Source organism: Hylobates moloch, unplaced genomic scaffold (assembly GCF_009828535.3).
Source record: "Hylobates moloch isolate HMO894 unplaced genomic scaffold, HMol_V3 SCAFFOLD_9, whole genome shotgun sequence".
NCBI lineage: Eukaryota > Metazoa > Chordata > Mammalia > Primates > Hylobatidae > Hylobates > Hylobates moloch.
Window position 1 is genome coordinate 3,549,350 of NW_026652284.1, and position 144,179 is coordinate 3,693,528.

The window sequence follows — 144,179 nt, forward strand, 5'->3', positions numbered from 1 at the left end:
CACATGGCTGGAGAGGCCTCACAATCATGGCAGAAGACAAAGGAAGAGCAAAGGGACTTCTTACATGGTGGCAGGCAAGAGAATGTGTGCAGGGGAACTCCTCTTTAGAAAACCATCAGATCTCATGAGACTTATTCACTACCATGAGAACAGAGTGGAGAAAGCACGCCCATGATTCAATTACCTCCCACTGAGCCCCTCCCTCAACACATGGGAATTATGGGAGCTACAATTCAAGAGGAGATTTGGTGGGGACACAGCCAAACCACATCACTATAGCCCTCCTACTGTACATCTCCTACACTTATTTATTCTAACTGCAAATTTGTACCCTTGGATCTCCTTCTTCCTTTCCCTGTCCCCCATAACCACCATTCTACATGGTTTCTATTTTTTTGATGTTCTTAAAGATTCTATATATAAGTGAGATAAAAGAGTGTGTTTCTTTCTGTGTCTGGCTTATTTCACTTAGCATAATGTCTTCCATGTTGTTGCAAATGGTAGTATCTTCTTTTTAAAATAATATTTCCTTGTATACATACACCACCATTTATTTTTTATAATTAAAATTTATTTTAGATTCAGGGGGTACATGTGCATGTTTATTTCATGAATATATTTCATGCTGGGGTGTGGGTGGGGGTCTTGGATTTCTATTGTACCGATTACCCAAATCGTGAACATGGTACCCGATAGGTAATATTTCAACCCTCATGTTCCCCCCAACCTTTGGAGTTCCCAGTTTCAATTATTTCCATCTTTACGTCCATGTTACCCATTGTTTAGCTCCCACTTATTGGTGAGAATCTGCTGTATCACAATTTCTTTCTTTCTTTCTTTCTTTTTTTTTTTTTTTGAGACAGAGTTTCACTCTCATTACCCAGCTAGAGTGCAATGGCATGATCTCAGCTCACTGAAACCTCCGCCTCCCAGATTCAAGTGATTCTCCTGCCTCAGCCTCCCAAGTAGCTGGGATTACAGGCACCCACCACCATGCCAGGCTAATTTTTGCATTTTTAGTAGAGACAGGGTTTTGCCATATTGGCCAGGCTGGTCTCGAACTGCTGACCTCAGGTGATCCATACACCTGGGCCTCCCCAAAGTGCTGGGATTACAGGTGTGAGCCACTGTGCCCGGCCACTACAATTTCTTTATCAATTCCTGAATAGACATTTCTCCAAAGAAGACATAGGGTTCACTCTTGATATTATACATTCTATGGTTTTGAGCAAATATACAATGATGTGTGCCACTATTATAGTATCGCACGGAAAAGATTCACTGCCCTGAAAATTCTCTGTGTTCTGCCTATTTATCTCTTCCTTTCCCCTAACCCAGCGACCCCCAACATTTTTGGCACCAGGGACCAGTTTCTTAGAAGACAATTTTTCCAAGGACTGGGGTGGGTGGGGGTGGGGTATGGTTTTGGGATAATTCCAGTGTGTTACATTTATTGTGCACTTTATTATTTTTAGATTGTAATATATAATGAAACATGATACAACTCACCATAATGTAGAATCAGTGAGAGCCCTGAGCTTGTTTTCCTGCAACCAGACGGTCCCATCTGGGGGTGATGGCAGATAGTAACAGATCATCAGGAATTAGATTCTCATAAGGAATGCAAAACCTAGATCCCTTGCATGTGCAGTTCACAATAGGGTTCACGCTCTTATGAGAATCTAATGCTGCTACTCATCTGACAGGTGTAGGAGCTCAGGAGGTGATGTGAGTGATGGGGAGCATCTGTAAATGTGGATGAAGCATTGCTCACTTGCCCACAGCTCACCTCCTGCTGTGCGGCCTGGTTCCAAAGAGGCCATGGACTGGTACTGGTCCATGGCCCCGAGTGGTGGGAGACCCCTGACCTAATGCTGAAGGACATTTTGGTTGCTTCCACGTTTTGGCAATCATGAAGAAAGCTGCTATAGGCATATGTATGTAGGTTTTTGTGTGGACATAGGTTTTCAATGACTTTGGATAAATATCAAAAAGAACAATTGCTGAATCATATGGTAGGAATATGTTTCATTTTGAAAGAAAGTACCAAACTGTCTTCCAAAGAGGCTGTACCATTTTGCATTGCCACCAGCAACAAACAAAATTTCCTGTGGCCTCACATCTTTGCCAGCATTTTGTATTGCCAGTCTTCTGGATTTTGGTCATTCTAGTAGGCATGTGGTGGTATCTTATTGTTTTAATTTGCAATTCCCAAACGACATATGATGCTGAACATCTCTTCATATACTTATTTGTTATCTGCATATCTTCTTTGATGAGGGGCCCATTCAGATATTTTGTTCATTTTTAAACTCAGGTTGGTTTTTTTTTATTGTTGTTGAGTTTTAAGAGCTCTTTGTATATTTTGAATAATACTCCTTTATCAGACAGGCCTTCTGCAAATATTTTCTCCCAGTCTATGGCTTGTCTTCTCATTGACTTGGCAGTCTCTTTTGCAGAGAAGTTTTAAATTTTAATCAAGTCCAGCTTATCAATTATTTCTTTCATGAATCTTGCTTTTAATGTTTTGTCAAAATAGTAATCATTGGAGGCAAAGTCATCTAGATTCTTTCCTATGTTACCTTCTAGAAGTTTAATAGATTTGAATTTCACATTTACATCTATGATCCACTTTGAGTTAATTTTTTGTGAAGGGTATAAGGCCAGTGTCTAGATTCATTTTTTTCTTTGCATGTGGATGTCCAGTTGCAACGTTTGATGAAAAGACTATCTTTGCTCTGTTGTATTGCATTTGCTCATTTGTCAAAGATCAATTGACTATATTTATATGGATTCATTTCTGGGCTTTCCACTCTGTTCCACTGATCTGTTTGCTTGATTTGTTTGCTTGTTCTTTCAATACTGTACTGCCTTAATGACTGTAGCAATGACTGTAGCTTTGTATTAATAGTATGTCTTGAAGTTGGATACTGTCAGTCCTCTGACTTTGTTCTTTTCCTTCAATATTGTGTTGGCTAGTCTGGATCTCTTGCCTCTCTGTATAAACTTTGGAATTATTTTTTTGATAACCACAAAATAACTTGCTGGCATTTTGATTGGGATTGCATTGATCTAGAGATAAATTTGGGATCTACAGATAAAGTTTTTATCTATAGGGTATTGGGTATTTCCTTTCTCTCAGGTTGATTAGGTTCTGATAGAACCTATATAGGTTAGGCTATGACAGAACATAGTCATTGGTATTGACACCTTGACAATATAGAGTCTTCCTGTTCATGAACATGGAATAACTTTCCATTTTAGTTCTTTGATTTCTTTCATCAGAGTTTTATGGTTTTCCCCATGTAGATATGACACATATTTTGTTAGATTTATATTTCAGTATTTTATTTGTGCGTGTGTATTGCTAATGTAAATGGTATTATGTTTTTAATTTCAAATTCTACTTATTTATTGCTGGCATATAGGAAAGTGATTGACTCTTGTATACTAGCCTTGTGTCCTACAAAGTTGTTATAATTGCTTATTTGTTGATTTTTGAAAAGATTTTCTAGGTAGATAATCATTCTGCCTGCAAACAATGATAGTTTTATTTCTTCCTTCCCAATCAGTATACCTTTTATTTCCTTTTCTTGTCTTATTGCATTAGGTAGAAATTGCAGTATAATGTTGAAAAGGAGTGGTGAGTGGGCACATCCTACCTTCTTGATCTTAGCAGGAAGCCTTCTATTTTCTCACCATTAAGTACCATGTTAGCTTCAGGTTTTTGTAGATGTTCTTTATCAAGTTGAGTAATTTCCCCTCTATTCCTAGTTTGCTGAGAGTTTATCATAAAAAGATGGTGGAGTTTGACAAATGCTTTTTCTGCATCTATTGATATGATTATGTGATTTTTCTTTAGCCTGCTTATTTGATGGATTACATCAATCAATTTTCAGATGTTAAACCAGCTTTGTATACATGGGATAAGTCCCACTGGGTCGTGTGTATAATTATTTTTATACATTGTTGGATTTGATTTGTTAATATTTTGTTAAGGATTTTTATATATATGTTCACGAGATATATTGATCTGTAGTTTTCTTCTTTTCCTGCAATAACTTTCTCTGGTTTGGGTACTAGGGTTATGCTGATAATGACTTAGGAAGTTTTCCATGTGAGCTTGAGAAGAAAGTGTATTCTGTTGCTGTTGAATGAAGCAGTCTGTAGATGTCAGTTATATCAGTTGATTGATGGTGCTGTTGAGATCAGTTGTGTCCTTACTGATTTTCTGCCTGCTAGATTTGTACACTTCTGATGGCAGAGTGTTGCAGTCTCCAACTCTAACAATAGATTAATCTATTTCTTGTAGTTCTGTCCGTTTTTTGCCTTGCATATTTTAACTTTCCATTTTTAGGCATATACATGTTAAAGATTGTTATATCTTCTTGGAGAATTGACTCTTTTATCATCATGCAATGCCCCTCTTTATTTTTGATAATTTTCCTTACTCTGAAATCTACTCAGTCTGAAATTAATATAGCTCCTTCAGCTTTCTTTTGATTATTGTTTGCATGGTATATTTTTTCTATCCCATTACTTTTAATATATATGTGTCTTCATATTTAAAGTGGGTTTCTTGTAGACGATATATAGTTGTTTTTAAAAACTCTACTCTGACAACCTCTGTCTTTTAATTGCTGTATTTAGATCATTGATGTTTAAAGTGATTATTGATACAATTGGATTAATATCTACCATATTTGTTACCGTTTTCTATGTATCACTCTTGTTCTTTGTTTTATTTTTGTCTTTCACTTTTTTCCTGCCTTTCATGATTTTAATTGAGCATTTTACATAATATCATTTTAATCTCCTAGCATATTAATTATACTTTTTTAAAACTTTTTTTAATAGTTGCCCTAGAATTTGCAATTTATATTTAAAAGCAATCCCAGTCCACTTTCAAATAACACTATACCACTTCATGGGTAGTGCAAGTACAAAATATTCCTAATTCCTTCCTCTCATTTCTTATATTATTACTGTTGCTTATTTCACTTATACATAAGCTATAATCATTGAATACATTGTTGCTATTATTATTTTGAACAAAATGCTATCTGTGAGATCAACTAAAAATAAGAAAAATAAAAGTTTTTATTTTACTTTCACTTACTTCCTCTATAATACTCTTCCTTTCTTTAAGTAGATCTGAGTTTTTGATCTATATTATTTTCTTTCTCTCTAAAGAACTTCTTTTTGCCCTGTCTTACAAGGCAGGTCTAGCAGCAACAAACTCCCTCAATTTTTGTTTGTCTGAGGATGTCTTTATTTGTCTTTCATTTTTGAAGGATAATTTTGCAGAATACAGAATTCTAGCCTGGCCATTTTTTCTCTCAATACTTTAAAATATTTCAGTCTAGTCTTTTCTTGCTTGCATGGTTTCTGAGAAGTCAGATGTAATTCTTGTGTTTGCTCTTCTACAGTTAAGGTTTTTTATTTCCCCTTCTGGCTTTTTTCAAGATTCGTTCTTCATCTCTGGTTTTCTGAAGTTTGAATTTGATATGTCTTTGTGTCGTTTTTCGGGCATTTATCTTGTTTGGTGTTCTCTAAGCTTCTAGGATTTGTGGTTTTGTGTCTGACATTAATTTTGGGGAAATTCTCAGTCATTGTTGCTTCAAATCTTTATTTCTCTTTTTATTTTCCTCTGGGATTCCCATTACATATATGTTATACCTTTTGTAGCTGTCCCACAGGTCTTGGTTTTCTGTCGTTGTTTTTTTTTTTTCAGTCTTTTATCTTTGGTTTTCAGGTTTGGAACTTTCTATTGACGTATTCTCAACCTGAGGATTCTTTCCTCAGCCATGTCCAGGATATGAATGAGCTTATCAAAGACTTCTTAATTTATGTTACAGTGTCTTTGATTGTTAGCATTTCTTCTTGCTTTTTACTCATAGAATGTTACCTCTCTGCTTACATTATCCATCTGTTTTTGCTTTAATATGGTTTGGCTATGTCCTCACCCAAATCTCATCTTGTAGTTCCCATAATCCCAATGTGTGTGGGAGGGACCTGGTGGGAGGTAATTAAATTACGGGGGCAGATACCCACATGCTACTATTTTCATGATAAAAGAGAACAGCAGTGAATGTGTTCTCATGAGATCTGGTGGTTTCATAAGGGGCTTTTCTCCCTTTTACTTGGCACTTTTCTTTGCTGCCACCATGTGAAGAAGAATGTGTTGCTTTCTCTTCCACCATGATTGTAGTTTCCTGAGGCCTCCCCAGTCATGCTGAACTTTGAGTCAATTAAACCTCTATCCTTGATAAACTACCCGGTCTTGGTATGTCTTTATTAGCAGCATGAGAACAGACTAATACATGCGTGTTTTCTACTTTGTCCAGTGGAGACTTTAGCGTGTTTCTCATAGTTGTTTTATATTTTCAGTCTCTTAATTTCAACATTCCTGCTATATTGAGTCTAGTTCTGATGCCTGCTGTCTGTCTTTAAACTGTTTTTTCTGTCTCTCAATAAGCCTTGCAATTTTTTTTTGCTGAAAGGCAGACATGATATGCTGAGGAAAAGGCACTGAGGTAAGTGGGTTTTAGTGATGAGATGGTGAGGTCAGGGGAGGGGAAGGATTCTATAATCCTGTGAGCCGGTCTCAGCCTTTTGGTGGGCCTGTGGCCCTGGGCTGTGAACTTCATCAGTGCTTCTAATTGAGCATTTTATATAATATCATTCTTCCCTTAGGTGGAAGAGGATGGGGGGGTGGGGTGGGGAGTGCTGGAGTTGGGTATTTCCTTTTCCCCAGGCTGATTAGGTTTTGATGAAACCTACATAGCTTAGGCTATGACAAAACAATTTCTCTTGAGGGTTGTTAAAAAAAAAAAAAAACCAGAAAACTCTGATATGTTACAGATTGGTTACTTTCCCCCTCCTTCCTTCAGAAAGTAAAATAGAAATTTTTTTTAATCTTCACTATGAGAACCTAATAGAGTTCCTGGAGGTAAACTGCTCAATAGTGTGGAGGCTGCCCAAGGCGTAATTCTCAGACTCGTCCACACTGAGCCTCCAGCAATTCATCCTTTGCAGTTTAGGGTTTCCTTTCCTGGCACCAGTTCCTGCAGGGGTTTCTGCTCTAGTAAGTTCTGATTTTCTGTGTTGGCCTGCTGTCTCTCTCCAATTTGGGGGATAGTAGCTTGCCTTGTGATCTCACTTCTCTGATGGATCTAAGAAGAGTTGTTGATTTTTCAGTTTGGTCAAGTTTTCACTTGTTAGGATGGAGTAGTAACTTCCAAACTGCTTACATGCCAATGGGAAATCAGAAGTCTATCTGCTTTGCCCATTTTAAAATTGGTGTACCTATCTTTTTATTGTTGAATTGTAAGTATTATTTATATGTTCTGTATAAAAACATCCCTTATCTAGATGTAGGATTTGCAAATATTTTCTCCTATTTTGTAGGTTGTCTTTTAACTTTCTTGATGGGATTTTTTGAAACACAAAAGTTATTAATTTTGATGAAGCCCAATTTATCCATCTCTTCTTTTATTGCTAGTGCCTTTGGGGTTGGGTCAAAAATTTCTTAACCCACAGCATAAGCATGAACTTTATTGCTAGGTTTTCTCTCTGAAGAATCATAACTTTAGTTCTTACATTTCTGTCTTTGATCTGTTCAAGTTAATTTTGCATATGATATGAGGTAGGGGTCCAATTTTATTCTCTTGCATGCGAATATACAGTTTTTCTAGTACCATTTGCTGAAAAGATTAGTCTTTACCCATAAAATGGCCTTGATACTCTTGCCAAAATTAAATGAACATAAATGTGGGGTCCTATCTTTAGCCTCCTTAAACAAAACAATTATCAGCCAGAAATTTTGTATCTAGAGAAACTAAGCTTCATAAACGAAGGAAAGATAAAGTCTTTATCAGACAAACAAATGCTTAGAGAATTTACCACTACCAAGCCAGCACTACAAGAACTGCTAAACGGAGTTCTAAATCTTGAAACAAAACCTTGAAATACACCAAAATAGAACCTCCTTAAAGCATAAATCTCAAGGGCCTATAAAACAATAACACAAAGAAAAAATGAGGTATAAAGACAACAACAAGCACAATGTATAAAATAGGACCTCACATCTCAATGCTAATATTGAATGTAAATGGCCTAAATGCTCCACCTAAAAGATGCAGAATGGCAGAATGAATAAGAATTCACCCACTTTGGGAGGGTGAGGCGGGCTAATCACGAAGTCAAGAGATCCAGACCATCCTGATCAACATGGTGAAACCTCGTCTCTACTAAAAATACCAAAAATAGCTGGGTGTGATGGCACACGCCTGCAGTTCCAGCTACTCGGGGAGGCTGAGGCAGAAGAAGTGCTTGAACCTGGGAGACGGAGGTTGCAGTGAACTGAGATTGCACCACTGCACTCCAGCTTGGCAACAGAGCGAGATTCTATCTCAAAAAAAAAAAAAAAAAGAATTCACCAATCACGTTTCTGTAGCCTTAAGAGACTCACCTAACACATAAAGATTCACATAAACTTATGTTAAAAGGATGGAAAAAGCTATTTCATGCAAATGGACACCGAAAGGAAGCAGGAGTAGCTATTCTTACATCAGGAAAAACAGACTTTAAAGCAACAACAGTTTAAAAAGACAAAAAGGGACATATAATGATAAAAGGACTAGTCCAACAGGAAAATATCACAATCCTAAATATATGTACACCTAATGCTAGAGCTCCCAAATTTATAAAACAATTACTACTAGACCTAAGAAATGAGATAGTTGGCAACACAATAATAGGGGAACCTTGATACTGCACTGTCAGCACTAGACAGGTTATCAAGATAGAAAGTCAGCAAAGAAACAACGGACCTAAACTGTAACTTAGAACAAATGAATTTAACAGATATTTACAGAACATTCTACCCAACAACTGCAGAATATACACTCTATTCGTCACCACATGGAACATTCTCCAAGATAGACCATATGACAGGCCACAAAACAAGTCTCAATACATTTAAGAAAATCAAAATTATATCAACTACTCTCTTAGACAACAGTGGAATAAAATTGAAAATCAACTCCAGATAAACCCTCAAAATAATGCAAAATTATGGAAATTAAATAATCTGCTCCTGAATGAACACTGGGTCAACAATGAAATTGAGATAGAAATTAAAAAAAAATTTGAACTGAACAACAATTGTGATACAACCTAGTAAACCTCTGGGATACAGCAAAAGTGGTGCTGAGAGGAAAGTTCATGGCATTAAATGTCTACATCAAAAAGCCTGAAACAGCACAAATAGACAATCTAAGGTCACACCTCAAGGAACTAGAGAAACAAGAACAAACCAAACCCAAACCCAGCAGAAGAAAATAAATAACAAAGATCGGAGCAGAATTAAATGAAATTGAAACAACAAAAAATCATACAAAAGATAAATGAAACAAAAAGCTGGTTCTTTGAAAAGATAAACAAAATTGACAGACCATTAGCAAGGTTAACCAATAAAAGATCCAAATAAGCTCAATTAAAAATGAAATAGGAGATATTACAATCAATACTTCAGAAATACAAAATATAATTCAAGGTTACTATGAAGACCTTTATGTGAACAAACTAGAAAATCTTCAACCCTGCAATAGAAACTCTGAACAGACCAATAATAAGCAGTGAGATTGACATGTTAATAAAAAAATTTGCCAACAAAAAATATCCAGAACCAGATGGTTTCAAAGCTGAATTCTATAAGACATTCAAAGAAGAACGGGTACCAATCCTACAGACACTATTTTGAAAGATAGAGAAATAGAGAATCCTCCCTAAATCATGTTACAAAGCCAGTATTACCCTAATACCAAAACCAGAAAAGGACATAACAAAAAAAGAAAACTACAGACCAATATCCCTGATGAACATAGATGCAAAAATCCTCAACAAAATACTAGCTAACTGAGTCCAACAGCATATCAAAAGATAATCCATCACAATCAAGTGGGTTTTATACAAGGGATGCAGGGATGGCTTAACATACACAAGTCAATAAATGTGATATACCACATAAACAGCCTAAAAAGCAAAAACCACATGACTACATCAAAAGACACAGGAAAAGCATTTGACAAAATTCAGCATCCCTTTATGATTAGAACCCTTAGCAAAATTGGCATAAAAGGGACATACCCTGAGGTAATAAAAACCATCTATGATAAAGCCACAGCCAATATTATACTGAGTAGGGAAAAGTTGAAAGTATTCCCCTGAGAACTGGAAAAAGACAAAGATGCCCACTCTCACACTTCTATTCAACATAGTACACAAGTTCTAGCCAGAACAATCAGGCAAGAGAAAGAAATAAAGGACATCCAAATCAGTAAAGAGGAAGTGAAACTGTAACTTTTCACCAATTATATACTCATATACCTAGAAAACCCTAAAGACTCATCAAAAAAACCTCCTAGATCTGACAAATGAATTCAGTAAAGTTTCAGGGTACAAAATCAATGTACACAAATTAGGAGCACTGCTATACACCAAAACAACAAAGCTGAGAATCAAATCAAGAATTCCACCCCTTTTACAATAGCTCCAAAAAATAAATAAATAAAATACTTGGGAACATACCTAACTGTATTATTCCAGTTTCATACTGCAGATAAAGACATACCTAAGACTGGGCAATTTACAAAAGAAAGAGATTTAATGGACTTACAGTTCCGTATGACTAGGAAGGCCTTACTATCATGGTGTAAGGTGAAAGGCAAATCTCACATAGCAGCAGACAAGAAAAGAGCTTGTGCTGGGAAACTCCCATTTTTAAAACCATCAGATATCTTGAGACTCATTCACTATCATAAGAACAGCACAAAAAAGATCCACCCCCATGATTCGGTTATCTCCCACTGGGTCCCTCCCAAAACACGTGAGAATCATGGGAGCTACAAGATGAGATTTGGGTGGGGACACAGAGCCAAACCACATTACTAAACAAGGAGGTGAAAGACTTCTACAAGAAAATCTATAGAACACTGCTGAAAGAAATCATAGACAACACAAACAAATGGAAACACATCCCATGCTCATGAAGGGTAGAATAAATATTGTGAAAATGACCATACTGCCAAAAGCAATCTACAAATTCAATGCAATTCCCATCAAAATACCTACATCACTCTTCACAGAACTAGAAAAACAATCCTAAAATTCACATGGAACCAAAAAAGAGCCCTCATAGCCAAAGCAAGACTAAGCAAAAAGAACAAATCTGGAGACATGGCATTACCTGACTTCAAACTATACTATTGAATATAAGGCTATAGTCCTCAAAACAGCATGGTACTGGTATAAACATAGGTGGATAGGCCAGTGGAACAGAATACAGAACCCAGAAATAAAGCCAAATACTTACAGCCACATGGTCTTCAACAAAGCAAATAAAAGCATAAAGTGAGAAAAGGACACCCTGTTCAACAAATGGTCCTGGGATAATTTTCAAACCACATGTAGAAGAATGAAACTGGATCTTTATCTCTCACCTTATACAAAAATCAACTCAAGATGAATCAAAGACATAAATCTAAGGCCTGGAATCATAAACATTCTAGAGGATAACATTGGAAAAACCCTTCTAGACATTGGCTTAGGCAAAGAGTTCATGAGAAAGAACCCAGAAGCAAATGCAACAAAAACAAAGATAAATAGATGGGACTTAATTAAACTAAAAAGCTTCTGCACAGCAAAAGAAATAATTGGCAGAGTAAACAGACAACCCACAGAGTGGGAGAAAATCTTTGGAAACTATGCATCTGACAAAGGACTAATATCCAGAATCTACAAGGAACTCAAACAAATCCAAGGGGGAAAAAAATTCCACCAAAAGGTGGGCTAAGGACACCAATACACAATTCTCAAAAGAAGGTATACGAATGGCCAACAAACATATGGAAAAATGCTCAACATCACTAGTTATCAGGGAAATGTAAATCAAAACCATAATGCAATACCAACTTACTCCTGCAATAATGGCCATAACCTAAAAAATAAAAAAAAATGGATGTTGGTGTGGATGTGGTGAAAGGGGAACACTTTTACAATGCTGGTGGGAATGTAAACTAGTACAACCACTATGGAAAACAGTATAGAGATTCCTTAAAGAACTAAAAGTAGATCTACCATTTGATCCAGCAATACCACTATTCAGTATCTACCTGGAGGAAAAGAAGTCATTATAGGAAAAAGACACTTACACATGCATGTTTGTGGCAGCCCAATTCTCAATTGCAAAAATACGGAACCAGCCCAAATACCCGTCAATCAATGAGTGTACACATCATGGAATACTACTCAGCCATAAAAAGGAGTGAAAGCTGGATGGAGTTGGAGACCATTATTCGGAGTGAAGTAACTTGGGAATGGAAAACAAAATATCATATGTCCTCACTTATAAGTGGGAGCTAAGCTATGAGGGTTCAAAGGCATAAGAATGATACAATGGACATTGAGGACTTAGGGGGAATGATGGGATGGGGCTGAAGGATAAAAGACCACATATTTGTTACAGCGTAAACTGCTGGGGTGATGGGTGCACCAAAATCTCATAAATCACCACTAAAAACACTTATCCATGTAACCAAACACCACCTGTTCCCCAAAAACCTACTGAAACTTACAAAATAAGCAGAAATATAAATAATTATTTCTGGATTCTCAACTCTGTTCCATTTATCTCTGTGTCAATCCTTATGCCTGTATCACACCATCTTGATCAATGTCACTTTGTAGTAAATTTTGAAATTGGGAAGTGTGAGTCCTCCAACTTTTTTTTCCTCAAGATTGTTTTGGCTATCTTTCTATATGAATTCTTTTCTGTATTAGTTTTAGGGTCAGCTTGTCAGTTTCTGCAAAAGAAAAAAGCAGCTGGGATTTTGATAGAAATCATATCAAATCTATAGATCAAATTGGGGATTATTGGCATCTTAATAATATTAAGTCTTCTAATCTCTGTATTTGAGATGTCTTAGTTCTTTAATTTCTTTCAATAATGCTTGGTAGTTTTCAGTGTATAAATCTTATGCTTCTTTTGTTAAATTTATTTCCAAGTATTTTATTCTTTTGATGCTGTTGTAAATTGAATGGATTTCTTATTTTCATTTTGGATTTTTCATTGCTAGTGTGTAGAAATCTAAGTATTTTTTGTATATTAATCTTGTATCCTGCCACCTTGCTCAACTTATTAGTTCTGATTGTGTGTGTGTGTGTGTGTGTGTGTGTGTTGTGTGTGTTCCTTAGGATTTTCAATATACAAAATTATGTCATTTACAAATACAAATAATTTTACTTCTTCCTTTCCAGTATGGATGCTTTTTGTTATTCTTTTTTTGCTTAATTATGTTCAGGGCTCCAGTACCATGATGAATAGAAATGATGAGAATGGACCTCTTGTCTTGTTTGTACTTTTATTTGATTTGCTACTTACTACTGATTGAAGGTCTAGACACTGTGAAGTTTATGCTGGTTATAGGTTTTTTTGTAGTAGAGAGGTATCCTGCAGGATGCTAACTACTTTTGTCTCTAAGTAGCTAGCTTATTCCAACTCCCCACCCACCAGTGCCTCTACTACCCCCATGTGGCTCCCTCATTCATGAGTAGATAGATCTTTCAAACATGTTCATTCTCCACTTGTATGAGAGTGCTGTTTTTTCACCCTTTAATGCTATACTGTGACATAAGGACAATTGCACAATATACATTTTGTTAAAACCCATCATCTGTGCTCCATGCCATTGGCTAGAACTCAGTCACCTGACCCCACAGCGATGCAAAGGAGGGTAGACTATGTTATCTACATGCATGTGGACTTGGAATCTGGCATCAGTCCCTACCATACAACAAAACCCTCTGCTCAGAAGTTTGGGAAACATAACATGGGCGAAAGACTCACCACTGCCATCATTCCTCTTTCCTTCCCAATTTCCACCTTGAGAAAGAAGCTCTACCTTTGAAAATGTCCAGAATAGCACATGGACCTCCAACATATTCTGTCTTCCTGTCTAGGCTCAAACTATTTCTACTCGTAACTTCTCCTTTAAAAAACTTCAAAACACCACTTAGCTGTCTGACTGCAGCAACATTCTTGAAGCAGGGGAATACTCCTTGGCTTCATGCAGTGAGGTGGCCAAGGGTCTCCATCTTGGTGCCTTGGAGGAAAAGGCTTTCTGTTCTGGTGGGTTTGAATAGAAGTTTCCAGGGAACTTGCTCTCCATTGTCACCAGTTCAAGGAGATGAGCCCCTTCCTGGATTTCCTTCAAGCCATTCATCTCAGCACTAGATAGAAGCAACATTGAATAACACTTCTGGGCCCAGTGTCTGTGGGGAGCTAAGTGAGCTCAGAAGAGACATAATCCTACAGAATGTATCTAGAAGGGGCTTTGAAGTCTTGGAGTCACTGAACAGACATATTTTTCTTAGTCCATTTTGTGTTGCTATAACAGAATACCACAGACTGGGCAATTTATAAAAAAAAGAACTTTATTTCTTACAGCTTTGGAGGCTGGGAAGTCCAAGAGCATGGCACCAGCATCTGCTCAGCATCTGGCCAGGGCCTTCTTGCTGCATCATCCCATGGTGGAAGGTGGATGGTCAAGAGAGCACAGGGGATAGTCAGAGGAGAAGAGGCCCAAACTCATCATTTTATCATGAGTCCACTCCCATGATAACTAATCCATTCTTTTGATAACTAACCTATTCTCATAATTAGGTATTAGTCCTTTTCACACTGCTACAAAGAACTGAAACTGGGTAATTTATAAAGGAGAGAGGTTTAATTGACTCAGTTTAGCATGGCTGGGAAGGCCTCAGGAAACTTGCAATCATGGCAGATGGTAAGTGGAAGCAAGGCACCTTCACAAGGTGGCAGGAAGGAGAACGAACACAGGATACACTACCAAACACTTATGAAACAATCAGATCTTGTGAAAACTCACTCACTATCATGAGAACAGCATGGGGGAAACTGCCCCCATGATCCAGTTACCTCCACCTGGTGTCTTTCTTGATATGTAGGGATTATAGAGATTATGGAGATTATAATTCAAGATGAGATTTGGGTGGAGACACAAAGCCTAACAATATCACATTTTAACGGCATTAATCCATTAATGAGGGCAAAGCCCTCAGGACTTAATTACCTCTTAATGGTCTTGCCTTTCAACACTGTTGCATTGGGATCAGGTTTCCAACATATGAACTGTGGGGAACACATTCAAATCATAGCAATTTCCCTTTAGGGGACATATCCAGGAAGTTTTCTGTTGGAGACACGTGCTGGTGAGGACACATGGATTCTGGGTTGACTCTTTTGATGGATTTTGAAGATTTGTCTATCTCTATTGTATTAACAGGCCTCCTGGGACAGAAGAGGCACACTGGCCTGGGTGGATGTAGATGCAGCCTTAGGTGGCCATCTGAGCTGCTGCCATCTGCTCAGGTCCTTTTCACGATCCGTGTCAGCATCACCAGGGTCTGCTTGCCTCTCTGTGCCCACCAAAAGGAGCCTTCTGAAGACATCTTGAGGGCCTCGGTTGTTTCCACTGCTATGAGAGCACCTGTCACCCTTTTCCTTAAAGCCTCTTTGTCCCGTCTTGGTGTTCTTGTTCCTCTGCTGAAACTTACTCACTTTAAACTATAAAGATCTATGTTTCTTTCTCTGTCCTTGAGGTCATCTCTGGTCACATCTATGAGTTAATCATAATCATCATCACATACTAGATCTTGGGTATATTCTCCTAATCAGGGGATTTATATGAAAGTGCAGAGTAGCCTTGACCTAACGTTCCCAAGAAATCTCTGAGATGTTACAGATAATCAGAAAGAATTTTTTGTAATGGAAAACTTGCAACTTATTGGTGAAATTTCACAGGAGGCAGGAGCCACACCAGGACTGTGACACTCTCTCCCTTTGCATCCCCACCTTGCTTCTCCTATACTAACTTGGTAGCAGAGAGCAGACCAAGGAAAGCAGAAGATGGCAGAGGAAGAGGTGGCCCCAGGCAGCAGATGCTGTGAAAATCACACCCCAAGGCCAATCTATGGGCAGGTTGTCCATGAACCCCTCTTATTCCTCTGGAAAATACATATTGAGCACCTGCTTTGTGTCAGGCCCTGGAGACCAACCAAACGGAGAAAAATCTTTCTCCACATGGAGTTAAATTTCTACTGGAGAAGACAGACAATGAACAGGTCAAATGGATAAAATGCATTATAATTTAATGGTGATAAGTCCTAAGAATGATGGATCAGGGAAGAGGGACAGGAAGTGTGGATAGAGGGGATGCAATTTCAGAAGGTGTTACCTAAGAAGGTGGTATTTGAACAAAGACATAATATTTGGGGAAGTGATCTATGTGGATGTCTGGGAGAGGATGTCCAGGCATTGGGGGCTGTAAGGGCAGTGCCCTAAAGATACAGAGGAGGGCAGAATGATAGGGAGGGGCAGTGGTCACTGGAGTAGCAGGAGATGGGGGAAGGAAGGTCATGGAGCAAGTCACATAGAGCTGTCCATGTGGGTCCCTGAGTGAGATAGGAGAGGATGTGTGCATGGGGTGATGTGATAGAACTTGCATCTTATAAGGCTCTACCTGGTTGCTCTGATAGACCACAGAGGGCCTGGGAAAGAGGGATGCCCATTAGGAAGCTGTTGCAGTGATCCAGGTGAGAGCAGATGGAGATGTGGATCATAGGGTTTTAGTGCAGGTGGTAAGCAGTGAGTGGATGCTGGGTATATTTGCAGAGTCAAATAATCTGCTGATGGGTTGGATGAGGGGTAAAAGCAAAAGGCAGGAGCCAAGGACAACTTTTGGTTTCAGCACTTGGAAGAACAGAGGGGTGATTTACTGAGATAATAAAGAGCATAGAATGAGCTATTTGGGGACTATTACAGATTTGAGGCATTTCTTAGAAATCCTACATGGAGATGTCATGTAGACCATGGGAAGTTTGTATCTGGAATTAAGGGGCAAGGTCAGGGCTGGAGATATTAATTTGGGAGACATTGACAGATGGAAATAAAAGGCATGGGAGTGGGTGAGAGCACTAATCATAACTGCTGACATTTATTGAATGAATCCCATGTGCCAGACACTGCATTAATTTATTTACCTTTATCAACTCATTCAATTTGTGCAACCATCCTATGTAGTAGGTGTTCTTGTTTTTCCTTTTTACAGGCAAGGAAACTGAAGTGTAAACAGGTTACATAAGTTAGCTGAAATTCTTAAAGGTAGCCACTGTTGGGGTGAGACTTTAAATCCAGGCAGAGAACTCCTGAGAACAATCCAAGGCTGAACTGAGGGCAGCTCCCAGCCTCCAGCCAGGAAAAATCCAGGCCCTCAGTTCTACAGCAGCAAGAAAATAAATTCTGCCAACAACCTGAGGGTGTGCGGAAGCAGATCCTTCCCCAGTCGAACCTCCAGATGGAAACACAGTCCAATCCAGCCAGCAAGTTGATTGTTGTCTTGTGTGAGACCCTCTCCCTGTCACACCTTGCATAAAATATTTTTCTTTGCTTCTTTTATTCTTTCAAGCAGCACTTGATACTCATTTTAAACTGGCTTTGCTGCTCAGCAATGTTTTGCTTGGGAGTGGTGTGTGTGCATGCATGTGTGTTTTCTAGAGATACGTCAGATTGTGGAAAGTACAGGGAGCATGGCATTAGGCTCTGTGCACAAGGTGAGAAGTTCAGCCACACCATTGTGATTCTCTACACAACATCAATGAACCAGATATCAGGCCTGGATGAAGCCCAGCCTTGGAAATTGGAAGATGCCAGCCCCCTTCAGTTCCTTAAACAAGGATCCCTGGATTGTAATCTCCACAAGAGCAGGGCACGTCTGCCTCGTCTATCATTGTATCTCCATTGCTAACCTCAGTGCTGAACATCTGTGGGGAAAATGAAAGCACAGGAATTTGAAGAGCCACCCATAGAAACTGTTTCCTCAAGCTATCCCTCCTTTTCAGTGTTCACAGAACCCACACTTTGCTCAGAAGATTTTAAGTTTCCCTCACAGCTGATGGAAAGTTTGGGCACAGCATGACTTGGTATTTTGTTCAGATCTCACACAAGGCTGCAGTTGAGTTATTGGCTGGGCTGTGTTCTCATCTGGAGGTTCGACTGGGGAGAGATCTGTTTCCAAGCTCTCTCAGGTTGTGGGCAGGTGGGACTGAGGGCACAGCAGTTTGTTGGCTGTTGGCTGGAGGCTGCTTTCAGGTTCTAGAGGATGCCCACAGTTCCTTGCCACGTGGGCACCCTCCACAGGGCTGCTTAAGGTATCAAGCCAGCCAGGAGAACCTCTGGCACCAATCTACTAAGACAGAGTGTTTTATTTTTTAATTTTTTTATTTATATAAATGTATGGGTATAGGTGTAATTTTCTTACATGAATAGATTGTGTAGTGGTGAAGTCAGGGCTTCTAGAGTATCTGTTATCCTAATAATGTATATTGTGCCCATTAAGTAATTTCTCATCATCTATCTGCTTCCCACCCCCTCACACTTCTGAGTCTCTATTTCCTATCATTCCACACTCTATGTCCATGTTCTCACTTATAAATGGGAGCACATTATTCAGCTTCCATTTGTAAGTGACAACATATGATATTTGTTTGTTTCTGAGTTGTTTCTCTTAAGATAATGGTCCCCAGTTCCAAACATGTTGCTGTGAAAGACATGATTTCATTCTTTTTGTAACTGGATGGTAATCCATTGTGCATATACACCACATTTTCTTTATCTCTTCCTCCATTGATGGACATTTAGGTTGATTCCACATCTTTGCTATTGTGACTAAACATATGAGTGCAGGTATGTATGTTTTTGATATAATGGTTTCTTTTCCTTTGCGTAGGATACCCCATGGTGGGATTGCTGATTTGAATGAAAATTCTATTTTTATTTCTTTGAGACATCTGCATAGTATTTTCCATAGAGGTTGTACTAATTTACATTCCCATCAACAGTGATAAGCATTCCCTTTTCTCTGTGTCCTCACCAATTTCAAACCGAATCATAGCAGTGACTTCCCATCACCTTTCCTGCATTCTACTAGTTAAAAGCAAGTCACAGGTCCCTTCCACACTCCAGTGGAGGGGAGCCCACAAAGGTGTAGACACCAGGAGCTAGAACCCTGCTAGGGAGCATAACTTCTGCCAGTCGTCTGGGGTCAATGAGGGGCTCATCTCTTTCAGGAAGGTTCATGGCTTCCTGTGCTCATCTCCACGTTATGTTGGAAGGAGGGAAATCTCTGCTACTCTGAATTCAGAGGAGGGGTTTTCATGGACATTTTTGGGGTTGAAATCAGCCAAGCATCTCCTGTAGGCACTGAAACCAGACCATTGGCAGTCCAGGTCCCCAGGAAGCTGGCATGCTCCTGGAGGAGACAGATGATAAACAACTATACATAGAGATCATTTCAGCTAGAGATGATGTGTGAAGGAAATAAGCAGAGTGATGTGGTATAGATCGACGGGCAGGGGCAGAGCCTCTGGTGGAGTGATAGGCGAGGCTCCTCTCAGCAGGTGGCACATGACACACTCTGTGTTGGAAGGCTTTGGAACACACCCTTTCCTGTCTCTCTTGCCTCTTCCAGTTGTGTCATTCAGCCTCAGCAGCAGCAGGAGAGACTGATCTGCCGCCAAGGAGTTGACATGATTATGCAAGTCTTTTAGCAAATGAGCTGTCTTTTTTGCAGTCAGTAGTCAGGACCCCCAGGCTTCTATGCCACCCACGCCTTTGCATTTCTGACACATTTCCTCAACACTGGCACGTGTCCAGGGTCCTCAGTGCCACAGTCCCTCCTCTTGGAAGACATGTTTCTGCTTAACATTTTATACATCCTGGAAATTTAAATATTTTTCAAGATGCCAAAAGAAGAACAACCCTAATAAGTGAGTGTTTGGTGAAGAGGTGCCAGATCCAGAGAACATGGCTGGGAGGGAGATGTTAAGCCAAGGAGCCCTCTGACATCTCATACTGTACCTGGCTCACATTGTCCATATTGGCTATGGACAGTCTGTGTTGGAGGGAGCATGGTCTGTTCACCGCACTTACCCTGTTGGTGCAGGAGGGATCCCCCACCCTAGGTAGTGCCAGGTGGTTGGACCTTCAATCCCTGTCACTGGAAGGCGATCAGGGGCTCATCTCTTTTATGAAGCTTCACAGGATCCACAGCATTTATTAGCCACATGTACTCACCACCCAGGGCCATGCAGGGACCATGCACTCGGGAGCAGAGGGAGCTGGCAGGGGTTGTGGGGGGGGCAAGCTTTGCAGGGACAAGAGGGTGTTGGGTGGCTTCTGGTCCCTTGGGAGGATGGGATTGGCTTGTTTGAATAGTTTGTTTTTTGTTTTCGTTTTTTGAGACAGGGTCTCACTCTATCACCTAGGCCGGAGAGCAGTGGCTTGATCACGGTTCCTTTAGCTTTGAACTCCTGGGCTCAAGAGATCCTCCCACCTCCACCTCCTGACTAGCTGGGACTACAGGCATGTACCAACACGCCTGGCTAGTTTTTAAATTTTTTGTAGAGATGGAGTCATGCTATGTTGCCTAGGCTGGTCTCGAACTCCTGGGCTCAAGCAATCCTCCCGCCTTGGCATCCCAAAGTATTGGGATTACAGGTGTGAGCCACTGCATCAGGTCTTGTTTGAGTAATTTTGTGGTCTGACAGGGAGGAGTAGCTTGAGGATCAGGTGGGAGGCTGCTGGTCTTGCTGATAAATGAACTGGCCAGGTGGGGGCCTTTCTTGCAGGGTCAGGGCATAGCTCGTAAGAGCTGGGAATTCAGTTAGGCCCCTGTGGCTCAAAGCTGCTGAGGATGTACATGAACTTTCAGGCTTCACATTACAGGGAGTTTATCACTGTAGGGAGGTTAGCAGCATCTCCAGCCCCTTCCCCCAAGATTTGAGTACCCACCCCCCATTATTACAACCAAAAATGTCTCCAGGAGAGGTGGGGGCCAAATGGAATTTGGTTGAGAACCAGTGGTCTAGGTTGACCATATTCTGGAGTCAGCACTTGCAGCTAGGTGGTCATACCCATAGGATGCTTTCAGGGGCTCACAGCTTCCATGAGGATGATGTAAAACTTCCTTACCATGGCTCCCAGGAGCCTCTGCACTATCACCTTCGCCACTTCAACCCCCATGTCCGTTGCATGAGTCCCTGGCCTCACCCGATGGCTCTATTCATGGTCCTAAACTCGTTACAGCTTTTCCAGTTTCAGACCCCTGCTCCTGTGAACCCCCCAATCCATCTCCACCTCTCCTGCTTCCACCCTTCACTGAGCTCCTGGTGACCCACCAACTGTATGCTAAGCCCCTTCTCCCTTGAATTCACATTGTCCATTGCCCTTCTTGCCACAGAATTCATGGTTAACGAAATTCCACCTACTCCTTGAGACAGAGCCTCTGAATCAGAGGCCTCGTGACTGGATTATCTGTTACTCCATAAATACAGAGACCCACGGGGTGTCAAGTCTTGTCTTAGATGCTGGGACCACAAGGTGTTGTGGCTGACTGTTTGAGGCTCTCCTCCAGTGGATAAGCCATGAGGTGCTAGAAGTCAGGGACTGACTGGGGCATGTTTTTCTCTCCTTGCTGTAGTAGTTGCTCAACAAATTCTAACTGAGTGAACAAATGCTCTGTCTTCTGCAAACCTTGGCTCTACTTCCCCAGACTTCTCTGCCTTCTCTTCCTTTCTGCCTGGAGAATGATTTGAACGTCTCACTCTCTTCTGAAGCCTACCACAAAATCCTTCTTCCAACCTTGTTTTCACTGGGCATTTGCAAACACCACTGTACTGTCTTTCATAGTACATAGTTGTGTACATGATTTCTCCTTACTGAACCCCAAATTCCTCATGGGTAGTGTATTAGCCAGGGTTTCCTAAAGGAACAGAACTAATAGGATAGATGTATATATGAAGTGGAGTTTATTAGGAGAATTGATCACACGATCACAAGGTGAAGTCCCACAATAGACCACCTGCAAGCTGAGGAGGAAGGAAGCCAGAGTCCCAAAACTTCAAAAGTAGGAAGCCAGCAGTGCAGCCTTCAGTCTCTGGCTGAAGGTCCAAGAGCCCCTGGCAAACCACTGGTGTAAGTCCAAGAGTCCAAAAGCTAAAGAATCTGGGGTCTGATGTTTGAGGGCAGGAAGCATCCAGCACGGGAGAAAGACGGAGGCTGGAAGACTCAGCAAGTCAAATCCTTCCACATTCTTCTGCCTGCTTTATTCTAGCTGTGCTGGCAGCTGATTAGATTAGGCACCCTCAATCTGGGTGGGTCTGCCTCTCCCAGTCCACTGACTCAAATGTTAATCTCCTTTGACAAGGCTCTTACACCCAGGAACAATACTTTGCATCCTTCAATCCAATCAAGTTGACACTCATTATTAACCATCACAAGGTGGGACAAGGACTTATACTTCCTTAGGTCCCAACAACCTGCAGCCTTGTGCCAGGCAGGATGGCTGAGCCAGTGCCCACCTGGGGGCCTGCCCTGTGAGCCTCACTCTCTTTTCTCTGCTTGTCAAGCAACTGGTGTAGACTCAGAAGTTTCTGGACCGCTCCCAGCTTTGTGATTTTGAGACTCTGTGTCTCTGCTGCAGGAAGGTGTTTTGGGCCCTTATTCAGTTGCTGCATGACCTTTACACGGATTTTTGTGTCACTTTGACTATTTTTACGACGAGATCCTGCCGGGGCTAGGATGGGAGCGTTTGCATCTGGGAACTGGCATGATGTGGAGCTTGCTGAGATTGATGTTTTCCGGCTTGCCCCCGATTTCGGCCTGCCTTTTTGGTGGAAGTGGTTTTCCGTGAGCACCCCGGCTGGGTAGTAATTGTCCTGGAGCTGCCTTGTAAACACAGTTAAGATGCCATTAGGTCTGGCCGCAGATAAAGCAACTAAACCACAAATATTCTATTGATTACTCTCTGTTATGGCAATGCAGGGCTTTCCTTCTTGTTTTCTTTCCCATGATTAAAAAGAAGAGTTGCTGGAAACTAAAGGAAGCTTTATTGTTCTTTCCCTAAATCAATGCTGTTGCTTTATATAAAATAAAGGAGAAAAAAATAACAGTCTTGCAAACATTTTTATTTGCCAAGTTAAGCTGACCTCCAGGGACACAGGCATTCTAGCACTTAGAAGTCAACTCTCACTGACACTTGTTTGCCAGAAGTTTCTGGGGAAAACTGTTTAATAAAGGGCCCAACAAACAAGACCCATTCAATTTTCTCCAATTATACATGGAAAGTAACTTTTGCTCACTCCATAGTTTTCCTCTTTGCCTCGGGTCTTTTTAGGGCTGGTTTAAATCAAAGCCTGTACAGGAGAGAAGAAAAGCTTCATGATCTCTTTGCTGAGGGTGGCTTGCAACAAATTAGAAAGAAATAGAATATTCCCGTAATATTCAAATGCCTTTATTTGGCCTTACATATTAGCAATTATGTTATTCGATTTCTCATGGTGCAGGGCTGTGTGAGCCATCTTCCAGAAATGAACCCCAGGTTTAGTTTGTTTGCTTTTGACTGAGATTCAGGTTTGAGTTCAGTGCAGATCTTAGAAAGAGGCTGGGCTCCTTCCAGACCCTTAGCTGCTTGCATCAGACCAAGGACTAAGGTGAAGCAGGTGGCTCCTCGGTGCTAAATTTAAGGAGGCGCTCGCTCTTGGGGCTGAGTGATCACTGACCCTGCATTCCTCTGAGACTGGAGCCTCCTTAAAAGCGAGGAGCCTCCTCACCTGCCTTGCCCCTGCCCTGTTCCACCTCAGTCTGACGCAGGTCTGAGTTTTGGAATGGATTCATGGGAGTTTGATTGACTGGTCAATCCAATCTAGTCTGGTTTTACATAGACCAACCATTGACCCTCGGGATGTGCAAATTACTGTGGGTGGGTAGAGAGAAGGGCCTTTCTCCTAGGGCATTGTGTAGATTGTGGGGTGAAATTAAAAAAAAAAAGCAATTCCTCCACCTATGTTAGGGTGGAATTGTGCCTCCTTGCCTCAAATTCCTGTGCTGAAGTTCTAAGGCTCAGAGCCTCAGACATGACCTTATCTGGAAGTAGAGCTGCTGCAGTTGTCATCAGTTAGGATGAGGTCCTGCTGGAGAAAGGAAGCCTTCATCCCTAAGGACTGGTGTTCTGATAAAAAGGGGAAATTTGGACGGTTGCACACGCAGGGAGAATAGCATGCGAAGATCAGAGTGATGCTGCCACAGGCCAAGAAACTTTCAGAAGTCGAGGGAGTGTATTAGTCTGTTTTCATACTGTTGATAAAGACCTACCTGAAACTGTGTGATTTATAAAGAAAAAGAGGTTTCATGGACTCACAGTTCCTTGTGGCTGGGGAGGCCTCACAATCTTGGCAGAACATGAAAGGCTCATCTTTTTTTTTTGAGACGGAGTTTTACTCCTGTTGCCCAGGCTGGAGTGCAATGGTGTGATCTTGGCTCACCAAAACCTCTGCCTCCTGGGTTCAAGCAATTCTCCTGCCTCATCCTCCTGAGTAGCTGGGATTATAGGCATGCACCACCACGCCTGGCTAATTTTGTATTTTTAGTAGAGATGGGGTTTCTCCATGTTGGTCAGGCTGGTCTCGAGCTCGTGACCTCAGGTGATCCACCCACCTCGGCCTCCCAAAGTGCTGGGATTACAGGCATGAGCCACTGTGCCCTGCCGAAAGGCACATCTTACATGGTGGCAGACCAGAGAGATAACGAGAACCGAGTGAAAGGGGTTTCCTCTTATAAAACCAACAGATCTCGTGAGACTTATTCACCACCAGGGGAACAGTATGGGGGAAACCGCCCCCATGATTCAATCATTTCCCACCAGGTCCCTCCCACAACATGGGGGAATTATGAGAGCTACAATTCAAGACGAGATTTGGGTGCAGACTCAGTGACAGCATATCAGGGAGCATGGCCCCGTCCAGGGCTTGATCTCAGACTTCTGCACTCCAGGACCACGAGACTATAAAGTCACATTGGTGAAGCCCCTGGTTTGTTATGACAGGCTTAGCAAAGTGACACAACACATTGATCCAGAAGCATCTCCGTGTTGATCACTGGGCGGTTTCCGCTGTGGTGTCTCTGCTTCTAGTGGGCTTCTCATGTGGCTGTGCGATTTTGTACTGTTCTGATTGTACTTTAATTCATGTCTTCATGGTGTTGTCTTTGATGGCTATCCTCTCAGCGGGAGATGTTCCCCCATGTGCGACCTGGAGTGGGGTGGGTCAGCCCTGGCTGGTTGGAGACCAGGCCTCACAACCCCCTGAAGCTGTCCTGGTTTGGTCCACACCTCATGCTTGGCCAGTTTATTCTTCAGAGGTGAGCAGTTTGATCTTCTCAGCCAGTTGCTGGATGTTTTTCTCCCAGTGATTGTCCGGAAATGCCAAACCAAAGGCAAGGTACACGCAGAGGGGGCTGCATCTCATGCTAATTACTAGCCAGCGTGTTTACAGAAAGCTGCGTTAGGGAGAATTTCCTCCCCTCATCGCTGGGCTAGCGGTGCTCAGAAGGCATAATGAGAAGGCTCAGCAGTGGAAATAGCATGCATTTGCATACTTCTCGGCTGCGATAATGTAATTCGGAACGCCCAGTTGCTGATGAATGCCACTTAAAGTTCATTCCTGTTTTTGTCACTCTGTGCTACTTGAAATTGAAATTGGAGAGGAGACACTTGGGGCAGGGGGTCGGGGATGGAATTCAGTGTCCACAGAAACGACTTTGTGCTCTGATCAACTCCAGTGAATGGAGCTCAGAAATGCCAAGCAGACCTCCTGGACCCTAGGGTGGGACTGTCCTGCCATTTATCAGGACACACAGCCCTGCCCCTGCCCCTCGCATCACACATTCCTTCCATTTACATCCACGTGGGACATTTCTCCGGATCTGGTTAAACTGCACTTGATGGTTTCCTTCCGTGATGACCTGATGACCACCAGGGGCTATTTTATGTTAAGGTTGTCCTTTCTGTGCCACTTAGGGAAGTTATCTTTGGATTTCTTTCTTCTTTCTTCTTTTCCTTCCTTCCCCTTCCCTTCCCCTTCCTTCCTCCCTCCCTCCCTTCCCATCTTCCCTCTTTCCCTTCCTCCTCTTCCTCCTTCCTCCTCCTCCTCCTTCCTCCTCCTCTTCCTCACTTCCCCAGGCTGGAGTGCAGTGGTGCCATAATAGCTCACTGCAGCCTCAATCTCCTGGGCTCAAGCAATCTTTCCACCTCAGCCTCCTGAGTAGCTGGGACTACAGGCATGCACCACCACTCCCACCTAAGTTTTGATTCTTTTTTTGTTGAGACAAGGTCTCACTATGTTGCATAGGCTGGTCTTGATCTCTTGGGCTCAAGCGATCAATCCCCCCCACTTTGGCCTCCCAAAGTGCTGGCATTACAGCATGAGCTACCACGTTAGGTTTGGGTATCTTGCAAGTTCCAATTTTTTTTTCCAAGTCAGTCTTGGAGACAGTCAGACTGATGAGCAGGCGGACAAGCACGACTGGGAAGGAGTCAAGGCTACCCAGACACGCCAAGGCTACTGGGCCTCTGGACCCCGAGGCAACCACAGATAGTTCACTTGGTGGTTTCACTCCCATGGAAAACTAGTTTTGCTTTTTTTAAATGAGGGGAAGGAGAATCTCAAGACACAGATGACTGACACTGGAAAATCAGCCTTTGAAGAATCAAGAGTCAGAAAAAGTAGCAGTTGGAGCCAGGTGTGCTATCTCGTGCCTGAAATCTCAGCATTTTGGGAGGCCAAGGAGGGAGGAGCTCATCCAAGGTCACACAGCTTCAAAGTGATGACATATGGATTTGCTTCTGGGTCTGTGTGAGTCTCCTGCGGCTGCTGTCAAAAATTGCCGTGGACTGGGTGGCTTCAAACAGCAGAAACTTACTTTCTCACAGTTCTGGCGGATACGAGTCTGAAATCACGGCGTTGGCAGGATAATGTTCTCTCTTACGGCTCCAGGGAAGAATTCTTCCTGGCCTCTTTTAGTGGCTGGTGGCTTCCAGCCGTTCTTGTTCCTTGGCTTCCAGCGGCATTGCTCCCATCTCTGCCTCGGTTGTCATGTGGCCGTCTCCTCCCTGTGTGTGTCTGTGTTTTCACCGGCCAGTGGATCGAGAGCCCATCCTAATCTAGTATGACCTCATTTTAATGAGATTACATCTGCAAAACCCTCCTTCCATATAAGGTCACATTCTCAGGGGCTGGGGTTGGAACTTCCATAGCTCTTTTCAGGGAACACGACTTAACCCACAACACCACTTAATGCCTTCAGCACATGGCTGTCAGAGGGAAGTTTGTTTGAGAACACAGTGGTGGTGCTAGAATGAACAGACCTCCTGTGCAGCAGCCGCCTAATGTCTTAACCACGGATCCAGAAACACCTCCCCTCCATTGCTGCAAACAGGAGAGGCAGCAACAGCTCACCTGCGAGTGTGAGATAAGGTGGGAGCTGTTGTCATCGTGTGTTGTGAAAGACACGTTGTGTTCACAAGGGACCTGGATGCAATGACCCCCGTGAAGGTGATCTTGCTGGAGTGAGGCAGCCCCTGCCCACTAGATGGTTTTGGGCTGGAGATGGACCCAGGGCTTACATGCTCCTTCATACCCGACACCTGGCCCAGAAGAAGTGTCTAACTTCCCAGAATATGACGCTGGTGATGCCTCCAACCAGATGCAGGGCTCTGATCTCTTTGGCCCCTGCTCTCATCCATCACCTGCCTCACCTCCACCTGCCTCACCACCTCCCCCACCTCTCTCTCCACCTCCCCCCTGCCTCTCTACCTCCACCTCTCTCTGCACCTCCACCTGCTTCTCTACCTCCACCTGCCTCTCTATCTTGACCTGCCTCTCCACCTCGCACTGCCTCTCTCTCCACCTCCCACTGCCTCTCTACCTCCACCTGCCTCTCCACCTCCACCTGCCTCTCTCCACCTCCACCTTCCTCTCTGCCTCCACCTGCCTCTCCGCCTCCACCTGCCTCTCTGCCTCCACCTGCCTCTCTCCACCTCTACCTTCCTCTCTTTCCACCTTCCCTGCCCCTCTCTCCACTTCCACCTGCCTATCTCGACCTGCCTCTTCACCTCCACCTGCCTTTCCACCTCTGCCTCTCTTTCCATCTCCACCTGCCTCTCCACCTCTACCTGCCTCTCCACCTCCACCTGCCTCTTCACTTCCACCTCACCTCCCCCTGCTCGGGCCTCCCTTGGCCCCCACCTCCCACGCTCTCATCTCTCCCTTTCACAGTGAAAGTCTTTCATGCTTCCCACCCAGTTTTGCACGAGTGTAGAGGGCTGGGGACCTGGGGCTGGGCTTGGAGAAGAGGAGATGGTGGGTGATGGGATAGTGCTGGCTCTTTCCCAGTGGGGAGACTCAGGAGGCTAGGGTCCTAATTCTGTGTCTGCCACTTGCCAGCATGTGGTTCTAGGGAACCTTTATCTTGAGCCTTGGTTTCCTTACATGGGGAACAGGTTCCTGTGACCTTCTTTGTCCAGCCTCTCAGGGTTGCTCTGCAAACCCTCAGGTATCATGGTGGATCCCCCAGTGATCCTGTAAACCATGTGCATGGACATTAGAATCGCCCAGGGGTTTTGGAATGTCCCCATGCTCAGGCCATGCCCAAACCCATTAAACCCTAATCTGCCTGCAGCGTTGTTTGAAAGAACCCCCGGTGATTCCAGTGAGCTCTGAAACTGAGAACTATGGCTGCAAACCCCAAAGCCACAGACGGGCACAAGGAGATTGTCCAATACCCTCCAGCTGGCAGGAAGGTGTCATCTGTGAAAGGCCTGGGGTAGAGAGGTGCTGGTGGAGAGAAGGTGCCCTGGAGAATAAAGCCTTGTCCCCAGGGACCTGAAGGGGATGAATGGTGACCCCCAGAAAGATATGTCTCCCTCCTAACCCCTAGAACACTTGGATGAGAACTGATTTGGAAAAAGAGTCTTTGCAGATGTAATTAAGAATGTTGAGATGAAATTCTTATCTAGATAATAATTCTAGATTATCAGCAGGGATCTTAAATCCAACCACGAGTGTTATGGGTAGAACTTCCATTCTCCAAAAAAGATGTGTTGCAGTACTAACCCCCAGCACCTCACAATGGAAGCTTATTTGTAAGTGAGATCTTGTAAGTGAGATCTTTACAGAGGTAATCAAGTTAAAACAAGGTTGTTAGGATGGGCCCTAATCCAATAGGACTGGTGTCCTTACACAAAGGGGAATTTTGGATATAGAGACACACACAGAGGGAAGATGACGTGGGGTACAGGAAGAAGATGGCATCTTCAAGCCAGAGATCACGTGAGGCTGCCAGGGCTGTGAGAGAGGCCCAGACAGATGCTCACAGCCCCAGAAGGAACCAGCCCTGCCCACTCCTCAATCTCAGACTTCTGGTCTCTAGACTGTGGGAGAGTAACTTGTTTTAAGTCACTCTGCTTTTTGGCACATTGTCACTGCAGCCCTAAGAAAGTGGCTCAAGTGTCTTCATCAGCTCACAGAACAAGGAGAAGCCGGCCAAGGAAGACGGAAGCAGAGATTGAGGTGATGTGGCCATAAGCCAGGGTATCCCAGGAGCCACCAGAAGCCGGAAGAGGCAGCAAGGATCCTTCCCTAGAGCCTCCGGAGAGAGCACAGCTTTGCCCACACCTTGCCCACACACTTCTGGTCTGCAGAGCTCCAGTAGAATAAATTTCTGTGGTTTAAGCCAACTGGTTTGTGGGGATGTCATGACAGGAAACGAATCTAGGATGTTTCCTGCAGACCAAGACTGAGGGAGGGCGGGCAGAGAAGTTAAGCCTTGGCATTCAGCTGGCTCTGCCACCGAGAGCCATGCATCTTGGAGCGTATTAACCTTTGTGTGCTGCAATCTTCCTCTCCTGGTTCCGCCTGTGGCTGCAGGGCAGATGATGATGGATGGCGGATGATGATGGACACCTGCATTGGTCAGCCTGGGTCACTGTAACAGCACTGCAGGCTGGGTGGCTCCAACAGAAACTGACCGTCTCACAGTCAGGGAGCCTGGATGCCCAAGATCAAGGTGTCATTTGCAGGGTGGTTCCCTCTGCAGACTGTGAGGGAGTGGCCATTTCACACCTCTCTCCAGCATCTGCCATCTGCTGGCACTTCCTGGCAGTCCTTGGCTCGTGGCTGCATCGCTCCAGGCTCGGCCTCTGTCTCTACGTGGCTGTCTTCCCTTTGTCTCTACATTCTCTTCTGACAAGGACACCAGTCCTATTGGATTAAGGCCCACCCTCATAATATCAACTGGCCTACATTTGCAAAGACCCTATTTCCAAATGAGGCACAGTCTTTTTTTCTTATGGTTTGGGGGGACACAATACAATCAATAGAGAGCCTCTCAAGGCTGTAGTGAAAGTTCAGGAAAAGGATGGAGGGAAAACACTGAGTGTGCAGTCACCCAGCAACCAGAGCAATACCACCACCATCTGCCCACCTGTAGTGCCACCCTCCCTGAGCCCACGGGGTGCAGCCCTGCTCCAGATGGGCCAGTCTAGGGGTGGTCTGTCTCCTCTGGGCTTGGCCAAGCTGAGAAAGAACCAGAGGAGGGCTGGGTGCTCACTACATGGTGGTCCTTGATGATTCTGCCTGCCATAGAGCACCTGTTCCCCAGGCTCGATGACTTTATTTTCTCCTTCCCGTCCTTCCCCCTCCTCTCAGCTTTCTGGGGCTCCTTGGCTCAGATCTGCTCTAGCCACTGAGTTCCAGTTTGTGGTCTGAGAGTCCCATGCCTGCCCTGTGCTTCCAGATCCATTTTCCCATTTGCTTTTCCATGAAACCCTGCGCAGAAAGCGTTTGGCTTTCCACTTCTACAGCAGCGTGGGGATCCGCTGTGTTCCTGGGGAAGAGGTGACAGGGCTGAGGTTTGCAGCATCGTTTTTCCAGGTGTTTTGTCTCCCTGAGAATCTGGTTCGTCCCATGAGACTGCGAGATACTCTGGATTCTAGAAAACCATAGGTTAGGTTTGCAGGGCGGCTGCAGGAGACACAGAAGCCTCGTTTTCCATAACACCAGCCTGGGGCACAGAGCGGCCTTTGCGCTGAGAGCTCAGGATGAGTATTTTGTTGGAGCTTCACGTCCCCTCTCTGTCCTCCTCTCTCACGCAGGAGCTCTGGGGGCTGCTTCTGTCTTGGTTCATTTGTGAAGGATATCTCCAGCCAATGGGATCCGGTGGGAGGTGGGGTGGATTGTGCCTTCCTGTGTAGGGATGAGCCTCTTCCCCAAGATGGCCTGTAACCTTCAGAGCAGTTAAGAACTGAGGGCGGCTGGGCGCGCTGGCTCAGGCCTGTAATCCCAGCACTTTGGGAGGCTGAGGTGGGTGGATCACAAGGTCAGGAGTTTGAGACCAGCCTGGCCAATATGGTGAAACTCTGTCTCCACTAAAAATACAAAAATTAGCTGGGCGTGGTGGTGGGTGCCTGTAATCCCAGCTACTTGGGAGGTGAGGCAGGATAATTGCTTGAACCCGGGAGGCGGAGGTTGCAGTGAGCTGAGATTGAGCCACTGCACTCCAACCTGGGCCACAGAGCGAGACTCTGTGCCAAAAAAAGAACAGAGGGCTTAGGAACAATCACTGGGTTTTATTCTACATAAAATAAGCAAGGTATGGTGGCGTGACTCTAAGTGCAGTACCATTGATGTCAGATCCAGGAATAATTGATAATTTTCTGTTTTGCATCTGTCCCATTTACAGACCTCATCTCCTTTACTGTTTGTGGAAGCAGCTCTTGGGGAGGGATGAAGATTGCTCTGGAGGTCACAGCATGGTGGCAAGAGCTGGAGGGATAGCTGTGCACCCCGGCTGGAGTCTTGGCTGTGTCCCAGCCTGGGTCCTGAGTGTGGCCAGCTCACTTTCTGTCCAGGCAGGTCTTCTGTTGGACGGACAGTGCATTGGTGGGTTGGGTCCAACCCGGACTCTGCCCTTTACTGGCAGGTCATCAATCTCTTGGGACTTTCATAATAAATGACCACAATCTGGGGGCCTTAGAGCAACAGGAATTCGTTCTATCACTGTTCTGGAGGCCAGATGTCTAAAATCAAGGTGTTGGCAGGGCTCTGCCCCTTTTTTAGCAGGGATCAGTCAATAAGGTGAGACTTTGGTTTCCCTGGAACCCTAAGTAAATTCTATATTCTTTTGATAAAAACCCTGAAATGATTTTATTCTTCATAAGGAAACATGTCAACATTAGAAGATGGGAGGAGTGAGGGGAGATAGGGCTGAGCTTTAGAGTAGAAAAATTCAAGGATTTATTTTCAAGGGGGATCCTTCCTGCCTCCCCCAGCTCCTGGTGCTTTGCCGGGAAAGCGTGGCCTTCCTGGGCTCACAGCTGCATCACTCCCATCTCCATCCTCATCATCATCCCTTGGCGTCTCCCTTGTGTGTGTCTGTCTTCCCATGGCTGTCTTCTTAAAAGAACACCTGTCACAGTGCAGGTAGGGCCCGCCTACTCCAGGATGACCTCATCTTTACTAATTACACCTGCAATGACCCTATTTTCAAATGCCGTCTCATTCTCAGGCACTGGGAGTTGGGACTTCAACATTTCTTTTTTTGAGGGACAGTTCTACCACGACAGTCATTTTGGGTAAGGGAACCTTTCCTGGCCTCGATTTCATCCTCCGTGAAATGGAGACAGTCATGGTACCCACCCCAGAGAGTTGTCTTGAGAATTAAAAGAGTAAACGGATGTGCATCTTCCTTAGTGATGCTACGTAAGGTCGCTGTTACCTGTTGCTGCAAATCTGGAGTTCTGGGACTGGCAAGTTACTGTTCCAGTGGCTTCACAGAACTGCAAAGTGGCCACATGGATGCAGGAATATAGCTCCGTGACCCTACACTGATTAAATGCACTGCTTACCCATCGTGTCCCTTTGATGAGGAGAACATGGGGCAATGTGCTAATCTTTTAAATACATGCGATTTTTTGGTGGATTATCTTTCAATACTGGGACTCAATGGAAGAGAATAAAGAATGAGAGGCTCCTGGCTGGTTGAAAGGTTCAGGCTCCTACCTCTGAATCTCCCTCCCTCATTAAAAAATCGAATAATTCTAAAAATACCTGGAAGGGACACAGGCAGCTCTCCCCAAGGAGCTCCAGGGCTGGTGGCTGGCCTTGATCTCCCAGTTTTTAGCCATTTCTAGGAGGAATTGGGCCCATCCAGCTCTCAGATGTCGCCGAGAACAGGGTAAGTCCAGGTGCCTTGTGAACTACGCCCAAGGGCCTGTGTATTTGCTCATTTGGGAGACAACAGAAGACAAACAGGCTGCTGACTTTTTGGAGTAGCCACATTTGCTAGCAAAAGAAACTCAAGCTTCCATTTCATTTCCATTATGAGCTTTGGTTTGATGTTTTTAAAGTAGCCACATTTGCTAGCAAAAGAAACTCAAGCTCCCATTTTATTTCCATCATGAGCTTTGATTAGACTTCCCGAATTCTTTGTTGTTGCTGTTGCCTGCATGATGCCTGACCTGTGATCTGAGCCCATTGTCCAAGTCAGGCTGTCAGCACTAAGCCTGTGAGGCATTTGTATCATTTGCCAAAATGTCTTCCACCTGCATGTCTCCCACTTCTGCTCACAGGTGAGAGTTCACTTCCGGGCCTGTTTAATTTAGAAGTGGCCACGTGACTTGCTTTGGGAATGAAATGTGAAGTGTTTTATTTTTTTTCTTTTGAGACAGAGTCTTGCTCTGTCACCCAGGCTGGAGTGCAGTGGTGCGATCTCAGTTCACTGCAACCTCCATCTCCTAAATTCAAGCAATTCTCTGCCTCAGCCTCCCTAGTGGCTGGGATTACAGGTGCCCGCCACCATGCCTGGCAAAGTTTTGTATTTTTAGTAGAGATAGGGTTTCACCATCTTGGCCAGGCTGGCCTTGAACTCCTGACCTCATGATCCACCCGCCTCGGCCTCCCAAAGTGCTGGGATTACAGGTACAAGCCACCGTGCCTGGCCAAAATGTGAAGTGTTTAATTGCTGGCTCTCAAAGCTCCCGCCCTCCTTTCCCCACCGTGGGAATCTTGTAGGATGTGTTGATCTGGGTGGCACCGCATTGCTCAGCTAGTTGAGAGAACAGTGGCCCTAGTGGGGCACAGCTGACCTGGCATGAGTGAGCAATGAACTTCACTAGGGTCATGTCACTGATGGTGCTTTGCGACTGCAGATACCCTGGCCTATCTCGATAGATGCACTGATGTTATGTATTTTCCAGAAGAGGCATATAAGCATGGAACCCCAGAAAAAGTCAGGAAACCTGACATCTAACTCTGATTTCATGAGGCCAGGGTAGCCACATGACCGCCTGTGGTCAGCAGAATAAGAGTTCCCCAAAGAAGTCCCTGTTCTAATCCTGGAAACCTGTGAATGTGACCTTTCATGGCAAAAGGGCCTTTGTGGATGGGACCAAGCTGAGGATCTCGATGGGGAGGTGATCCTGGCTTATCCAGGTGGGTTCAATATCATCACAGGGTCCCTCCGAGGGAGGCAAAAGGGACAAAACCAGAAAAAGGAGGTGTGATGATGGAGTGCAGCTGGGAGGGATGCACTTTGCAGATGGGGGAAGGGGCTGCTGGCCACAGAACAGGAGGCCCAAGAAGCTGGAAGAGGCAAAGAAACTGATTCTCCCCAGAGCCTCTGGAAGGAGCCAGCCCTGACAACAGCTTGAACTGTGTCCCTATAAGACTCGGTGCGGACATCTGAGCTCTAGGACTTTCACCCAGAAGGTGACACGTGTTGTTTTAAGCCACTACCTTTGTGGTAAACTGTTACAGCAGCCGCGGGAACCGAATATGCCTTCCCTTTCCAGGCTTCTGAGCCCAGGAAGGTGTGTGTAGCCTGATTTAACGGTGAACCCAAAAGTATCTGAGACAGGTCTTAATCAATTTAGAAAGTTTTTTTGCCAAGGTTAAGGACGCACCAGTGATACAGCCTCAGGAGGCCCTGATGATATGTTCCCAAGGTGGCTGGGGCACAGCTTGGTTTTATACATTTCAGGGAAGCATGAGACATCAGTCAGTACATGTAAGGTGTACATTGGTTTGGTCCGGAAAGGCTGGACAACTCTGAGCGGAGAGAGGGCTTCCAGGTCATCGGTGGATAAGAGACAAATGGTTGCATTCTTCTGAGTTTCTGATGAGCCTTTCACTGAATATATAATTTACAGGAATCACCACTTGTATCTTAGTCTGGCTTAGTGAAACAAGAGGGCAGAGGAAAGCATCAGATATGCATTTGTCTCACGTGAGCAGAGGGAGGACTTTCGGTTCTGTCTGTCCCGGTCTACAGGGAATTTCCTTGCAGGGAGGTGGTGATGGAAGCGTGTAGCTTTCTTCGTAGCTCTCTTATTTAGGAATAGAATGGGAGGCAGGTTTGCCGATCTGCAGTTCCCAGGTTGACTTTTCCCTTTGGCTTAGTGATTTTGGAATCCCAAGATTTATTTTGCTTTCACATAACATACTCCAGTTGTGCAGATATAACTTAGGGGGAGCCTGGGATTGTCAAACCAATGCGGAAACCCCTCTAAAAGAAAAGCACAGCTGATGATACGCTTGCATATATTCATGCATTCGATCTGCTGATGGGTGAAGTTGAGCAGTCCACAAAGTCATGCGGAGATGACTTCTCTGAAGTCATGGGCCCCTGCGGGGGCATATGCATACATATCTATATATATATTCTTTTTCTGGTTGGGAGAACTACATTTAGTGGCTTATTTGGGAATTCATCCAATAGCACACTATTTTCGAGGCCCCTAGTGTTAATGGTTGGTTTAGAATTGTAGATAATTTGACTTCTTCCCTCCCTTAATGAATACTCATGAGCTGGGCGAGGTGGCTCACGTCTGTAATCCCTGCACTTTGGGAGGCCGAGGTGGGCAGATCACCTGAGGTCAGGAATTTGAGACCAGCCTGGCCAACATGGCGAAACTCCGTCTCTACTGAAAATACAAAAATTAGCCAAGCGTGGTGGTGCGTGCCTGTAGTCCCAGCTACTCTGGATGCTGAGACAGGAGAATTCCTTGAACACGGGAGGCGGAGGCTGCAGTGAGCCAAGATGGTGCCACTGCACTCCAGCCTGGGTGACAGAGTGAGACTCCATCTCAAAAAAAAAAAAAAAAAAAAGAATACTCATGAAGGGCCCCAGGAGTGGAGACCTTGGTTTTAATAATTACTGTCATAATTGCTGGTAAGGAAACCCCCAGGAGCCTTTCTAATTTTCTTCTTACCTCCCCATCCTGCTGTCTTGGCGTCTCTGTCCCCCTACATGTAAAGACCTGAAGGGTGACCACTGAGAACTGGATACAGACATGGTCTCAAGGTTGGGAGTTAATGAATGAAGGTGGGCAGGGAGTCCTGGAGGACCCCAGGCCAGCGCTTGAAGCCATGACATCCCCATGAGTACATGGAAACAGCCTGTGTCCCGCAGGGCCACCGTGTCTGATGGGGAATCCTGCCTTGGATTTTGGAATTTTCTCAGTTGTGTGATTTCAGGTGTGAGTGCAGGTAATACGGGCACACAGAGTTTAGGATGTCTTCATAGACACACACTCTGGGATCACGCAGTGTTTATTACACTGAACTTGCAAGGTGGGTATCTTTCAATTAAAGGCAAGTTCCCTTCCCCTTCTGAAGCCTACCCTGACAACATGCTGCTGCTGGTGGGTAGTGAGGAGGTAGAAAGCGACAGCTGCTGGCCCTAGGAAGCCGAGTGACATCACCAGGAAGGAAACAAGGGAGCTCAGCTGATGGAATCCTGCCTTTGCTTCAAAATGCATTTCACCACAGTATCCAGCATGCTCTCAGGAGGCCAGGGTCCAATTCAGCCTTCCTCCTTGCAGGGCAAAGCCCATCTGAGATTTTAAGTGGAAAAGCAAACATGTTTTAAAAATGACGGAAATGGTGGTGTGGACCTGGGCAGTATCCTGTTGGGGTCCTATTAGAATCGTCAGCAATTCTAACAGGTGCAGGATGTAATTAGATGCACAATGTTCGATTGTTCCATTTCATTCCATCGAAACTGCATTATGAACTGAGGGACGATTAGTGACAACCGACAGAAACGGTGTGGAGGCATGGCCTCAGCGCCTGGCAGGAGTCTGACCCCACACATCTGTCACCAGGCAGGGCCTCTTTCTTGGTGCTGCTGGCCATTAGAACAGTGGACATGTGGCTGCACTCACGCATCTGATTCCAGCTGGCTTGACTCCAGTGGCTAATGACACCACAATGATGAGCACCTCTGCCACGCTAGACACTTTTTTTTTTTTTATTTTGAGACAGAGTATCGCTCTGTCACCCAGGCTGGACTGCAGTGGCACAATCTCAGCTCACTGCAACCTCTGCCTCCTGGGTTCAAGCAATTCTCCTGCCTCAGCCTCCCAAGTAGCTGGGATTATAGACGTGTGCCTACATGCCTGGCTAATTTTTATATTTTTAGTAGAGACAGGGTTTCACCATGTTGGCCAAACTGGTCTCCTGACCTCAAGTGATCCACCCACCTCAACCTCCCAAAGTGCTGGAATTACAGGCATGAGGCACCATGCCTGGCCAAGCTAGACACTTTTTACATGCATATTCTTTACTTACCCCAAAGCTCTGGCAGGAAGGGGCTCGCTCAGGCTCCTCCATGAGTGCCCTCTAGCTGGCTACCTCCTTCCTCCTCTTCGTGACTGGCACCTTCCCTGGACGGTCACGATAACCTTGCATCCTCTCCCACCAACTCCCAATTTGTTCTCCTCCCTGTAGCTTCGGCAAGCCTCTATAAAATTTGATCCCTGTTAAAATGTATCACTCACTGTCCATCAAACTTACATAAAAAAACCAACAACGGGGCATGCAAGGTTATCAGGTTCTGACTACTTCCTAACATCTTTTTAATTATAAAATATTTATTTACTTATAAATTTATAATTGTGGGTAAGATACACATAAGATACAATTTACCATTGTGACCATTTTTAAGTGGCATTGAGTAATTTGCATTGTTTTGTGGCCAATCTTTTGAGCTCCTCTTCTTCTTTTTTATTTTTTTTTAGATGGAGGGAGTCTCACTCTGTTGTCCAGGCTGGAGTGCAGGGGTTCTATCTCTGCTCACTGCAACCTCCACCTCCTGGGTTCAAGTGATTCTCTCACCTTAGCCCCCTAAGTAGCTGGGACTACAGGTGGCCATCACAACGCCCGGCTAATTTTTGTATTTTTTTTTTTTTTTTTTGTAGAGATGGGGTTTTGCCATGTTGGCAAGGCTGGTCTTGAACTTCTGGCCTCAAGTGATCCCCTAGCCTTAGCCTCCCAAAGTGCTGGGATTACAGGTGTGAACCCCCACACCTGGCCTTCTGAGCGCTTTTCATTTTGCAAAGCTGAAACTCTGTACCCTATTAAAAAATGTTTTAAACATGCAAATATGTAGAGAATGGATTTTAACAACCTGCACCAGGTTTTAGCACTCTGTACCTGTGCTGACCAACTGACTGCCATGCCTTCTTAATTTTGCATCCATTAAACACCCTATGTTTTTGGATGTTTCAAAGTTTAATAAAATGGTATCATGTATCACCCTAAAACTTAGTTTTTAAACTCAACATTAGGTTTTTAAAGATTTTCCCATGTTAATACGTATGTTTTTATTTACCTCAGTGACTATATAGCACACCATTTTATAAAAATGTCACAATTTCACACTTTATTTACAATATCTGCTAATCTGTGGGTGGAGAAAATTTTATTTTTGTTTTAACATGTGTTTTCCTGATGACCTGCAAGGTTGAGCATCTACATCTACTGAGACATTTACATGTTTTCTTTTTCAACTGTAAATATTAATTGTATTAAAAAATTTTTGGATGCTGAAACATTCTTACATCCCAGGGACACTTTTTTGTCATGAAATATAAATTTTTTTTTTTTTTTTTTTTTTTTGAGACGGAGTCTTGCTGTCACTCAGGCTGGAGTGCAATGGTGCAATCTCGGCTCACTGCAACCTCTGCCTCCTGGGTTCAAGCCATTCTCCTGCTTCAGCCTCCCCAGTAGCTGGGATTACAGGTGCACACCACCATGCCCAGCTAGTTTTTGTGTTTTTAGTAGAGATGGGGTTTCATCATATTGGCCAGGCTGGTCTCGAACTTCTGACCTCATGATCTGCCTGCCTTGGCCTCCCAAAGTGCTGGGATTACAGGCGTGAGCCACCGCATCCTGCCATAAAAATTTTTAAAAAATGCATTGCTGTTCTTCAAACATATTTAAAAAGATTTTTATATTTGTATTTCAAATTGGTCTGTAGTTGGTTTTCAGTTTTGTTATGAAGTTCGTACTACTCTTTTTTTTTTTTTTTGAGATGGAGTCTCGCTCTGTCGCCCAGGCTGGAGTGCAGTGGCGCGATCTCGGCTCACTGCAAGCTCTGCCTCCCGGGTTCATGCCATTCTCCTCCCTCAGCCTCCCGAGTAGCTGGGACCACAGGCGCCTGCCACCTCGTCTGGCTAATTTTTTGTATTTTTTTTTAAGTAGAGACAGGGTTTCACCGTGTTAGCCAGGATGGTCTCGATCTCCTGATCTCGTGATCCGCCCGCCTCAGCCTCCCAAAGTGCTGGGATTACAGGCGTGAGCCACCGCACCCGGCCTGAAGTTTGTACTACTCTTATACAATAAGTTGGGCAGTTTTCCTTCCCCTTACATATATTTCTGTAACAGTTTCATTATGTTTTTTGAGAGCTTGGCATTACTCATCCTTCAGTTTGTTAAAAATTGCCTATAAACTATTTCTTATTGGTGCTTTCTGAGGGAGGAAGGGATGCTTCTGAAAATCGATTTAGTTCTTTAATTGATATTGTCTTATCTAGATTTTCTATCACTTTATTAATTTTTTAAACTAAAAATTATTCCTTCCAAATTTATTGGAAAACCAGTGAAACTTTTAGAAGAAAATAAGAGAAAGTATCTTTATGACTTCAGGGTAGGAGAATTTCTTAAACATGATATAAAAATTAATGGTAGCAATAAGGGTGCATATTGATAAATTTGGCTGCATTAAAATTAGGAATGCTTCTTCATTAGAAGATACCATGAAGTAAAAACACCAAGACACAAGATAAATCTGTGTCTAGAGAAGAGACTTGTAATGAAAAATAAACTAAGAAAGAAATAGTACACAAAGAGCTCCTGAAAAGTCATCAGAAACAAAGGCTTGAACTGGCATTTTCTAGAGGGGAAGCGCACCCTTCGTCACCAACACGCCACCTCCTTCAACACCAACACTGCACCTCCTTCTGCACTGACACGCCACCTCCTTCTGCACTGACGCGCCACCTCCTTCTGAACCCGCGTGCCATCTCCTTCTGCACCCAGGGACCACCTCCTTCTGCACCAACGCACTGAGACAGCCACGTGAAAAGGGCTCCCTGGAGAACCTCCCACGGGCCTGCGCAGTGGGAGAAAGGGGTGGAGCCATGGAAATTCGTGCCACGTGCAGAAGGGAGGAGCCCAGTCCCTTGAGTTCCTGTGTGGCAAGGTGGGAGCAGATTAACAGGCTTCGTTCTCACTCTGCTGAAAGCTTTTCTGTTTTTCCTTTTTCCCCCAATAAGTTCCATTTTTCTCACCCTTCTATGTGTCTGCGGGCCTAATGTTTCCTGGTTGTGTGACTAGAACCCAGTTTTTAGCTGAACTAAGGAGAAAGTCCTACAAAAACACTGCCTCCTTCTGCAGCGACACACCACTTCATTGGTGATGAGGACAATGCAGTTTCTAGCAGCGGCGGGATATGCTTTTTCTCAGGCTGGGTTTTGATTTCCGCCAATGCTATGAATTGGTGAGGAAGCAGATCAAAGGGCCCTGGAGTCTGTCGCTCATCTCAGAGGCTGTTGTCACATTTGGCATCTTCTGGTGTGTGAGGAGAGAGGCTGTCAACATCCTGGGACCCCGAATCCCCTGAGGAACAATTTAAAGAGCAGCTGGATCACCAGTGCGCCGGGAGACCGGTGAAGTTCCTCACGGCAGCGTTGTCCACACAGGAGTTCGCCCAAGGACACAAACAACGGGAGCAAGCAGAAGTCTCTGGTGGCACACGTGTGCAGAGGGTTGCTGCAGCAGTCCCGATTTCCATGGAACCAAAATGCCACCTGCACAGTGAGGGTGTCCACATCCCTGACCCTCTCATTTCTCTGTGGGTGTACATCGCTGCAATCAGGCAAAAAGAAGACATAGAAATGGCCAACAAACATACGAAAAGATGCTCAACATCACTAAGGATCAGGGAAATGCAAATCAAAACCACAATATGATTCTACCTTACTCCTGCAAGAATGGCCATTAAAAAAAAAAAAAAAACTGATGGTGGCTTGGATGCGGTGAAAAGGGAACACTTTTACACAGTTGGTGGGAATGTAAACTAGTACAACCACTATGGAAAACAGTGTAGAGATTCCTTAAAGAACTAAAAGTAGAACTACCATTTGATCCAGCAGTCCCACTACTGGGTATTTACCCAGAGGAAAACAAGTCATGTGAAAGAGATACTTGCACACGCATGTTTATAGCAGCAAAATTTGCAATTGCACAAATACAGAACCAACCCAAATGCCCATCAATCAACGAGTGGATAAAGAAATTGTGGTATTATATATATGATGAAATACTACTCAGCCATAAAAAGGAACAAAATAATGGCATTCACAGCAACCTTGATGGAATTGGAGACTAGTATTCTATGTGAAGTGACTCAGGAATGGAAAAGCAAACATCGTATGCTCTCATTCATAAGTGAGAGCTAAGCTATGAGGATGCAAAGGCATAAGAATGATACAATGGACTCTGGGGACTTGGGGAAAGGGTGGGAGGGGTTGACTGATAAAAGACTACAAATTGGGTTCAGTGTATACTGCTCAGGTGATGGGTGCACCAAAATCTCACAAATCATCACTAAAGAACTTACTCATGTAACCAAATACCATCTGTTCCCCAAAAACCTATGGAAATGTATATATATTTTTAAAATAGAATATTTAGTGGACAAGAACTATAGAAGAAGCAGCCAAATAATTTCTATTTTCAGGAGATGTGATGAGGTCCCTGCAAAACCTTAGAGAATTATTGTTAAAAGTCACAGCGCAATGAAGGGATCCTGGAGGTGAATTCGTGTCTTGGGGCTGCCATAACCAAGAACACAGACCAAGTGGCTTCACAGAGATGTATTGTTTTACAGCTATGGAGGCAGATAGTCTAAGATTAAGATGTGGGCAGGCTGGTTCCTCCTTCTGAGGCTGTGAGGGACTCTGTATCCCTCTGTCCCAGGCCTGTCCCCTGGTTTCTGGGGGTTGCTTGCAATTGCTGGCCTTCTTTGGCTCGGAGCATCACCCAAATAGCCACCTTCATCTTCACGTGGCTTCCTCCCCTTGAGTACACCTGGGTTCAGGTTTCCCTTTTGTTTTTGACAGAATCTTGCTCTGTCACCCAGGCTGGAGTGCAGTGGCGCAATCTCAGCTCACTGCAAGCTCTGCCTCCCGGGTTCACACCATTCTCCTGCCTCAGCCTCCTGAGTAGCTGGGACAAAGGCACCTGCCACCATGCCCAGCTAATTTTGTTTTTATTTTTTTTTAGTAAAGACGGGATTTCACCGCGTTAGCCAAGATGGTCTTGATCTCCTGACCTCGTGATCTGCCCGCCTCAGCCTCCCAAAGTGCTTGGATTACAGGCGTGAGCCACCACGCCCGGCCAGGTTTTCCCTTTTTATGAGAACGCTGGTCATATTGGGCTGGCGTGAACTTTACTCTAGAAGGACCTTGCCTGAACTAATTACACCTGCAATGACCCTATTTTTAAATGAAGTTTACACATTCTTAGGAACTGTGGGTTAGGGCTTCAACATATGGATTTCAGGAGGATCAACTCAGCCTCTAACTGTAGGGTAACAGGGTACAGAGATAATATGAAAAAATCAAGGATAGGGAAAACCCCCAAAACTGAATGCCAAAAGAAACAAAGGAATCCAAGTGCAGTTCAGCTAAATGATGTCACCACAGTACTAGAATTATACAACCTCAGTTCAGGGAAGGAACAGCAAACTACCCTGACCTTGTCTCAGGAGGTTTGATTTCTGGGGTGGTAAGAGTACAGCAATTTTGAAATCATTTTTATAATTATTTATTTATTTATTTATTTAAGATGGGGTCTCACTCTGTCACCCAGGCTGGAGTGCAATGGCATGATCTTGGCTCACTGCAACCTCTGCCTCCTGGGCTCAAACGATCCTCCCACCTCTGCCTCCTGAGTAGCTGGGACCACAGGTGTATGCCGCCATGCCTGGCTAATTTTTTAAATTTTGGGTAGAGATGGGGTTTCCCCAGGCTGGTCTTGAACTCTTGAGCTCAAGTGATCCAACCTGCCTTGGCTTCCCAGAATGCTGGAATTATAGGCGTGAGCCACAGTGCCTGGCCTTGAAACCATTTTATGTGTATTGTGGGACTGACCGGATGAGTCAATATGCTGATGTGGTGAGAGAGAGGATTTCCCTGTGACTGAAGGAAAATAGGGGTGTAGAGTCGGGGAAGGCGTGGGAACACTGTAGGGCTGGATGGAAATTGTTTTTCAGGATGAACCTGTCGGAATTGTATCAGAATACCATGGAGGCATGTTGGAAAAACACGGTGGAGGTCCTCACTGGCCAGATCCAGGGCAATGAGAGCATCAAAATAAATAAGAACAGCAGTGGATTATAAGTCCACACTGATAATAAATAGACAAATACATAGTCATAAATATATAAGTCTGTGAAGGAGAAGGGATGTCTCTTCCTTCTTGTAAAATGCTGGCTGACAAATACAGAGGAAGTTAGGGGGAAATCACTATTTTGTACTGACTGGTTTGGGCAGAAATCACCCAAGAATGTTGAACTGAAGCGGTGGGGTTGGTGAGGAGCTTTGTGTGGTCTCCAAGTGTTTTTCCTCGGAGGAGAAGCCAGACAACACCTTGATAGCTGATCCAAGCTGGCACGACCAATGAGAGAGGCCAGTGGGCACTGCAGACTTCCGAAGGTACCTCGTGGGGGTAGTGTCCTGGCCGGGCATGCATAACTTGAATCTGAGCACCAAGAAACACCAGACAAACCCAGGCTGAGGACCATCCGAGAGAGTCACTGCTTGTCTTATTCAAAAATACTGGTGTCATGAAAAACAAGACCAAGGCGCTGTTCTGGTGGTGGAGACTAACGAGACAGAAGAATTCAATGTCCTGTGTGACCTGAACAGGACCATGCACTGACAGGGAAGATGCCATAAAGGACACCACCAGGGAAACCAGCAGAATTGGAATAGGGGCTGCAGATACGATCAAAGTATGTGCTGATTTCAGACTCTCTGCATTTAATAACTCTACTGTGGTTATGTAAGAGAATATCCTCTTTTTTAGGAAAAGCACACAAAGGGGCATGATGTGTGCAACTTGTTCTCAATTAACTTATAAAAATATATACACATGGGGGATGAGATAGAGTATAGCAAAATGTTAGAAACTAGTGAATCTGGGTAAAGAGCAGATGGGAGCTACCTGTGTAGTTCTTGCAGCTATTCTCTAAGTTTGCAACTATTTCGAAATAAAATTAAAAATTCACCACGTTCAGGGCTGGGCGCAGTGGCTTACGCCTCTAATCCCAGAACTTTGGGAGGCCGAGGCGGGCGGATCATGAGGTCAGGAGACTGAGACCATCCTGGCTAACACGGTGAGACCCCGTCTCTACTAAAAATACAAAAAATTAGCCTGGCGTGGCGGCGTGCGCCTGTAGTCCCAGGTACACAGGAGGCTGAGGAAAGAGAATGGCGTGAACCCGGGAGGCGGAGTGTGCAGTGAGCTAAGATCGCGCCACTACACTCCAGCCTGGGTGACAGAGTGAGTCTCCATCTCAAAAAAAAAAAAAAAATAGTTCACCATGTTCAGTGAACAAAGCAAGTTACAGAAGAACAGAATGAGTCCGTTGACGTACGATGAGAAAACCTGCACAGCGACACTGCTCCTTGTTTAGAGAGTCATTCAGATGTGCTAAAGTATCAAGAAAAGAAGGTAGCGAGGCTCTCAGAATTAAGGATGATGTGGGCTTGGCAGGGGTGCAGAGGTGATACAACAGGGAGGTCTCAATCAATTATTGCTGATGTTTCTTCAGTTGAGTGCTGGCTGGACAGCATTTGCTTCTAGACTGTTCTTTAGGCTATATAGATAAATACATAAATCTGTACTCCTTTGTATGCGTGGCATATTTCATAATATGTTTTTAAAGCCAAGAATGAATGTAAACATATTACCCCTCTAGCTCCATTTTGTTTTAACAGTTGAGGAAGCCAAAGCTCAGTGAAACTTAGAGATTTGGCAGGGTTGGGATTTGAACCCAAGTCTACTTGGTTCAAAGCCCTCACTGCCCTGTGAACAGCACTTCCTGTTTCCTCTACCTTACGAAGGAGCCCAAGTGGAGACAGTACAAAGGAAAGGCATAAACCTCAGTGGGCACTAAGCTGTTTGAAATGGCACAACTTCTATTTCTACTCTCTCTCCCTTTGCAGGACCCTGTGGTGCCCATGGCCCTGGGCAGATTTGGGGGCTCTCTCACTTTGATGGATGCAGGAGCAGAAGGGAGCCATACCCAGTCCTGTGTTTTCTGGCACCTTTCCCAAGTTGACCAAAGGGAGTTTAGGGTAGATATTCTCCCACCCCAAATTAATTTAAGTTAAAAAGTAGCACCTGACAAAGACGGTGAGACGTTGCAAGATCAGGCAAACACTACTGGTGCTCACCTTCCATACCCCAACCGTCGCCAGCTCCTTCGCCTGATGCTGCCGGAAATAGCCTGAAAGAAGCTTTGAGTTCACCTGGAAAGCGGAAATAATTGTGGCTCCCCTGCTGGGACTATGACCAAATAGCCAGATGGGCCCACATCTGTCACGATTTGCTCCGTGTCCCCTTGTCCTTGTACCAATGTGGGTCAGTTGAATAACACTAATTTCATTTTGCTTTTCCAGATCCATAGGGGGTTTCTTGTGGAGATGTCTTTTTATCTACCAAGCTGCAGCCTTGCTTCTGTTAATTATCAATTTTTGGTCCTATAAATAATTGGTTTCTAATTGGTATTTGTTTTTGATGTTTGGCGTGGGCAACTGTCAGACGATTTGATTCAAATTCCCTGCAAGTCAGTTCAACTTGTCTGATGTGTTTTCTTCTGTTCCCTTATTCCCTAGTGAAAACACATATGCATTTGAAAATAAACACAGGTGTTGGAGGAGATGTATTGAAATGTTCTCTCGTGCTTGACAGCTGTGCTTTCTGTAGAAATCATGCAATTGTTTCCCCTGTAATTGTGCAAGCTTCCTTGAAGCTTCCAAAGTATTAACACTTGAGTGTATTATTATAGAAACTTAGCGTGGAAATAATGTATTATCAGCTCTCTTACCATATTACTAAAAGCTTATGGAATTGTAATATTATTCTCGAAAGTCTCTTGGAATAAAAACAGATGATCTTTCTCATCAAAATGTAATCCTTGTTGGGATAAGCAACTTTGTGAGAAATAATACCCTTCTGTAAGATACTTGGGCTTCTTCAAACCAGCCACCTCAGTCTGTTACTGATAAAATTAAATCCTTGCCGTCAAATTGTGGAATCAAATCATGGTATCATGGTACTGGACTGCATTTCCTGGGGTTTTTCAAAGACAGAGTTGATTTCATGTATTATAGAACTTCTGTTTGTTTGAAAATAGCAGCAGGAAGGGAGGACGGTGTTTCCCCACTTAGCTGCATTCACTGTCAGGAAGAAAGAAACAAATAAATCAGAAACAAGAGAGGTCAGAGAGACACGGCAGAGTTCAGACCAACTCGTCCCATCACAATATCCCTTTGGGCCTGTCTCCCAGAGACTAAAAGTATTTCTCTGGCTGTATTTTCAAAATGTGAGAAACTTGGAGAAGGGCCTTTGGCTCTTTGGAGGAAAGATAAAATAGAAATGTAATTTAAAAAATAGTGCATAGGTTCTGAGACACCTCCTGTGCAGAGCCAGGGCCAGGAGCTGCTGCAGGCTCTGTGGCTTCCAGATAAGTGGGTGCTATGATCAGAATGTTTCTGTCTCCCTAAAATTCATAGGTTGACATTCCCACCCTCAAGGTGTTGATGTTAGGAGGTGGGGCTTTGGGGAAATTACTAGGTCATGGGGGTGGAGCCCTCATGAATGGGATTAGTGCCCTTATAAAAGAAGCCTAAGAGAGACCCTTCACCTCTTCACCATCTGAGGATACAGTGAGAAGGTGCCACCTATAAACCTATGAGTCTGCCAGCACCTTGATCTTGGATTTGCAAGCCTCAAGAACAGAGAGATAAATTCCTGCTGTGTATAAGCCACCTAGTTTATGGTATTTTGTTATAATAGCATGAACTAAGACAGAAAATCTAAATCTATTGTGCTCAGTCCTGGGTGGGGGGGAAAGAATGATATCAAAGTGGGGGGTCCCACTGCCCCGCACTGCTTCACATCATGGACTCCACTCCCCACAGTTTGTTGCTACACTCCTTGGGCACTGCAGGTACAACTCTGGTGGGCTTAGCAATGTGTACTGCACCCAGCAAAGCTGTGGGGCATGGCTGCTTCTATCTAGATGATATGGTTTGGCTGTGTCCCCACCTAAATCTCATCTTGAATTGTACCTCCCATAATTCCCACATGTTGTGAGAGGGAACTGGTGGGAGATAATTGAATCAGGGAGGTGGTTTCCCCTATACTCTTCTCATGGTAGTGAATAAATCTCATGAGATCTGATGGTTTTATAAGGGGTTTCCCCTTCAGCTTGCCTCTCATTCTCTCTTGCCTGCCGATATGTAAGAAGTGCCTTTCGCCTCCACCATGATTGTAAGGCCTCCCCAGCCACGTGGAACTGTGAGTCCATTAAAACTCTTTTTCTTTATAAATTACCCAATCTTGGGTATGTCTTTATCAGCAGCATGAGAACAGACTAATACACTAGATTTTAAAGGATGTCTTGAAGTGTCTTGGGGCTGAAGTAGAGAGGGTGGGGGCACCGCCATGGGTGCAGGGCCACACAGAGCCATGGAGCTCAATCCCCTGCATGGCAAAGCTTTGGTGGTGGAGCCTCCACTCCAGTGCGTCCAGAAGATGGACCCACAGCTGCAGTTGACCTGGAGGGCAGAGGCTGGAGCTAAAGAAGATCTCCCTCGAGCCTTAAGTCTTTGGACTTGCTCAAGAGCTGTCTCTCTCTTCTCTCCTTTTCCTCCCTTTTGGAATGGAAATGTCCATTCTGTGGCTGTCCTACCACTGCATGTTGGAACCATGTGGTACATTTGATTCCACCAGTACATAGCTGAAGAGGAATTTGCCTCAGGATGAATGGTGCCTGGAGTCTCATCCATATCTGATTTAGATTATATATAGAGAAGACTTTGCACATTAGACTTTTGAGTTAATACTGGAATGAGTTAAGTCTTTTGAGACTACTGGGATGGAATAAGTATATTTTTCATGGAGAAAGACATGAATTTGGAGGGGGGTGCAGGGAGCAATGCTTTGGTCTGAATGTTTATATCCCTCCATATCCATATGTTGAAATCCTAGCCCCCAGTGCAATGCTGTTAGGAGGTGGCGGCTTTGGGAGGTCATCAGTTTCATGAAGGTGGAGCTCTCATAATGGGACTAGTGCCTTTTTAAAGAGACTCCATACTGCTTCCACCATGTGAATATTCAGTGAGAAGATGCCATCTGTGAATCAGAAAGCAGGGCCTTACTAGAAACGGAATCCGCCAGCACCTTGATCCTGGTGCTGGGATCAAGAACTGTGAGAAGTAAATTTTTCTTGTGTATAAGACACCCAGTTTATGGTATTTTGTTATAGCAGTCCGAATGGACTAGAACAATGGGGTTCTTAAAATTTTTTTTCTGTTTAAAAAAGTCTCGTTTGAAGAGGTATGCATGCACATGATCTAACTTAGAATCATACAAAGGGTACCTGGAGAGAGATCAGTCCCCCTCACTGTTCCCCAGCCTCCCAGGTGCCTTGCGATTCTCTTCCCACATTCTTGGGTATCAGCCTTTAAGGAAGTTGGGATAGCCAAGCATGCATTCTGTGGACTTTGATTCTGTGCCCCCTTTGCTCCCACTCAGTTGGTGGTGTACCACATGTCTTGTGCTTGTCTTCTTGTTTAACATTGCCTTAGAGGTCTTTCTGAAGCTAAACATGTAGAGGCACATCATCATTTCATTGGTGACCAAGTAGTCCTTTATGTGGCTGTATCCTGACCTATGCACCAACCCTCTGTGGATAGACATGTGGATTGTTTCCTGCACCTTTTGCTCTTACAACAGTGCTGTAATGAAGGGCCTTGTACACACAGCATTTTCCATCCTTGGGTGAGTACACTCTAAAGGATAAGCACCTAGAAGCACATTTCTGGTTAAAATAAGCTGTGCCCTTTTCTGTGGCCAGCTGATCTTCATAGAGGTTTTCCTGGTCCACGCTGTGCCCAGCACACCTTTGGGCAGGGCTGTGTGCTCATATTTTGGCCATTGCTCATCTGATAAGGGAAAATATACCTCCCTGGAGCTTTAACTTTTACATTTCTCTGATTAAAAGTTAAGTTGAAAGTCGTTACACTTGTTTAAAAAAAGTGTGCTTCCTTTTCTGTGCACTGTTATTTCCTATTCTTTGTCTTTTTCTCTAGGCAGTTGGTTGTTTTGTTACTGACTTTTTTGGTGCTGCTAATGCATTAATGAAATTAGCTCGTATCTGTCATATGAGTTATATCTTTTTCCTTCCTTCTTATTTTCCCTCCCTTCCTCCGTCTTTCTCATTTCTTCTTCCTCTTCTTACTTCCCCTGTCATCCTTTCCTTTGTTACTTTTTATATTTGCAGTTTATTTGTTTTTTGACTTTTGTGTTCTACGGAAAATTTATATTTTTATATAACCAAATATTAAGTTTTATTTGATAGCCTCTGGACTTTAATGTATTTGCTAAAGTTTTTTCTGTTGCTGTAAGATTATGAAAGCAATGATTATTTTCTGTTCTAACACTTTCTTAACATTTACATCTTTGATTCACCTGAATTTACTTTAGTGACATATGAAAGGTGGAGAGCTAGTGCTTTTCTGTGCCACCAGAGGACCACTTACTTGCCCGCAGTCCTCACCCTCTAGCATTTGGGTTAGGCCCAATGACCAAGTCGGGCAATAGAAGCTGAGCAGAGTCCTGTGAGCTGTTTTCAGTCCTGGCCCTTCAAAACTTGCCCCACGCTCCCACAACCCTCTCTTTCTTTGCTGTGCCAAATTTGTAGATCATGAATTCCAAAGAGGACAGTGGGAAGATACAGGAGGCTATCTGACCCACCCTGGACTGGGTGTAAGGGAAATGTGACTCCTGTGTGGCACACACTGAAGACTGTTTCCAAAATGCCATTTACATCCCACCCATTTACATCCAACCCACAGTGCATGAGAGCTTCAGAAGCCCTTCCGCCTCACTGTATTAGCCTGTTCTCACACTGCTAATAAAAAGATACCTGAGACTGGTTAATATATAAATGAATGAGGTTCAATTGATTCACAGTTCAGTGTGGCTGAGGAGGCCTCAGGAAACTTACAATCATGGTGGAAGGGGAAGCAAACATGTCCTTCCTCACATGGCAGCAGCAAGGAGAAGTGCAGAGCCAAGTGGGGGGAAGCCCCTTATAAAACCATCAGATCTTGTGAGAACTCACTCACCATCACGAGAACAGCATGGAGGTAACTGCCCTTATGATTCAATGACCTCCTACTGGGTCCCTCTCATGTCACATGGGGATTATGGGAACTACAATTTAAGATAAGATTTGGGTGGGGACAAAACAAAATCATGTCACTCACCAACATCTGGGCTATTCTGTTTATGTTACTTTATTTTTGTTATTCTGGTGGGGACATAGCTGTATCTCAGTGTGGTTTAATTTGTATTTCCCTGACTAATGAATGTAACCACCTTTATTATATTTATTTGCCATGTGTGTCTGCCTCATGTTGAAGTGCCTCTTCAAAGCTTTTGTCAATTTTCTATAAAATTGCCTTTTTCTTGCTCATATTTAGGGGTTCTTTATATACTCTGGAAATGAGTACATTGTTAGATGTGTGTATAGCAAGTAGCCTCTCCCACTCTGTGGCTTGAATTTTTTTTGTTGTTTGTTTGTTTTTTTTGAGACAAGGTCTGGCTCTATTGCCCAGGCTGGAGTGCAGTGTCATGAGCTGGCTCACTGCAACCTCTGCCCAGGCTCAAGCCATCCTCCCACCTCAGCTTTCCAAGTGGCTGGGACTACAGGTACACCCAACATCATGCCTGGATAATTTCTGTATTTTTAGTAGAGATGGGGTTTTGCCATGTTGCCCAGGCTGGTCTCAAACTCATTAGCTCAAGCAGTCTCCCCGCCTTGGCCCCCCAAAATGCTGGGATTACAGGTGTGAGCCAACATGCCTGGCCTAGAGTTTTAATCTCTTAATGGTCTTTTGATAATCAGAACTAACAGAACTTCTTAATGAAGTCCGCTGTATCTTTATTTTTCTTTTTCGTCAGCAGTTTTGTTTTAAGAAATCTTTATCCATCCCAAGATTAGATTCTCTTATGTTTTCTTTCAGATACATTGTTATTTTACCTTTGGTATTTAGAGCTATAATCCATAGGGAATTGATTATTCTGTAGTGTGAGGCAAGGGTCAAGATACTTGTTTTCCTAAATGGGTCCACGCTGACCCATAACTCACATGGCCGTGTGTATGGGGGTCATTTTCTGGACTCTCTAGTGTGTTCCATTCATCCATTTCTCTCTCCTTGACTTTGTACTCCTTTGTTTTAGTTACTGTGGCTTTGGAGCAACCTTAATATCTGATAGAGAAACATTCCAGTTTTATTTTTTGGCAAGATTATCTTGGCTATTCTTTCCCATTTCATTTTTTAATACAAATTTTAGAACCCACTATTAATTTTCACAAAGGTTGCTTGGATTTTTGATTAGGATTGTAAATGTGCAGACTATTTGAGAATTATCATCTTGACGATATTTAATCTTCTTAATCATCAACTTAGTCTGTCTACCTATTAAGACTTTCTGCTATGGTTTGGATATGGCTTGTCAATGCCGAATCTCATGTTGAAATTTGATCCCTGGTGTAGCAGTGTTGGGAGGTGGGGGCTAATGGCAAGTGTTTTGGTCGTGGGGCAAATCCCTCATAAATAGATTAATGCCCTCTGATATGGGTAAGTAAGTTCTCTTTTGCATGTGAATGGATTAGTTCCTGGGAGATGGGGTTTAAAAGAGTCTGGCTTCCTTGGTTTCTCTCTCTTGCTTCCTGTCTGTGATGGTTAATATGAGTGTCAACTTGATTGGATTGAAAAAAAATGCGAAGTATTGTTCCTGGGTGTGTCTGTGAGGGTGTTGCCAAAGGAGATTAACATTTGTGTCAGTAGACTGGGAGAGGACTCACCTTAATGTGGGTGGGCACCATCTAATCAGTTACCAGTGTGGCTAGAATAAAGCAGGCAGGAGAAGATGGAAGAGCAGACCTGGTGGGTCTTCCGGCCTTCACCTTTTTCTTGTGCTGAATACTTCCTGGCATTGAACATCAGACACCAAGTTCTTCAGCTTCTGGAGTCTTGGATTTACACCAGTGGTTTGTTAGGGGCTCCCGGGCCTTCAGCTACAGACTGAAGGTTGCACTGTTGGCTTCCCTACTTTTGAGGTTTTGGGACTCAGACTGATCCACCACTGGCTTCCTTGTTCCTCGGCTTGCAGACGGCCTATTGTGGGACTTTACCTTGTAATTGTGTGGGTTAATTCTCCTTAATAAACTCCCTTTCATATATAGAATATATCTATATTCTGTCCCTCTAGAGAACTCTAATAGACTCTCTTTGCACATGCCCCTCCTGTTCCACTTTTCACCATGAGTGGAAGCAGCCTGAGACCCTCACCAGATGCAGCTGCCCAATCTTGGACTTTTCAGCCACCAGAATTATGAGCCAAATAAACATATTTTCATTATTAAATCACCCAGCCTCAGATATTTTATTATACAAGACAAAATGAACTAAGACATCTTTTAAATTTCCTTTGGCAATATTTTTTAAGATCTTTTTATAAAATTATTTACAAACATTGTTAGGTTAATTCCTAGTATATTTTTGGTTCCATGGTAAATAATATCATCTACAATTTTATTTTCTATTTTTTCTTGTTCTTTTATAGCCATACTTTTGATTTAAAATATATATGTGTGTGTGTGTGTGTGTGTGTGTGTGTATATATATATATATATATATTTTTTTTTTTTTTTTTTTTTTTTAGATGGAGTCTCGCTCTGTCACCCAGGTTGGAATGCAGTGGCGCGATCATGACTCACTGCAACATCTGCCTCCCAGGTTCAAGCAATTATCATGCCTCAGCCTCCTGAGTAGCTGGGATTACAGATGTGCACCACCATGTCCAACTAATTTTTGTATTTTTAGTAGAGATGGGGTTTTGCCATGTTGTCCAGGCTGGTCTCAAACTCCTGACCTCAGGTGACCCGCCCACCTTGGCCTCCCAAAGTGCTGGGATTATAGGCATGAGCCACCATGCCCAGCCTAAATATTGGTTTTATATACAGGAACTTGTTAAACTCACTTTTCATTCCAATTGTTTGTTTGTGTCTTCTTCTGGATTTGCTACATACACAATTATGTCACCTGTGAATAATGACTGTCATATTTTCTGTTTTCCAATCCTTTTATCTTTTATTTAATTTTCTTGACTGATTGCAATGACTAAGACTTTAGTAGAACATTGAATATAAATGGCGGCATTGGGCATTGTATGGGGTAGTATCTCATTTCCAATATTGAGGTGAAAGTTTTCAATATTTTATCATTAAACATTATGTTTGTTATGACATTTTTCTTTTGGGCAATATTTATCAGATACAAAAATTTTCCTTTATTTCTAATTTTTTAAGAGTTTGAGTTTTATTAAGTGCTTTTTCTGCAGGCACTGAAACAATCACATGGTTTTTCTTCTATTCTGTTAATATGGAGAATCACACTGAGTAATTTTTGAATGCTAGTACATTTTTGCATTTTTGGGATAGACGCCACTTGGCCATGGTGTATTATTATGTATTTCGGGATTTAATTTGTTAGTATTATGATTTGGGTTCTTACATCTAAGATCGTGAGAGAATTGACCAATTTTTTTTATTTCTTTTACACTGCGGGATACAAATTTTATGCTATCCTTAAAAATAAGTTGGGGAGTGTTTTTCCTAAATTTTCTTTAATTTCCTCTGAGAGTGGTGTACAATTGGTATCATTTCTTTTTTAAATGTTGTAATTATTTATCAATAATACTGTTTCTTTTTGAATATTCTTTGTGGGCAGTTTTAAAGAAAAATATTAACTTAATTAAAGTATAATCTACAAATAATACAATTAACTCATTTTAAGTGTACATTTAGATAAGTTTTGAGAAATGTATGCATGTGAATAACTGCAATGAAGATATAATATTTTTATCATTCTGAAAGGTCTCCTTATGCTCTTTGAAGTCAAATCTACCCACTCTTGGCCCAGGAAGCACTAATATGCTTCTGTCAGGAAAGATTAGTTTTGCCTGTTCTGTTACATCGTATAAATGGACTCAAACTGTATGTAATATTTTTTGCTTTTACCCAGTACATCATTTTGAGATTCATCTATGTTGTTATGTGTATTGTTTGTTCCATTTTATTGTTGAGTAGTATTCCATTATATGAACCTTACACAGTTGGTTTATCCATTTCCCTGTTGATAGATATTTGAGTTGTTTTCAAATTTTGGCTGTTGTGAATACAGACGTTATGAACATTTATGCCAGATCAACTCCTTCTGTGGTCATAGACTTTTATTTCTCTTGGGTAAATATCTAGGAGTGAAATATTTGGGTTGTATTGTAAGTATATAGTCATTTGTTAAAAAACTTGCCCAGCAATACTGCAATGTGGTTGTATCACTTTACCTTCTTGTTAGCGTGAAGGAATGTCTGAGTTGCTCCATGTGTTTGTCAACGCTTGGTATTGAGAGTCTTTTAAGATTTGGTAAATATGTCCGTGGTGTTAACACTGTAGTTTTCATTTGCATTTCCCTGATGACTAATGAAGTTGAGCTTCTATTTCTGTGGTTAAATGACACTCACTTATCTTTTTTGTGAAGTGTTTTGCTATGGTTTGAATGTTTGTGTCCTGCTAAAATTTATATGTTGAAGCCTAGTCCTCAATGCAATAGTATTAAGAGGTGAGGACTTTAGAGGATGATTAATACCTTAATAAAAGAAGCTAGAAAGAGCTTATTTTCACCCTCCACCATGTGAGGACACATCTAGAAGATGTCATCTGTGAAGAATGGGCCCTCACCAGACAACAGGTCTGTGGGTACCTCAATGTTGGACTTCCCAGCCTCCAGAACTGTGAGCAATAAATTTCTGCTGTTTATAAGCCACCCAGTTAAAAGATTTTGTTTTATCAACTTGAATAGACTAAGATATATTTATTCTAATTTTGTACTCAATTTTTAAAAATTTGATTTTCTTTTCATATTGAGTTGTGAGATCACACACACTCACACACACACACACACACACGATTCAAATCCTTCATTAGATATATTTATTGTGATTCCCCCCCCCGCCCAGATTACTTCTTGTATTTTCCTTTTCTCAATAATATTTTTTTGAGGAGCAGAAATTTGAATTGGAATAAGTCCAATTTATAATTTTTATCTTCTATGGCTTATGTGTTTTTGCATCTTATATCAGAAATCTTTGCCTACGCCGAGTTGATAAAGATTTTCTTCCACATTCTGAAAGTTTGTAATTTTAGCTTTACATTGAGTTTTGGATCAATATCAAGTTAATTCATCACCAGCAGTTGGAATTGTAAGTTTTTTGACTTTAGCAATTCTAATAGGCTTCCAGTAGTACCTCATTGTTGTTTTAATTTGCAATTATCTAATAAGATATGATGCTGAATATGTTTCCATATGTTTAATTTTCATCTGTATATCTTCTTCAGTGATGTGTCTGTTAGAATTTGGCCCATTGCTAAATCAGGCTGTTCATTTTTTAACTGTTGAGTTTTAAGAATTCTTTTTGCATTTTGGCTAACGGCTCTTTATCACATAAGTTTTGCAAATATATCCTCCCACCCGTGGCTTGTCTTTTCATTCTCTAATAGTGTCTTTTGTAGAGCAGAGGGTTTTAATTTTAATAAAGTCCAACTTATCAATTTTTTCTTGCATAGGTTGCACTTTTGGTGTTGTATCTAAAAACTGACCTCAAACACAAAGTCATTTAGATTTTCTTCTATGTTATCTTCCAGGAGTTTATAGTTTTGAATTTTACGTTTATGTGGATGCTCCATTTTAAATTAATTTTTGTGAAAGGTGTAAGTTCTGTTGTCTAGATTTTTTTTGACATGCGAATGTTCAATTGTTCCAGCACCATTTCTTGAAAATACAGTGTATGCTCCATTGAATTGTCTTTGCTTCTTTGTCAAAGACCAGTTGACTGTATTTGTGTAGGTCTATTTCTGGGTTTTGTATTCTGTTCCATTGATGTATTTGTCTATTCTTTTGCCAGTGTCATGCTGTGATAACTGTCACTTTATGCTAAGAGCTGAAGTTGAGTAGTGTCAGTCCTCCAACTTCGTTCTTATCCTTCAGATTATATTAGCTACTGTAGTCTTTGCCTTTCCATATAAGCTTTAGGATCATTTCTAATTGCACTGAATCTATGGATCAAGTTGCGACAAATTTAAAAGAAGTGACATCTTAACGATATTGAGTCTTCCTATCTATGAATATGGAATATCTCTCCATTTGTTTAGAAGTTTTTTGATTTCTTTTACTAGAATTTTGTAGCTTTCCTCATATAGATTCTTTACATATTTTATTAGATTTATACTTAAGTATTTCATTTGTTGGGGTCTACCATAAATAGTGTTATTAATTTCATATTTCAGTGATTTATTGCATCTGTAAACAAAGACAGTTTTATTTCTTTCTTCCCAGTCTGTATGCCTTTTGTCTCATTTTCTTGTCTTACTGTATTAGGTAAAAGTCCTAGTACAATGTTGAATAGGGTTGGTGAAAGGAGACATCCTTACCTTGCTCCTGATCTTAGGAAAAAAGCATCTAGGCTTGTCACAATTAAGTATGATGTTAGGTGTTGTAGATGTTCTTTATCAAGTCGAGGAAGTTCACTTCTTTTCTTAGTTTGCTGAGAGGTTTTTTTGTTGTTAAATCATAAACAGGTGTTGGATTTTTCCATTTTTTCCCCCTTGGTAAAATTTTTTTTACCTATACTCTATTGAGATGAGCACATAGTTTTTCTTCGTTAGCTGTTGATGTGATGAATTACATTAATTGATTTTTGAGTATTGAACCAGCCTTGTAGACCTGGTTCTTACAATGTGACATGATTTTTTGACTTTATGTTGGCGTAAAAGTGATATGCATTTAGTAGAAATCTGTTTTTCACTTTCAGTATAGTATTCAATGAATTACACAAGATATTCAACACTTTACTTTAAAATAGGGTTTATGTTAGACAATTTTTCCCAACTATAGGCTAATGTAAGTGTCCTGAGCATGTTTATGGTAGGCTGGGCTAAGCTGTGATGTTTGGTAGGTTAGGTGTATTAAATGTATTTTAAATTTATGATATTTTCAACTTGCAATGGGTTTATCAGAATGTAATCCCATTGTAAGTTGAGGACCATCTGTATGTTCATGAGAGATAGTGGTCTGTATTTTCCTCCCTTGTAATATTATTGTCTGGTTTTGGGGCAAAGGTAATGCTGGCCTCATAGAATGAATTAGTAGATACTCCCCCTGCTTTTATTTTTTGGAGGAGATTGTAGAAAAATGGTATAATCCTTAAATATTGGCTAGGATTTACCCGTGAAGCCATCTGGGCCCAGTACTTTCTTTTTTGGAAAGGTATTAATTATCAGTTCAATTTCTTTAATAAGTATAGGCCTATTCACATTACTTATTTCTCTTTGTGTGGGTTTCAGTAGGTTGTGTCTTTCAAGGAATTGATCCATTTCATCTAAGTTATCAAATTTCTGGCATTGAGTTATTTATGATTTTTTTATTTCTTTTAAAGTCTGTGGTACCAGTATTGATGACTCCTCTCCCATTTATGATATTAATAATTTGTGTTTGTTTCAGTTTGTTTCCTTTAAAATGGAGAGTACCTTTTTAGTGATTAGGAGACACACAAGATGGAAATAAAGAACTTTTTATCATTCATAGGTCCTAGAAGTATATGGCACACCCAGAGGCCACATGGAGGTCAATGAGCACCTGGAACGAAAGAGAGTATAGACCTGGCATGTCTGCCTTTATTGGCATCCAGCGGGGTGGTCAGAGCATGAGAGCAAGGGGATCTGAGAAGATTGAAAGATTTGAAGCTAACATGCATGAAAATAAGCTTTTGCCACTTGAGCCTAACCTAACTTTGCATTTAGTTCAGCATCTGTGTGTGTATGTTTTTGAAAGAGGCCCAGCAGTGAATGAGAGGGAAAAGGAAAGGAAGTAGTTGGGACTCCAGGTTTAGGTGGTTAGCTAGGGGCATAATGTGGTATCCGTGGGCCCATATCAAGACAACAAAATGGATGCTGAGACAGCAGAGTAATATTAAGTCTCAATGCTGTTTCTTCTCTATGTTTCTCTTGGTTAACCTGGCTAGAGATTTTTGTGTATTGATCTTGTATCTGGCAACGTTGCTGAACTCTCTCTATATTAGATGCCTTATGACTGTCTATGAACAAAGGTGTAGATCTGCAAGTAGGGATAGTTTTGCTTCTTCCTCTCCAGTCCAGATGATCTTTATTTCTTTTCCTTGAGTGAGTGTCATGTCTAGGGCTTTCACTTACAATGTTGAAAGGAATTGGTGAGAGCAGAAAGCCTTGCTTTCTTCTGAACTTAGAGGGAAAGTATTCAGTCTTTCATCATTAAGTATGATGTTACCTGTGGAGTTTTTTGTAGGCTCCCTTTATCTGATTGAGATAGTTTCCTTCTATTCCTAGTTTCTTGGGTGTTTTTAGTCATGAAAGGGTGTTTTATTTTGTCAAATGCTTTTTCTACACATATTGAGATGAATGTTGCAGGGGTCAGCAACTACCTAGGCTGGTTGCATGGGTGGTAAGAAGAATTTACCAAGGCAGTTATAGGTATATAGAAAGGCAGATTTATTAGAGGAAGTATGAAAGTACATTGCAAGGAAGCAACAGGCAGGTCAGCAAGAAAGGAGCTGACTGCAAAGAGACGAAGTCTTGCTGGAGGATTTTATAGGATGGTGCTTGTGCTGTGTGCTGAAGAAGGCTTTGTGTAGTACTGATAACACCAATGTTGCATGAGTTAACTTGCATTTTTTCTGTCAGCCAAGGGGCAGGTAATAGCTGAGTGCAGGATGATTGTGAGTTATTTGTGCAGGAGGGCTACGTGTACTGGACCATGAGGAAAGGTAGACTTACGGTTTATCTGCTTTCTTTTCTTGCTTTTCCTTGGTCCTGCCAGCCTGACTCCTTTGTCCTAATTAGGATTTCACAGTGAACATGTGTTTTTCCTTAACTCTATTAATATGTTATATTACATTAATAATACGTTGCATTCACATGTTAAATCAACCTTGTATTCCTGGAATAAATCCAACTTGTTCATGGTATATAATCCTCTTAGTGGTTACCATTGGGATAACAATTAACATGTTAACTCAAAATAACTTAGCTTGGATTAAAACTGACTTAATTCTCATTGTGTAAAAAATATAGCTCTGTTTTCTCCCTGTTTCTTTTTGTTATTATTGTCATAAAAATGGTATCTTTATACATTATAAGGCAGTTAACAAAGCTTTGAAATTTTTAAATATAGTTGTCTTTTAATTCTGATAGGAGAAGAAAAAGAGGTACAAACAAAAATATATTTATATTGTCTTTGTATTTACTTTTGTAGTTCTCTTTATTGGTGTTCCTTATTCTTTTGTGTGTGGATTTGAGTCACTGTCTCATTTCAGCCTGAAAGACTTCATTAATATATCTTATAGGAAAGGTATGCTAGCAGCAAATTCACAGTTTTTGTTTATTTTGGAATGCCATAAGGATAGTTTTACCTGATACGGAATTTTTATTTGACAGTCTAATATATTCAATGTTATCCCACTTCCTTCTGGCTTTTTTGCTTTTTGATGTGAAAAAAGCTGTGAAAATCCCTTGAATGTGATGTATAACTTTTCTCTTGCTCCTTTCAAGATTCTACTCTGTTCATTTTGTTCTTTCTTTTTTTACAATTTGTACTTGAGTTTTGATGCTTTCTATTGCTATTATCTCTGAGTTTACCATTTTTTTCCTCTTTATGTTTTTACAGTGTCTATTCTGATTTTAAATCTATCTGGTAAATTTTCCACTTTTCTATCTTAGATTTTATTTTCTATCTTCCCATTCTCTGCTAATTATGTTCATATTTTCATTTACATCCTTCGACATATTAATAATAGCTGTTTCAAAGTACATGACTGACAATGACAACATCTTCATTTCTGGATTTGTTTCAACATGACTATCTTCTGATTATTACTCATAATTTTTTGCTTTTTGTCCTGACTAGGAACTCTGGATCAGTTCTGGGCTTTGTGAATTTCATACAGTTGAGTGCTGGATTTTGTTGCACTTTCCAAGAAGAGTGTTGGACTTTGTTCTGGCTGGCTGTTAATGACCTAAACCTTGGAGGCAAGCTGTATCCTTTCAAGGCTTGTTTTTTAATATTTGGAAAGAGGATCTAGTTTCACCCTAACTCTAGGGTGCTCACTATAAGGGCACAAGTTTTCTGCATTTTCTATTGAATAACCTGGGTATTCAGTGAGGACTCTTCACTTTTGCTAGTTGGAATCCAAATTTTCCCAGCTTTTTTTGACAGAGTCTTGCTCTGTCACCCAGGCTGGAGTGCAGTGGCATGATCTTGGCTCACTGCAACCTCCACCTTCCAGGTTCAAGTGACTCTCCTGCCTCAGCCTCCCGAGTAGCTGAGACTACAGGCATGTGCCACCATACCCAGCTATTTTTTTTTTTTTTTTGTATTTTTAGTAGAGAAAGGGTTTCACCATGCTGGCCAGGTTGGTCTTGAACTCCTGACCTTGTGATCCGCCCACCCCAGGCTCCCAAAGTGCTGGGATTACAGGCATGAGCCACTGTGCCCAGCCAATTTCCCAGTTTTGTGTGAGTTTAAGGTTGACCAGTTTTTCTTGTCCAATCTTGTGAAGTTTCCCACTGTGTACGTGAGGCTCAGTTTCCAGTCAAAGACTCAAGGGGATTCCATGCAGGTTCTAGGAACTCTTTCTAGGTAGAGCATCTCTGGCACATGGCCCATGTGGTCCAGCTGTCTTAGCCTCCTTCAGGCTCTGAGCTCTCTTCGTTCAAGGCAATGGCACTGCTGTGTTGTTCTGGTTCCCCTCCTTACTCAACAGCATGGGAAGAAACTCCAGTCAGAAAACCAGGACATTGTTAGCATCAACTTTCTTGTCTCTCTCCTCACAGTCATGTGCTGCCAATATCTGAAAACAATTGCTTTATATATTTTGTGTAGTTTCTAGTTTTTTTCCAATGGAAGGGCAATTCTTATCCTGGATATGCCATCAGCCATCTTTTTACTTTTAACCTACCTGTGATCTCTCTAAAACACAGATCTGACCATGTGATATCCCTTCTAGAAATCCTTCAAGACTTCAGTATTTACTACTGGACATAAAGGTCAGGCCCGTTGCCTAGCATACTTTCCCTTTCTTGTGCCCTCCTGGAACCAAATTGTAATGGTTAATACTGAGTGTCAGCTAGATTGGATTGAAAAATGCAAAGTACTCTTCTTGAGTGTGTCTGTGAGGGTGTTGCCAAAGGAGATTAACATTTGAGTCAGTGGACTGGGAAAGGCAGACCCACCCTCAATCTGGGTGGGCACCATCTAATTAGCTGCCAGTGTGGCCAGAATAAAAGAAGGCAGGAGAACATGGAAAGGCTAGATTGGCTACGTCTTCTGGCCTCCATCTTTCTCTCATGCTGGATTCTTCCTGCCCTCAAACATCAGACTGCAAGTTCTTCAGCTTTTGGACTCTTGGACTTACATCAGTGGTTTGCCAGGGGCTCTCAGGCCTTCAGTCACAGACAAGGCTGCACTGTCAGCTTCCCTACTTTTGAGGTTTTGGGACTCGGACTGGCTTCCTTGCTCCTCAGCTTGCAGATGGCCTATTGTGAGAATTCACCTTATGACTGTGTGAGTCAATTCTCCTAATAAACTCCCCTTCATATATTCATTTATCCTATTAGTTCTGTCCCTTTAGAGAACGCTGACTAATACACAAGTGCACCCCTCTGTCACTGCACATTTTATCCTGAAGGGTATCACTGACTTGCCTGTCTATCTCCCCTCACTCACAATAGACTGAAGCACCCTAACGGCAAACTATAGCTGATTATTTCCAAGATCTTAGCACTGTTGTTGATCTACAGAAGGTGCTCAATGCTTGCCTTGTAAATGAATTATTACATTAATTAACAAAGGAATACATTCATAGCTATTTTAGGTAATATGTAATATTAATTAGATATGCTTATGTGCTAGAAAGTGTTCAAAATAATTTTCATGTATTATCTCATTTAATCCTCAAAACATTCTAATGAGACAGATACCATTGTTTTACGGAAAGGATAGTGACTTGATCAGGTCTTCACTGACTGAGTGGTGATTCTAAGATTCTATTTTGGGCAGTTGGACACTAAAACCTGTGTTCATAGCTGTATATCATGGTCTACTTCTCCAAAATAAAATTTTATAATAGTCTGGGCACAGTGGCTCACACTTGTAATCCCAGCACTTTGGGAAGCTGAGGCAGGCAGATCACCTGAGGTTGGGAGTTCGAGACCAGCCTGACCAACATGGAGAAACCCTGTCTCTACTAAAAAATACAAAATTAGCTGGACATGGTGGCACATGCCTGTAATCCCAGCTACTCGGGAGGATGAGGCAGGAGAATAACTTGAACCTGGGAGGCGGAGGTTGCTGTGAGCCGAGATCATGCAGTTGCACTCCAGCCTGGGCAACAAGAGTGAAATTCCATCTCAAAAAAATAAATAAATGAAAATAAAATAAAATTTTATAGTAAAATCTAATATAAAAACCTTATAGTAACATACCAGCATTGTATTTTTCTGTTAGTTCTTTGTCAGAGGAACAAATCTTCCCAAGAAGACCCATGGAGAACACAGAGAACGCTGCCAGAGTCCCAAAGAGCAATAGACAGGCAGTTTATCCATTTAATTTTTCCAGGATGAGAATGGCCCTGGTGATTCATTCTGTGCTCTCATTAGAGCAATTATCCAGCTAATAGCCTTGATCTGGATTTGGCCAAGGCAGTAACTGCAGCTGGAGTGCACCAGAGAACAAACAGATGGACTGCAAGGAGAAGCCTGAAGGAGGCCTGGGATTTGATCTGACAGTCGTGGGCAAGGAGGCTGGTCCCGGCTGTTCAGCCCAGTCACACTGCGTTTATTGATGGGGCTTGCTCCTCTATGCACTTCCTTCTCCTCCCTACTGATGTCAGCATAGAAGGATGATTACAAGGTTCCAGTAAGGTGACCCCTAAAACTTGGAAAGAGTGGAAATGAGGCTGTTCTCTGCGAGGCCATCTATGCAATTATTACATCTCAGGCTGTTACGGCAGAGATATGCAAAGTCACCTCAGTGATGGAATTATTCCCAGGCCAGCAAGTCTTGACTGCCACCCAATAATGTTGTTAAAGTAGCTAAAAATAGGACATTTCAATCAGAAAGGGATGGAGGTTGGTTAATGTTGCAACTGCACAGCTCAATTCTGTTTCCCTCTCTCTTTGACAAGAGTTGCTCCAAAGAACACTTCCCAATAATAGCCTCGCACTTGGTCATTGACCTCTTCAGTGATGCTGTTTCTGATTCCCAAGTTTGTAATCAGAGTGGGAGTACTTGGGTTGGTTAAAGCCTCCTTTTGCTCCGTGATCTTTGGTGTAAGAGCTATTATAGTGAGGAAGGCCAAGTAGAAGCCTCCGGAATGCTGACCTGCTCTGGTCAAGACAGTGAATTAAAACCAGATATCAAATCCCAGTGGGAATGGCAGCTACCCTCAAAAACCTAAAGGATACGGGGATGGTTCCCATTATATTCCCCTTTAATTTACTGATTTCATGCACAAAAACCAGATGGATCCTGGAGAGCATTTGTGGACAACTGCAAACTTGACCTAGTAATGGACCTAATTGCAGCTGCCATGCAGGGGTTGGTACCTTTACTAGAGAAGAATAGCACAGCCCCGGATGGATGGGGTGTGTCATCCATCTGCTGAGTGTGGTCTTTTCACCCCTCATCAGGAGGAAAGAGAAGAAGCAGTTTGCATTCCCGTGGGCGGACCACAGTACACATTTTTGTCTCATCTCAGGCCTGTTGTGTCTCCTGCCCTGATGTAATATACCCAAAGGGACCTGGGCCATCTGTATTTTCTGCAAAACACCACATCAGCCCCAAATATCACTGGCATCATGCCAACTCGAACTGAATGAGCTATCAGTGGCAAGTGTGTTTTGTTCTTGGTAAGATGTATGTACTCTAGAAGGTGGAAGGAAAGCCCTGCCAAGCTCTGGGGGTCTGCCACATCAGCAGTGCCTCAGTCTCTAATGGTCTGAGTCGTGCCAAGATAGTCTTTCTAAGACAAAGAGCAAGTATTTGCATCTCACACTTCCCACCAGTAAGAAGGAAGACAAAGCCTGGCTGGCCTCTTAGGTACAGGGGCAACACATTCCTCACCTGGGATATTTTAGTGTTCCCTTTTGGCGAGTGGTGCATAAGGCTGCCAGCTTTGAGAGGGGTCTGAGGTAGGAGAGGGGTCTGGAGTAGGAAAGGGTTCTGCCAAAGATCCCGATGGTGGTGCCAGCACTTGCTACCAGGGCCATATGTCTGGGCAGGACTTATGATACTGGAGGTATCTGTAGTGGAAAATATGCCAAGAGGAGTTTAGGACAAGCTCCAACAGAAGAGTCCTCAGGGTGTCAGAGCAAGGACGCACCATCTGCAGTGGGAGGCTTTGTTTCCTTCACTCCAGGATCCCCAGGGGCTTCAACAGTGTCATGCACAGAGGAAGCCCCCACTGAGTGTCTGCTCAGGGAGTTTGTGAATTGAGTGAATGAAAAATACCCAGTAAAGCCCGAGGTCCCTGTGCTCTGGCCTTTGCCTGTCTCTTGATCTGATTTCTTGCCACTCTTCCCAGCATCTGCCCTCAATGTGCAAAGCTCACTGCTACTTCCCAGCCTCCCAGAGCCCTTGCTCTTTAGGGTCCCTCTGCCTGGGACACATTCTTCCTGATGCTACATGGTCCCTCTGTCACTTCACTCTTCAGAGAGAGATCCATGAACCCAGGTTGAAATTGAAGAACCATTACTCTTCACTTCCTCTATTTTTCCTTAAAGCAACTATGGACAAAGATTTACTGTAATTGCTGCTATTTCCCCAGGTCTTACAACAGTGTTGGGTACACAGTCAGTACTCAAAATATTTGTTGAATAAATGAAGTAAGTTTAAGGGTGTAACAAAGTTAAACCAGTCTCTTTACTGCAAGCTTGCTCAGAGACTTTAAATGCTATGTGCATTCATCAGGAATTTCTAAAGGGGAGATGCAGCAACGAAATTCTCCAAAACTCATTTTACTGTAGAACCGTCTTTGCCATCTCTTAGGACATTGTACTGTGGGCCACATTTTGGACATCTCTGAACTGAGGTAGTCTCAGCCTGCAAGACGGACACTCTCAGGAGAGCGCCAAGCTGTCCTCTTTGGCAGTCTCCCTCGGCACCTGCCATCTGCTGTTTAATATTCTTCACCTGCACTTCCAAAATGACTCCACACCAGAGCTCACTTCAGGTCCTGTGTACCCCAGGATGTCTTTCCTGGCTATTCCTCCTCCCAGTGACCTGTCACTATGAAGGGACTTTGATGGTGAGAAGGAAAGTGATTACAGGGGCCTCCTCAATACTTTCATGCTGGTATTTCACCTGTGCATTGCTGTTTAGGGTAAATGTACGTGTGAGTTTTACACTGAGATGTCAGGTTCCTTGGGGGCAAGAACCAGGACTTATTTTCATTGTAGGTTTGAGTAAATGATTGTGGAGGGACTATTGGAATGAATTACCCTATGGACAGCCTAAATGGTTAAAACTTCCATTCTTTTTAGAATTTTTTTTTAGATGGGGTCTCACTATGCTTCCCAGGCTGGAGTGCTGTGGCTATTCATAGGTGCAATCACAGCGTATTACATCCTTATACTCCTGGACTCAAGTGATCCTCCTGCCTCACCCTCCTGAGTAGCTGGGACTATATGTGCACACCACTGTGTCTGTCTTTTTTTAGGAAATTTTTACAAAGCTCTTGGGGCATTATGGAGAGGGGATTTCATAGTTAGGACTGAGACATGCTCAGCAGAGTTCTGGCTGAGAGGGCAGGCAACAGGAACAGCCTGGGGCTGGGGGTGATGTTGGAAAGGGTTTCCCTGAGCTAGCCTATGGCAGGAAGAGTCACAAATGGGAAACCAAGGCAGGTGCACATATTTGTCACATCATTCAAAGGGTTGTTAGATTCAGAAGTTGGATGGATAGACAGGGGTTCCAGGAATCAATTTGGTATACTGAGAATTGCAGAGCAGGTGCAGAAGAACTTGAGGCTCTGGGCAAACCCACTGTATTAATCTGTTCTCATGCTGCTACAAAGAACTGCCCAAGACTGGGTAATTTATAAAGAAAAGAGGTTTAATTGACTTATAGTTCTGCATGGCTGGGGAAGCCTCAGGAAACTTAGAATCATAGTGGAATGGAAAGCAAACCTGTCCTTCTTCACATGGTGGCAGGAGAGATAAATGCCAAGTAAAGGGGGAAAATCCCCTTATAAAACCATCAGTTCTCATGAGAACTCACTCACTGTCATGAGAACAGCATGAGGGTAACCACAGAGAGTAAGGTGCTGCTATAAAGATACTTGAATATGTAGAAGCAATTTTGGAACTGGGTAACAGGCAGAGGTTGAAACAGTTTGGAGGGCTCAGAAGAAGACAGGAAGATGTGGGAAAGTTTGGAACTCCCTAGAGACTTGTTGAATGGTTTTGACCAAAACATTGATAGTGCTGTGAACAATGAAGTCCAGACTGAGGTGGTCTGAGATGGAGATGAGGAACTTGTTGGGAGCTGGAATAAAAGTGATTCTTGCTATGCTTTAGCAAAGAGACTAGTGGCATTTTGCCCCTGCTTTAGAGTTCTGTGAAACTTTGAACTTGAGAGAGATGATTTAGGTTACCTGGTGGGAGAAATTTCTGAGTGGCAAAGTGTGCAAGAGGAAACACAGCATAAAATTTTGGTAAATTTTCAGCCTGATGATGCAATAGAAAAGAAAAACCCATTTTCTGGGAAGAAATTCAAACCCACTGCAGAAATTTGCACAAGTAATAAGGAACTAAGTGTTAGTTACCAAGACAATGGGCAAAATGTCTCCAGGGCATGTCAGAGACCTTCACAGCAGCCCCTCCCATCACAGGCCTGGAGGTCTAGGAGGGAAAAATGGTTTCCTGGGCTGGGCGCAGGGCCTCCCTGCTATGTGCAACCTCAGGACTTGGTGCCCTGTGTCCAAGTTGCTTCAGCTCCAGTGGTGACTAAAAGGGACCAAGGCACAGCTCAGGTCATTGCTTCATATGGTGCAATCCCCAAGCCTTGGTGGCTTCCATGTGGTGTTGAGCCTGTGGGTGCACAGAAGTCAAGAATTGAGGTTTGGGAATCTCCATCTAAATTTCAGAGAATGTATGGAAACACCTGGATGTCCAGGCAGAAGTTTGCTGCAGGGGTGGAGCCCTCATGGAGAACCTCTGCTAGGGCAGCATGGAAGGGAAATGTGGTGTTGGAGCCCCCACAGAGAGTCCCCACTGGGGCACTGCCTAATGGAGCTGTGAGAAGAAGGCAACTATCCTCCAGACCCAAGAATGATAGATCCACCTACAGCTTGCACCATGCACCTGGAAAAGCCACAGAAACTCAATGACAGCCTGTGAATGCAGCCAGAAGAGGGGATGTACCTTGCAAAGCCACAGGGGCAGAGCTGCCCAAGGCTATGGGAGACCACCTCTTGTATAAGCATGACCTGGGTGTGAGACATAGAGTCAAAGGAGATAATTTTGGGGCTTTAAGTTTAATGACTGCCATATTGGATTTTGAACTTGCCTGGGGCCTGTAATCCTTTTGTTTTGGCCAGTTTCTTCCATTTGGAATGGGTGTATTTACACAACGCCTGTACCCCCATTGTATCTAGGAAGTAACTAACTTGCTTTTGATTTTACAGGCTCATAGGCAGAAGAGACTTGCCTCTTGTCTCAGATGACACTTTGGACTTGGACTTTTGGGTTAATGCTGGAATGAGCTAAGACTTTGAGGAACTGTTGGAAAGGTGTGATTGTGTTTTGACATGTGAGGACATAAGATTTGGAGAGGCCAGGGGTTGAATAATATGGTTTGGCTGTGTTCCCACCTAAATCTCATCCTTAATGTAGTTTCCATAATCCCATGTACTGTGGGAGGAACCTAGTGGGAGGTAACTGAATCCTGGGGGCTGTTTCCCCCATGGTATTCTCGTGATAGTGAGTGAGTTCTCACAAGATCTGATGGTTTTAAAAGGATTTTTTCCTGCTTTGCAGGCACTTCTCCTTCCTGCTGCCATGTGAAGAAGGTCCCTTTCTTCTCTTTCACCTTCCACCATGATTGTTTCCTGAGGCCTTCCCAGCCATGCAGAACTGTGAGTCAATTAAACCTCTTCTCTTTATAATTAACCAATCTCAGGTATTTCTTCATAGCAAACTAAGAATGGACTAATACACCAGCCCACAGGTGCCTTGGTGTGTGACTGTCACTGCAGTTGGGGGCCAGCTGTGTGGGCTGGAGCTGAGTAAGTTTCATGAGAAAATGTGTAAACAAACTGATTTCTTGTTGGTAACTCCAGCACATATTTGTATAAAGGGGTGCTTGTCAGGTGAGAGCTCAGACCAGCGTTTTTAAGATTGTGTTCCGATAAGGCTCACAGTGACTTTCCCCAAGTCTGTTCTCATCAGAGAAAAATGTCTGGCCCATCATCACAGGGATGATTCCTGTGATTCCTATTGTAGATTAAATGTTTGGGGAATGTGCTACTGGGTAAGGCTGTCAGGGGCATTTCTTGCAACTTTAAGTGGATCAGTTGGTAATAGATCTTCTTCGTTAAATCCCAGTAATTGCTGTCACACAGGACTGACTTAACTTTCTGACCTGTTACTTAGTAGCTGTGTAGACTTGGACAAGTGATTTAATTTGTTAAACCTCTGTTTTCTCCTATAAATGATGTAGGATTAGATGATGCTATGATTATAATATGCATAGCACCATTATTATATATAGTCTTGTCCTAATCACCAATATCATGATAGTTCATGTCTGTTGAGCTCTTACAGTGAATATTTATTGAGCAAATAAAATGAGTTTTAAATATTGTGGTATAGAAAAAACAGGATGGGAAGGTCAGGGACAAGGGTTCTTTTAAAAGGGCAAAAAGAAACCAGGCTTGGAAAGAGTTGGGAGCTCGCTAATAGAATTAATTGGATTATTGAACTAGTGATATAGGAATCTTTTTGTAAATAATCAAATAAAGGAGCTACTTATCTCTCAGACATTCCTTCCGAGCTCATTTTCCTAATCCTGGATTATATTCTTTAGATATTCCTCTTCTGAGGGTCTTCTCAGTTTTCGTTTGTTAAAAAGCATCTTCATGTCATTGAATTCTTCACAATTGACAGTTATTTTCACTCTGTACCCTGGTGCTTTCCACTGCCTTTTGTCTTTGCTGTGGCTGTTGAGAAGTCTATTAATAGTTTTTTTTAGATAAGCTGTCTTTTCTCTTTGACTGCTTTTCAGATCTTTGTCTTTGATGTTTTACAGCTTTGATATAATTAAATTTATTGAATCCTCTTTCTCCCATTGCTTTGCATGTTTACATTCCATTTCTTTTCAGTTATGATATAGTTTGGGTCTGTGTCCCTACCCAAATCTCATATTGAATTATAATCCCCACTGCTGGGAGTGGGGCCTGGTGGGAGGTGATTGGATCATGGGAACAGTTTCTCATGGTTTAACATCATCCTTCCTGGTGCTGTCATCACGATAGTGAGTTCTCCTGAGACATGGTTATTTAAAAGTGTGTGGCACTCCCCCCTCCCTCTCTTCTTCCTGCTCCAACCATGTGACATGCTGGCTCCTCCTTTACCTTCCACCATGATTGCAGTTTCCTGAGGCCTCCCCAGAATCTGAGCAGATGCCAGCATCATGATTACTGTACAGCCTACAGAATCACAAGCCAATGAAACCTCTTCCCTTTATAATTTTCCCAGTCTCAGGTATTTCTTTATAGCAATGTGAGAATGGACAAATGAAATTTATTTCCTCAACAAATATTTGCAGTTTGGCTCCCTGTTCTGAGGATATGGGATTCCAGCCCAATGGGACTTACATTCTAGCAGGGAATATAAGCATTAGACATAATAAATAAGTAACTTAGCTCATAGAATAAGCTAATTCAAAGAGTTTTGAACAGTGTAGAGCAAGGTATGGAGGAAGTCATATGGGTTGGTTGATAATGATGATAAATAGGTGATGAAGGTCATTGAGAAGGTAACATTCTGTTGCCAAAAAACCAGAGATTCAGTCTACATTCTGCTGCTCACTGCACAGAAAGCCAATCACTGAGACAACAAGTATTGCCAGGGAGGAAGGCTTTAATCAGGTGCTGCAGCCAAGGAGATGGAAGATCAGCCTTAAATCCATCTCCCTGACTGACTAAAATCAGGAGTTTTTATAGCAGGGAAGAAATATAAATACACGCAGGAAAACAGGAATGAAGAAGGGATAAGAAAGAGGAGTTGGTCAACAGGAAGCCTGTAGTCCATTAGGCAACCATGATGGGTGAGGGGGTCTGTCTTCTCACTGTCCAGATGTAGTGATCTGGTGAGTTACAGTTACTTGATAGTATCTGGGAGGTCTGATGGTTGGTTTCCTGAGAACAGAACTCAGATAGGACAAATGTAAATTTCAAGTTTTAAGATAGGGAGGGTCAATTTCTATGTTTATTCAAAAGAAACCATAAGCATTAGTTCTATGGGACAAAGGGGCTGGTTTCAATTTGAGCAAAGAATGAACTTAATTGTACTTAACTGTAACATAATTTGCCTTCACACTTGACTTATACAGTCTGGAGTGAATTGGAAACTTGCTGTCCACCTGTTCAATACTAGGATCACACGCTCTGTCTCTACCTACTCTCTCACCTCACGTTCCTGTTTTCCAGTGCTTTTGTTCAACCTGGTTTCAATGCCCCTGAGATGCTCATTATGGGGGCCTCTGCAGGGACTCCAAATATAGCGTTGTTCTTTCCCCCTCAGCCTCTGAGGAATTTCTGAAATAAAACCAATATCAGGATTGAGGTCAAAAGATCAACTTCATTCCTGTGGGCGGCTAACCTGGAAGATGGAGCTGAAATCCCAGAAAGAGGCAGGCCTGCCTGCTTGCACCTATGCTTTTCACCCTTGTGTGGTGTGAGTTTGCTCTCAGGGCTCTCTTCCCACTGTCTTTTCTTTCCTTGATTTTTTTTTGTTTTGTTTTAAGGAGCAGAGAGTTTAATAGGCAAGAAAGAAAAGAGAAGGCAGAAAAAAGAGGATCCCCCGTATAGAGACAGAGTGAGGGGGGCTCCAAAGCTGAAAGAGGAGGTCCCCAAGTGTGGTGGACACCAGCCAGGTATATATGCAGAGGCTGGAGGAGGCAATGTCTTGTCACTCTTGCTGGAGAGCAGGTTTTTGTTTAGCCTACATTTCTGCTGAACTCCTCAAATGGAGCTCTCACTTCCAAGACTCTGCCTTATGTGGGGTTCATAACTTCACTCCTGTTTCTGTGTTGGTTACAGAAGCCAAGATGTACTCCTACCCCAGCTTGCATGTGCACACATGTGTATATATGCATACAGAAAGACATATGCACAGACATGCAAACACATGCACACACACACATGCACACAGTCACACATGCACACACATTCACAGACACATATACATGCACATATAGACACATGTACACATGCACAGACACACACACGCACACACATAGGCACACACAGACATACACAGATACATGCACATACAGCCCCCCATCCCCCCGCCACACAGACACATAGACACACACCCTGGGAGTTGTGGCCTCAGCTTAGGTACTTACCATTCTGGTTGTCAGTTTCTCTCATTCTTTTTTAAGCCCTCGGGGTTTTCCCTTACTCTCTGGAGAGTTCAGCTGTGTATATAAAAGCACACTTGCAGATCTAACCAAGCATTTCTAGGGATTTGCAGTAGGAGGATTTGAAGTTATATAGTCTATCACATTCCTGGAGGTGGAAGATTGGGTGATTTTTAAAAACACTCCCCACACTATTCTGCACCTTGCTTTTCACACATCACATGATGTCTCAGAATTATTTTCATACAAGTGCATAAAACCCACTTCCTTTTTCTTAAGTGTTGTGTAGTATTCCTATATCTTAATTCATTTACTATTTCCCTTTTGATGCACTTTGAGATTTTTTCCAGTTTTTCAATATTAAAAACAATGATGCAATAAGCATTTCATGCATGTCCACATGCACATTTTCAGGATTTCTCTATGGTAGGAACAGAGATAGAGTTATTGGGTTAAATAGGCTGTCCATGTCTAACTTAAAAGCATTGGCAAAGCTTCATCCAGACAATATCAGTTTCCATTCTCACAGATGATGTATGCGTGAATTCCCTTCACTCCAACCTCAAAAAGATTTCTTCATCCTTTATGTTGTAGGGGGATAATGGCTATGCAGAGAAAGAAAGTGAAATCAGGGTACAGAGGGAGGCAGGGATACTATTTGGAAAGGGTTGTGAGGGAGACCCGAGCGAACAAGGGAGGGAACCCTGCAGATATCCTGGGAAGCATGTCAGGAAAGAAAACAGAAGTGCAAAGGCCCTGGCTCAGGAGTGTGCCCAGGCAGCAGGGGTGGAGAGAGAGAGGAAGGGAAGGGACCAGCCAGAGACGTGGTGGGAGCAGATGGGGGTGGGCCCTGGGGTCTCTGTGCAGGTGGGGTGGGCCGGGGTAGTCTCTCTGCAGATGCTGGTATGACTCACAGTGAGACAGGAAGCCATTAGAAGTCTAGGAGCTGAGATGTGGCAACATTGGCTTTTGTCTTGGGAGGGTTATTCTGGCTGTTGTACTGAGAATGAACTGCTAGCAGATGTGGGCAGAAGTGAGGAAACCAGTTAGGAGGCTCCTGTGGAAGCCAGGAGGCACATGGTGACATCTCAGACCAGGAGGAGATCAGTGGAAGTGATGAGAAGTGATTGAATTAGGGATTTATTTTTAAGACAGAGTCAACAGGATTTGCTGAGAGATAACGTGTGTGTGTGTGTTATGTATACAATTATTTGTATACAGAATAAGAATTTCATCCAACACAGACTGTCAAACTGGGAAGGTGTGTGTATGTGAGATAGATGCATAGATAGATGAATAGATGGATGAATGGATAGATAGATACATAGATAAAGAAATCAATGGATGGATAGATGAATGGATAGATACATGGATGGATGGATAGATACATAGACATAGATAAATGCATAAATGGATAGATAGATAATGGATGAATTGATGGATGGATAGGTGGATAGATATATAAATATATGCATGGATACATATATAAGTGGGTAATTGGATAGATAGATGATGAATCAAAGAGTGGAAGGGTGGATAGGTGAATGGATGGACAGGTAGATACATAGATAGAAGTATAGATAGATAAATGCATAAATGGATAGACAGGTGATGGATGAATGGGCAGATACACAGATATATACATAGAGAGGTGCATAGATAGATAAGTAGATGCATAAGTAGATAGACGATGAATGTATTAATAATAGATAGATGGACAGACAAACAGAAAGAAAGCAAGGTAGATAATGCCTTTCAGAGAAAAGGAAAGAGAGCGAAAGGAATGCCGGACCAGAGTGTGGGGGTGCAGTTTGATGAGATGGGGAAGAAAATAAGAAGTAGGTTGGAGTGTACTAGTCTTCTCAGGCTGCCATAATCCAAGACTGGCACAGACTGGGGGGCTTCAACAACTGAAATTTATTTCCCACAGTTCTAGAGAACAGACATCTAACATCTAAGATCAAGGGGTTGGCAGATTTTGTTTCTGATGAGGTCCTCTTCCTGGACCTGTGGATGGCTGCCTTCTTGCTCTGTCTTCACATGGCATTTGTTCTGTGTGAGTGGAGAGCTCTGGAGTCTCTTCCTCTTATTATAGGGACTCCAGTCCTATCTTGATAGTGCCTTGTTCTTCTGACTTCATTAACCTGAACCACCTCCTTAAAGGGTGCATCTCCAAATATAGTCACACTGGATTTAAAGCTTCAACGTATCAATTTTGGGGGGACATAATTCAGTCCATAGTATTGGAAAATCAAATTTATTTTTGTTACATTAAGTTTGAGATGCCTGTTAGATCACCGAGTGAAAGTCCGGTGGAAAGCTGGCTTTATGAGTTCAGGAGACAGGGATGGGCTGGTGATGTGAATTTGGCAGTTGACCATATGAAATTTGTGTTAAAAGCCATGAGAGAATCTAAGAAATGGACCAGAAAAGAAAAGGAAAGAATGGAAATCTGAGCCCTGAGGCATGTGAATATTTAGAGGCAGGCCTTTCTGTGGACAGACACTAGCCACGGAATTGTCTGCATGTAGAATTAAACCCCAACACCCTTCTTTTTTTTCAGGCTCTGGAGAAACCCCTTACATTCCTGAGAGCTTTGCCATGTCTGTAGTGCCATGATTGTGTATTCACCAGGGACTTCTCAGGGACTGTGGTGGAAGCATTTCAAGCTATTTAGCTTTATCTTCAGCTTCAGCAGATGTCAACCACAATGCTTCCCAAAGTGGTGGTACTTATTTATAATCCCACTTGCAGCTGCCATTCTTTAAAAGAAGTTGGTGTAGGAAGAAGGAAATGGGAATGTTTGGAGAATCTTCCCCCACTCCTCCAAGCTCTGGATGGGGATGGGTTACTCTGAGGTCATGGGGGACTGAGTTCACTGCAGGACATGGACCCATGCCCATCTTCTTTGACAAACAGGCTGCTGTTTGGGGACCTAGAAATATGCCTTTTATATTCTTGCTCTGGATCAGGAGTTCTCCACCTCAGCATTATTGACATGGATAACAAGATGGTCCTTTGTCCCAGGGGGCTGTCCTGTGCATCATAGGAGGTGGAGCAGCAAGCATCCCTGGCCTCTACCCCCCAGATGCCAGGGTCCACTCCCAATCACAGCAATCGAGCATGTCTCCAGACTTTGCCCAATGGACCCCATGAAGCAAAATAACCTCTAGTTGAATCCATTGTCTGGTGCAGACCAACTAGGTTCCCAAAGCAAGAATGTTGCAGATCGCGCTTATCTACATAGGGTGAAAAATGTGAGGACAGATGCCAGACTCATGTTGAAATTTAATTAGCATTGTAACAGTATTAGGAGGTGGGACCTTTAAGAGGTGATTAGGCCATGAGGGTGGAGTGAAGGGATGAATGCGATTGTCTTGGAAGAGGGCTCCTGATAAGAAGATGTGAGTTGAGCCCCCTCTTCTCTCTCTGTGGTCCTCTGTTTGCCCTTCTGCCATGGGACGATGCAGCAAGAAGACCCTCACCAAATGCCAGCACCTTGATCTTGGACTTCCCAAATTTCAGAACTGTGGGGAAATAAGTTTCTGATTTTTATAAATTACCCAGTCTCAAGTATCCTTTCGTAGCAGCACAAAACATACTAAGGCAACAGATTTGTGCAAAACCTCCTAATATACTGAGGGGGCAAACCATTTGCACCCTGAAACCACAGATCTCTGTCTCATCGTCGTGTCTCCTTTCATTATAAAATTACATAGTATACACCACTAATTACACAAATCATCATCTGTTGGAAAAAGCAAACACAGCAATCATGGCTTAATAGAAATTAAAATAGTTTACTTTCACCAAATGATTACCTTGCCATCCAAGGCAAAAATGACAACTTCTGGCATGAACCCAGCCCCTATTTACAGCTGACTTCTGAATTGATGGTGGTTGTATTTTAATATGAATTATTTGTATACGGAATAAGGATTTCCTCCAACACAAACTGTCCAACTGGGAAGGCTTAAAACTGGAATCTTTTTGCATAATTAACCAACCAAGAGGACATACTTAGAAATAAGATGTTGGAAACATTTACCCTAGGCAGCTGGGGGCAGAGTGGGCTGCCAGGCAGTCAGTGGTGAAGCTGTCCAGGCCACTGCCCCCAGCTTGGGGACAATTAAATGATTCTTCCCTTTGCATTAGCCACAGGCTCAGCTGCTGAGGGCTTAAATGTTCACGAGAAGATTTGCGTGGATCCACACGGCACCTTCCCAGGATATCTGTCTGAAGGGTGCTTGTGAACTTGTGCTTGGTATTTTTTTTTTTTTAACTAATTCTGGGCCTTTCCCTCTTCTGCTTCTGAGGTTCCTTGTTAGAAGGAGTGGGAGCCACGCAGTGGGTGCCAGGAGAGAAAGCCTGTACCAACCCATGGAACCCACTTTGCTCACTAGGCTGGGACCCTGGGGGACCCAGCAGGAGCAGCAGGGCAGCCGTAGCCCGTGACTTTGATGTTTGCCTGTCTTCACTCACCGTCTGTTCTTCTTAATGGAAGCTGCTTCTCTCACTTCTCTTGTGGTTTTCAGAAAGACCATGAAGCAAAGATCAGAAGAGCTGGTTCCTGGTAAACCATTAACTGGGCATTTATTATGTCAGCAGGTTGTTGCTGAGTCTGGCCAACCTCCCTGAGAGGCATGTGAGGCAATGTTTGGGGTTTGCTGGGTTAATATTCTGGCTCTCTGTCTCTGAGCCTATCTTCTCATCTGTGATGGGGAAGAATAATAGCTCTCTGGGAAGCCAGGGTCCCGCAGGGAGCAGGCTCCATTGCAAGGCTCAGATGCGGGGGCCTTTGCTGAGCTGTTGACAAGTTACAGGAGCCAAGAGGTCAGGGAAGCCAGAGACCATGCAGAAAGGGCAGTGGGTAGCACACCAGGGGCTGATGGGGCACAGGGAGGAGAAAGCACTCCTGGCATCCTGGATAGAAGGTGCCCTGGAGAAGGGACAGTGCAGCTGCCGAGAAGTCACACCTAGGCAGAGACGGAGAGGGTCAGAAAGAACTGACCTCTCTTTCTTCCACCTACCATGGCCTCCTGGTGCCTCTCGCTGGCCAGAGGTGCAGGAGCCTGGGTGATGTGGTCTCAGGGGTCGGCCTGCAGGACACAGGGAAGGCAGAGGACAAACCTGGGGGCAACATGAACAGGCAACCCCATCTCAGGCAAGGTGACCACAGTGACCAAATGGAATGAAGTGCCAATCACAGAGGATGTCTTAATCAAGGTGAGCTGTGTAGCATCAATGTTCCTTGCAGGAGTTAGGGACACCACCTTAGTGCTCCACCCCTCAACTGTAAACAGGAAAGGAAGTCTCCTCCAATGCTGCTTTTGACTTAGCAAGCCATGGGAGGCGAGGGTCGAAGGGAGGTCTGTGGTGAAGAATTTGCAGGTGCAGAATATCTCATCTCCTGTGTCAGGAAGCTCTGCTGCTGGCGTTCCCTCTTCCACTCCACAGCCTTCTTTCCTGGCAGTGCAGCCACTTTCTGCTCCTAGCTGAAAATGAGGATGACATTGCAAATATCATGGGGAAGCCTGTGCAGGCCAGAGCTTGCTTGATAGTGGGCCCCAGGTAACATGGCTTTGACGTATTTGCCCACCACCCCTTCATCCCAAGAGACCCGTCTCAGGCCTGAGTCTTGTGTGATCTGTCCGACTGGCTCAGGCAGCGGCAGTTTTGATGAAAGGGAGTGCAAGTCAGCCTCCAGGAGCTGAAGTTCTAGCTCATCAAATGCCTTGGGAGACCAGATTTGTCCCAGGGGCCTTCTGCAGGCGAGAGGGCCTGCTGGACACTCCTAAATGCTGTAGAGTGTCAAGCAGCTAATTGGGAGTGAATGTCTCAATTTATCAAGTCATGTTTGATGCCGGAGCACATGGCTGGGGATAGAAGAAATGGACATTTAAATCCCCGCTGCAGTCCATAAAGGGCTGTCCATCTTCATGGGTGGCAAGGCCAGGCGACATGGCCAGTGCCCAGTGGACAGAGAGCTCCCAGTGGTCAGGGAGAGGAGAGGCGGCCAGGGCCCAGCTGCTGGGGTGCGGGAGCTCCTGGAGAGGTGAGGATGTTTCTAGAGGATATTAAGCAAACAAGACCTGGGAGCTGTCTCCAAGGCTGAGAGAACGTTCCAGCAACTCACCTGTGGAGGGTTCCACATGTCCAGCCCCGTGCCCTCCCCACGGGGACATAGAACCAGCCATGCAGCCAACGTGCCACACTGCACTTTCCTGATGAGGTCTCTTCCTCTTTCAACCCATCCCAGAGATTGCAGCTCTCTTTTCTCAAGTCTGTTTATTTTTTGCTTCTCTTTCCTCAAGAACAAGATTTAAAAACGGAATTAATGTAGCAAAATTCCATCACAAAAGCTTTGAAGCAACAATTTTCCAAATGCCACACTGAGAAGGGCAAGAGGAACCAGCAGCCCCACTGGCATCTTTATTATCCAGTTGATCGCTTGCTAAGTGAATCTCCACTGCATTTTTCTACCCGGGACACCCAGCTGACAGCAGCTTTTTACCTCTGTCTTTGAAGCTTAATTTACAAAGTGCCATCTGACATAGCTAAGATTTGGCTTTCTCTTTTTAATTCCCTTCCCTCTAGTTTTTCAAAAAAAGTGGCGGAAAGACTTAAAAGAAAAGCTGCACAGGCAAAACTAATGAATAAATAAACACAGAGCCAGGACGAACACATGGACACAGGAAGGGGAACATCACACACCGGGGCCTGTTGTGGGGTGGGGGGAGGGGAGGGATAGCATTAGGAGATATACCTAATGTTAAATGATGAGTTAATGGGTGCAGCACACCAACATGGCACATGTATACACATGTAACAAACCTGCACGTTGTGCACATGTACCCTAGAACTTAAAGTACAATTAAAAAAAAGAGCCAGGACAGCGGCCCCAGGTCTGAGCTTCATCATGCATAAACAAAGGGGTTTCGGTGGAGGAGCCTCAAGTCTTTCCTGCTTCCTCGGTCTTGGGGTTCCGGGTGATTTGTTCAGTCATGGCTGGACCTGAGCTCTGTTAGACGTTTTCTTCAATTAATTGTTCGTTTTAGGATGAAAAGAGCCGCGGCTCTGTCTGTTACGCCTCCATATTGATCGTGTAGAAATTGGCTGTGGGTTCAGCCGTTTGGCGGTTGATTCATTATTTTCAATCAAGCAGCTTGTGTGTCAGGCTGTTAAGGTGGCCAGAGTCTCCAGGGCCTATGCATGATCCAGTTATTTCCATTATTGAGACACAACCCAAATTAACTGAACCATAAATGTTTTTTTTTTAGTGGGCAGCTGGGGAAGAATGCATGGAAATCTATCAAGAGTTTCATTTTCCATGGAAACGTAACATAGTAAATGGAAACCTCTTAGTCCTCGGAGAGAAGCCCGTGGAACTAGCACTGGGGTATTTTAGGGGACCCCAGCCCAGCTTTTCAGTGTCTCAGGAAGGGGTGATTTTGAGAAGCTGATATGTGTAATGCAACAGAAAAATACTGCTACTCGTGGGCTGGGCGAGCTGAGCATTTCCAGGTGCAAAACAAGTGTGCAGCCTCATTCAGAGACAGGTATCACTTAGGGCTCTTTTTTAGGGAGGTTATAGAAAGTCCAGCTCCCAGTGTCATTTGACAAGGAAAAAGGCAGTTCCTCGCCTCAGAGGGCAGAACAGCCCCGGGAGAGCCCTAGCATCAGGTGTGGTTTGATCAGGGCTCGCCATCACACGGCACCTTGGTTCTCCATCTCTATTCTTGGTGTTGGCACTGTTTTCAGGCAGCCCTCCCTGTGCTCACAACTTGGCTGCCGGCAGGTCTCAGACTGTATCTTTCCCATCTTGAATCTGTAAGAACAAAATAAAACAGTTTCTTCCAGTAGCTCCTGCAGAAAACTAGAAGAGACTTCTTCCCAGGAATCTTCTGAGATGAACCTTGATTTCACGGGCCGGGCAGATCGCGTAACTGTTTACAAATCAATCAGTGAAGCTATGGAGATGGGATATATGAGGGGCTAACACTGCCCATGGTGGGGTCTTGGAGCCTGGGGTGGCGTCAAAGCTCTCAAACCCCTCTGCTGAGGATGAAGGAGGACAGTCTGAGACGACGGGAAAGAAGGGGCATGGAGGCCGCTGTCCACGTGGGCATGCTCTCCTGCTCAGTGGGCGGCCAAGACAAACACCCTCAGAGAAAACAAACAGCCCCCCTTGTCCTCATCCCCTAGTCCTGCAGGAGCTTCATTTCCAGATGGGAAAGCCACAACCTTCCCCAAGTGTTCAGCAGCACCTGAGGCAGCTCTTCCCCTTCCTGCAGAACTGCACCGCCCTTCTCTGGGCCGGCTCCCTCACTCTGGGCTCCTACACTTAGGGCTGTAGCCAACCTGGGCATTTCCACATCTAGCGCCCTCCCTGATTGCCTCTGGGCTGGTACGGGCTGCCGTCATGAGCCAGGACCATGGGAATCATTGTTGTTCTGGTTTCTTCGCATAGTTCCAGCTAACTTCCCCTCGTACAAGTTAACTTAAATGTTATAAAGCATTTTAAAATCACATAAATCCACATTTTGTAAGAAAAATGCAAATGATACAGAGGTGACTACCTCTCCCCTCCCAGATCACTCCCTCCCGATTGCCCCTGGTCCAGTTAGATGTGGGCGGGATGAGCAGGAGAGGACCCTGCTGGAGAGGCGCAGTGGTCAGAGCTGCAGCTGTGAATGGCCTCTGCTGAGAGAGGCTGCAGCATCTGGTGGGAAGGGCTGGAGGGCAGGCAGGGCTCAGTGAAGGGGCTGGAGCATGCAGTGTGCGGGGCGCACCCTGAAGGAGGTGGAGCCTCTTTCTGGGTCAGGCTCTGTGGCCTTGCCTGCCACCTTCTCAACTGCAGTGTCTGTAAACCTCTTCCAAGTGTGACTTCCCAAAGCTTGCAATCCATTGCTCCCTCCTTTCTTCTTCCTTCCTTCTTCCTCCTACTCTTTCTTCCTTCCTTCATTCCTCCTTCCTTCTCTTCTTCTCCCTCTCCCTCATTCCTTTGCCGTGCTCCATTCCAGGGCACTAGTGTGCTTATTGTTGGTAGTGGTAAGTGAGAAGACGTTGCCGGGTTAATAGCTGTAATTGTTGACTCATGGACAACCAATCACCCCAGCAAGTCCACAGTCCTGAGTGACTGCAAAGAGCAGCAGTGACCGCTAGGCTTGGCCAACAGCAGATGGTCCTCTCCTCTCATGTAACCTAGGAGGTAGGACCGGAGGGGCTTCTTGGATGAAAAAAGGGCAGGCAGTCTGCTCTGGGCTCAGGGCAGGGTGGCTGGATTTAGCATTTTATCTGGCAACCTCATCTCAAAGCCCAGGAGGCTGCAGCCTAAAGGTCCACTTGACAATTCCATCTTTTCCCCCATGATTAGCGTTGCTCCCTGCCTGGGGACTAGACCTAGAAGCTCCTCAGCCCTTGTGTCCTCCACCACCCCATGCCCATCCTCACTACCCTAGGGCAGGGTGAGCAGGTGCTTCAGGAGGGCAGGGGTTCCTGTGTCCTCTTTTCTTCTTTGCGGCTGTAGTTCCTGCATCCAGAGGGTTGTCCCCCACAGCAATCACCCAGCAGATATTTGCTGAATGGATGACTGAGCATCTCTGATGGTGCCCGTTCTCTCAGCTCTCTGCCTCTGTCCAGCACCTGCTCCTTTCCTGCCTGGATCATTCCAACAGGAATGGGCCCCAGCCTATGGACACACAGAATTTTGTATTGCCACTTTTCCTTTTAGCATTTTAAAGGTGTTCTACTGTCGAATTGCCTCCATAGTTTCTGGTAGAAGTCTACAGTAATTGAAATTATTTTTTCTATGCCTGTGACTTATTTTTTAATCTCCAATTGCCTTTAAGATTTTTGTTCCATCTTTGTTTTTAGCAGTTTGATTATTATGTGCCTGGCATGGTTTTCTTTGCATTTATATTGTTTATGATTTGCTAAACTCGAAAATGTCAATTTATATATGTCACCAAGTTTAGGAAGTTGTTGGCTATTATTTCTTCACATATTTTTTTCTGCTTATTCTTCCTCTAGTCTCCAATTACCTATATTTTAGAGCCAGTCCCTAAGGCTCTGTCCATTTTTCTTCAATATTTTTCTTTTTATTCTTTAGATCAGGTGATTTCTACTGATCTAGTTTCAAGTTCATTTACTTATTCACTAATAATTTCCCTGTTGCTATGAAACCCATCAGTTACGTTTTTATTTCAGATACTCTAATTTTTAGTTCCACCTGCTCCATTTTCTCTGTTCATACATTTTCTACTTTTCTGCTGAGAGTTCCTTTCTCTCCACTTGCTGTCAGCATTTCCTTCTGCCTCACGGAGCACGGTTGTGCTAGCTGCTTTACAGCCTACCTCTGTTAATTCCAGCATTTGAGTCATCCTGGGTCTGATCTCTGTTGATTGTCTTTTTACTTAAGAATTATCCCCCCTTTCCTGGTTTTCTTGTGTGTTGAGTAATTTGGGGTAGCACCTGGACGTTGTGAATGCTGTGTGTGGAGATTCTGGTGTTTGTTACATTTCCCTAAGGAGTATTGTTTTGTTTTAGCAGACAATTAACTTGGGTAGATGGAAACCACAAATTCTCTTACCTACAGGTAGTGGCAGCTCAGATCTTGGTTCTGTTGCTTTTCCTTTTTCTTTTACTGAGTTGTTTTCAGGTAAAGAGAACAGTTCAAAGGTCAGTTGGAGACTTTGGGTTGAGATTAAAGGCAGACTCTGGGGCTCCCCTTCTCTGGTCTTATCCTTCATGAGTTCCCTTCTCACTCCCCAGCATCGGTGGCCTCCTGGGCTGTGTCTCCTCCTAGCCAGAGAGATGGCGGGTTCTCTATCAGGGCTCCAGCAGCACCAAGCCCTGCTGGAATCAAGGTCTTTCTACAGATCAAAGCCATGCAGGTGGGAGACTTCTCACGCACTGGTCTCTTCTTCTTGCCTTTGTTCACTCTCTAAAGCCTTTGAGAAGTTTTGTTTGTTTTATTTTGGGCTGGAGTTTATCGTTCTCCCTTCCTTCCTTCCTTCGTTCCTTCCTTCGTTCCTTCCTTCCTTCCTTCCTTCCTTCCATTCTCTCTTTCTTTCTCCCGTTCTCTCTTTCTTTCTCCCTTCCTTTCTCCCTCCCTCCCTCCCTTCCTTCTTTCCTTCCTTCCTTCCTTTTTTCCTTTTCTCTTTCTTTCTTTCTTTCTTTCTTTCTTTCTTTCTTTCTTTCTTTCTTTCTTTCTCTTTCACTCTCCTTCCTTCCTTCCTTCCTTCCTTCCTTCCTTCCTTCCTTCCTTCCTTCTTCTCTCTCTCTCTTTCTTTCTTTTTGACAGAGTCTTGCTTTGTCACCCAGGCTGGAGTGCATTGGCATGATCTCAGCTTACTGCAGCCCTTGCCTCCCGGGTTCAAGCGTTTCTCCTGTCTCAGCCTCCAGAGGAGCTAGGATTACAGGTGTGCCCCACCACGCCCGGCAAATTTTTGTATTTTTAGTAGAGATGGGGTTTCACCATGTTGGCCAGGCTTTTCTTGAACTCCTAACCTCAGGTGATCTGCCCACCTTGGCCTCCCAAGGTGATGGTATTACAGGCATGAACCACCACACCCGGTCTGTTTATCGTTATTTTCCATGGAAGCATTAGTCCACTGGGAATGTATTCTACCATATAATCTCAATAAATATTTAATTCTGTCCACTTACTTATTATCTGTTTACTTATTTACTTTTTGGACTCCTTGGGGCTGGGGATCTGTGCCTCTAGTTCTGCCAGGATTGAAATGGGGCAAGGAAGGGGAGGGCTGAAGTGTAATGTGGATGAAATGTCCATCAGTGCCTGAATCTCTGCTTCAGAAAGGGCAGCTTCGGTTTTTTCTTTTGTAGCTATTTTATATATGGACATTTCAAGTAGGATTTCATTGTAAACTTTTTATTGGCTAAAGTATATTTGAAAATCATTTGTCTAAATATTCTCCAAGTTCTGATGCTCGGAGGAACTCCAGCTTCTGGGGGCTTCAGCCGTGTGTGTTTAGAACCCTGGTTCTTGAACAAGACTGACTTGTGTTTGAATCCCAGTTTGGCATGTACCAGGTGTGTGACCTGTGGCTCATTCCTTACCCCCACTCCACCGCCATTTCTTCATCTTTAAGATGGAGATAATTACACCCCGCTTATAGAAGGGTGTGAGTATCCAGGGAGATAGGGCACATTTAGCCTTCAGCAGAGGCATCACGTACGGCAGTCATGTGTTACGGACTAAATGGTTGTGTCTCTCCAAAGTCCATATGTTGAAGCCTTGACCTCCAGTGTGATGGCATTTGAAGGCGATTCCTTTTGGACGTAATTAGGTCATGAGGATGGGGCCCTCTTGATGGTATTCGTGCCCTTATAAGAAGAGATGCCACAGAGCTTTCTCTCTTCCCTGCTATGCGAAGACACTCAGAGAAGGCAGTCAAGCCAGGACGAGGCCCTCACCCTGCTGGCACCTGGGCCTTGGACTCCTAGCCTCTAGAGCTGCACGAAGTAAGTGTCTGTGGTTTAAGTCCCAGTCTGCACTACTTGGCTATGGCAGCCTGAGATGCCAAAGACAGTGTGAATGCTATTGATTAGTAGTACTCATTAAAGTCGACACGGATACTTCTGTGAATAAAAGCTAACATACTGGAGAGCTTGATGAGATCTGGGGACAGCATAGAAAGCCCCCTTCCCCCACTCTGTGGAGCAGTGCATCCATGTGATCCTGAGACAGAAGCCCTCTGCTCATTGTCAAAGATGTGACAGCTGCCACTTGGTCACTTTAGAATCAACAGTCCTAGGCCCCATATTGACAGCTCCTGGCTCTCCCAGCTGGACTGCCCAGGGGGATTGCCTCTCTTACATATCCCCTCCAGGATGCAGTGAATACGAAACTTGCATTTAGAAAAAGGATGGACCAGGATTCTAGGTGTGAGGGGCATTGTCCATTGTATAAGAGGGTTTCCAGTATGTCCCATCCTAAATAGCTAGCTTCTTTTAATGCCCTTACAACAGATTTATTGTAAGGCTTTGAGCGTTTTAGGGAGTAGGTCTAAACTGAAGTCTGCTGCCCCGTTATTGGAGTCCCGGCGCATCTGGAGGTGACAAGGGCACTGCCCTCTGAGCAAATGCCCAGTGAAATTGCAGAAGGAGGTGGGTGTGGGGTGGGGAGGAAGGAAAAGTCATGCAGGCCACTTGTCCCATCGGACAGCTTCACAAGGTCATCATCAAATACGATTTTCCAATTGCCACCTCGTTGCTGTGGGCAGAAATGAAACCCGAGATTTTTGGAAATCTGTATGAAAGTCCTGTTCTCTGTCAGGCTCCTAACAGCTTTTCCTTGTCTCTCCCAAGAGCGGGGGAAAGCTAACCTGGCACAGCACAGGAACAAATGTTTTGGTTTGGTGAACATCTTTAAATCTTTTGTAGCTTAGGGCTTTGTCCTCATTTGCAAAGCAGGATTGAACCTTCGTGTGGGTGGAGGTGGGGTGTGTGGGGAGGAGGGAAGTCAGGATTTAGGCTTAACAAAAAGACTCCCAACTGAGGCTAACCCAGTGTGGCCAACACTCTAAAGTATCCTGACAACTGTCAGGAACCACCTAAGGCTCCTAACGTGAAAAAAGACTTTTTCTCCCTGGACTCAAGAGCAGGGTTGGGATTTGCTTAATTTCAAGGCTGAGTTAACCCCTTTTTGCCCAAAGAGGTCCAGGATCTGTGGTCTGTTAGTGTTAAATCAAATTTAGCCTAAAGCTGTCTCCTCACATATTTTAAGTTTGACCTAAATGTTTCTCTCTTCATGGTGAACTATAACCTAAATGAACTTGTAAACAGACTGTAGCCTACTCTTGTGCCAATCACTGAGTTTTGGCCCATCAGAGGTGGCCAGCTGTTCAAATCGTGTTCAATAAGGCAAATGCCAACTTGTAACTAATCTGGCTGTTTCTGCACCTCACTTTTGTTTTCTGTACATCACTTTCCTTTTTCTGTCCACAAATCTTCTTTCGCCATGTAGCTGTGCTGAAGTCTCTGTGCCTATGCCAGCTTGGGAGGCTGCCTGATTTGTGCATGGTTCTTTGCTCAGTTAAACTCTTTTAAATTTAATTTGGCTAAAGTTTTTCTTTTAACAGCAGAGAGGTAGAAAATCTGATCAGCAAAGGTCTTTGATAAGCACTTTTTGCTTATTTGTTTGTTTTAAACAAGATCAACCCATGTTTCTTAAGATCAAGTGGTAGAAAATACTCTTTGAAAAGTTATAGCTCTCCTAGCAATGTGTGCTTGCATGAGTGTGTGTGTGTGGGTCTTATTTCACCCTTTGTTGCCACTGTTGATGTCTTCAAAGCAACTGAAGTACTCAACTTTTACCGCTGCAGGGACAGGGCCTGGCATCTGTGCCTTGGTGGAGAGTCTGGGGGAAGGCAGATCCAGAACCCAGCAACGGGTATGACCCTGATCTGGCCTACTCAGGTTGGGAAGGCTGAACTCCTGAGGCAAGTCAGGCCCCTGAAGCAATGAGGAAGAAAAAGTAACTGGTGGGTGAGAAGTCAGAACACGTCACCTGGACCAGACTCTCAGAGAAATGGGGCTCTCAAGAAGGGCTGCTGAACTTCAGATAACTCTTTGAGGCTATTAGTACCTCAGAGGCAGTCAGTAAGCGGATGATGAATGAACGAATGATTAAATGAATGAATGAGGCTGGGGACTCTGCCACAGTTACCCGTTTATTCCCCACAGGTCTTGGCTCAGGGCTGGGTACAGAGAAAGTGCTTGGTAAGTGTTGAATTAATTACAGAATTGTTTCAGCCCCTGAGGGAATTCAGAATTCCATAGCCTTTGCCATCCTGGGGGCTATGCACATGCCTCATGCTGCAGCTTTGGTTTCTCTAAAGGAAGCTGGTCCAACATCTTTCCATCTGCTCTGGAGCTGTGGAACTGGTAGAAGAATCCTACCAAGCTGATTTACCCTCAGGCAAATTTGAGCCTTTTCTTCACAAGTCCAACTGTGAATACTTGTCTGTACTCAAATTCATTTTCTTTTACTCTGCTGGAGGACTGAAGTCAAACTGATATAATGACTCATAATAAATAATTTATGATGGTGGTGGAAATACAGATGTTATTCTTCCAACGTATGCAGATACAGAAAAATTTTAATTCTCAGGGAAAGATTTGTGGGGATATTTTCACCACTTTGACCATAGGTGGAAAAAGATTTCAGGGCATGTTTAGCAGCCATGAAGTCATAACACATAAGGTCAGGCCTTAGGTGGCCCAGAGCTCTTCCTTCAATCTGACTTAAACTGCACACCCTGTGTTGATGGAGCCAGACAAGCATATTGAACTCCTTTAACACTTGCTTCTGAAACTGGGCTTCACTGCGGAACTTTGGAGGGACTCCACCTGAACTAATTCTCCTCTAGGCAATTTCATTGGAACAAAGTTTTATGTGGCAAATAATGAGCAAAGCAGCTGTAAAATCCTAAAGGAATGAAAAATAATTTCTAAAGAGATGCTGACATCTCTTAGAATGAGAATATCACATTGATTCCTTCAATTACTATGAGAAACATGTATCTGCAGCATACATTTTAATAGGCATTAAAGACATTTTAATGAGAAAACAATTTAAAACTTGGTAAACATGTCTTTTGTTGATATGCAGCAGAGCTTTTTGGAGGTTAGGGGGAGGGGCTGGGGGCTCATTAGGTCCAGGTTGCTTTATTAGGTGCTCTGTTGTTCTGAATATTTTAGCAGCTGAGGTTCAGACTTGGGTGCCTGCAGACTTGAGTGTGATTATAAATAGGTTGTGATGTTGCCAAAGAACCTGGGCATCTGTTTCAGAGATGGGCTGATGTTAAACCCTGGCACACTGCATCAAGTAGCCAATATCAGAAAGCTCAAAACACTCATTATTCCTTCTCAAAATAAATGGCTTGAGAAGGAGGCAACGCAGGCTGAGGATGTAATTTCATGAAAGTCCAGGCGTGGTCAGGGGGAGAACTGTTCAAGTTACTTGATGTGGGAGAGTGACCACCCTGTAGGGCTTTGACTCTGGAGGCTCCTTGAGCTGGAGTTTCATCCCTTGGTGCAGCAGAGCTCACTGTGGCAGGGAGAGAGGAACACCAGCTAATAACCCCAAACCATGCTTGTTCTCAGGCTAAGCCAAGTGAACATGGGACACAACCATTGTTTCTGACTGGTTTTACTCACCTAATTAAGGGACAGTGAATAATAATAGCTCAGTTATTCAGCTCTTACTCTGTACCAGGCACCATGTTCAGGATTCTACATGGGTTACTGTATTAGTTTTCTATTTCTTAAAAACAAATTACCACAGAAGCTTAAACAACACTCATTTATTATCTTACAATTGTGGGTCAGGAGTCCAGGTATGGCTTAGCTGGGTCCTTTGCTCAGGATTTCCCAAGGCTGCATCAAGGTGTCAGCTCGTCTGGGTTCTCATCAGAGGTTCAACTGGGGAAGGATCTGCTTTTAAATTCTTTCAGGTGATTGTCAAAATTCATTTCCTTGCTATCATAGAATGCATGGTGACTTTCTTCTTCATGGTTAGCAGGAAAGAAAGGATGTGTTGCTTGGAGCCTTTGACTTCAGGGAGGGTCCCTGTCCCTTTCTTGAAGGGCTCATCTGATTTTGCCAGGCCCACCTAGGGCCTTTTGATTAGCTCAGAGTCAACTGATTAGGGACACTTATCACCTCTGCAATGTCTCTTCACTTTGTCATATTCTGTTGGTTAGAAGCAGGTCATAGGTCTCTCACTCATACATATGATGTGTGTGACAGGCCCAGGGCTGCTTGATGAACACATTGTCCCGATTAGAGTGTCATGACCAACAGCAAAATACACTTTGAGTATTTTAGATCACACAAAGGCATGGATATTGGGGGAGCTGGAATCAAGGAGTAACCCTAGAGTGCCAGATTGCTGCCACGATCGGCAATATCCACCAAAACCCTATGAGCTGCTTATAGGTTCATATGCTGCTGTTCTCCATTCTTCTTTCTACTGACCAGGGAGCTGAGTCTTGCAAAGATAAAGTGGCTTGTCTAAGGTCGACCAACTAGACATTGGTTAAGTCAGAATCTAAACCTAGAATGTCTGCTTCCAGAGCCCTTGCATGGTAATATCCTGCATTCTCTGGTGAGAAATTAATGAGGCAGAAAAGTCCTGTGGGAAAGGTCATGGTGGCTCTATCATGTGAAATGTATATTATAAAAACAATAGATTGAATTTGCTCATTTGCATAAACAAGCCCTGAGTGAATGTTAATTCCCACCCTGATTATTTTCATGATTTTATTTTTTTGGCTACAGGAGTAGAGTTCAACAGATCCTCTGGCTGGTGGAAACACACAATAGCTGGAGTGAGAGTACATCATAGGCATCAAGGTTAACAGCAGCTTACATCCAGGTCTAGAGGCAGCACAACTCAAAGTGTATTTTGCTGTTGATTATGACATTGTAATCAGGACAACGTGTTCGCCCAGCATCCCTGGGCCTGTCACATACATTATCTCATGCAGTTCTCCAAGCATTCCTTGGAGTCTGTCTGTAATATCCATGTTAACAACGGGCAAATGGCAGGTCACCAGGTTGAGAGACTTCTGCAAGTTCACCCAGCTTGAGAACAGCCAAGGTGAGATTTAAATCCAAGTCCAGGGGTAGGCCCACAGCTTAGTTTTTGTATGTAGTTATCATGATGAACTGCATTCTATGGCAAGCTGGCAACTTGTCTTTGCTCACATGGCACCTGAGTCTCTTGAGGGCAGGACCCGCCCTGGTACCTGTGTGCTACACAGAGCTTGTTGCCTAACAGCACTGGCCCTGAGTTCCTGGCTTATCATGCAGGTACTGTTGAATAGGCCCTGGGATCTTGTGAGTTGAGAGTCTTCAGAGACCTATGAACTGCACCTACAGCTCCATGCCCTGAGGGCTCACAGCCATCCAGGCTGAGAGTCTGAGGATCTGATGGTCCACTGCACTGAGCAATGGCAGGGAGACCATCTGGAAGGAGAGCAGAGCCTCAGCTGTGCACTGATGTGGGCTGATGGACCAGGTCACTCATTCACTTAGGTTTATTTCCTGGGACTGTTGGGTGTGGGATGGGAGTAGATGTGCCCATTGGCATGGGCTGGGTGGAGAAGGGCCTCCCCTCTCCTCTGCTATAGCCATCCCTTTGGAGCTTGGCCTCGTCTCCCTCACTGCTGTCGTAAACAGTGGGCCTTGGGCAGGTGGGTCATGGAGCGGAACTGCAGAGCCCATTGGTGTGGGCTGGGCCAGGTCACATGTTCACCCACTTGATCTCATAATCCTGTCCTATGATGGCATCTATCTGGCTGGCTCCACTCTGTGCTTCCTGGAATCCTAGGATAGATGCTGAGATGGGTCCCAGACCCCCAAGACTGATCACGGCCCCTTCATTCTCAGTTTCCAAATCTCTTTCCTAGACAAGGATCCAACATTTTCTTGCCTTTCACCTGCAGGAAATTAGGACTATTCATAACTTAAGAAATCAGGCTGTTACCGCCCCACTCCCAAAATGCCTCCCTGAGTCCTGTGCAGGCTCAATGAGGTCCTTGAGAGGGAGGGCACTGAAAATGCAGTGAGTTAACTTCAGAAGAAAAATGGAGAGCTCACCAGAGATGCATTTTCATGAGAAGGAATATTCAAGGAAGAAAGACTTCTGGAATCCACAGAACCATGCCCGAGGTCTACTAGAAAGCTCTGTGAATCACAAACACAGTCAAATAGTTTTATGACTGATCTAATGCTTTTGACAGGTTGCTCCACAAAGCTGCTGGACTCATGAGCTATTGATAACTATACTTCCAGGAGCTAAATTCACCAGTTACACACATTTGATAGGGAACATACTTTTCTCTTTCTTGCTTTTATATTCTTTTTCTCTCCTCCCCTGCCTAAATTTTGTGTGCTTGAGAGAGACAGATGCAAACATCACAGAGAATTAACAGCATTTTGGGAGGTGACTTGTGTATCCAGCCTTACGAATGGCCCCAAAGCAATCTTGCTTTCTTGATTCCTGTGTGCAGATGATTCACTGATGCTCACTCCTGGCATAGATTCTATTAACTTCCATGAGCAGCGTCCCAAGTAGACTGCAGATCCTTTGGTGCCTGGGATTTCTGTCTTATCCTTCTTAGGAGCTGATAAAGCTCCAAGTGTAACATCTGATGCACAAAGTGTGCATAAATATTTGTTGGTTGGTTTAGATCTGAAATAGGAGTTTGGAGAAAGGAGCAGCCTGCATTAGGTGAAATAGTCTAATGTTTCAACTCCTTCATATGATGCAGTAATCTGTGAGATGTCCAAGCATCTTGTGGGGGACATTTCTAGAATGTTCTAGAATTTTCTAGAGTATTACACACCCACAGAGTAATAAGCAGAGCAGATCAGATCATCAGATCTAATCAGAAAGGGGATATGATGATCCTGGCAGTAGACTGACATATGCCACCTCTCATTCACCACAAAGGGACACACCCGGCTACTTGGCCCACACAGCATCTGTTTTTTCCCCCTTTCTCACTCACAAAACCATGGTGACATGTGCCCAACTAAAATGACAGCTCTCCCAGATTCCCTTGAGAATAATGATGGCCAGATAACCCAAGTCTCACCAAGGAGATCCAAATGAAAGTTACTGGAAAAAGCAACCCTTCCCAAACAAAAATTAAAGGCCTCACTGGAAGAAGGTTATTTGCTCCTCATCCTTTCACCCTTCCCTTTTCTTCCTACCTGGAAACTGAGAGTGATGGCTGGAGGCACAGCAGCCATCTTGGGACAATGAGCATAAAAACCATAGTAATGATGATGGAGCAGAAGAGGGAAGAAGTGAGGTCTCATGTGTCGTGGTTGACCATCCTACCAGCTCGGGACTGCCTATCCCTGCTGCATGAGTTAAATAAACACCCTGACAATTACAGCCACTGTTAGATGGTTTCCTGTTATTTGCAGCTCAGTGTAGTTCCCATGTGCTGCCATGGTGATACTTCATATTCTCCCCATGGGTTGGGTATTATTATTATTTTTTATTTTATTTTGAGATGGAGTTTCACTCTTGTTGCTCAGGCTGGAGTGCAATGGCACAATCTCAGCTCTCTGCAATCTCCACCTCTTGGGATCAAGAGATTCTCCTGCTTCAGCCTCCTGAGTAGCTGGGATTACAGACATGCACCATCAAGCCTGGCTAATTTTGTATTTTTAGTGGAGACGGGGTTTTTGCATGTTGGTCAGGCTGGTCTTGAACTCCTGACCTCACGTGATCTGCCCACCTCGGCCTCCCAAGGTGCTTGGATTACAGGTGTGAGCCACCGTGCCCAGCCTGATTGGGTATTATTAATCATGTTTTGCAAATAAGAAAGTCACAGCTCAGAGAAGTGATATAACATGCCTCTGATCACAGAGCTTGTGGGTGGCAAACATGGACAAGCATGTCTTATTCCAATGCCTCTATTCCATATATTTTTTCTGGGCATGAAGAAGGGGAAAAGATCTGAACAAGAGGTCCCTTCCTGCCTGCAGAATCTCTTTTATCATTGGGTCATTTATTCAATAAGTATTATTATACTTGAGCTCTAACTGTGGTGATGTTCCCATAAACAAGAGGCCCTTCCCTGTAGAATCTCCTAGCCTGAAGGGCTCTCCTTTCTGGAGATCTTCCTTGGGGCAGGGATTTGTGTTTTGCTGTTTGCTAAGGGAGGTGACTCCCTCATCCCAGTTCCCACCCCACCCCTCTGACCCAGGTTCCCAGTGTTCTCGATGGAGCTGCAGCACCTCTCCCCCTCCATGGTCAACAGGGACCAGGGGAAGTTTAATCCATTTGCCACCTACTGAACCATGGGCACCAATTGTTGACAGGACAAAGTTAACTCAGGTTTTCAATTAAAAAGAACACTAGGGATCAGCATCCAAATACTGATGTAGCTGCCAGGAAAAAGTGATAAAGGTCTAGCAGAGTAGGAGTGGCTGTGGCTCTTGCAGGTGCATTTATAAGGAAGTCTCCTTCTACATTTGTATGTTGTCCATGGGCGGTGTCTAAAGGTTAGAGATAGGAGCCCCCTATTCAAATGGTGTGGCTGTTGTAGAATTAAGGGGAAAGCAAACACTCAGTGAGTGCATACTCTTCCTTGGCTCTGTGTTAAGCACAGTAAGAGATGTGTTGCCTCCTCTTACCCCATGACAACACCATGGGGTCATTATTACTGTGATTGCCAGTTTAGAGGCAAAAAATAATGGGAGGGCCAGAGAGGTCAAATGACATGCTCGAGGTCCCATAGGAAGATGGGCCAGAGATGCTTCACCAGAGCCTCTTCTTTTGTCTCTGGGCTGGGGAAAGGGAAGTCTGAGGCCACTGTAGGAAAGGCAAATGTGTCTCTTAACCATTTGATGAGCATCTCTGTTAGGTGTTCAGGATATAAAATTAATAATCGATGTCTCATTACTGGGTCTATATCCAAAAGAAAATAAGTCATTTTACCAAAAAGATAGATGCACTCCTATGTTCATTGCTGCGCTATTCACAATTGCAAAGATATGGAATCAATGCAGGTGCCCATCAATGGTGGATTGGATAAAGAAAATGTGGTACATATACACCATGGACTACTACACAGTCATTTTTTAAATTTAAAAAATAATAAAATCATGTTCTTTCCAGCAGCATGGATGGAGCTAGAGGCCATAATCCTAAGCAAATTAATGCAGGAACAGAAAAGCAAATACCACATTTTCTCATTTATAAGTGTGAGCTAAGCATTGAGCACACATGAACATAAATATGGAAACAGTAGACACTGTGGACTACTAGTGGGTGGAGGAGTGGGTGGGTTAAAAAACTACCTATTGTCTGGGTTCAGTGGCTCACACCTTTAATCCTAGCACTTTGGGAGGCTGAGTTGGGCAGATTGCTTAAGTCCAGGAGTTTGAGATCAGCCCGGGCAACATGGTGAAACGCCATCTCTACAGAAAAAACAACAAAAATATAGCTGGGTGTGGTGGTGCACAGTTGTAGTCTCAGCCACTCGAGAGGCTGAGGTAGGAGGATCATTTGAGCCTGAGGGGCAGAGGTTGCAGTGAGCTGACATTGTGCTATTACACTCCAGCCTGGGTGACAGAGTGAGACCCTGTCTCAAAAATAAATAAATAAATAAATAAATACAAACAAAATAAACTACCTATTGGGTACTGTGCTCATTAGCAGGGTGACCAGATCCATACTCCAAACCTCAGCACTATGCCATTTACCCATGTAACAAGTGTGCACATGTACTCCCTGTATCTAAAATATAAGTTTGAAATTAATAAAAAAAAATCTAGCCTCCTTCTAGGGGGAAACTAAATTGAGTGAGGAAGTGATGAATTCACCGAGAAAACAGGTCAGATATTGTAGAAGAAAAGACTCCCAAGCCATTTGCTTATGACCCCATCAATTCCAGCAACGCTTACAACAATCCACTTCTCCAGGGTAAAAAGCTCAGCAACTTTTCGAGACCAGTGACACTGAAGATTTCCTGAATGCCTCCAGTATGCCAGGATTTACTCAGATTAACTTACTTACTCCTTACAACAATTCGAAGAGGATGCTTTCTGCTTAAGTTGCTCCCAGAATCAGATTCTGAGATAACGATTCAAGTGCAAGTTGATTATTTAGGAGGGGAATAGAGAACTAATACAGAAGGATAGTGTTATAAAGGGGATATTGTCAAGCCAGCTTGACAAGGGTCATATCTGGAGTTTAATCCCACAGGGAACCTCTGAGAAATGGGTAAAACACAGCACCTTGGTTTACTGTGTAATTTACTATGATGGTGATGGTGATAATGATGGTGATGAACATCGTGATGGAGGTGCGGGTGATGATGTGGAGATGATTTCTTTTCAAAATATTGAAGTATATTTTGCATTTTGATGGGGTTTCTGTCTCTATAGCATAAATTCTTGGTCATTAAAACCCAAATAACAGGAGACAACTACATTTTATTTATTTTTAAATTAAATTTATTTTTTTTCCAACTTTTAATTTAGGTTTAGGAGGTACACATGCAGGTTTGTTACATGGGTAAATTGTGTCTCTTGGGGTTTGGTGTAGAGATTATTTCATCACCCAGGTAATGAGGATAGTACCCGATAGGCAGTTTTTTCATCCTCACCCTCCTCCCAGCCCCCACTCTCAAGTAGACCCTGGTGTCTGCTGTTGCTTTCTTTGTGTCCATGTGTATTCAATGTTTAGCTCCCACTTATAAGTGAGAATATGTGATGTTGGTTTTCTGTTCCTGGGTTAGTTTGTTTAGGATTATGGCCTCCAGCTACATCTATGTTGCTGTAAAGGACCTGATCTCATTCTTTTTTATGGCAGTGTAGTATTCCATGGTGTGTATGTGCCACATATTCTTTATCCAGTCCACCATTGATGTGATGAGCATTTAGGTTAATTCTATGCCTTTGCTATTGAGAATAGTGCTGCAATGAACATAGGCATGCATGTGTCTTTATGGTAGAACGATACATTTTCCTCTGGGTGTATACCCAGTAATGGGATTGCTGGGTTGAATGGTAGTTCTGTTTCAAGTTCTTTGAGAAATCTCCAAACTGCTTTCCACGGTGGCTGAACTAATGTGCATTCCCACCAGCAGTATATAAGTGTTCCCTTTTCTCTGCAACGTCACCAACATCTGTTATTTTTTGACTTTTTATTAATAACCATTTTGACTGGTGTGAGATAACATCTCATTGTGGTATTGATTTGTATTTCTCTAATGATTAAACATTTTTTCATGTGCTTGTTGGCTGCATGTGTTTTCTTTTGAGAACTGTCTGTTCATGTCCTTTGTCCATTTTTTAATGGGATTATTTGTTTTTTGCTTGTTGATTTAAGTTACTTATAAGTTCTGGATATTAGACCTTTGTCAGATGCATAGTTTGCAAGTATTTTCTCCAATTCTGTAAGGTGCCTGTTTACTCTGTTGCTAGTTTCTTTTTTGTGTAGAAGCTCTTTAGTTTAATTAGGTCCCATTTGTCAGTATTTGTTTTTGTCGTAATTGCTGTTGGTATCTTCGTCGTGAAAATCTTTCCCAGTACCTATGTCCAGAATGACATTTTCTAGGTTTTCTTCTAGGGTTTTTATAGTTTGAGTTTTTTTTTTTTTTTTGAGATGGAGTTTCGCTCTGGAGTGTGGTGGCAGGGCCTCAGCTCACTGCAAGCTCTGCCTCTTGAGTTTTAAATTTAAATCTTTAATCCACTTGAGTTGATTTTTGTGGTGAGAGGAAGGGGCCAGTTTCAATCTTCTGCACATGGCTAGCCAGTTGCTGCAGCAACATTTATTGAATAGGGAGTCCTTCCGTCATTGCTTGTTTTTGTAGACTTTGTCAAAGATCAGATGGTTGTAGGTGTGTGGCTTTATTTCTGGGTTCTCTAACCTGTTATATTGCTCTATGTGTCTGTTTTTGTACCAGGGTGTGCTGTTTTGGTTACTGTAGCATTATAGCATAGTTTGAAGTTGGGTAGTGTGATGTCTCCAGCTTTGTTATTTTTCCTTAGGATTGCCTTGGCTATTCTGACACTTTTATGGTTCCATATAAATTTTAGAATACTTATTTCTAATTCTGTGAAGAATGTTGATGGTAGTTAGATAGGAATAACATTGAATCTATGAATTGCTTTGGGCAGTATGCGCATTTTAGCATATTGATTCTTTCTAGCCATGAGCATGGAATGTTCTATCTGTTTGTGTCATCTCTGATTACTTTCAGCAGTGTTTTGTAATTCTCATTGTAAACATCTTTCACCTCCTTGGTTAGCTGTATTCCTAGGTATTTTATTTTTGTGGCTATTGTGAGTGGGATTATGCTCTTGATTTGGCTCTCTGCTTGGATGTTGTTGGTGTATAGAAATGCTACCGATTTTTGTACGTTGATTTTGTATCCTGAAACTTTGCTGAAGTTGTTTATCAGATTTAAGAGCTTTCGGGTAGAGACTTTGGAGTTTTCTAGGTATAAAGTAATATCATCTGCAATGAGAGATATTTTGACTTACTCTCTTCTTATTTAGCTGCTTTTTATTTCTTTCTTTTGCTGATTGTTCTGGCTAGGACTTCCAGTACTATGTTGTGTAGGAGTGGTGAGTGTGAGCATCCTTGTCTCAAGGGGAACACTTCTGGCTTTTGCCTTTTCAGTATAATGTTGGCTATGGGTTTGTCATAGATGGCTCTTGTGATTTTGAGATATGTTCCTTCAATGCCTAGTTTATTGAGGGTTTTTTAACATGAAGGGATGTTGAATTTTATCAATAGTTTTTTCTGCATCCATTGGGATAATCATGTGGTTTTTGTTTTTATTTCTGTTTATTTGATGAATCGCATTTATTGATTTGTGTATGTTGAACCAACCTTGCATCCCAGGAATAAAGCCTACTTTATTATGGTGAATTAGCTTTTTCATATGCTGTTGGATTTGGTTTGTTAGTATTTTCTTGAAGATTTTTGCATCTATGTTCATCAGAGATATTGGCCTGAAGTTTCCTTTTTTTGTTGTGTCGCCACCAGGTTTTAGTATGATAATGATGCTGATCTCATAGAAAGAGTTAGGGAGGAGTCCTTACTCCTCAATTTTTGGGAATAGTTTCAGTAGGATTGGTACTAGCCCTTCTTTATACATCTGGTGGAATTTGGCTGTGAATCCATCTGGTCCAGGGCTTTTCCTTGTTGATAGACTTTTTATTACTGATTCAATTTCAGAACTCATTATTGGTCAGTTCAAGGAATCACTTTCTTCCTGGTTCAATCTTGGGAGATTGTATATTTCTAGGAATGTATCTATTTCTTCTGGATTTTCCAGTTTGTATGCATGGAGGTATTTACAATAATCTCTGAAGGTTTTTTTCTTGTATTTCTGTGGAGTCGATGGTAATGTCACCTTTTCATTTCTGATTGTGTTTATTTGTATCTTCTCTCTCTTTTTTCTTTATTAGTCTAGCTAGCATTCTATCAATCTTCTTTCAAAAAACACACTTTTGGTTTGTTGATCTTTTATTTTTTTCCTGTATTTCAATTTCATTCAGTTCAGCTCCGATTTTAGTTATTTATTTTCTTCTGCTAGCTTTGGAGTTGCTTTGCTCTTGTTTTTCTAGTTGCTTTAGGTGCGATGCTAAGTTGTTAATTTGAAATCATTCCAACATTTTGATGTGGCTGTTTAGTTCTACAAGTTTTCCTCTTAACACTGCCTTAGGTGTGTCCCAGAGATTCTGGTTTGTTGTATCTTTGTTTTCATTAGTTTCAAAGAATTTCTTGATATCTGCTTTGATTTCATTGTTTACTCAAAAGTCATTCAGGAGCAGGTTGTTTAATTTACAATGTAATTGTATGGTTTTGAGAGGTCTTCTTAGTATTGATTTCTATTTGTATTGAGCTGTGGTTGAGAATGTGGTTGATATAATTTCAGTTTTAAAGAATTTGTTTAGAATTGTTTTATGGCTGATGGGGTTGATTTTAGAATATGTGTCAAGTGCAGATGAGAAGAATGTATATTCTGTAGTTTGGTGGAGTGGTCTGTAGCTGTCTGTTAGGTCCACTTGGTCAAGTGTTGAGTTCAGGCCCTGAATGTCTTCATTAGTTTTCTGTCTCAATGATCTGTCTGGGACTGTCAGTGGGGTGTCGAAGTCCCCCACTATTATTGTGTGATTATCTAAGTCTCTTCATAGGTGCCTATGAACTTGTTTTACCAATCTGGGTGCTCCAGTGTAGGGTGCATATATACTTAGTATAGTTAAGTCTTCTTGTTGAACTGAACCTTTTATCCCTTCTTTGTCTTTTTTGATCATGTTGGTTTAAAGTCTGTTTTGTCTGAAGTTAGAATAGCAACTCCTGCTCTTTTTTTGATTTCCATTTGCTGGGTAGATTTTTCTCCATCCCTTTACTTTGAGTCTGTGGTTATCATCACATGTGAGATGAGTCTCTTGATGACAGCATACAGTTTGGTCTTGCTTCTTTATCCAGCTTGCCACTCTGTGCCTTTTAATTGGAGCATTTAGCCTGTTTATGTTAAAGGTTAATATTGATATGTGCAGATTTGGTCCTGTCATGATGTTGTTAGCTGGTTGTTATACAGGCTTGATTGTGTAGTTGCTTTATAGTGTCAATGGTTTATATAATTAGTGTGTTTTTGAGGTGGCCAGTAATGGTCTTTCATTTTCACATTTAGTACTCCCTTAAAGACCTTTTGTAAGACAGGTCTGGTAGTTATGAACTCCCTTAACATTTGTTTGTCTGAAAAGGATCTTATTTCTCATTTTCTTTTTTTTTTTTTTTTTTTTTTTTTATCATCCAATTTTATTTATTTATTTATTTATTTATTTATTTATTTTTATTATACTTTAGGGTTTTAGGGTACATGTGCACAATGTGCAGGTTTGTTACATATGTATCCATGTGCCATGTTGATTTCCTGCACCCATTAACTCGTCATTTAGCATTAGGTGTATCTCCTAATGCTGTCCCTCCCCCCTCCCCCCACCCCACAACAGTCCCCGGAGTGTAATGTTCCCCTTCCTGTGTCCATGAGTTCTCATTGTTCAATTCCCACCTATGAGTGAGAACATGCGGTGTTTGGTTTTTTGTCCTTGCGATAGTTTACTGAGAATGATGTTTTCCAGTTTCATCCATGTCCCTACAAAGGACACGAACTCATCATTTTTTATGGCTGCATAGTATTCCATGGTGTATATGTGCCACATTTTCTTAATCCAGTCTATTGTTGTTGGACATTTGGGTTGGTTCCAACTCTTTGCTATTGTGAATAGTGCTGCAATAAACATACGTGTGCATGTGTCTTTATAGCAGCATGATTTATAGTCCTTTGGGTATATACCCAGTAATGGGATGGCTGGGTCAAATGGTATTTCTAGTTCGAGATCCCTGAGGAATCGCCACACTGACTTCCACAATGGTTGAACTAGTTTACAGTCCCACCAACAGTGTAAAAGTGTTCCTATTTCTCCACATCCTCTCCAGCACCTGTTGTTTCCTGACTTTTTAATGATGGCCATTCTAACTGGTGTGAGATGGTATCTCACTGTGGTTTTGATTTGCATTTCTCTGATGGCCAGTGATGATGAGCATTTCTTCATGTGTTTTTTGGCTGCATAAATGTCTTCTTTTGAGAAGTGTCTGTTCATGTCCTCTGCCCACTTTTTGATGGGGTTGTTTGTTTTTTTCTTGTAAATTTGTTTGAGTTCATTGTAGATTCTGGATATTAGCCCTTTGTCAGATGAGTAGGTTGCAAAAATTTTCTCCCATTCTGTAGGTTGCCTGTTCACTCTGATGATAGTTTCTTTTGCTGTGCAGAAGCTCTGATTATCTCAATAGATGCAGAAAAGGCCTTTGACAAAATTCAACAACCCTTCATGCTAAAAACTCTCAATAAATTAGGTATTGATGGGACGTATCTCAAAATAATAAGAGCTATCTATGACAAACCCACAGCCAATATCATACTGAATGGGCAAAAACTGGAAGCATTCCCTCTGAAAACTGGCACAAGACAGGGATGCCCTCTCTCACCGCTCCTTTTCAACATAGTGCTGGAAGTTCTGGCCAGAGCAATCAGGCAGGAGAAGGAAATAAAGGGTATTCAACTAGGAAAAGAGGAAGTCAAATTGTCCCTGTTTGCAGATGACATGATTGTATATCTAGAAAACCCCATTGTCTCAGCCCAAAATCTCCTTAAGCTGATTAGCAACTTCAGCAAAGTCTCAGGATACAAAATTAATGTACAAAAATCACAAGCATTCTTGTACACCAATAACAGACAAACAGAGAGCCAAATCATGAGTGAACTCCCATTCACAATTGCTTCAAAGAGAATAAAATACCTAGGAATCCAACTTACAAGGGATGTGAAGGACCTCTTCAAGGAGAACTACAAACCACTGCTCAATGAAATAAAAGAGGATACAAACAAATGGAAGAACATTCCATGCTCATGGGTTGGAAGAATCAACATCGTGAAAATGGCCATACTGCCCAAGGTAATTTATAGATTCAATGCCATCCCCATCAAGCTACCAATGACTTTCTTCACAGAATTGGAAAAAACTACTTTAAAGTTCATATGGAACCAAAAAAGAGCCCGCATCGCCAAGTCAATCCTAAGCCAAAAGAACAAAGCTGGAGGCATCACGCTACCTGACTTTAAACTATACTACAATGCTACAGTAACCAAAACAGCATGGTACTGGTACCACAACAGAGACATAGATCAATGGAACAGAACAGAGCCCTCAGAAATGACGCCACATAGCTACAACTATCTGATCTTTGACAAACCTGACAAAAACAAGAAATGGGGAAAGGATTCCCTATTTAATAAATGGTGCTGGGAAAACTGGCTAGCCATATGTAGAAAGCTGCAACTGGATCCCTTCCTTACACCTTATACAAAAATTAATTCAAGATGGATTAAAGACTTATATGTTAGACCTAAAACCATTAAAATCCTACAAGAAAACCTAGGCAATACCATTCAGGACATAGGCGTGGGCAAGGACTTCATGTCTAAAACACCAAAAGCAATGGCAACAAAAGCCAAAATCGACAAATGGGATCTTATTTCTCATTTTCTTATGAAGCTTAGTTTGGCTGGATATAAAATTCTTGATTGAAATTTATTCCTTTAAGAATGCTGAATATAGGTCCCTAGTCTCTTCTGGCTTGTAGGGTAGGGTTTATGCTGAAAAGTCTGCTGTTAGCCTAAGGATTTCCCTTTGTAGGTGACCTGCCCCTTCTCTCTAGCTGCCTTTAATATTTTTTTCTTTTACATTGACCTTGGAGAATCTGATGATTATGTGTCTTGGGAATGGGAATGGTTGTTTTGTAGGGTATCTCACAGGGGTTCTCTGCATTTTTTGAATTTGAATGTTGACCTTTCTAGAGAGGTTGGGGAAATTTTTGTGGACAATATCCTCAAATATGTTTTCCAAGTTGCTTGCTCTTTCTCCCTCTCTTTCAGGGATGCCAATCAGTCATAGGTTTGGTCTATTTACATAATCTCATGTTTCTTGAAAGTTTTATTTATTCTTTATTCTTTATTTTGGTCTAACAGAGTTGATTCAAGGAACCAGCCCTTGAGCTCTGAGATTCTTTCCTCAACTCGATCTATTCTGCTGTTAATATTTCCAATTGTATTATGAAATTCTTATAGTGAGTTTTTCAGCTCTATCAATTCAGTTTGATTCTTTCTCAAAATGGATATTTCATCTTTCAGCTCTTGCATCTTTTTATTGCATTCCTTAGATTCCTTGAATTGGGTTTCAACTTTCTCCTGAATCTCAATGATCTCCACTCCTACCCAGATTTTGAATTCTATGTCTATAATTTCAGCCATTTCAGCCTGGTTAAGAACCATTGCTGGAGAACTAGTGTAATCATTTGGAGATTTGAAAAAACACTCTGGCTTTCTGAGTTGCCAGAATTCTTGCATTGCTTCTTTCTCATTTGTGTGTGGTCTGATGTTTCTTTGATCTTTAAAGTTGTTGTCCTTTGGATAGGGTTTTTGGATTTTATATTCTTTTATGCCCTTGAGGGTTTGACTGTGGTAAAAATTGGGTTCAGTTGAATGGCTTCACTTCTGAAAGATTCTTGGGGGCAAGGCTCAGCTTAGCACTCCTGGCTGTATGCTGAAACTCTGGGAGGCTATTATCAGGCCCACGGTTTTGTTCTCTGGTCCCTTAAGGTTAATCACCTGCTGGACTGGAGGGGCTGACTCATTCCTAGTCTGATGGCAACAACACTCTGCTGGAGGTCACTGGCCAAAGCACTTCAGTGGGGCAGTGGCAGCAAGGTCTGTGCTCATGTGTGCATGCCAACAGTGGTGGTGCATAGTGAGGTACACATGCATAGGTGGGGGTAGAGCTATAGTGGGGGCAGGGTGTCTGTGCATGTGTATGCCAGTAGGGCAGGGTGGCAGTGTCTGTGTAGGGACCTTTTTAAAAAATTACCTGCTATTTAAACAATAAATAGGTAAATTCACACCAGGTGTATTCTGGAATCAGTAGAAGTTCAGAGTGATCATTTATACCTCCCATAGCGTATCTTGTAGGCTATTAATCCCAGTGAAAGCAAAAATCAACACCACCAAGCTTCTAGCATGGTGGCTGACATAGTGTAACCTGCAGTGAACCTTTGCAGAGTGAAGGATGAGTGTAGACCAATGTATTCAGTGATGGCCCTGTGAAAGCACAAGGGCCTTTTGTATTTAAGAAGTGTTGGCCGGGCGCGGTGGCTCACGCTTGTAATCCCAGCACTTTGGGAGGCCGAGGCAGGCGGATCACGAGGTCAGGAGATCGAGACCACGGTGAAACCCCGTCTCTACTAAAAATACAAAAAAATTAGCCGGGCGTGGTGGCGGGCGCCTGTAGTCCCAGCTACTCGGAGAGGCTGAGGCAGGAGAATGGCGTGAACCCGGGAGGCGGAGCTTGCAGTGAGCCGAGATTGCGCCACTGCACTCCAGCCTGGGCGACAGAGCGAGACTCTGTCTCAAAAAAAAAAAAAAAAAAAAAAAGAAGTGTTAAGTTCCAGTATAGATATGTTTTAGTTTTTATTTTGCATTGTTTTGTTTCTAAATTTTTGTATTAGATTGGAGTACAATATATGTATAGTAAATTGTATATATCACAAATGTATGGCTTGATGAATTTTTATAAAGTGCAGATGCCCATGTGACCACTACAAAAGTCAAGGTTTGGGGTGTTGCCTGCACCCTGGAAGCCTCTCTCATGCCTGTTATCTTCATTATTCCCCAAAGTAACCTCAATGAGACTTCTACCATCACAGAATAGTTTTTCCTATTTTTAAACGTCATTTAAATGAATCATTGTGTTTTTTACTCTTTCGTCCGGTTTCATTTGCTCAGTGTTATGTGCCTGAGATTCATTCATGCTTTTGCATATAGCAGCACTTCATTCCTTTCCATTGCTATACAGAATTCCTTTGTATGACTGTATTACAATTTATTTATCCATTCTACTGCTGTTGGACATTTGAGTATTTCTAGCTTTTTGTTATCACAATAAAGGTGCTATGAACATCCTTGTGCATATCATTTGGTGGATACACGTGTTCATTTTTCTTAGGTATTTACCTAGAAGTGGAATCTCTGGGGCCTAGGTTAAGAGAGTGTTTAGCTTGAGTAGGTTCTGAAAAACATTTTTCCAGACTGGTTGTGCAAGTGTGTACTCTGCCAGTGTTGTGTGCCCGTCCTAGCTCTGTAGCTGGTCCTGTGTAGGTTCAAATCTCATTCTTGCTGCTTCCGAGCTGTGTGAAATTGGAGCTTAGAAAGGTTCAGTAACTTGCACCTTGATAACTGTAAAATAAGAGTCGTAATCCGTCTACTTCATCTATGCAGAATGAATGCGTTTAAATATGTAGAAAAAGAGCATACTTTAGTAAAGTCCTGGCTTCTGGTGCATACTCAAGAAGTGATAGCTGTTATCATCCCTATTAGTATTTATCTAGACTATTTAGTGCAACAGACTTGTCCATGCTACACTTTTCCAAGAAAATGGAGACTTGGTATGACTGGGTTATTTCATTTTGATGTTTTACAAGCATGACAAAGGATGTGACCTGAGGCAGAAATGGCAGGTCTGAGAACTGCATGCCAGAGATCATCCTCCCAGGAACTGTGCACATTATCTCGTGCAGTGTCATTTTGTAGAACATGAATTTTTCACGAAAGCCTATCAAGGGTAGAGTAATTATTCTCCGTGACGGAAAACATCAGTCAGCTAAAATTATCATTCTAGCCAAGCATGTAAGTAGGATTAACTAAATATGCAATTATGAAAAATGCTCATGAAGTTGAAGGTTTTTCTTTTTTCACACAGTTGTCGGGGACTGCAAATAAGTGATTGTCTTTCCAGCTTCACTTCCTCCAAGTCCTCCCCCAAGCCCGCTTGCCAGAACATGCTGGACTTTTCTGCATCTCAGGGTCTCCACTGGCAACATCTCTCTCCTTCTCCCCTCCCCAGTGAACTTCTTTCAGCCCAGTCGAGAGGCTGTACCCCACAGTAAACCTCCCTCTTACTGCCCCCTGAGCTACCAAAGTAATTCATCACATCCTCTGTTACATGGGTGCCATTGCACCTTGATCAGCTGGGTATCTTTGCTTCCTCTGGTCTTCTAGAAGCTTCTCAAAGCCAGAAATTTTCAAGGTTCCTGTTTGTTTCCTCTGCTTAACCAATAAATAGTTGATGAGTTAATTCATTCACAGAACACAAAATAGGGCCTCTCTGTAACCGCTTCTAACTCTAAACACCTGCCTTCTTCCACTGCAGTATTGAGTGCAAGCTTCTTCACCATGGCTGATGCTCCAGACTCTTTAGAGAGGCCACACAGGGCAGTGGCAGGGAGCATGGGTGTCAGGTGCAGACCTGGTTACTGCACACTGGCTCTATCGCTTATGAACTGTGAGGTCTTGGTCGGGCTGGCTACCTGCTCTGGACCACAATTCTTCATCTGCAATCCCTAGGGGGCTACCATTAGAGACACAGCCACATCCACGATAAAGGGCACCAGGGTTCTCTGAATAGGGAGGTTGAAAATCTGCTCCAAGTCACCTGTGACAAAGGGCCCTTGGGAACCCGGTTCCACCAGAAGACAGTGAGAGAACTGAGGGCATTGCCTGTAGACACTTGGGGAGTATTTGGGGGCGATCGTGTCTGGGAACCTATGAGAGGTTATACTTGGTTAATTGCCAAGACCTGTGTGGTAAAAGGATGAAAAAAAATGGAAATTAATCAAAAGAGCAAAAGAGAAAATGTTGATGTTTTGGTAGATGTCCAAATTCTCCTTGCTATTTTTGCCCTGACATGCCTGAAATGTGTTGATTTTTCTAAAAGGTTGGGATCAGAGAGACTACGTGACATTATCTGGCTTCCTGCAATGGACGTTCAACTTCAGGTTCTCGAAAGGGCCCTGTGAAGGGCTGTGTGAACCAATGTTTCATTGAGTTTCCCATTAGTTCAACATCTAGTCTGTTATTTCCATGTGCTTATGAAAAAAGATTCTCTAAATCATACTCAGTGCTAATTATTTCCCTAGGTCTAAATTAGTGACAGTAGGAAAAATTAGCTAATATTTTCCCACTTGGAGGAAGCTGTGTAATAACTTCAGACACGAGTGAGCCCGTGGAGGCAAGGAGCTTCTAATCCCGTTTCCACACAGCAGCCAGGAAGGGATGAGAGCAGAATCCCCCTGGGAGCTCATGTGCAGACTGGGGGTCAGTGTCCCTGGCCCTGCCCTGCTACAAGTGCGGAGCCATCCATGCTGGTCATGGCACCCCCTTGGACTTAGGAGTCAAGGGAAAATGTTTCAGGATTTCACAAGCAATCCGTAGCAATTCTTTCAAAGAATATGAAGACACATTTCCACAACTGATAAAAATAAAACCAATTACAACACAAAAGAGAACTGCAAAACCAGCCTTGCTCAGCCTTCAGGGAATCAGGTGACAACTGGCAGATACCAGCTCCTGAGCCAGGACATCACCCAGAGGAGCAGAGACATCAGCAAATGACTCTTCCTGGGTAGGGAGCCGGGGGGCTAGTAGGAGCAGCTCTGGGTCTCCTCCCAGGGCAGGTTGACTAGGCTCCTCTAGAAACAGTGCCACATCCTTGCTGGTACGTTTATGACCTGGTTGCCCTTCTCTGGGTGGGGACCTGGCAGGGTGACCAACCATCTTGGTTTGTCCAGCACTAAGGGGGTTTCTGGAATGTAGGACTTTCAGTTTTAAAATTCAGACAGCCCCAGGAAAGCCCTGGGATGTAAGACTTTAGTGCTGTCACCTGGAAAGTCCCAAATAAACAGGAGTAGTTGGTGGTCCTGAGTCTGGGTGGCTCATTTTGCTTTCATGCCTACCCTGCCCACTCCTAGAGGCTTGGCACAGGCTCAGACCCTGTGTGTCTTGGTTCCTTAACAGCTTGGGGCCTGGCATCCTCACAGCTGTCCCCTGTTCTCCTCCCAGACTCCCAACTAATGCCTTCCAGCCTCTGATCAGCAAGGATGGTCCCTTTGTGAAGTACCCTGTGTGGCTGAATTCCACCCTTCACTCTGAGCAGAAGCCACTGCTTTGGTACAATCTATTGATTTCAAGGGAGGCGTCCAAGTCAAGATAAGGGTAAGCAGAAGCCTCTCCCTCCATTGCAGCCCCCATCTCCCTACATGGCTCATTCAACCCCGTTCCATTCATAGCAGATCCTCTGAAGGTGACACCCCTCGAAAAGAGCAGCCAGGTGGTGTGGATGGAACAAGAACAGGAAACAGAGATGAAAATCTGCTGAACTCTCTCTGTGGCCTCAGCACCTCATCAATAATCTTTTCAGACCCTGCATGAATTGGTTCTGAGTTTTCAGGCTCCTCGTCTATAAAATGGGTCAATAAGTGTGCCTACTTCAGAGGGGTTTGTAAGAACAGACATGTGAAGCCCCAAATGGACAGTAAGAACTGTAACAGGGCTAGCTGTTCTCATTACTATTTTCATTTATTCATTCATCCAGCTATTCTTCTGCTTATCTATTCACCCATCCATTCACCCATCCATCCATCATGCATCCACACATCCATCCATCTGTCCGCCCACCCACCCATGAGTCATTCCACTTATTCATCCACACACTCGTCCATCTATCTACCCATCCATCCACCCACTCATCAACTCATCCATCCATCCATCCATCCATCCATCCATCCATCCATCCATCCATCCATCCTCACATCCATCCATCCATCTATCCATCTACCCACCTATCCATCTACTTATCCATCCATCTACCTATTCATCTATCTACCCATTCATCCACTCATTCACCTATCCATCCATCCATCCATCCATCCATCCATCCATCCATCCATCCACACATCCATCCATCTATCTACTTATCTAACTACCCACTCATCAACCCATCCATCCATCCATCCATCCATCCATCCATCCATCCATCCACACATCCATCCATCTATCTACTCATCTAACCACCCACTCATCAATCCATCCATCCATCCATCCATCCATCCATCCATCCATTTCATGAATATTCACCAAAAGGCCATGTTCTAGGGACTGTGGTAATAATTGTGAACAAGACAGACAAGGTTTCTGTCCTCACAGAGACTATATTTTAGTTGGGGGACTGTATTCGTCCATTCTCATGCTGTTATAAGGACATAACTGAGACTGCCTAATTTATAAACAAAAAGAGGTTTAATGGACTCAGTACCATATGCCTAGGGAGGCCTCACAATCATGGTGGAAGGCAAAGGAGGAGGAAAGGCATGTCTTACATGGTGGCAGGAAGGAGAGTGTGTGCAGGGGAACTGCCCTTTATAAAACCATCAGATCTCATGAGACTTATTCACTATCATGAGAACAGCACAGGAAAAACTCACCCCCATGATCCAATTACCTCCCACTGGGTCCCTCCTATGACACTTGGGGATTATGGGAGCTATGATTCAAGATGAGATTTGGGTGAGGACACAGCCAAACCACATCAGGGACTAAAAATAAACAGATAAAAAGAGTTACTTCAAGTGTGGTGGATATTAGAAAGGAATCAAACAAAGCCAGGAGGGGGTGTGACAAACATTCTTCTAGATGTACTGAGAACAGGAAGACCAAGAGGAACTGCTTGGGAAGAATGGGGGCTGGGAACCAAACGTTCCAGATTGTGGGGCCACATGTGCATGGCCCTAGGTGGAAAAGAGGTTGGTGAGAGAAGGAGGAATGAGGAGGTGAGGAGAAGCTGATGCTGTTGTAACTGAGGGGCAGAGGGCCCTGGTCAGGAGGTGATCCACAGGCAGACCCTCAGGTGTGGGGGTGCTCAGGTGTGCTCTTCTGCAGTGGGAGCTTTGTGAGGTTGCCACACAAAGGAGTGGCCAGATCTGAGTTGCTTTAGGAAGATTCTAGGTGGAGACTGGACTGGAAGAGGCAGGTGTAGATGTGAGGGGGCCAATGAGGAGGGTCCTGTGGTCACGTGGAAAAGAAGGGTTGGTTCCCTGGATGAAGATGTGGCATGGAGACAGAGCAGCAGGCTTGAGATGGGGTCTGAAGGGGAGGGATTGGAAGTGGAGGCTGAGGAAGAGGACGCCGTCAAAGGTCATTCCCAGTTTCCAGGCCGGATGATCGGTGGGTGGAGCTGCCATTGCCAGGGGCTGGGCTGTAGCGGGCTGGGTGGAAGAGCTTCGGGGAGCATATGGTGGGCAAGGAGCATTCACCCCACCTTGTGCTTTCAGGAACCCAGAGACCTCCAGTGGGGACGTCAAGTGCCCAGGTGGAAATGTGAGAGGAGGGTCCCCTCAGGTGAGGTCTCGGACAGGTGTAAGGGTGGGTCGAGAGCCTGTATTTATGATAAAGGCACCTCAGAGATGTTTATGTAAGGAAGTGCAGTGTGCTCCACATGTGCCATGCAGGTTGGGTGGGCTTATCCCTCCCGCAGTTTTATAGCCCGCTGTGGTGGTGTCTTTTGAAAGGGGCCAGTCAGGGGGAGCCCATATGGAGAGCTGCACGATACAGCAGTGCAAGGGCATTGGAGGGAGGGAGGGAGGGCTCCTGAAGGAAGTCCCTGTTCAGGGAGTCTGGAGGCCTCCAAGCCCTGGGAAGCAGGGTCATCTTCCTCCAGCCTGTGGTGTTAACTTTCGAATTCACCCAGCAAAGGGGTAGTGGGAGGAGCCCCCTCCCCACAACAACTGCCCTCGGCTGCACGATTCACAACATCAGCGAGAGAACCAGGAGGTGTGCACCAGGCATGCACCCATGCACCTGGCATGCAGCGTGCAGGTGCTGTGGCCTCAGCAGCATGTGGGCTTAGGACCCCAAACTGGCCCTGCTGAGGAGGGGAGATGACCGTGAGGATGAGGGACTCACCTCCTCTCCCCAGGAAACATGATAAGAGAGAGCTCACTCTGAGGCAGAGCTGACAGCTCTCTGCAGACACCATGAGCAAATCCCTGAGCTGTCAGGGAAACAGGCCAGGACCACCCTGCTCTACATGGCTCCTACAGGGAATGTGTTCTGAGTTCTAAGCACTTGCTGACACTGCATTTGCGGCTGAGCTTGGAGTGGTGAATGAGGAGGGGGTGGGCATTATCTGTGCCCTGGGATGGTGGGGAAAGAAAGGACCTTGCTCATGTGTCTCCTGGGACTCGGCCTCCAAGTTCCCCCGCTACCCCCGGCAAGGAGTGGGACTGAGGAGGGGGTGACCTACAGCTCACACTTCAGAGTGTATATGGAAATAATTATGTTACTGAGCAAACATCGCCCCAAATAAAAGCGATGAATTTGTCCTATGGAGGATTTTATAGGGAACATGAGCTAAAGGCAACATTCTAAGTGACTGTCAGGGGAAAAAGACAATAAAGCCTGCAATTAGGTATCTAAGCCTCTTCCAAAATGCCAAATCGGATTCTTATAATTCCTAAAGATTTCTAACGTCCAATTCAGACCTGCTGGTCTAAAGCAAATGTCCCATCGATGTTAAATGCATCTCCCTTCTTATCTCCAGGGAGTTTATTTTCACAACAAATGCTCCCAGAAGTGATAAATACATGGATTGATTTTTCCACTTGTGTTTTCCAACAGATTGTCTTTTCAGAAGAATGATAAAACATTCTGGGATAACAATCCCGGTCTCCTGAATTCCTCCAATTGCCTGAAGTTGTCTTTATCCAAGCAGGTTCTCTTCCCTTTTGCGGTCCTGGAGGGCTTGGGATTGGGGGAAGCTGTTCCCTGGCCTGCAGAATGCCGGTGGACAGACCAGGTGGCCGGGACTTCATGGAGCGTCCTGGATGCTATAATGCTTTCTCCCCTGGCAAAGATGGCCCCGCTCTACTCCAGACTAAACAAGGGCGGAACACACCCTACCTCCCTTGGATTGTGCCCCCAGACCCCAGGATTTGGGTCATTTCTTTCCCAGGCCATGCTTTCCTGACCCAGTGCCTCTGGCTGGATGTTAAAAGCAACAAGTCAACACACATGTCAACCAAGAGTACTTTATTCTCCATCCTGCCTGATAAATCCTTTTGCCTGGGGCTTCATCTTTGAATTAGTGTCTTCTGGAAAAAAAGAAAAAAGCAAGCAGAAGCCTGACAAAGCAACCGTAAACAAGTCATTCCCCATTTGCGGTGTTGGGCTGCAGCTGAAGTTTCTGTCTACACATCGGGTGGAGGGGGAAAGGCTGATGGATGGAGTTGGGGGAAGGTGGGGCGAGGCCAGGTCAGGGAGGCCAAGTGGGCCCTGCCTGGGATGAAACTTGCGCCCTTCTCCTGGTAGAGTCAGCGCGGCTCATCCTGTCCCTTCCTCCTTCCCTCTTCCAGAAATATGGCTTTGCCTGAGGTTCATGGCCGTCCACCCAGACCACCCTGCAAGGTGTGTGCATCATGTGGGTGACACAGTTGGGGACAGATGTGTTGTAATGAGGCCAGGATTTGTTTTAATCAGGTTTGGTAAGACACACAGACATGGAAAAGACCTGTGAAGGAGGAAGTTTGTTATACTCGTAGATCCCTGGAAACAGGAGGCGCCGTGTACCAGGTGGGGCTAGTGGGGAGGAAGTGGGCAGCACCACTGTTTCCTGTGGTTTCTGTGGGAAGGAATGGGCGAGGCAGGGTAGGCGGGCTCAGGAAAGGCTCGTGTGGATAATTCCTGCTGGCTTTGGGAGGAGAGGCTGTCCCTAGCTGTCTGGCACCTGGCCTGGAGTGACTAGGGCAGGTGGATGGTGGCCCTGGGGGGAATCTCTGATAGAGGAGGTGGTGGGTTGTGGGCTCTCGGTGGGTTGGTAGGAAAGGTGGGCTCCCAGGGCCAGTCATTTACTGCCTCTTGGAATTGGCCAGCCCTGGGAGGGGCAGTTCCTCCAGGGTTAGTAAGACCCCAGAGGTCAAAGTGTCAGAAACACAGAAAATTAAAAGCATGGTGGAAGATTGAAAAAATATAACATCATCTTCCTTTCACCAAACATTCATGACAGACCAGGCGTTTTTCAAATATTCACTCACTTAATTTGTGCCATAGCCCTGAGAGGCGGGAATTACACCCGTGCACGGATGGAGATGCTGAGGCTCAGGGAGCTTCAGTGCATTGTCTGTGGTCATGGAGCTGACGTGGCCCCAAGGGGTCTGTGCCAGGTCTGGTCCCTGGCCCTCACGGACCCCAGCCAGTGACCCTCACCAAGGCCCTGGATGGGAAATTCAGTCTCCCGTCTCCTGCTCAGGCCCCTTCCCTGTCCCGCTACGGACTGAGCAGTGCTAAATTGATTGATTGATCCATTGATCAGTTCATTCCATGATAGGCACTGAAGGGCTTCCAGTGCTGGGTTCAGATGGCAGCCACCTAGGGAAACAGAGGCGGACTGTGAAAGAAATAGACCCTTACCCGCTAGTGCTGGCAGGGACCCCGGCCTGGAGAAATAGGTGGCGTGGCCTACACGGAAGCCAACACATAATCTGTTGTTAGATAGATGCGTGCTTTTAAGTGCAAGAGAATGGGGTTGTCTCATTCATGGGCAGCCAGGCGTGGACGTGATGCAGATTTCTTCCCCGTGGGCTCTGCCTCCTGCAGGTATGGCATAGATGGATGGGCTGCGTCGGGACAAAAGGCACCTGAGGCCTCTGAGGCACAGCTGGGCCTGAGCCCGTGGCTGCTAAAATCATTTCCAATCTCCTCCCATTTATCACCTGGCATCCGCATGTTCGAGTATTTATTTATTGTATTTATTCATGTTCTGGAATTTCACCCTGTGTGCTGTGGGAACTGCCCCCCTCCCCACAATCCAGTGAGAAAGGGCAGCCCCAGGACTGCTGGCCTCGGGGACAGGGCACCCACAGGGTGTGCACGGGGGCTGCCAGTCCTGCATCTTGTCTTGAGCTCCATGTTGAGCTCTGCCCTGTGACCCAGTCCCTGACTGAGACCGAGTCCCCGCCAGGCACTGCAGCCTCAGCTTCAGGGGAAACCCAGGGACCACCTGGGTGAAGGGTCACCCAGAGACAACGGGGCCGTGAGTCCAGCTCCCCCAGTCCTAGCCATCCACAGGGATGCTGTCGGGGTCAGGCCCCTCCTCTCTGACTATACCATTGCTTTGGGAAGAAATGCAGCCTTTCTGTGCTAGGCCTTTCAGGGGCTCAGCTGTCCCTGAATAGTGCAGGTGCCCAAGATCCTGAGACACCACAGGTGCATGTTTGCCTAGTATAGCAGTTCCTTGTTTGCCCCTGGAGTGGCCAGGCCCAGGGCCCAGAGGAAACATTTCACGGAAAATCAGCATCTTCACTGGTGTCCTTTACAATGGAAACCACAGAATGGCCCTTGAAATCCCATGAACACAGCTGAGTTAGGATGGAGGAAAAACAACACACCTTGCTCTCCCCTCTGCCCCGAGGCAACGTCTGGGCCAGGCCCTCCTTCCAGCTTCCCTTCAGGGACCACCTCCTGGCTAGAGTCCTTCCCACAATGGGGACAGGGGCAGAGGCTCAGGAGGGGCCACAGTGGCTGCTCTGGGGTGCGACAAACCACTGATGTCACTGCTGGTCACTAAGACAGAGCCTTGGCCCCAGCTGGATGAACACTGAACCTTCAAGGGAAGGGACCTTGGGGATGCGGAGCTCTGGGCAGGTGGGGGCATCTTTCGCTGAGTAATTCAGCGAAAACCCCAGTCCCCATGGCTGTGTGCAGAGAAACCTGTATTTTTAGTAGAGATGGGATTTCACCATCTTGGCCAGGCTGGTCTCGAACTCTTGACCTTGTGATCCACCTGCCTCAGCCTCCCAAAGTGCTGGGATTACAGGCGTGAGCCACCACAGCTGGCCTGCACCAGCCACATTTCAAGTGCTCAGTAGTTAGATGTGTAGTGCAGAGAATGTTTCCATGGTTCCGGAAAGTTCTATGGGGCAGCAGGGCCGTCTATACCTCACTTACATAGTAAGTTTATTGTTTATATCCTCAGCTGGAACATGAGCCACCCATGAGGACAGAAATTATCATCTGGTTTGTCCATGGCTGTGTTTCTGGCTCTAGAAAGCTCTCTGGCATCGAGTAGACTCTCACAGGTGTCTTTGGAAAGGATGACCATGCAGCTGGGATGAGCTCAGACCTGCCTTCAAGATGCTCCCCTTCGTGTCCCTCTACGTCCCCTGCAGCACCCCTGCAGTAACACTGGACAGACAGCCCTCATTTCTGCAGGGCCCCATGGGTGTTGCTCTCCCAATGTTCAGCAAACCTCCTCCTGCAGTGGTGATGGGGCATCCCTGCTGGCCTGGGGTTAGGTGTGGCTGTGGGACTTGCATGGCTGGTGGTCTGTAAGTGGCAGTGACCTGGCTGAGCTCCAGGTGGATGCTCAAAGGGCCAGCGTGTGATTCGCTTTCCTTTGCTTCCCTGGGCCACTGCCATGTGGCTGGCATGACCCAGATAGGGGCTGCTCCATTGTTGGCAGAATTGGATCCCCTGCCCTGCAGACTCACAGTGGAAAAGTGGAATCATAAATAAGTCTCTCATGTCAAAGCCACTGAGATTTGGAGGATGTTTGTTAAGTAGCTCAACCTAGTCCTCCATGACCAGTACAAGTGCTTACTCTGAGCCCAGCACCAAGAGCTTCCACACACTGTGAGGGGCATTCTCTGGTGACCAACTCCATTGCAGGTGGGTAAACTGAGGCTCACAGAGTCTCAGTGATAGCCTAAGGTCAGATCCTTGTGCTCCTCCTGCATCTCCCTGCTGCTGCTCCTCTATGGCCTCATTTCCTCCACCCCAGCTATGGAGGCTGCCGGGGGCTGGGTGGGGCACAGTTGCAGAAGGCTGTGGACTCTCCCACTGGGGGAGTTCCTTTCCCTGGCACCCACGTTGCCATTTTCTGGTGCTCTTTTTTTTCACCAGATTCCCATGGAATCCGAGGGGCAGTGGTCTCAACTGCATATTTTTCATGTACAGACTTTGCAGTGCCTCTTGTATCCCATTAGTTCTGACCTACCCTTTCTCTCTCCCTCCCCTTCCCTTTCACACACCAGGTTAACATCACAATTCAAGGCTAGTAAACAGTCTGCATCCTCAAGCAGTATCTTTTCTGCATTCTGCTCTTGGATGAGTGAAAGCATTCATTATCAGCTTGATGTTGAAACATTTCCCCCTTGCCTGGGCACTGAACCATCAGCATCAATACTCACCCGGGAAGCATGCAGGTTCCCCTCCGTGGCTGTGCTGGTCTCATTCCCAGTGAATGGGGACTTGGTCAGGCCTGGAGTGCTCAGATCCCCCCGGGGATGTGGGGATGTGGCACACTTTGCTTTATAAAGTCCACTGAGCCACTGCATGCCCCGCTCCCTTCTCCACAACCTGGAATACTCTGCACATCCACCTGAGGTCCCTCAAAGTAGGGACTGGCCTGAGTGAGCTCCAGGAAGGATGGAGTGTTCTGAGCAAGGAGAGAGAAAGCTTGTGTTCTTTGAGATTTTCCCCAAGGCAGGCTGGTGTCCACTGGAGCAGGCCCAGCCTCAGGCCCAGCGCCCACCTTGCAGTCTTCCCATCCTCAGAACATCTCTTCCCCAGGGCCTCACGGGCTGAGTATCCCCAAGGGCAGAGAGCTTTCCTTTCCCTCATTGTGGAAACTCCTGGAGAACTCCCTGATGGTCTGATCAAAAGACTCAGCTCTCTACAAACTGCACAGGTACACACAGCTGCCTAAAGATCACAGGGCTTCGTGGGATCCCTGTGCACAGTCACCGGCCTGCAAAGGTTGCAGGGCTTTGTTGGGGTCCTGCAGCCCATCCAGTGAGAGTTCCCAGTCTACAGGGATGGCACCCAAGTGTTGGACCCTCTGCCCGCTGTTACTTTCCGTTCATCCACCCCCCAAATCCCACACTTGTGTGAGGATGTACACACGTGTGTGTGTGTGTGTGTGTGCAAGGCCAGAGTCCAAGGGGAAAACATGCAAAGACACCTCAGCTGAAGACTAGAATAATTGTACATTACCCACCCCAACTGCAGGAGATGTGCTCTGGATGTGGAATTTGCTTCTGTGACTAAGATGGGAGGTGAACCCCCGACAAGCTGGCTCCCCACCTGAGTGGACTGTGACTCAGAACCAGGCATGGAGGAAAAGCATCTAGCACAGTAGAGTGGGCAGTCTCCAAGGCTCTCAGAAAGAACCCAGGATGAGTCTTCCCCACCCCATGGCTGCCTCTTCTTCCTGGCTCCTGCAGACATAGAGGCTGTTGTGGGGGAGGGCTCTGGCCACCTGATCTGTGGCGTCCATATCTGTTGTGGGACTTGAAGGCCCCCAGTGATGTGGCAAACAGCAAAAGGGAGGAAGAAAGGGGCCCGAGATGCTTCCGCCAGCAAGGTTCCTGGGCAGGGAAGCTGTGGCCCTGGGCTTCCACCTGGCTGAGCTGAAAAGATAGAAATGGAAGATGAGAGAATTGAGGGAGGACCTACTGTGATGGTCATGAGGACAGCCTGAGGCAAGAGCTGGCCAAGAGGAGTCCCTGCTTGGGGGAGTGGTCAGGATGCTATCGGGGAGGGAGAAACTGCAGAGAATTGTCCCCTGGGGTTGGGTGAGGGTCCAAATAACTTACAGGATCATAGGATGGCTGAGAGTCCAGGCTGGGTGTCCAGGCCCCAGCCTCTAAGTCCCTCTGCAGCAAGGAGAGCCAAGGCAGCCCCATCTGGCAATGATCAGAAAGGTGGGTCCGTGGCTGCCAGCTCCTGTACCAGCCTCTCGTCTGTGCCAAAACGTGGCCCTCAGGCTCTGCTGCCCTCTAAGCTGACTGAGGACCCCAGGATCTAGACAGCTGACCAAAGCACCAAATCTCTCCTAAATCTCCCTCTGAGCCCTGGTCAGGCAGGGAGTGCTCAGAACAATGCAGGGCAGGCAAGCCCCAAACTGGGGCTTAGCCTGGGAGGGTTCTTGGCTTCATTCAGGAAAGAATTCAAGAATGGCCGGTGGTGGGAGAAAACAGCTTTATTGAGGCCACCACATTCCAGCTCCATGACTGCTCCTGCAGGGCTGGGCTACCCCACAGGCAATGTGCTGGGAGCAGCAGCACAAGGACAGCACTGCAGTTATATTTATACCCACTGTTAATTACACGCAAATTTAGGGTCAGATTATGCATACAATTTTAGAAAAATGGTAGTAACTTCCTGGTCGTTGGATCCTTGCCATGGAAAGGGGAGGTAATGTTCAGGTGTTGCCATGGCAACAGTAAACTGACATGGCACACTGGTGGGCATGGCTTATGGAAAGTGGCTTCCAGCTCATTTTTGTTTTAGCTAGTCCTCAATCTGATCTGGTGCTTGAGCCCTGCCTATGAAGTTGAGTCCTGCCTCCCACCTCAAGACCACCCAGGCATGCAGGGGTGTGGAAACCTGCAAGGGGGTTTCCAGGCCTCAGAGTGCGGACGCTAGGGAGAAGGTGCCAAGACATGGGCTTGGGTCTTCCTGCCCTGCCAGGCAGAATGGATGCTGAAGCAGCTGATGGGCTTTGTGCATGTATTAGTCCATTTTCATTCTGCTGATAAAGATATACCGGAGACTGGGAATTTACAAAGAAAAAGAGGTTTAATGGACTCACAGTTCCACATGGCTGGGGAGGCCTCACAATCATGGTGGAAGGTGAAAGGCACATATTACGTGGCAGCAGGCAAGAAAGAATAAGAACCAAGACCACCACCCTTATAAAACCATGAGACCTTGTGAGACTTACTCACTGCCATGAGAACAGCATGGGGGAAACCGCCCCTATGGTTCAATTATCTTCCATCAGGTCCCTCCAATAAGACGTGGGAATTATGGGAGCTATAATTCAAGATGAGATTTGGGTGGGGACACAGACAAACAATGTCATTGCATGTGCAGCAGACGCAGTTCTCAATAAAGTGCCTGGTCTCATGTGACCCTCGAGGTGCACCTGAGAGCAGGCAGCATCCATAGGATGGGAGTGGAGGAGCTGAGGTCCAGGCAGGCCTGCAGAGGGGAGGTGACAAAGTTGGGATTCACGCCTAGGCTGTGTACCTCCCAAGCTGGCAAGCCTTGTTTGGGTGCCATGCTGACTGGCAATGGAGTTGACATCCTCACCACAGAACAGGTGTGGAAGAGCCATAGGGCCTTGGAAATGGCAGTCTGCCTGGTGGTGGGGCATTTGGCTGGACGGTGGAAAATAGGTGGCCCTTTGCATGCATGGTTAGCAGGGACCTGAGAGGGCTGGCAGGAGTGCCAGGCATATTTTGTCAGCTCTTCTGAGCTGCCTGTGAAGTGCAATCAACAACTGTGCCACCTCAAAGTGTAGGAGGGTCAGATAAGTGAGAGAGGCAAGAGCTTCAGTACAATTCCTGGCACGTGATGTGAGCTCAGGAACACATTGCAGTTCCTACTGTCACTATTATTGTCAGAATTTGGCTATTTGGAGATTGGTGCAGAGAATTAAGCACATATAAAATGCCCAGCGCAGAAATAAAAGCTCTTTGTTTCTGACAGCTCAGAACTGCCTGGTGTGGACGGGGCTGATGTGGGTTCTTTGCAGAACTGGCTGGCCTCACAGCAGGGACACTAGTGAGAAGCATCTGGCTCAGGTGTGGACAGCCCAGAGAGGCTTCTCAGTCCCCTCCACCAACATGGGGGATTCCAAGCCCCTTCCGTGTCTGCCCTTCTGAAGTCTCTGCCCTCTTTTTAGAAGCAACACTGTCCTCTGACTTGAACCTGGTGTTTTTTTCTTCTTGGCCCCAGTGAGCTATGCCAGGTGGCCACAAATGCAGAGCCTTGGATGTCCCTCTCATTCCTAAGGAAAGGCCTTTTCCCTGTAGCCTCTGCATGTGCTGGGCACCCTGGCAGAACCAACACCTCTTTCATCTTCCGCTTCCAGCTCCCTCAGTGACCAAAATGGACTTTTCTGCAGAATGTGGAGACTCAAAGCTTGCCCAGTGCTGGAGCAGCAGAAAGCCTTCCCTGGATACCTCTGCAGGTGTCATCAGAGCTGCTGTCCTGTCCTCGCGGCTGAGATGAAAGCCCTTCAGTGATGCCAGCACATGCCCGGGGGATTGAGGAGGAGACATGGGTGAAGAACACTCATTTGGGTAAAAGAGAAAAACACGTACAAACTGCCCTTGATGGAAGCCAAACGCCAGCTCGGTGCTTGGACCCACATGTAAAAGTGACCCATCAAAATTCAGGTGTCAAGGAGGTGGCTGCAGAGATGTAGGCTGGTGTTTTTCCTGCAGGGATGGCCATAATTTGGATATTTCAAAGCAGAGAGAAGGGGAGTCCATTGAGCCCAGAGCCCTCTCTGCTGTCACTGAAGCTGTCATCTCCTGGTCCCCAGGCTGGTAGCTGCCCTATTTCTTTCCCCGGCCACCAGTGTGACTAAGCATGTCCAAGCTGAACTCCTCCCTGACAGCGGCATGTGTGGCCGTCTCAACGTCTGAATCACCTGTAAAGAGAGATGTGTCTCTCCCACTTCAAACTGCAGTGGCATCTTTGGCGTGTGAATTGATGGATCAAAGTCGCATTTCTTCTGCACCCCTCTCCCTTTCAACGGAGGCAGCGTGCTTAGATGGTGAGCATTGTTCTTTAGCCCCTCAGGTGTGCTTGGAGGAGGCACTGGCTGGGCTTCCCTGCAGGAACAACAAGTCTTTTGGTGATTCTCCTGAGCTTGACAAATAGCCCTGTCTGCCCCGAGGACAGGGGCCCGGGTGCTGGGGAAAGAGCAGCAGGAGCCACTCACGACAGGTGGGTTTTCATTTTCTGAGTCAGGGTCTGCTCGAAGGGAGTGGATGCCAGAGAACATGGAAGCCAATTAAAGGCCATTGAAAATCTGGGTTGAAAAAAAGCCCCCGAAAGACAGGGCCTGTTACAGTTGGCAGGTATTCTGCGATGTGGGGATGGAAAGAACGCTTTTCTGCAGTAGCCCATGTTGGGGTTGTGTGGCCGTGGCCATGGAGGGCGGATGCAGCCCCTCCACGAGGCCACCCACACTCCAGTGATGGTCACACCAGAAGGTGGGCTCAGCTGGGTGGGACTGGGGAGAATGTGTTGGGCAGTTTATTCCTCACTTTTTGGAAAAGGATCTAGGGACGTCACGGTTGCTCTGGGTGTCCAGGATGGGGTGCATGGAGTGGGAGCCGGGCGGGAGCAGTGGCTTCTTTCGAGCATTACGGTGTCACCAGCCCTGCCCTCTCCCTTCTCACAGGACCCCTTTCTTGGCTCCCTCTCTTCTGAGAGGTTCCTAGCTCGGCCTTCCAAGACCACCCTAGGTGACCAGAGATGGCTTCTTGTTCCTGCAGACCTTCAAAACCAGCCCTGGCGGGCAGGGCAAAGGGCAGGGCACAGTCACAGTCTGGGTGGAGATGGAGTAGAGAGTTTTCCTGGACCCAGAGAGACTCCTGGGGGAAACTCCCGGCAGAGCTGGTGGCCACTCCAAGGCTATGCTCTCGGACATGGCCCCTGGCCGCCTGTGGCAATGTAAATTTACATTCACATGAATGCAGTTCCATAAAAAATTAAATTCCTCAGACACAGGAGTCACATTTCAAATACTCAGTAGCCATGTTGTTAACACTCATTCACCCAGAAAATTCCATTAGACACTGCTGCTGTCTCTGATCTTACTCCTTTCCTGCTTACCACTTCCTGGTCAGCATCCGGCCAGGGCTGCCTTCCTTTCTCAACCAAGCTGAGACCCAGAGGTTTCTTAAGGACTGGTGATGACACTGTCTGCCTGTCACTGAGTGTCCCCGGGGGGCCGCGTGACAGAGCAGACTGCATGAGGGACAGCAAGAGTGGCTCTTTGGGTGTCTGGGGGTGGGGCCATGTCCTCTCAATGGATTTGGGGTAGGAGGGGTCCAAGGAGCCAGGGCCCTACCTCCCGCTGGGACCCACCCAGAGGAAGGAGATATTAGAGGCGTCTTGCTGGTCCAAGATGCTTGCTGGCTGGGGCTCAGGGTGAGTCATGGAGCCAGTCCACTGTCTCGCTGGGACAGGTGACCTGTCCCAACAAGAACAACAAACGTGTGGTCTATCTTTCCTCAACCGCATCCCTGCTGCACCTGGGCCAGCCACTGGCTCCCTTTTGAAACTCCTTCCTCCCCAGGAGCCTCCAGTGTCCCAGCAGTCCCTCCAGGAACCCTCCTCCAGTTCAGTTGTAGGACAGGGTGGGAAGCTGCCTGTTCTGGGGGGACTCAGAACTAGTGGTCCCCCTGAGAGTGAGTGGGACAGTCCAGCACACTGCTCATTGTTAAATGCCATCAACAGGGCAACAGAGGAACTCTACTACAGCCATTCAATTCAAGGACACTTGCTGGGGATGGCGTGCACCCCAGGCATGGGCACGGTGTGCTAGAGCTCCCAGTCTGGAGGGGTAGTGAAGGGCACACAGCCCTGGGGAAGCCGTAACGCCCAATATTCACCTGACCCGTTGTTCTATAGGCCAGTGCATCTCCTCCAAGCACCTGGTGCTGCGCAGGGGCTGTGCTTCTGCACCTTGGCAGGGCGGATCATAGCCTTTTCTGTGTTGAGAATCCCTGACCTGTGCTTCACCTCTGGAGCTGCCGAGGCTTTTCCTGTTTGCATCTCAAGGCCTTGGGTAGGCATAGGTGGCACTTTTGGGAGGTGACAGCAATGGTGGCCAGGAGTGGGGCAGGGAGCAGGGGTGGTATTAGTTAGTGGGAGAGTGGGCTGGGCTTGGGCTCACATCCTCACTCCACTTCATCTATGAGTCTGTTGCCTCACCTCTAAAATGGGCAATCATAGTGATCTTGCTGGCTGCTGTGGGAGTCACACAAAGAAACAGAAAGCAGCCCAGCACCTGGAGGAATGTGGAGGCTGACAGCTTGGTATCAGCATGTCTGCCTTGTGTTTTGGTTGTGCCACTGTGCACAGCTCGGGGGATCTCAGGGGAGTCACCGAGTCTCTCTGGGTCCAGGAAAACCCCTTGCTCCAAGGGCTTATGATACACTACCTGGGGGTGATGCATACAGGCATGTTGCATTGTGCCAGGAAAAGTTGAGAAGCTCAAGAAGGGGTAGATAGCTTCTGTGCTAGAATGATTCCTTCCCTTGCTGTGTTCTGTTGTTATTTGCATATCATTCTTCAGTTTGTTTCTAAGTTATTTTTTATTTTTTGAGACAGAGTCTCTCTGTTGCCCAGGCTGGAGTGCAGTGGCGTGATCTCAGCTCGCTGCAACCTCCGCCTCCTTGGCTCAAGCGATTCTTCTGCCTCAGCCTCCTAAGTAGCTGGGATTGCAGGTGCCCGCCACTACACCTGACTCACTTTTTCTATTTTTAGTAGAGATAGGGTTTCACTGTGTTGGCCAGGTTGGTCTCAAACTCCTGGCTTCAAGTGATCCGCCCATCTCGGCCTCTCGAAGTGCTGGGATTGCAGGCCACACCCAGCCTGTCTGTAAGTTATTTTAAACAGTGCTTTGTGGGGGCATAGTCTCAATACTGTAAAATGCACAGTTTCAAATGAAACGTTAGTTGAATTTTGACAACGGAAACTTATCCAGATTGAGTGAACATTTTTATCATGCCAGAAACACCCTGCCCTTGGCAGCCGTCTCCCCTCCTGACCCCCTCTGCAGGCAGCCATTGATCTGACTTTCATCACCTTAGATTCATCCTGCTTGTTCTTGAACTTCATATAAATGGAATCATACCGTCTGTCTTGTCTGGCTTCCTTCATTCCACTCATGTTTTCAAGACTCATCCAAGTAGCTGCATGCATCAGCCATTTGTTCTTTTTTTTTTCTCCCTCTTTCCTCCCCTTCTTTCTGAGTAGAATTTCATTGAACGGATATACTACAGTTTGTTGATCAGTTCTGTTGTTGATGGGCATTGGGGTTGTTCCTAGTTTTTGGCTACTACAAATAAAGTTGCTATGAACGTACGTTCTTGTACAAGTATTTGGTGGGCCTATTTATGGTTGTTATAGACCTAGAAGAATTGCTGGATCTTAGGGTAAATGTACGTTCAGCCATACAAGAAACTGTCAAAAAGCTTTCCAAAGTGGCGTAACCGTCCCCACACATGCACCAGTAATGGGTGAGTATTCCAGCCTACCCACACCCTCGCCAGCTCTGTGGTTTTTGGGATTTGTAAGTTTTGCCATTGTGGTGGTGTGTAGTGGGTCTTTACTGTGGTTTTAATTTGCATTTCTCTAATGGTCAGGGATGTTGAGCAACTTTTCCTGTGGTTGTTATGCATTCAGTTATTTTGTGCACTTGAAATAAGGTAGACTAAATCTTCTGACTTTATTCTTTTTTTCAATCATATCTTGACCACTTATTCTTGTTAAGTCTCTTGCAGATTTAGAGGGAAGTTGTCTCTTTATTATTGATTTGTGATAGACTTTTACATGTATATCCAGGGTGTAGGCTTTTTGTCTGACATATATATTACAAATACCGGCTTTCACTCCATGGCTGATTTTGGTGCTGTCCTTTGATGAACAAAAGGCCTAAATTTAGTAGAAATTGGTTTTTTTCTTTAATGGGTAGAGCATTTGTGTCCTAAGGGATCACTGTGTGCCCCAATACCATAAAGATCCTCTTCTATGTTTTCTGCTAGAGATTTATAGCCTTAACTTTCACATTTAAGCTTATGACCTATATTGAATTAATTTTTGTATATGGTATAAGGTAAGAGTGAATGATTATTTTTACTCATGTAGATGTGCAGTTACTTACATATAACTTATCGAAAAGACATTCCTTCACCCATGGAATTGTTTTGGTGCCTTTTAAAAAACTAGTTCACACACACACACACACACACACACACACATACACACATGTGCATACATATACATTTATTTATACATGCACAAAGGTACACACGCCTCTGGAGTCACTGCTTTGCTCCATGATCTATTTGTTTAATTCTTTTATTCACACTACGCTATCTTAATTACTATAACTTTATAGTAAATCTTGAATTATGGTAGATTAAATCCTCTGACTTTATTTTATTTTTTCAATAATACCCTATTTATTCTTAGCCTTTTAAAATTTTCATATAAAATTTTAAATTAACTTGTCAATTCCTACCAAAAATCCTGCTGGCATTTTGATGAAAATCACAGTGAATCTGTAGGTCAACTTGTGGAGAACTGACTGCTTAGTAGTATAAACTCCTCCCATCCATGGTCTCTCTCTCCATATATTTAGGCCTTTTAAAATTTCTCTCAGCACTGTTTTGTGGTTTTAAACATACCAGTTATATACACTTTTAAACATATCATAACCATGTTTATGGTTACACTTTTCCACAGGCTGTACCGGCAGCATGGCTGCGGAAACCTCAGGAAAATCACAATCACGGGGGAAGGTGAAGGGGAAGAAAGTACATCTTCATGTGGCCACAGGAGAGAGAGAAAGGGAAAGTGCTACCCATTTTACAACAATGAGATCTTCTGAGAACTCACTCACTATCACTTCTTATAATGACTAGTGTCATTATAAGAAGAGAAGACAGAGAAGAAGGTGAGGTGGAGATGGGGTCAGAAACTGGAGTGACGGTGTCTGTAAGCCAAGAAACAGCTCAGATGGAGGGATGGAGGGCCACCACCAGGAGCCTGGGAGAGGCATAGCATAGAGTCTCCCTGCAGCCACCAGGAGGAATCAGCCCTCCCACACCTTGATCTTGGACTTGTGGTCTCTAGAATTGTGAGAGAATAAATGTATGTTGTTTTAAGCCACCCAGTTTGTGACAATTTGTTATGGCAACCCCATTCTCTCTCCCTCCCTGAATCCACTGGTGGCCCGGGTAGAAGTTAGAGGGGGAGGTGCCTTATCGCCATTGCTTACTGCTTCTCCTCATCTGTTGGGAAAGTGGGAGAGAAACTGGGTTTTCCAACATTTCATTTAAAACTGATACCAACTGGAATTAGTATAGACTCAGAGTAGAGGACACAGTCCCACAAGACTGTCTCCCACTGCAGACACCAAGCCCAAGTCCCAGGTTGTGACCTGTATGTACTTCTGATCCACCTGCATAAATGATCCCCTCCTTGGGTATGAGAATTTACTATTAGGGCTCACAGAACTCAAGGAAACACTTACTTAGGTTTACTAGTTTACTGTTTAATAAAGGATAAGATAGATGAAGAGGGGCACAGGGCGAGGTGCAGAGGATCCCCACGCAGGAGCTTCTTTCCCTGCAGAGCTGGGGTGCACTCCCTCCCAGCATGTGGATGTGTTCTTGTTCACCAGCCTGCAAGTTTCCCGAACTCCGCAGTTCAGGGATTTTCATCACATAAGCACGATTCATTATGAACTCCCTCTCCAGCCTGTCTCTCCTCTCCACACTTCTAATCCTGGCTGGGTCTCTCAAGTGACCAGCGCCCATCCAGGAGCCCACAAAGGGTCACCTCATTACAACAGAAGATGCTCCTGTCACCCAGGAAATTCTGAGTGATTTAGCAGCTCTGTGTCAGGAAACAGGGTCAAAGACCAAATAATAGAACAAAAGATTCTCCCAGCACCCCTACTTCTCAAGAAATTCCAACAGTTTTAGAAGCTCTGTGCGGGGAACAGGGGACAGAGACCAAATATACATATACATATACATATACATATACACGTGTGTGTGTGTATAAACACACACACACACACACACACACACACACACATTTTTAGAGATAGGGTCTTGCTCTGTCACCAGGCTGGAATGCAGTGGTGCCATCTCAGCTCACTGCAGCCTCTGCCTCCCCGGTTCAAGTGATTGTTCTGCCTCAGCCTCCTGAGTAGCTGGGACTACTGGCATGCACCACCATGCCCAGCTAATTTTTGTATTTTTGGTAGAGATGGGGTTTCGCCATGTTGGCCAAGAAGGCCTCCATCTCTTGACCTCATGATCCACCTGCCTCAACCTCCCAAAGTGCTGGGATTACAGGTGTGAGCCACCATGCCTGGCCCAAATATACATATTTTTATGATGTCACAGCCACAGGGAGAATTTGTTGGGTAGGCCCTGCTTATGGGGGAGGTCTGCCTGGCCTCGTGTGGGTTGAATCTAGGAGAGGATTAGGAAGCCCACACAGCCCCCATCTCGGATTCACTGTGCTGTCGGCTCACTCTGCTTGTTGCCAGCTGTCACACTTGGGGTTTTGTTTGCTGGGTGATTCTAAACGTGGTGTCCCTTATTGGTCCCCAAAGCTATAGCATGAGGAGAGTCTGACATTCAGGGTGGGGAGCCTGGTGGCTGCCACCTAGACCACTCTGCCAGTTGGCGGCTTCCCCGAGCTCCCCTAGGCAGGCCTGGAGCTTGGGGATGCAATGGTGAGGGTGGGCTCTGGATGGGACCTTCCCCCACTAGCTCACCTACTGTTCCATCTTTTATCCTCTCCAACCAGTGTACCTCAGTGTACTTTAACCTGCTCCTGTATTTCATTTTCTGGGCTTTTGCTCCAGCTGTTTCTCCCAGCTGGAAACTTTGCATGTATTTCTTTTCATTAAAGCCCAGCTCGAACCCACATCATCCAGAATGCCCCTTCTGCGCCACTGCATCCCCCGCCCCTGATCACCAGGACGCATACTGCACCCACCGGCACTCTCTCACCCTGGCCGTCTCTGATTTCACAGCTGTAGGTAAACATGGCAAAGATCCTCAAGGCCCTTCTTTTGTGTGGAATTAGTGAACTCTGTCAGGGTGCAAACTGTGGCCAGGATTTTCTTAGGACCGCTGAGGAAACTTGTTCCTCCTCAGTCCCTACCTAGTAGGCCATGGGTTTCCACAAGTGCTGGCAAATGCCTGCGAATGCCAATTTCCCTGACTTTTCATGGAATGCCACTTGTCAGCCTCGTGGAAATTTAGAAAGCATCTCATGCAGGCAAATCAACTGCCTGAAACTGAGTTAAAAACAATTCTGCATGTTAGGGCTGGTCTCGTAATCAACACTGCCCAGACCTGCCTCTATGCAGTCCCCAGCACACACACTTCCCACATAGACTTCTTCTGCATTGTTCTGCATCTGCTGAGGATAAAGGATGAAGGGCGTTCATTTCCTGGGGAATTTTCTGCAACCTCCAGAGCTTTGGTCTGCAGGTTTCAGCCATCAAATAAAACAATGATATTTGGGACAATTACCTCCCACCTCTCCCCTTCCACCAAGTCAAAAGAGGATCTTGCTGACAACTGTAGGTGGAAAGAAGCAAGTTTCGTCCCCTAGACAGGTAACGGGGCTGAGACTGCCTCCTGGCCACTGCCACCTGTGGCTGAGTCCTTGTTCTTCAACCTCTCAGGAGTGAGTGGGGGATGCAGCCCTGAGTTCATTCAGTCAACAGATATGTATTGACTATTTCAAGATGACCAATTATCCAGGTAGGCCCAGAATTAAGGCAGTTTCCTGGGACGTGAAACTTTGAGTGCCAAACCTGGGAAATTGTGGGCAAACCAGGCTTGGTTGCTCACCCTAGAGAGCTATAGCAGGTGGGGGGTGGGGGAGGCCCTCCCCACAAGGAGCTCACAGTCTACGGAAAAAGAGAGATGTGAAAACAAGTAGCTCTCAACTTCCAGTTGCCATCTGTGCTCCTAGAGAAAAGTTGGTTTGCAACTGGGGCCATGTAATGAGACCTACCCAGTCAGTACTCAGAGGTTTCCCATGGGTCCACAGAGTCAGAGGCTCCCCCGGTGCCTGTGTGTGTGTGTGCATGTATGCCTGCCTATGTGTATGTGCATGCATATGCGAGCATGGAGCACTTCCTCCTGGTTCCTTTTTTCACAGAGGTGAGGGAATTAATTTCACTGCCCTGCCCTGAAAGGGAAAGAACTGGGAAGAGGAGCTCAGCTTCCAACCTGCCCAGGAGTGACCCCTGATTGGAAGGGATGTGTGTGTGTATGTGTAGCTCTTCCCTTCCTCTCCCATCCCATGGGGGCTGGCCTGGAGAGTGTGCCTTGGTCTTCCTTCCCACTGTGCTACTGTGCTGTGGGAGCTGGTATGGGGAGGGGGTTACAGTCACCTTCAGAGCTGGCAGCTTGTTGGGGTGTCTGTATAATTCAGGAGCCCCATTGAGGCCACACAGTTGGCTTGGTGGGTCTCCTAGCTTTTATCAGGGATACCTACCTGACTCCTGTCTTTCTCAATTGATCTTCTTTCAAATGTTGGGTCAGGGAAAAGGGGGTTGTATTGGCCCCTTAAAACCTCAACATGAGAAAAACCAAAAACTCATATGTAAATTTTCTGTGTGGAGTACACAGAGGGAAATCTTGTTTCTGACCCAGAACCTTTGTCTGAGCCCAGAGGTCCCTGAGAAGGTGGGGCTGGTGCAGGGTGATGCTGGTTGGTTGGTTGAGGGGGTAGAGCTGCTTGGGGTGGAGCTTTTTGTGGGGGTGAGGTTATTTGGGCCTAAGGCAATGTATTCATTCTCATGCTGCTAATAAGAACGTACCCAAGAGTGGGTAATTTATAAAGGAAAGAGGTTGAATTGACTCACAGTTACGCATGGCTGGGGAGGCCTCAGGAAACTTACAAATCATGGTGGAAGGGGAAGCAAACACATCCTTCTTCAGATGGCAGCAGCAAGGAGAAGTGCCGAACAAAGTGGGGGGAAAGCCCCTTATAAAACCATCAGATCTCATGAGAAGTCACTCACTATCATGAGAACAGCATGAGGGTAGCCACCCCTATGATTCAACTGCCTCCCACCATGTCCCTCCCATGACACATGGGGATTATGGGAACTACAGTTCAAGATGAAATTTGGATGAGGACACAAGCAAACCATATCAAGCTGAGGTGGAGCTGGTTGGGGGTGGGGCTGTTTAGGGTGGGGCTAGTTGGAGTGTGGGTTTGGCTGGGGGTGAGGCTGCTGCCGGGCGGGGGGGGGTCCTCACTAATATATCTTTACCCTCATTACCTCCTGGGACCTCCTGGAGAGCTGGGGCCACATTTGAACATCTTTATCTCCCCTAGCCCAACTGTTTCTGAAACACAGGAGGCGTGTGATGTATTTTGAATTATTATTCTGGAATTTTAAATGTTTTCTTTGAAGTCATACAGCCATCTGTCTGCCTTTCTCTCTCTCTCTCTCTCTCTCTCTCTCTCTGTCTCCCCTTCTCTCTCTGTGTCAGCATCCCTGGAGGTCAGAGCAGGGCAGGGGAGGCGGTGTACCCTTCCATCCTCACAAGGCTTTGGGCCAAGTGAAACCCCCCTCCCTCAGAGGCCCGCCTTTTGGGACTACACCTTCCACCTGAATCTTGTGCCAGCAACAGAACTTCTTCCTGCTTTTCCAGGGGGCAGTAACTAGGTTTGCATCTGATGGTGGTCAGTAAAAGAGATAAAGGACCCAGGGTCACTGTTTAGAAAAACAAACCATGGAAGGATCCCCCACCCAACCCCACTGATTCACCTACCTCTCCAGCCACCCACCCTCCTTCCCTCATAATCATCTCCTCCCAGATGAAGGAGCTTTCAGAGAGCCAAAAGGGAAGGTGGAAGGCACAGTCTCTTTTGGTGGGCATGGGGAAGCAAGGTGAAAAAAATCACAGGACCTAGTAAGTTACCCGTCAAGATCCACCCAGCCACCTCCCCCACCCACCAGGAGTGATTAAAGCCCCTCTTCCTGGCTCTTAGAGCACCGCAGGGGACCTGGGGCAGACAGCAGGCCTTTCTGATGCTTAAAGTTTTAGCATTTAGGACAATGCCCTGTGCTTATCCTCTGCACACCCCTAGCTTCCTGGCCGTCTTTGGAGTTCATTCATTCATTCATTCAACAAATCTCCACTGAACATCAACAATGTGACTGGCACTGCTCTGAAGGCAGGGGATAAACTGATGAGCAAAACAGACCAAATTGCAGCTCCAAAGACCTTTTAGCCAGGAGAGGAGAGCCTGGCAGTTGGCAAGCGTGTACACAGCCCCCAGGGAACAAGGAACCGCATCCTGGGGAGCAGGGAGCTTGTGGAAGAACTGAAGTTCAGTAAAGAGGTGACTGAGGTGGGGGCACCACGGGGTCAGAGTCTGCAGGGCAGTCACCGCTGGACATGGTTGAGGAATCACAGAGGAGACTCAAGGCATGAGCGAGTAGGGGTACTTGTGACACAGATGGTTCAAAATCAGCATGGAGCGGGGACCCAGAGCAAGGGCGTGAGCCGTCAGACTGGGCCCTCCAGGGGTGACTTCATTCCCTATCTCCTTTCACATCTGAGCCCTCCCCATGAAACTGGTTCTGCTTAACACCCTGCCCTGTGCCTGAAGTTAAGCTTCAAAGTGGCCTCCTGGGCCAGAGCCAGGGGTAAGGGCAAATCAAGAATTCGACTTTGAAGCAGGCAAGGGGCAGGGAAGCAGCCGTGTACAGAAGTGTGGGATTTCTTCCTTTCCCGTGCATCCAGCCCTTCTTGCTACTGTCTGGGCACACCCCGGGCATCTTGGTGCAGCCCACAGGGCCCTCTGGAGCCTGGTCCCTGGAGACCCTCTGTCCCCACCTCCTGCCACCCAGTGACTCCTTCACTCACAGCTTCTACCTGTTCAGTGTTCTGCACCCAGGTCTCAAATCCCATTGCACTGCCCCCCAGAACCTCATTAGAGTAGAGGTCTCCTGCAGGAAGCAGTCCTCCGTTCTCCTGCTGAGGGTCCCCACTACTTTAGGGCCCACTGTAGTATTTCACAATTACTTGATCTCACCTGTCACACTATCGGCTTCTTCAGGGATGGACTCAGCCTTTTCATCTTTGTGACCCCAAGATTTATCCCTGTGTCCTGCATGGGGTGGGTTCTCCATACAGGACTGTGGATGGGATATGCAAGTATCAACCAACCTTTAAAGCACACTTCACTAAATAAAAGGAGTGGGAAATGCCACTGGGAAAATGAATATCTTGGGGATTGAGCCAAAAAGACATCAGAAATCAGCTCCAAGAAGGAGCCAGGAAAGGGATGGAGCAGCTGGCCTGGAGTGGCTTAAAGTGAACAGATTCGTGGGCCACAGCCACAACTCCGTGTTTATCTTGATGTTGAATGTCAGGCACCTGAGACAGGAGAAGGCGCTTTGTAAGTCTCATCATTTTCCCCTCTATTTTTAGCAAGGTAGAATTGTTATGGATTTAATGGGGGAATAAATACTGCCCTTCACCATCCCAGGTATTAGTTCTGTTAATAATTTTTCCAGCAGAGAATAAAGAGGAGCCATGTAAAAATAGTTACATCCTAATTTGGCCTGATTTCAAATTATCTAATTAGAGAAAGTCCGGAGTTTCTTATTTTTAAAAGTGTTTACTCAGGATATTTCCAGCTACATGGGGGAAATGAACAGAAGAAGTGCAGTGCAGGGCACAGCAAGGTGGGTCTGCGGCGGCAATGACCTAGAACGGCTGAGGCCAATCACGGGAATCACCCAGAGGATGCCTGGGGACCAGTGAGGGGCACCCCTCCCCACTCAACCCGCGGCTAACTGCGGCAATGACGCCTCCCTGATTTGCTTCATTGAAGATGAACATTTATGATACCAGCACCTCCTACAACCTTTTCTTCATGGTTCTGTGTAACATGGACCATTTTCTCGCCAACGTTGTCCTTCTTGAGAGAAGGGTGACAAATACGTTGAAGCCCAATTGTCTTTATTATTCACAAGGTGAAAGTCCTTTCCTGGTACCACTGTCAGGCTCTCCACCTCCAAACATCAATCACTCTCCGTCCCCACCCTGCCCGTCTTCCAGGTCATTCGTGAAGGTGCTGTGTCTCCTCTCTCAGCCTCAGAGTCAAAACTCGGCACTGCAGCGTGCTGGTGTGTGGCCCCAGGAAAGTGGTGAGAGTGATGTGAGGATGTGCAGCCTCATGGTTAGACGGCGGGGTGCTGAGCTCCAGGCATCGCTCCGTGTGAGTGGACGGACCCCAGAGAAGGCAGTACAGTAGGGAGGCTGTGGCCACAGTGTGGTGAGGTCATACTCACGGTTCCCTCAAGCCCCTATAAGCTGGTTTTGCAGGATTAATCTTCTAACTTATTCAACAAACCTTCACTGAACACCCACGTGGTGACTTAGACTGAATCACAGCAATGAGTCCTGTCTTTACGGGGCTCACAGTTGTCTGGGAGGAGGTGGGTAGACCAAAAATTCATAAGAAAACAGGACAGAGTGGAGGAGCTTGACTGCGGGACAGCTTCAGATTGGGAGCAGGATTCAGAGGAGACATGTCAGCTGGAACTCGAATGAGCAGAAGGAGGTGGCCAGGGAGATGCTGGGTCCTTCTCTGAGGTTGAGAACTTCATGTGAAACTTTATGGTATACTTGGTGTTTCTTTAATTTTGGAGGCACAGCTCATATCTGAGTTGGAATCATATCTCTGGAGCAATCACAGCTCAATAGTCTCCATCTCCTGGGCTCAAGAAATCCTCTTGCTTTAGCCTCCAAAGTAGCTGGGACTACAGGCACATGCCACGTTGACCAGCTATTTTTGAAAAACTTTTTGTAGAGATGAGTTCTCACTATGTTTCCCAGGCTGGTCTCAAATTCCTGAGCCCCAGTGATCCTCCAGCCTTGGCCTCCCAAAGGGCTGGGATTACAGGCATGAACCCCCATGCTCAGCCCTCTCTCCTCTTTCGTTGTGAGACCTTGGGCAAATCCCAACATCTGCCTGGGTCTCAGTCTTCTCACCTATGAAATGAGTTTAATTCTCGTTTGCTGAGTTCCTGGGTCTACTTCAAGAATCAAATGAGTGGAAGTGTGTAAAATGCTTGGCAGATGGCAAATCCTCTTGAAGGATAACATGTCCTGGGTCAGTCCCCAAAAGCAGGCCCTGAGATAACACTTGGTTCTTCTAGGAAAAACCAGTAAGAGAGTTGATGTGAGAAGAACATGATAAAAAAAAAAAAAAGGAGAGGAGCAAAGCGACGATTTTAGGCAAAATCCAGCCTCAGGCTGCCCCTGCAGGGAGCTCTGGGGTGTAGGTTGTCCCTCTGCATTTATCCCTATTAGAAGTGAGAGAGCTGTGCTGTTCTAGTCCTGTACCAGCCAGCCCTTGGCCTAGGCAATTGTGGTGTTGAAGTGGAGGTTGAGGGGGAAGAAAGTAAACTTCTGGACATTCCAGCTCGCTGATCTGTAGGAGAAGCAGTCCCAGCAGCCTTTGGTGTAAGCCTAATATATGTGTATATGTATATATATATACATATATACATACATATTTTTTTTTTTCGAGACAGAATCTTGTTCTGTTGCCCAGGCTGGAGTGCAGTGGTGTGATCTCGGCTCACTGCAACCTCTGCCTCCTGGGTTCAAGGAATTCTCCTGCCTCAGCCTCCTGAGTGTCTGGGATTACAGGCACGCACCACCATGCCTGGCTAATTTTTTGTAGTTTTAGTAGAGATGGGGTTTCATCATGTTGGCCAGGCTGGTCTCGAACTCCTGGCCTCAGGTGATCCACCCGCTTCGGCCTCCCGAAGTGCTGGGATTACAGGCATGAGCCATCGTGCCCGGCGGTAAGCCCAATATTATGTGCTACCTTGATATCTGAAACGAGAAGGCCTCAAATGGCCTAACAGCAAGCTCCCTTCCCCGATTCTACTCCCCCGGATAAGACCCCCCAGCCAAACAACACCCGTTATCTTTGCCTGTTTATCGTGGAGGAGTGTGCTTCAGTTTCCTGCCAGATGCAGGACTCTTGAAATAAGGAAATCACATCCTCTCATGGGAATCAAGGGACCCAGTCTCTTGATATAGCAAAGCCTGCCTCCCACAGCCAGGGCCAGTTCACTCTGTACCCAGTGCAGTCTCCGTGTGGGCCTCTGTGGGCAGGAACCCCACCCCTGGGCTGTGAGTACACAACACTGATAAGCTGCTGTCATTTCATCTGCCCAGTGTCAGGTGTGTGTTCAGCCAGCCCCGTAACCCTAGGATGGGAATCCTTCCCCCACCAAAAGGGGGAATAGGTCAAGACATAGCCCAAACATTGGTCCTCTGAAGAGGGTCTCAGGTATGGGGCTGTGGAAGCAAAGCCCACAGATGCCAGGATGTGCACACGGAAATGGCACGGGGATCTGGGCAGAGCATTAGAGGTGACTGCTCCAGCTGGGCGGACCCAGCAGAGCTAGACAGTGTCAGGCTTCAGGGCTCCCGTCTTGCCTCCTTATATGGTTTGGATCTGTGTTCCCACCCAGATCTCCTGTTGAAATGTAATCCCCCGTGCTGGAGATGGGGCCTGGTGGGAGGTGATTGGATCTGGGGGTGGGTTCTAGTGGTTTAGCACCATCCCCGTAGTGCTGCTCTCATGATAGAGTTCTCAGGAGATCTGGTTGTTTAAAAACATGTGGCACCTCCCTCTTCTCTCTCTTGTTCCCACTCCTGCCATGTAAAATGAGCTGCTTCCCCTTTGCCTTCTGCCATGATTGAACGTTTCCTGAGGCTTCCCCAGCCATGCTTCCTGTGCAGCCTGTGGAACTGTGAGCCAATTAAACTGCTTTTCTTCATAAATTACCCAGTCTTAGGTATTTATTTACAGCAGTTCAAGAATGGACTAAAACACTCTCCCTCCAGGTCTGATCTCTGGCTTTGGGTGCATTGGCCACCCTTCTCCCCACACTGCCCACAGCTCTAGCCATGAGACTCCATCAAAACACCTTCTCTCTGGGTCTGATCTCTGTCATTGAGCATGTTGGCCACGCTTCTCCCCCCACCGCCCACCGCCCTTGCCATGAGACTCCATCTTGGTGCTCCCACCTCGAGGCTGTGGCTTTATTCTGGGGGGTATGTAGCTTCTGTGTTTCTTCCAGCTCAGCTGCCTTTGCCTTTGAAGGACAGGTGCGGTGTCTTGAAGACAGCTCCTTGCACCTTCCCTGGGACCAGGGAGACAGTGTTTGCTGAGTCTTCTCCAGCAGATCTGGAACATGATTGTGAGGGTGGTGGATTGGAGGTGTGAGGTTGGGATTGGCCACAACAAGCCAGCCCAGCCGGAGGCCATGCTGTAGCTACAATGACCACCAAGAGCTCACATTTGTCAAAATTAGTTGTGTGCCAGGCATTGTGTCCAACGGGTCACCTGCCCCATCTCAGGTCTTCCTTAGCACCCAGAGCTACCAGATGTTAGCATTGCCTCGAAAGCAGGTGCACACTGGGCCTCTCAGAGTGGAGCCCAGTCTGATGACTCAGAAGCCTGTGGGTGTGATTGCCACACTGCTCCCTGCCCCACGGTCCTGCCCCCTCCCTTACAAACACACCCAGCAGTTTCCCGAGGGGAGACTAGACCCTTCTGGTTCCATTCAGTACAACAGACATTTAATGAGCACCTGCTGTGTCTTGGAGAAGCTGCTCGGTGCCGGGGCCACACTCAGAGGGGGGCCTGTCCAGAATAGATGACTGCTGTGCAATGAGACAGATGCCAAGACAGAGGCTCACCTGGATATGATGGGGTCACCAAGGTGACAGTGGCACCTGCTCACCCCTGCCCAGCTTCTGGAGGGGAGGATGCCTGAGCTGGGATGGGAGGCAAGACAGGGATTTCCAGGGAGGGAATCTGGGCAGGCCCAGGAGCACCGGTGAGAGGAGCAGCCCTGGGTGTGTGGAGGGCACCTGGCCTGGTGTGGTCAGAACTGGGTGGGGACCACTGCGGAAGCAGAGGGAGGCATAGATAGGCTGGGGAGGAAGCCGGGCTGAGGTAGGTGGGAGGAGCCACTGGTCTGTCTTCAGGGAGATAAGTAGTTCAGACATGAAGAACGGCAGCATCTGATACAGCCTCTGTCCCAGTGTCTGTGAAGGGCCACAGGTGGTGTAAATGGTCTCACCTCCATGTCCCTAGGCCTCCCGCACATGTCCTGTCTGCCTCACGTGTACCTAGAACCCAGGTCCACCCCTGGAGCACACGTCCTGCCTGCGTCACCTGTGCCTAAAGCCCAGGTCCATGCTTAGAGCACATGTCCTTCCTGCCTTGCCCTACAGACCTAGAACCTGGGTCCATGCCTGGAGCACATGTTGCTGTGAATGTCACTGGTCACACCCTCCCCCGTGGATGGCAGGCTCGGGGTGTTGTGTGGGCTCATAATTCTCTCCCATGGGGGAGAGCTCAGAGAAAGGAGAAAGAAATACCAGCGGCGGGTGGGGCGGGTTTGCCAGAATCCAGGTGAGAGGTCCGGGTGCCTGGATGGAGGTGGGGCTCAGATCAGAGGATTTCAGGGGCAGATCAGCCACAGGTGGCAATAGTCAGATGGGAGTGTTAAGAAGAGCGAATAATTGAGAAAGCTACATCCCAGGACCTGGGACCGGAGATGGGGCACATGGCAGGCACAGGCACCAGGGTCCAGGAATGGAGCCTGAGGCGTTGATTGAGGCTCTGAAGGGAGACTTCCTTCCCATGGGGTAAGGAGAGCCATGTGTCCTACAGTCCTCAGCAGTGAGAAGGCGAGTCAGGGCTCTGGTCCCTTGAGGAACAACATGGTCACTCTGTCATTTCCAACCTCATGGAAAACCCTTCTGTGAAAGATTGAATCCTACATTTAGCCTCAGGTAAGGAACAGGGTGGACCACAGTTCAATCACCCTGCAGTTTGGAAGGCCCTGGAGGCCTCCCAGCTTCCTCCCCAAACACAATCCCCATTTTCCAGGGCCGTAGGGAAGTGCTGCTTGGTGGGGGGCAGGAGCCACGCCGGACCTGAGTACGTTCTGCTCAGCTGCATGTACATTTCATTTTCCTTCAGAGCATATGCATTTCACTAATGGGGAGATTTTAAGTGAAGACGTTATTACTCCAGTAAAAATAGTGGCTGTGTGAGGGTGGCAGGATTAGCAGGTGCTTGTGATGTCTTTTAAATTCCTTTAATAGTGCTACTGCACTGCCTTTTCAATGATGATTTTTGAAATGCATAACAGTAAAAGATCGTGTAGGAACATGCAAGCCTTCTGCCAAACAAAAACCCTGGGGGGGTTAAGACTGCCACAGATAAGGGGAATTCTGGTGAAATGCAGCCCTGAGCCTCCACGAGGCCCCATCCTGGCTGTCTTGGGGTCTCTGCCAAACTCCCATCCTGCAGGAGAACAGAGTGGGGGGCTGCCTGTGCCCAGTGGTCTAATTGTGTGTGAGCAGGAAGCTGAGACTGAGTGTCACTCGCAGACAGGGACGTTTGTCGCTTTGCAGATGGCTTTTGCATTGTGGAAAGCAGGCAAGCCAAGGGCAGGATGTGGGGCAAATAATAAATTCCAAGGGATGAGGGGCCGCTCCCTGGGGCCCCTGGCATGTTCTGCAGAGCCTGGGTCTAGGGAGGGAAAAAGAAGCTGAGAAACAGAAAGAAATGATAACGAAGGGGAAAGAAAGGAAACAAAAAAGGGGAACGTGGCCATGCTGCAAGGGGCTGAAGGGTCCCATCAGAAAAAAATGAAATGAATTAAGGAGAGCTGTGTTCCAAATACTGCAAACTTGGGAATGGGAGATGTGGTAGTAGGAGGAGAACAAAGGCAGGCAGGAAAGGAAGTGAGTCTGAAGTCATTCTAATGGGAGCCTGGGGTGCCTAGGCATCTGGTCAACCCTGTTATCCTGGGCGCATCTGTGAGGGCATTTCTGGATGAGATTAGCTCTTAAACCAGCAGATGCCCCTCCCCTGGGGTGGGTGTCATCTGATCAGCTGAGGCCCAAATAGACCTAAACGTTTCACCCTCCCTGGAGCAAGAGGGAATCCTTTTCTGCCTCAAATGGCCTTCAAACTGGATTGTCAGCTTTTTCCCTCTCTTTGAACTCTGAAACATCAGCGCTTCCTGATTCTCAAGCCCACTGGCCTTGGGACAGGAACTCAACCAAGAGCTTGCAGCTCTCCTGAGTTCCCTGCTGGCCTGCCCCGCTCACCTTGCAGCTCCTGGGACCTGCCCGCCTCCATAATGGTGGGAGCCAGTTCCTCATAATAAATCTCTTTATAGATCTCTATATGTCCTCCCACAGGCTATGCTTTTCTGGAGAGCCCTGACTAGCACAGGAGGGTGGGAACTGCCAGGGAAGGGAGCTCTCAAGAGTCACAGTGTCTTTGTCCTCTTGAGGATAAGGAACGGGCCTCCAAACAGAAACTGGGAACCTTGCTCTTCTTGGGAAAACGGATGTGCACTTTTAATATTTATGAAGTAGGAAAATAAAACAAAAGATGAGTCAGAACATCAAGCCCACAGATGAGAAAATTAAAGTACATAAAATATTGATCCATTTGGCTGGGCGGCAGGCGGCCGTGCGTGTGGTGGAAAGGCTGTGTCTGGGCGTAGTTATCCCCCTCCCTTCCCATGCCCGAGCTCCAGCAATTTAGTTAATGGGAGCTGAATGCAGAGTTCATTTTTCACATTCCATTAATGTTTCATTTCTAATACTCTCTTCAGTATAAATTTAAAAACAAAATAGAAATTGTGTCTTGATCATTATTCTCTATTAAGAGGAAAACGCGAGTGCTTCTCGGTTGCTAATCAGGACCCATCAGGGGGCACGGCTCCTGGGACGGTGTCCTGCTTCCAGGCGCTCTCCTCTCCTCCTGAGCCTTCCAAACAAACACCTCCCACGCCCTCCCAGCTGAGCCCTGCAGCTCCCACTCTCAGCACCCTGCCCCGAGGTGCTTTTGGGATGTGGGTGCTGAACCCCTATCCCAGGAGCAGCCTGACAGCCAGTGTGATGCACGAGCTGCATAGTGCACACGCGTCACAGCTACAGCACACACATCAAGCACCAGAGGCAGCACAGACGGCAAGTCCCCAGGGATGCCCCAGGAAGGACCGTGGCTGCCTGGGGAGCTGGGAAGGGGATGGGAGCAGGCCCAAGGATGCTTTCCAAGTCTGTCTGTTGAGACGCTGAACCTACAAATGGGCAACAACCAGATAATAGAGAAAAGAGAGCTCTAACCCATGACCTGCAGCACCAGCCCAGGAAATGGCCCCTTCCCTATAGACAGGCCCAGGGAACCACCCCTTCCCTATAGAGCCAGCCCAGGAAACCACCTCTTCCCTACAGACCCAGCCCAGGAAATCACCTCTTCCCTACAGACCCAGCCCAGGAAATCACCTCTTCCCTACAGACCCAGCCCAGGAAATCCCTTCCCTACAGACCCAGCCCAGGAAACCGCCCCTTCCCTATAGACCCAGCCCAGGAAACATCCCCTTAGCTATAGACCCAGCGCAGGAAACCACCCCTTCCCTATAGTCCAAGCCCAGGGGCCAGCCTGCTGCCATGAGTCTGACTTGTAGGAACAGCCCAGAAAGCCAATGAGTAACCCCTGCCACAGCCAGCCCCAAATGACCAGGACTTGATTAGCAACTGATGGCTTCCCTAATTTTTGTCCCCACTTCCAACTCATATTCCAACTCTAAACAAGCCCCCTCCCTAATCCCGCGGCACCCTTGTTTCTGGTCAGCCGCCTCCAGCTCCCCAGGGCAACAGCCTCTGTCGGGGCTCACCAGGAGCCTCGCCCTCTCCGTCTTGAAACTTCCCACTTTCCTGCCTGCTTTTGAGGCCCTGCTGAGGCAAGGGATGGTGGCCGACTCCCTTGCTACAGCAAGATCCAAATAATCGGTCTCTGCTTTCCTCAATGGGAGCAGGGTCTTCCTTCATTTTCACACTATATTTGTTTTGCTGTAGTACGGAAGCCTCTCATGTGCTCTAGGGTTAAAAACAGCCAACGGGTGTGAGGGGTTTCACAGATTTCTCCTGCAGATACCAGCTGTGTGTCACCTCCCTGTGACACTCCCCTGAAGGGCAGGGAAATGGGGGGAGGAGCAGCAGCCACTGTCCTGCTGGGGTTCAGTCCCCAGAGGAGAGGCAGGGAGTGTGTGCAGGGGGCTCCTCTGGAAGCCTGGGGCAGGGAGGCCTTGCTGTGCCTGGGGTGGCTATCACTAGAGGCTACGTGGGGCTCAGCACCCTGCTGTCTGCATTCGCTCCCACAGCCACCCCCAGGCTCTGGAGGAAGAGAGTGGGCTGAGGCAGGTAGCAGGGCAGACTGGAGGGTACAGAGGGGGCTCCTGCAGAGCCCCAGGGGAGGAGGGGCAGAGGGTCCTGGGGTAAGAGGAAGGGCTGTGCAGCCATAAGAACCAAAGGCTGAGGTGGAGGGAAGTGGGTGGCCTCAAGGTATAGGATGGAGGTGACCAGGCAGGACTCCAAGGGCGTGGGCCATCAGAGAGAGGGTGAGTTGAGAGTGGTTACCAGGTTTCTGGCAGGAAGGACTCATGCTGCCTTTTACTAAGGTGGGGATCTGGGGGAGGGTCACAGCTTTGTTTCTGGCAGGTTCCCATGCTCATGGAAAAGGTGAGTCAGCATCACCCTTAGGTCTGAAGTGTGGAAAAGGCGTCAGGACCAGAGGTGGGGATGCGGGAGCCACGAGCCTGCAGCTCATGCGAGCTCTGCAGCATGATTGCATAAGGAGGGTGTGCAGCCCTGTGCTGCAGAGCTACTGCCATGAGCCCCATGTGGATGCTCACACTTAAAATATTTAAAATTAGATTAAACCTTCCATCTCTTTTTCCAATTGTCATGTCTAGAGATCAGTAGCCACATGGATGGATCAGAATATAACATTTTTGTGATCACAAAGTTCTGCTGGGCAGTACTGGGTTGGGGGAGGTCAGAGGAGTCAGGGACCAGTGCCTGAGGAGTGCCCACATAAGGGCAGTGTTGTGGACTGAATGGTTGTGTCTTCCCCTAAATTCATATGGGGAAGTCCTAAGCCCCATTGTGGCTATGTTTGGAGATGGGGCCACCAAGAAGGTAAAAGTTTAATGAGGGAATAAGGGTAGAGTCCTGATCCTACAGGTTTAGTGCCCTTATAAGTAGAAATGTCAGAGATTTTCTCTCCCCTGCAGCCCCCTGTGCTCATGCACCAAGGAAAGTCCATGTGAGGGCATGGTAAGAAGGCCACCATCTGCAAGCAAGGAAGGGAGCCCTCATGAGGAATGAGTCAGCTGGAGCCTTGATCTTGGACTTCCAGCCCCAGAACTGTGAGAACATAAATGTCTGTTTTTGGAGGGGCCCAGGAAGGAGGAAAGGAGGGAGAATGTGGGCTCTGGAAGCTGAGAGAAGAGGGGATTTTAGGAAAGTATTGAGAAAAACATGTTGAATGGTGCTGAGAGGTTAAAAGTCAGACAGGGGCTATAAGGCATCTATTGAATCTAGTAACAGCCTAAGTGACCTTGGCAAGCTGAGAATCAGCAGAATGAGGAAGGTGGCATCCAGGCCAGAGTTGGAGGGGGTGAGTGGGAGGTGACAGATGATAAAATGGGGCAGCAGCTCTCCCAGGAATCTCACTGTTACCCCATTCACAAATAATGAAGTTAAGGTTTCTCAAGGTAAAGCAAGTTGCCTGAAGCTAGGCTCAGAAAGCAGCAGAATGGGAATTGAACCAGCCCTGCCTTCCATGCTTCAGCCATAGCACTGAGAGCAGCACCCCATCAATAAGCTCTTGATGTGCCTGGGTGCCGTGCTCTTGGGAGCCCTTGGCTGTCTGGGCTAGAGCTGACTAAGCATCAGTGCTGGAACTGGAGAGGGACATCCATCTGCAGCCCCAGGGTTCAGCGAAGCCAGGGGCCTAAGGCAAAAGGAGGCTAGTTGGGGAGAAGAGAGGGATTGGCTTTGAGAGGGGATTGGGATCCAGTACCTAGTGTTGGAGGGGTAGGGGGAGAAGGGATGAGAACCTCTGTTGTGGGCCAGCCCTAGTGGGCAGCCAGGCTTTCCTCTTCCTTGTGGCCCTTGGCGGTTGTGGCCTGAGTGAGCGGGGCTCCTTGAGTGGCCAAAGCAGGGTTGACTGCCTGAGAAGTGGGGACCCAGCTCCCTGCTTTTGTGCCTGTTGGTAGTGGCTTGGCACATGCTGCTTTCAGTTGGCTTAATGGAACGTGCCCTCTGCTTCACATCACATCCTTCTGAGGTTGAGATGATGCTTATCTTCTCTTAAGGTTTCTAAGTCACAGGGTACATTCTCCCATCTTTGGGGAGTGCTGGCAAAGTGTGATGCCCGCCCCACCCTGCACAGGAGCCCATTCCACCAGCACAACCATAATTACTCCCTCCAGCTCTTTTTGTCCTGAGCTGTTCAGGGGAGAAGTGAGCAGAAGGTGGCTCAGAGAGGCCAGCCTTTCTCCTTGCTGCAATCCTAATGATAGCCGTGGCTCAGAGGCCTCCACGCATACACTCTGGTCACATTCGGAGTCCTGCTGGGCTGTGATATATCCTCACTTTACAGATTAGGAAACTGAGGCTCAGAGAGTTCAGAATGACCTGACCCTGAGAATTATTGCTATTGCTTCCCAGGGAGAAGGTCTTTCTGTCTACAGGGGAGCAGGAGTGAAGTCGTCCTTTGAACAGTATGCAGTGAGTGGTCTGGTCTGAGTTTTGCTCCTAGAGACGTAACCTGGAGCTTCTCATGCCTCTGCTCTCAACTCTTGGCTTTTCCTTTGGAAGAGGAAAGAGACAGTGAGGTAGTGAGGTGGAAAGAGCATGGGGCTGCAGTCTTGCCTGGCCATGGGAGGATTTGATTATCTCAGTTAAGTGAGGAATCTCTGAATCTCTCGTATTCAGTTTCCTCAACTGCACAATGGAGACAGCAAAACAAGCCCAGGTGAACTTCCACAGGAAGGCTGTTGGCAAAGCACTTGAAAAAGTGCCATGGGCAAGGACTATTTCTGCCATGCCATGAAGGTTGAAGGCCTCTTTCTTCATCCTGGCAGCCCTTGTCTACATCAAGGCAGAGCGTGTCCTGGATGCACCTTCTGTGTCTGTCTCCCCACCCATGTGGCCTGGAAGTGGCCCTCCCTGATCTCTCAGACTGCAAGTCTAAGACTCCGTGGTCTCAGAGCCATGCCTGGGCTGCTTCAGTCTATTTTGTCCAGTCCCACTAGCCCAGAGGGTCCCCTGAGCTGTGGGTGAGTTTACATCTTGGACAGGCATCCATTTCCTAGGAGCAAAAATCATTTAACGGCTCTAATCTCCAGTCTGCTGGTTTCATTATTTAAACCAAAATGAAATGTGACCCAGAGTGAGAAAAGAGACCAAGTGTGCAGCTGAGAGCCATAATGAGACATTTACAGCCTAGCTAGGAGATGCCGTGTCCCTTCCTGAGAAGGGATCAAGAGTCCCCCCAGGTGGGAAGGAGACATAAATGACTATTGCCAAAGCTAGCCAGTGGGAAATCTAACAATAATCGTACATTTTGGAGACAACAAATCGACTCCCACGTTATTCCGATTACAGTAGTCCAGAGCTGGAGGCCTGGCATCTGCAGCCTGCCAGCTCCTGTCACACCATTCTCATTACCAACCCAAGAGGACTCTTCAATCAGCCTCTAAGAAGAAACCTGGGATGCCCTTCCGTTAAACCAAGAGGGCAGGGTAGAAAACTGCTTGGGAGTGGACATGCCCCTGTAAAGGAAGGAGTGTTTGGGTGGCCTGAAGAGGCTGACCCTGGGGCATAATGCATGGGCCTCTGCTGTTGCGTCCCTACACGTGGCAGCAAGGTGGTGTGGAAGGGCCCCAGAGATGGAGTGGTGGTTCCTCCCAAGTGTGGGGTCTGAGGAAAAGAAGGGCAAAGCTAGGAGTCAGGGAGGCTGGGGAGGAGGAGGAGATAGAGGGATATTTTAGCCTCCTACAAAGCTGATATGAGTTGACCCCAGCTTACCTTGCCACCAGACTCTGCTGCTGACCCTTTAGTCTAAATGACCTTTAGGAATCCTCCACCTTGCCAGCCTTTATTCCATACCTACCTCATTTAACCTGCCCAATGTGCTTCCCCATCCCTCTTTCCTATTCCAGTATAGCACATCTCTTAGAGGCCATCTCAATCTCTAGCATCTAGGACATAATAACTATGATAATGTTTGTGAT